Raw genomic sequence first — 104598 nt, forward strand, 5'->3', positions numbered from 1 at the left:
TTTATTTTTTCCAATGACTTACTAGTTTTCCTGTAATTACTTAATTCCTCTATTTGCTTACTCTCCTCAATTTTCTCTAATTCATTATTTTTTGAAATCGGTGAACATAATTCATGAGTAGGTGAAATAATTGTGGGGGTAGAAACAACAACCAAATTTTTTAAATTTGCTTCTTTTTATTGATAATTCTTAAAAGATGGGGGAATGAATAAAAAGGAGTGTGTATAATAAAATTTTTCTTTCACAATTTCTTGCAAATTTGATTGTACTTTAATTGCTTTTTGTTCTACCAATTATTTTTTCTTTGACAATGTCGGGTCTTAGCCGAGTCCTAACCAGATCTTGGAGATATTCCAGCGAAGTCTTGGCAATGGCTCAGTCGGGTTTTGTGATTACAATCCAATAATTGCAATTACGTATCAACTCTTTGTGATTTGATTACCTTATTTATAGTGTATTCACCTATCCTATTTTTCCTGTAAGTAGGGATATGATTGATCTTTGTAAAAAATCATTCAAGTGAAATAAGAGCAAAATGTAGCTTATGGGGCTTTATCATGTAGACGTATGTCATAAATCGAACTACGTAAAATTTTGTTTATTTTTTTTATTCCGTCTTGTCTTTATTTTTCTATTTGATTATTATTTCTTTTAGCTAATTTCATAATAAGAAGCTCAAATATATATATATATATAATTTGTTGTGACTTTTTTGTGATAAATATTTGCATGCAGGGTTTAGGAATGCTTTAGTCACAAAAGACATCATATACACATTTATGAATTTACCTGTTTTACCTTCTTCTTATCCCGTGTCATCACTTGTCGACGTAGAAGTTGAGTGGCGAAGTCATCCAGCAAGTTGTCGGCTTCGTACATATATGGCATTTTTCTGCTTTCATAGCATGGTTCTTGGCCTGCTGCTCCTCCACATCCAAAAGCACAGCTTGGATAGTGGAAACCGTGTCCCTAAGCTTTTGAAGCTCAAATTATTGCCTCGCTAATTCGCCTTTTATGGTTATTGAAATAAAAATATCACCATGGTGTGTGACCAAGTTTCTAATTCAAGGCCAATTAATGGCACAATGTTGGTTCAATATGATAAATTGCAAAGCCTTTGTAATCAAGCATGTTCTGTTTCTGCTCTACAAGCCAATATATATGACAACAAAAGCCTATATCAAGCACATAAATGCCGAGAAATTGAATTTTAATTGAAAAATTCTACATAAGCATGAATTACTTTCATTTTGTTTGAGTTCAATTATTGTAAAATATTTTTCTTGGATTTGATAATATTTAAACTATAAGACGCACCAAAGGCAAATTGTATGGGTACAGAATCAGCTTTTGATTCAGTCAGAGGTGTCTGAGCGCAAAAGGAAAATGTATTTGTTGTAAAGCAGATGAACAAGCCAAACTGATAAAAAAGAAAAAAAAACAAAAACAGTAAAAGTAAAGGACACGTTAAAGTGGGGGATGACAGATTATAAATTTCATCAGATTTAATGATGAAATTTATTTTTTTATTTTTAGCAATTTCAATTTTCAGCCTTTCAATCCTTTGATCAGTTTATCTGAACCCAAGTGATAAGTCTTCGCCGACAATGACACGACCTTTTACGAGTGCAGCCTTGACAATCGTATAGCTCATTATGCATTAAATGATTAACTTTTGTTATTTGATTATTATTATTTTTTAAAAAAAAAATAGTAATTTTGTACGGTATTAGAACTAAAGGTCTTAAATTCGAATTTTAACTTCATCAATTTACCTTCGATTTAAATTAAATATTTCATGTTTAGTGCCTCACCTCTTAAATATATCAGCTCATGTTGGCTCAAAAATTCAGGTTGGCTTGGAATTAATCGGGATTTGAACAAACCTATAAACATCAAACTGTCTTGAATTCTCATTTTCTCCGACATTTTTGATTTAGACCTTGTGGATTATAGAAGATTGGCCTACTCTCTGGAGATGCTCTAGCCCAAGGAGCTCCATTAAAGATTTGCTTCACGAAGTAACATCCAAACCCAATCAACTAAGGAATAGAAATGTTGATGGTGATCGATCCTAATCCCTGGACTTCTGCCACACTGTCCCAAGTATCATGTATCCACGTTCCCAATTCAAAGTGTCCTGGCTGGGAGCCTCATATAGGTGTTCATCAAGGTTATGAGATAATTGTTTTGGTTGTTTTGATATTGGTGTTTATCAAGAATATTATGAGTCTCAGATGAGGTTTCTTAAGATAATCATCATAACTTCAACTTCTAACTCATTCTTCCTAAATCTTAAGGTCTAGAATGAAATTGCAGGGATAACTCGATAAATCCACGCATCACCAAAGATTGTACCAACTACCAACCAAAAAAAAAAAGAAGGAGAAACTTCACTTACTCTCCACAAACTTTCGCGCTTTTTGCAAACACCCTAGCATTGTTCAAAATCTCTCACTTTTGTGTATCTAATTTTGATTTTCTTCCACTTTCCCCCTTCCGTTAGAATTTTCTGTGAAATCCTAACAGAACCCTTCGCACGTGCCGCACATGTGAGAAAATTTAAGGAAAACCCCATTTTACCTTTGAACCCATTCAGCAACCAACCCAGAAAGAGAACGAGATGGTTTCGCTAATGGAAGAAAATTCTGTACCGGCTTCATGTCAGATTTACCACTGATAACCATTTCGCGAATTCTGAAAGGCATCCCTCAGTGTCCTCATTTTTTTCAGCTTCGAAGCTACTCTGAAGTGGCGACGAAGAATTTGATGGCTTGGTGGGATCGAGCATTTGAAGAAACAGGCGAAGAAATCCATTCTTTGACGGCAAAGGATTTCTGGGCTGAATACAGCAATCTGTGGAAGAGTATGGAGGACCTTCAGGGTGTGGGGTACAATGTGTTTTGGTTGAGAAAAAGATTGGTGGAGTTAACGGAGGGGAAAAGCTGTGCTTTTGCTGTGTTAGCTATGGAACCCATGTAAATGGGTTTACGAGAGTCTCTCTGTTTACAAGAGGCTTGGGCACTAGTACTTTTTTGAAGGCTATATAATATATTGGAATTGGGCCTTGAGGGTCTTTGTCCTTCTGCAAAGACTTAGAGCTCTGTTTTGTTGAAGTTGAGTTAAAACATAATTTTCATACCCATTAGATCGTCCTAAACTAATTCTTGTCAAATTTCGTCCTTCAACCCACCCTGATTTCAGCTTTATTCCCTTGCCTCTAAGGTGGCCACCAACCTTAGAAATCATCAAACTTCAATTCTTGAACCATATTTTGATCTTGTCACTTTTGTGGTGTGCAAGTGAAGAGAGGGAGAGAGGAAGACGAGTGTTTCAGCAAATAAGAGAGGGGTATAACGGGTGTTTCATAAATAAAAAAACACATGCACGGCACGTGAGGAGAGGTCTGTTAGAATTTTACAGAAAATCCTAACGGAAGGGGGAAAGTGAAAGGAACTCAAAATTGGATACACCAAAGTGAGAGATTTTGAACAATGAGGAGGTGTCTGCAAAAAGCGCGAAAGTTTGTGTGGGAGTAAGTGAAGTTTCCCAAAAAAAAAAAAAATCTAATGCAAAACAATGCCATCAGAAATTAAACAAAATGAAAAATGCAGCTAACCATGCACAGGGCCAAGCGTCGCCATCACCGAACTCGGCTGATTAATTGGTGGCGCTGCTGTTGTTGCCATCAGCAGAGTCATAGAGTCAGGTTTCGACATAAGGTTTTCGCTAATAGTAATCCTTTCAGCAGCAACGTCTTGTCATTGATGATTACATGCACATCATTAGTGACAACTATACACAATCGTCACTGATGATAAGTGTTCTAATAATGTCTTTTTTTTTTTTGAAATAAATTGCTATTGCTTTTTTTTTTTTTTTCCCTTTGCCAATTACTGTTTAATTTTTTTCGTATCAATTATCCAAATCCCACTTATTAATTAACATAGAAGAACAAAACAAAAAGAAGAAAAAAAAAAATCCCCTCAGCTAAATTGACTAGGACAGAGCATAGAACAAAATCATATAACATATTAACATAGTAAAAGAGATTGGAAAATAAATGGAATACAAAATGCATAATTTCATTACGGTAGAAAACTTTGGACAAGGTAACAAAGCGAAGCTACGATACGAATCCGAAGAACCTAGCCTCTTTCACAAATCCTAAAGATAATTTTGAATCTACACGGTTGGGACTAGGGCTGTTAAGTGAGCGAAGCGTCTCGCGAGCAAGCTCGGGCTCGGCTCGCATAAGATCGACTCGTGCTCGACTCGAATATTATATGAAGCACTTCGTGAACACAAATCCTAGCTTGAATATTAAACGAAACAAGCTCGGCTCGACTCGGCTAACTCGTGAGCAGCTCGTGAGCTCGGCTCGTATAAGGCTCGCTTCGCTTATTAAGCTCGGCTCGTATATTTTTTATTAAGTAACAAATAACAATATATAATCAACATTACTCATTTACTCAATAATAACAAATATATTATATACCTTTGTTTTTTTTTTTTGTTATTTATGTATATGTGTGTATATATATTATATATATAATATATGTATATATTAATATAAAAACATATAAGAAATATATATATATATATATGATATTGTCATTAATCATTTTATCATATGATATAATCATATAGTACAACCGCACAAGTTATTGTGTCATTTAATACAAATATTATAATTAGATAGTTTATACTTTGGAAATTGGAATCGTATATATCACATAATCATTAATCATTATATAATCATATGGTATATCTGCATAAGTTATTGTGTTATTTAATCAATACATTATAATTATATACTTTATTCTTATAAAACATATATGATGTATCACATGATCTTAGATCTAAGATAATATTAATATTAATTGTGAGATAATATGATCATAAAATTTAAGTATGAGTGTACGACCATTAGTTCATATGAATTTATTACTTAGAGTTTGAGTATTTCGGTTTTCTTTCTTCTGTTTTGTAATAAGGCTTGGCCACTCGATCTGCCTGCTTGGATGTGAACTGAAGTACTGAACTTTGATCCAGATCTTTTAGGTCGTGGATGTGAATTTTAGTCCAAACCTTCGAGTTGTGGACATGAACTTTATCCTGGCTTTTGGGTTGAAGAGGAATTTGCGCTACCTATGCATTGGATTGCGTCTGTCTTATGTTTGTTTAATGTTCTTTAACATTTTAGTTGATTTTGTATGGATGATTGTGATGTTGGGATTAATCTATTATATTTGTTTAATGTTCTTTAGCATTTTAGTTGATTTTGTTAGTTTTAATTGTAAGGTTGACATTAATCTGATATGTTTGTTTAATATTCTTTAGTATTTTAAGGTGCAAATTATTCTGGATGATTTTTATAATCTAATACATCTAAATTACAAAAAAAAAAAAAAAAAAAAAAGTCGAGCTCGAGCTCGAGCTCGAGCCTGGCTCGAGATCGAGCAAAATAGTCGAGCTCGAGCTCGAGCAGGGTACATACCCTGTCGAGCAGCATAGTCGGGCTCGAGTCGAGCTCGAGCTCGAGCTCGAGCCTGACTCCAAAATAAATGAGCCGAGCCTGGACAGCCAAAGCTCGCCCAAGCTCGGCTCGTTTACAGCCCTAGTTGGGACCCCTCCCAGTGAGATTTGCACAACCTCCACAATACATTAACAGTGTGGCTTAATGTAATTTGCACGATTTAGAGAAAGTAGAGTCATTTACAAGTCACGATGAGCATCGAATTCATGACATGCATTAGAAGCCGTACACTGGTGAGCTCAGAACTAGTAATTGTAAGCTAGCTACGTTGATGGTTGATCAAGATGGGCCACAAATGTATTGCACTCATCAATTCTGTTGGGATTATGACAATAGCCACATCTATCATCCAAACAAGTTTTTAGGGTAGATCGTTATAGATATCACAACTAAGCTAATTGCTGCAAAAGAGAAAGCAGTACTCCTTGACAAGATCCCCGCACATTAACCTGAATGAAACAAAAAGGAGCAACGACATTTGTTAACATGTACAATAGTTTCCAAGTACTTGTCAAGAATTCATTTAAGAAGTTGAGGTCATATATGAAAAAAAGATATGCACAAGGAAACTACATTATACTGAAAATGCACAACCATATGCTCCTATGAGCTGCCAAGATTACCAAGTCAGAAAATAGCAATGGGAAATATATGCTCATTTTTAAAATTAAAAAACCCATTGCGAAGGAGAAGGTTTACTTGACAAACATTATTGATAACTAGTCGTTTTCAAGGTAACTAGAAGGGATCGAGTCACAAAATGTAACTAAGAACCATAACTCAAATTCATGAAGCACACAATTTAAACAAAGGATTTTTATTTATATAGCTCAAGGATGATTTGGTACAATTTACCGAGAGAGAGATTGAGAGAGAGCATACTTCTTAGTCAATGATCTGCTGATTCCACATCAATGTTGATATCAGCAATGATTTTGATGATTTCTACTTGTAATCCAAGTCTATCTGCTGTCTCTATATAAAGTAAGCTGTAAATTGGAGAGAAAAATGCATAAGAAAAACGCACCCATTCTTTGCAAAAAAGTATCAAACTTCATTCAGAGTATGACCTCCCAATAGGTTGGATTGTGCGAAGGTAGAACCACAAGAACATAAAAATGAACAACAAATTATAATGCTAAAAGACAACTTAATCACAAGTAGCAAACCTCCTCTTAAGTCCATCCTCCTTGACTTGTATATGAGTTGCAATATCAACATCAATCTGCAGAACAAAATCACAAACTTCAGTTCCAACTTGTAAAGTTACAGAAAACACATGAAATTGAAGTTGGTTGAGCCAACTAGCTCATAGCCATAAATAATTGTTCAGATATAATAGTTTTATGAGAAAGGCATACGGTAGAAGAATTGAATAAGACTGCTAATTAGTTTGCATGCAAGAAAAATCTTTCATCAATGGAAAGCCTGCTGTGCAGATGAGCACACCATTATGCAATTGGAATTCCTTTCAGGTTGTTATTAAAACTAAATAAATAATGCAATTGGGTTTATTGTGTTACATTAACCATTCATACTTGTCTAATCTTTGTAATATGAAACTTAAATTCTTTTCCACCCATGTGTTTAAACTCAACAAAATCCAATAAACACATGTTGCATTTAGTGCCCTCAAAGAATCCAGTTGTGGTAGAATTGAACTATTAAACTTGCATATTAATGTGAAATCAGTATTTACTTTCAATTCTTAAAATGAAATCTAAGTCCAGTCAAGTTTCACTCACAAAATGTCACATCCATAAGAGAAGCATATTCATGTTTCAGTCACAAATGCTAAGCACGATCAAAGCTTAAAGCTTTAAGCAAGAGAAGCATGGAAACCAAGCCAGCACTTGAAAAGCCAGATGAAGTGGAACACAGGACAATATATGTCAACTTATTGCATAGTTGCAGCGTGAAGAAGTTTCAAATCTTAAATCCATATATGTCAGTGCTTCAATTGGTTCTGCGTATGATTGAAAATCAGAAATTCTCCAAAATATCAAAACCCTTAAGAGTGAAAAAAGGAAGAAGCAATAGCATTGACATTTTAACATTGGTATAGGTGGTTCTATATTCTATGCCTAAAGAAGTCAAAGATGCAGCAAATTCTGAAACAAATTCCACTATCAACCCAAAGAAATTTTCATAATTTTATAAACTACCATACTTATTCTAAATCAAGAATTAGTTTTGCTTACTATGTATATGAAATAATTACTTTTTAAAAGATTTTGACAAAACCCTTACTAATTTTTTAACAATTTTACGTATTCAACTTTTGCTTATATATCATCTCTAACAAATAATATGATGATGCATTTAATTTGCTAAATGTGATATAAAAGACTTAAAGTAATAATCATTTAATTAATAGTTTAAGAGTAGGTATATCAATAAAAAATGTGTAATAGAGTGGTAGTAGAGCAAAGAGTGAGATGAGAGATCAATAGATTATAAAGATTAGGAGTTGTAAAGGAAAAGAGGAGAAGAAGGAATTATGAAAAGAAGTTAAATAATCTTTATAAGGAAAGTACGAGGTTGGCCTTGATTGATTTAACAAAAAGGTAAATGATTGATCTGCTAAATGTGAAATTTGCAAGGGGCTGTGTTGTTTGAAATAATGGTGCTCTGTCTACATATACCTTTGCCTGCACAAAGCCATGATACTTAGACAAGCTCATCTTCTTCTTCTTCTTCTTCTTTTTTTTCCTAATTAAAAAAAGGTAAGTGGGAGAGATTAACTGTTACTATTTTATTTGTGCGTGATTATATTAGTATTTACTCGCTGGAAGCTGCACATGAGGACCTAGACAGTAAAAACTGCAGACGCTCCTTCAAGTCTAACAGAGCCGTAGTCTGACCCAGCCCCATAGATCGAGCATCAATGAAAATTAAGGTGGTTTACACTAGACAAGCTCATCTTAATAAAGGGTGGTTGAATTTAGAGGTTGTCTGAGCAATTTCAAAAATTTTAGGGTGTTAACATCTGTTATTTTACATGTTTGTATGCCTTAAAATGATTCATGTCTCTGACTTTTGCTTATATTGTGGCCAGTTTCACTATCAATGTGTGCATCTCGAGATTTAAATATCAAGATCATGCTTCTAATCCAAACAAAGCTATCAAACACATTTTAAAAAACATGTTGAAATCAGGATAAATACCCAAACGATTCTTGAGGAGGCACCACTTTCAGCTCTACCTCTTTCCCAGGGTTTCCTTTGGAGGGAAAAAAGCTTCATTTTATAGATCTCTTCTTCGCCTCAGTTGTGAAATGAGAGTTTTGGAGTAAGGAGCGAGTTAACTGAAAATGGCATAATTCCAAGGCAAGAGGAAGTGGAAGCATGAAACTAGCGGCAAAGAGAAATAAAAATCACAAACCAGTACTTATAAAGTAAGATGAAGAGGATCACAATTCACAGGACGATATAAGAGGAGTTCAATCCTTTCAGCAAATGATAAGATGAGCACCCTCTTCACAAAAAAACTTCGGTCAGGTTCCACTCGCATCTACTGCTTCAACTTTTAGCACCTTGCGATCTTTTAGAAGATGATATCGATATTGTGGTTGGTTTAAGTAAAGAAATCAATCGTGGAATGAGCAATTGTAACGATGAAAGCAATGAGATCTAATTCCCGACTTGTCAACTTATTGCACAGTTGCAGAGTGAAGAAGATTCGAATTGGTATGTCACTATGTCAGCGCTTCAATTGTTTCTGCATATGAAATGGGATAAATAAGAATTTCTCCAAAATATCAAATTCTTGGAGTGAAATAAGGAAGAAGAAATAAAATTGACATTTCAACATTGGTAGTATATATATGAGTGTTTCTATGCCTAAAGAAGTCAAAAGATTTAGCAAATTCTGAAACGTGTTGTCACTAATACAATTCCACCATCAGATAAAAGAGATAAACTTATACCAAGTCTCTTGTCTGTCTCTGCCTTCGTTAAATAAGTGAGATTTTCATATCCAAACAGCTAGGAGTCTCCACATGATTCCCACAAGCCATTTCATGAATTGCTCATTTCGATCAAAAAAACCAAATACCAAATTCACCAATAACTCAAAACTTTTCCAGTGAAAATAATAAACATGTAAATTTCATCCATGGACGGAGCTACTTGCAGTTAGGCTCCAATAGCAGTAACAATGAAAAGAGTGTGCCCAAAACGTTCAACAGGATCTAGATTTGACATCGAGAAAATCCTAACATAGTAATGCCAAAATTTGTATTAAATCTTTGTGAAAATTTGGGAGGGGATTGACTTCCCTGGTATATTATAAGTCTTTTACCTCATACGTAATGCTACCGTTTGTAGAATTTAAATTTTAAATTGCAACGCAAAAATAAAGAAAACAATACTGGAAATGCCGTTGAAGTGAAAGATAGGAAACAATACTGGAAATGTTAGAGCCTTGCACAAATCTGATTCTCAGCAAGGTCTGAAGAAGTGTCTATTCTTCAAAAGCCATCCTGACTTCCTGCATATGAAATCAAATATGATATGTATTAAAAGCCTCACTGAGTAAAATTAAGATGAACAAGAAGAAAAAAATAAAAAAAATAAAAAAATACAGAGTAATTGGTGACTTAAAAAACCTGAACAAGTTGGCTATCCTGGCTTTCTTTCCATTCCCAATAATTACCATTGCCGCCATTTCGAAAGTTTGGGATGTGAGCAATCTTGGGCCAATCCTCTCCCGTTTCTTGTTCACATCTTTCCTCCAAGCGAGGACATTTTGCAATCCACAAATGACGTAAAGAGGTGAGGCGGCACATACCTTCGGGCAGTGATATTAAATTGGGACAATTGAGGATCCCAAGCTCTTGAAGAGAAGTGAGGTCACCAATCCAATCCGGCAAACACACCAAACTAGGGCAATCAATAATTTGAAGCCCTTGCAGAGTGGTAACATCTGTAAGCTCTCTTGGGAGAGAAACCACGTTTGGAAGATCTACTATAGATAGATGACCAAGTCTTGTAGGTCCAAGGCAATGTGCGCCATCTTCATTCTCATTGCTGATAAGTTCCTTGCAGCTCCCAATACAGAGGTTTTTCAGAGCAGTGAGATGTCCAAGGAGGGGAGACATAGATATTCGCAATTTCGGACAGCTCCAAATCTTTAAAGTCTCAAGAGAAGGGAAGTTTTGCAGCCACTCTTCCGGAAGAGATTCAAGTTCCTTTAATCCTTGAAGATGAAGAGACTTCAATTTGGAGAGACCGGAAAAGGAGGATGAAGAGAAGGGTGTTGTTTCGCTCTTTTGTGCTACGTCTGGTATTAGAGACATCATAGGGCAATCAGTAATATACAAAATAGAAAGGCAAGGAAATGATGGGAATAATGGAAGATGATGATGTGGCTCATGCGCTACTGTTACTGTTTCCCTTATCCTCGACCATCCCTTCAACTTAGGCAATTTATCAAGCCAGAGATTTTTTAGGGGAGAAGAGGAAAAGTCACTACCATCATTGCTTATGTACTCCAGCGCACTCAAGTTCAAAAGACTAAGACACTTGAGAAAAGGGAATCGGTTCAATGGTGGGATATGTTGGCACCATTTACATCCCACTATGCTCATATCAGTCAAATTCGAGAGTGAGGACACCCAGCTAGATAACCTCACACCTGCATATCCTTCTATAGTTAACGTTTTCAAATTTAGGTGTGGCCGTAGGTTTTCCAACACTTGTTCATCATTTGTAATTGCCTTACCACTATCATCATTAGCTTCTTGGTCCCAACTTAAGAACAGATCGTCAATGTATTGCTTCCTCTCCAAGTTTGCAGCCTTGGCTTCCAATGGAATAGATTTTAAGTGCTTTAAACCCTTGATAACTAATTGTCCCCTCAACTCATTGAAACCATCGAGATCGCCTAGCCCACTCTCCTGCTTTCGAACACAACTTTCCTTCGTCCTTAACTTGTAAAACGTTAGTCTTTGGAGAGCGGTCAACTTTCCCAGTCCATGCAGCATATGAGTCAAGCTCTCACACCCAAAAAACGTAAGATGCCTAAGGTTGATCAAGTTGCTTGTGTGTTTAGGCAATTCTTTAAGCCCACAACAATAGTCAAGTCTTAATGTTTGCAAATTTTGCAATTTAGTTATAGAAGTGGGGAGTAGTTTGATATCTTTATTCCAAGAAAGATCAAGAAATCTTAAATGCTTTAACTTGCTGATGGAATTTGGTACTTTTTGAATACTCGTACAACTCATATTGAATGCACGCAAGCATTTAAAACTTGAAATAAGTGTATCATAAATCTGCTTATTCCAGTCAAATGCTGCAATGTTCGCAATCAGACTTTCATCAAATATTGCAAATGGTTGAATTCGTAGAAGAAGGGTTCTCATTTTGTCAGCCTTGCACAAAAGAGCTAGAATATCCGGCAAGGAATTTAAAGAATTAAATGCCACATGACGAGTTCTTTCAACTACTATTTCTCCATTTGGATTTGAAATTATGCACTCATCCCCGGCTACTGACCGCGCAACATCATGCATAAGGTCATGCATTTTGCAGTTGGATATATCACCCATAACACCTCTTTGTATGTCTTGGAAAAACGACCTCCGAAGCAATTCCATAAAATACTCACGACCAACATCTTCAAGACATCTGTTTCTATCTGATGAATGAATAAAGCCTTGAGCTATCCATAGTTGAATCAAATACTTCACTTCAATGTAAGTATCTTTTGGATACAATGAACAAAAGGCAAAGCATTGCTTCAATTTTGACGGGAGATGATCATAACTCAACTTAAGTATTGGGAAAATACCATTGTCTTGTTGAGTTATTTTGTAAAGTTCATTGTTTTTAAAATACAACCAATCAGCTTCTGAATTTTGGAAATATAATAGACTCCCTATAGTCCTTATAGCAAGAGGAACTTGCACACACCTTTGTACGATCTCCCTTCCTATTTCTACTAGCTTTGGATTCTTTGGCTCTTCCCCATTTTTAAATGCCATTCTCTTAAATAAATTCCAAGAATTGCTTTCGGATAGACCTCCCAAAAGATACGGAGACAATGTGCCAGTAATCTCTGCAACTTTTATGCTGCGTGTAGTAATCAAAACTTTGCTTCCCCTCAAGCCACCCAATAAAAATGTTTCCAACCTCAACCATGTATCGCGATTCTCGTTCCATACATCATCTAAAACAAGTAAATATCTCTTCCCATCAATTTCTGCTCTAAGCTGACTTTGCAACAAATCCATCTCATGGCTTTCAAGTCTCTTCTTAGTGGCAGATTCTATGTGCTTTGCAACAACAATTTTCACGTCAAAAGAATCAGAGACGCATGCCCACAACCTCAAATCAAAATGTCTTTCGACCTCCTCGTCATTGTACACATATTGAGCAAGCGTGGTCTTGCCTAGTCCACCAATCCCAACTATGGGAATGATCGAAACATTCTCTTTCACATTGGAATTCAATAACAACTCTTTAACGGCCTTCTTTTCACCTTCTCTTCCAATGACTTCTTCCTCATGTACAAAAGAGTGTGTATTTTCTCTCTTCTTATGCTCAAATTGTGTCCCTATATGGCGCTCGGTGAAGCCATATTTGATCCTATCAGTTGTGATTTCATCTAGTCTTGCCCTAATTGCCTTGATCCTATGACCCATTTTAAGGCTATATGCAAGCTGGTTCGATTTGGAAAAGAAGGGGTATACCTGTAATACACCCCAAATATTTAGTATCCTCCATTTTGATAGTTAAAGAATTTTTGGGCTATGTTTGTAACCAAGGAAAATATGAAGGTCATGACTGGAATTGTAATTATATAGTTTAAGTTAGATTATTTATTTTATTTATTTATTTATTTATTTAAAACAACCCATTCGAATCCGATCGTTGTAATAGTTATAGAATTATCCTACCATTGAATAGTTGGGTTTACAATTATAATGAACAAATTGTTGTTGTGGATTTATTCTTTCGAAATGTTGTTAAGGTATTAATATAAACTATGAAACGATAGGTAATAATGACGTTGAATTTTGTAAATATTAGGGATATACATGCATGTGGATATTAACCATCTGCATTCGTTATCCGCACATGTGGATGCGGATGCAGATGCGGTTAATAACAGCATCCACATATTCTTTATATATAATACTTTTATATTTTTTATATATTATATTTATTAAATTCGCCAAAACGATATCATTTTTGATCAAATATATGTTATGTTTACATTGTTTTTGGTTTTTTCTCTTCACAATTCACTCATTCACTTGGGCAAAAAGGCAAAAGTAATGTGAGATCAATATATTTTCAAAATATTAGGGTTTAAAAAAAGAAATTAATTAAACAAGTTAAAAACACTAAAAAATGGTCTAAATTATTTTCAAAATCATCTAAAATAGGTTCTGATAGAGGTCCAAAGAAAACCCAAGCAAGAGATTAAAATAGGCCCATTACCTAAAATGCGAAAAGCATAACCGCATTCATTCACAGCAATAACAGCGCGAATGCATTCACATCCGCATGTATACCCAGAGTAAATATGCAAGCTGGTTGGATTTGAAAAAAAGAAGATCCGTACCTGTTTTGCCTTCTTATCCCGTGTCATCACTTGTCGCCGCAAAAGTTCAGTGGAGTAATCATCCAGCAAGTCGTCGGCATCGTACATGGCATCCTTGAGCTTCTCAAGCCAATCTTTGACCTCATGGTTCTGGGCCTGCTTCTCTTCCGCATCCAAAAGCACAGCTTGGATAGTGGAAACCGTGTTCCCCAACCTTTTAAGCTCGTCTGTGAAACCAGAGAGCAGTCCAGTCTCTTGGAGAGCAAGAAAGCCGAAACTCTTAATCATACCCGCAGCTATGTTGAAAAGAACCGATTCAGCCATTTGTTGTTCGTAAGTCGAGTGAATGCTAAAAGCTGCTGTTGATTCAGTGGGATCGAGGTGTCGAACTGGAGAATTAAGGAAGATGTGTTTGCTGTGAAGCGGATGGACATCGCCAATTGCCATAAAAAGAACCAACATGCCTATAAAAAAATCCAAAAACAAAAAGAAACATTAAAAAAATATTGAAGAAAGAAAGAAATTAAAAATAATAATAATAGTATTGAGAGAGCCATCGAGTTTGAATACAAGATTATTAATGTATTAATGTATTATAAAGTTTGAATTATTGTGCGAATCCAAATTAAATATGATGGTCTCATCAATTTCTAAGAATACAGACAAGATGTAGGCGTCGTGATGCATAAGAATCCAAGGCAAAGTTGGTGTAACGTCAAGTGTGTCGGGGAGTTGCTTTCTTCACCCACCCAATTTAGTATCTTTTTATTTCCGTTGCCTTCACCCACCCACCGACTTACATTCATTAAATTTGAAAAGAGTCCATCAGATCTAACGTGGCCATGTGCGTTAATTTCTCTCATTTTTTTTTTTTTTTTTTAAAGAAAATCAATCTGATTTGATTAATAGTGTCAAGAGCATAAAAGCTCTTATAATCACAAAACATACAGTTCTGCAAGATCATAGCCAAAGCTAAAAGATTACATGTTAAAAAATAAAAAAACATACGAATCTTATAATGAAAAACTAATCTATGACATCAAACATCCGCTATCTTAGACCGATCTTTAGTTTATAGAACAGATCTGCTAACGTAGACTCCTTTCGAGGTACAGGAAGCCATTTTCCAAGTATGAGCAAAATACCCACACCCAAACCATTCCTCTCTCGACCCGAAAGCTAGAAGCATTATTCACGTCCTCAGCCCAACAGCTAGAACCATAAAATAAAAAACAAAAAACAAAAACAAAAACCCCACAAGCAGCAGCGGAGAAGCACGGCATCGTAGACATTCCTTCGGAAGACACGCCTTGGCTGAAGAAGACAACCAGATCTAAGGCTGAAGAGACTAGATCTAGATCTACAAACTAGATCTACAGCAACCCGCTAGAAACGGAAACCGGTGGAGCCTACAGAGAAAACGCCAAACACTGCTACTGTGAAAGGGGAGAAGAGAAGATCTAAATCTAGATCTTCCCTCCTCTTGGATGGGTGTCTATATTATGTTTTTTGCCTTTGAAGTTGGAAGGCCTTATTAAATTGGGCGTCTTAGGCAATTGCCTAATTGGCCTAATGATCTCCATATTTTAGTTCTTAGATCTTATCATCTAACCATTTTTGTATCATCTAGCTAGCTAGGGTGTGGTTTAGTGGATTCAAAAATATTCTCAAAAGTGTCCTAGTACACACTAGATGGTTCAAATTCTGCAATGAGAATGTCTATGCAGTGAAAACCATCATAGATCCCCCACTCATCTTGATGAAGCTGCGTTGGGCATTTTTGTTAAAAAAGTAAAAATAAAAATTCTGCCAGTAATTTTTAAATATCCACTGAATTGACCAAAGAAATTTTATAATATTATAAACTACGTACCAAACTTAATCTAAATCGAGAATTAGTTTTGTTTTCTATGCATATGAAATAATTACTATAAAAGTATTTGACAAAACCCTTAAAAGCACTCCTTGCAGCCTCACCAAAATTATTTTTTAATTATTTTGGTGAGGCAATTTAACCAAAATGACCTATATGTCCTCTGTTCAGCCTCACTACTATAACAAAAAAAAGTAGTGAGATGAACAGTACTCACCAAATTTAAAAATTACTGTTTACTCACCTATTGATTAAACAAATATAATTTCTCTCTCTCCCTTTTTGCTTTTCGTTTCTCTCATTTTTTTTTTTTTCTTTCCATTTTCTCAGCAGCCTCTTTCCCTTCTCATTTTTTCTCTCTCCCTCTTCATTGAGATCAAAGTATATATTATGCCATATAATTGCATTAAATATTATTACAGCTGACTGAATGATAGTAAAGACGAAAATCTCTGTTTTTTAATAAAAAAAAAAAAAAACTTTTCAGAATTGATATGAGAGTGGAAATAAGCTGACGTGACTAACAATCCAAAATCAATCATGAAAAACATTATCTTCTTCCAATAGAAATTAAAACTAAGAAAATGAAGGAAATATTACAAATTTTTAAAAATTAAAAATAGCAGCTTCGTCAAATTTTACTCACCAAAATAACTAAACAGTATACTTTTCTCTATTTTAACTACTGACTTTTTGAAAGGACCTCCTCCAGGCTCACCATTTTAACAATCTATGTTCATTATTCCATTTAAATGTTCTTTATTCTTTTCTAACTTTTTTCAAAGAATAGGGAGGTAGAGAGAAATATTTTTTTACTTTTTATCCATTTGGTGAGTAGATAGTGATCGAGTACTAATCATTTAGCAAACCAAAATAACTATTTTGCGGAGGTTATTGGGGACTTCTTTTTTTTTTTTTTTAAATAATTTTTAGTGATTTGGCTCACCAAAATTGCAAAAAAAAAAAACTAGTTTGATCAAGCTGCTACGAATGCTCTACTAATCAAACAATTTTACGTACTCAACTTTTGCTTATATATCATCTCTAACAAATAATATCATGATGCATTTAATTTTTTTGTGATATAAAATAATGTTTAATTAATAATCATTTATTCTAAATCACTACATAGACATTTAAAAAAAACTAATAATTATTTAATTAATATTTAAGATCAAATAGATTATAAAGATTAGGTATATCAAGAAAATTTAATGGAGTGGTAGTAGAGCAAAGAGTGAGATGAGAGATCAATAGATTATAAAGATTAGGAGTTGTAAAGGAAAATAGGAGAAGAAGGAATTATGATAAGAATAAAGTTAATTTTACTATGTTTACTTGTAGAAATAAAGATTTTTTTTTTTTTTTTGAAAATTAATTTATATAATTACTCACGTTAAATAAGTTAAATAATCTTTATAACGAAAGTACGAGGTTGACCTCGATGGTGTATTTTTGGGCCTACTTTACAGGTTCTAAGCAAAAACAGGTACCTTTTTAACCTTTTGATTTGAGTAACTCCGTTTGGTCATGGGTTGCAGAGGCCTTGGTAACATCCAAAGGACCAAAGGTATTCAAATATTTTTTTTTTTTTTGTTTCTTCACGTCCAAGTTAAAAGAACAGCCAAATAAAAAGTAATTAATTTCTATCAATCAAAAATCCGGTAGAGTTAAAACTTGTTTGACGGGTGATTGATTTGAACCCCAATAACAAAAAGGTCAAATGATTTTTTTTTTTTTTTCTTTGAATAAATGGTAAATGATTTGAACAACTAATTCATAAGACTGTAGTTTTCATATTTCAATTAATATAGGGTACTCTTGGACAGACTGGAGAGACCAATTATTATTATTTTACTTGAGATTGATCATAATAGCATTAATCTGTTAGAAGCAGCACAGGAGGGACCTAGACAGTAAATACATATTGAGCAAACATGGTCTTGCCTAGTCCACCAATTCCAACAATGGGAATGATAGAAACATTCTTTTCCACGTTGGAATCCAATAACAACTTTTTAACATCCTTCTTTTTAACCTCTCCCAATGACGCGACTTCTTCCTCATGTACAGAGGAGTGTGTATATTTTCTCCTCCTATGCTCAAACCGTGTCTCTGTTGGGTGCTCAATGAAGTCAAATTTGATCCTATCAACCGCGATTTCATCCAATCTCACCTTAATTGCCTTAATCCTATGACCCATTTTAAGGCTATATACAAGTTGGTTCGATTTGGAAAAGAAGATGCGTAGATACCTGTAATGACCCTAAATATTTAGTATGGTGGTCCATTATGACAAGTCAACATTTTTTGGGATATGTGTGTAATGAAGGAATATACGAAGGTCATGTTTCAAATTGTTGTAAGTTTAAGTTGGATTTGTTTTGTTGTTTCATTTACAACCACCCATTCAAATCCGATCATTGTAATAGTTTTAGAATTCCTCTACCGTTGGAGATTTTGCATGCATGTTGTCCTTTAATATATAGTACATTATAATGAACAAATTGTTGGCGTGGATTTATTCTTTCGAAATGTTGTTGAGGTATTATAAACCATAAATCGAGTGAATGCTAGCTCAAAGCTGCTGCTGATTCAGCGAGAGATGTTGAAGATCGAGTAGAATTAAGGAAGATGTGTTTTCTAGCCGTGAAGAGGATGGACATGGACAATGGCCTAGTATTCATTCATAGGGGCGCTGCATACTTGCATTGTTTACTTGAAAATTAAATTTGAAAGAAGTCAATAAGATAATGCGGCCATGTGCATTTCTCTCATATTTTAGTTCACGAATCTTTATCTTCTGAGTAAACCAACTGTTAAATTAAGGGGTAGTTGCATAGGGTTTCCATCAGAACCGATGGAGCCATGTGCGTTTGTCTCATATTTTAGTTCACGAATCTTATCTTTTGAGTTATCGAAATGTAAATTATGGGGCAGTAATCGAAATGTTCAAAAATATATATATACAGTAGAATGGAGCGAGCCATCGAGTTTGAATACATGACTATATTAATCTATTATCAACTTTTAATCATAGGGCTGCCAGCAGAGCTTTTCCATCAGATTTGATCCCTTCATTTACGTTTGTATCATTTTTTTTTTTTTTTCTAAAAAAAAAAAAAAAAAAAAAAAAAAAAAACCTACACTTCTAACAATTGAGAAACTCAAGCTAGCTAGATAGACAACTAGAACCTGATCAAAACACTTAATGGAAACCAGAATGGTGGAAGTCACCTGAAAATACAATCAATGAATGCTGAGGCCCACTATGATAGGTAAAACCATCGGGAGTAAGAGATTCATCCTTAAAAACATAGATCTAGACTAGCTTCTAAAGAAACCGAATAGACTAGAATTACAAACAACAACGGAAATAGAATATCCATCGCTGTATATGTGGCAGATCTAGGAATTCATTCATGTAGGGGCGTGAATAAAATAATAAAATATAAGAGAAATGCTTGGCTTCATTAAAAAGTTCATTTTTTTGCCATTTTAATTCTAGGTTGCATGACACATTTTTCAAAAATCTATTAATTTATTATTTAAAATCTATTAATTTTAAAATGGGTCATGCCACCTATGATTAAAATAGTTAAAAGATGAACTTTTAATGAAGCCAAGCATTTCTCAAAATATAATGATAAACTTTTTTTTTGTTGTTCTCTTTATATATTATATTTTTATTATAATATTGTAAATACAATTAAAAATATAAATTATAATATGGTATGTGTATCACAAAAAGTATATTTACGAGATTTCATAAATATATACCAACTCATCTTCCATTTTGTTACGAAGTATTATTTTAACAATCTTCATAACTGAGATTGAGAATACTCATTCGGTAGTTATTGTAGACACTGAAAGAATCAAAACAAGACTAATCAATATATCAATAAGATAATAACTCATAACTCATAAAACAAATACTCATGATGCATCCAAAAACTGTTCATCAGCATACACATCCATATAATTATCATGATTTCAAATACTCCTAATCAATCCCGCCAAAATGAGAACAAACAACTATAAATCCATAATCCAAGAACCAGAACCAACCCAATAAGGCAATAACACAGTTAAGCATAATTCGTTAAAAAACACCACCCATAAAGCCCAAATCCGTCCCTCCAAAAGAACAACAAAACAATAAACACGGTAAACACCCAATAACCAGAACCAACCAAACAATACTAACAAGTAATAACCAAAATTTCCCCAAAACCAGCAAAACCCCATCATGGGCCATGACCCTTGAAGAAAACCCACATAACTTATGGCCTGAACCAAATCCCCCCTCCCCACATAACTTGATCATTACTCTTTAAGAAAACCCACATACGGCATACCTCAGGACTCAGGAGGCTGGAGCAGTGGAGCTGATAGAAGCAAGAGAAGAAGTGAAGAACCCGTTGACGGCGTTGACAGATTATAGAGAAAGAAATGATAAGGGGCTGAGTTAGGTTAGGTTTTTTTTAAAAAAAAAAAAAATGAGGGGCTGGGCTTTTAAAAAAAAAAATTGGCCGGGCTAAATTTTCAAAAAAAAAATTGAAATTTTTTTTAGAAAAAACTTAAGCAGGGGGCTATACCTATATATTAAGTCCAAAATTTAAAAAATTACATTTAATTAACTTGGAGTGTCGTTACTTATTGTCTGGTTCAGATTCAAGCTTGTTTTCTGGTTCATCGTAAGTATATCCTTCCATCCGGCCTTGAAAGTGAGATCACTATGATCCAGGCATCAGTGCCTAATATTTTAAATTTCTAACACATTAAAAATACTGAATTTTATAAAAGCCTATTTAGATACAACAGAACCATGAATATAAATTGCAAAGAATATATGCAAAGGCAGCACTAACAAAAGCATCACGCTAACAAGAGACACATAAACAGAGTGGTTGGCTAACATGATCTTCAATTCCAGTCACTACCATTGGAGCACTTCAACAAATCTCACTTGAAGACAAGCAAGCATTATCACTGTGTTTAGGGATTAAAATGCTTTCAAGCAAGTGGAAGAACCTGCAAATGCAAAATACATGTTAGATGGCTTTTAAGGACACCTAGGATTCTATATAATGTCTTTCAATGTTCTAAATGCTGATCAAAAGTGTTGACCAAATTGTAGGCAGAATACTGATTATAAATAAATATGGTTAATTGAATGTTCCCTTTTCACAGGCTCAGCTCATTGTCATTCTTACAACATTTACTCACCCGATCTTCCTCATCATGGAAGTCCTCTATATATTGTCAATTGTTTTTTCTACAAGTGAGGCTGACATATCCGAGCATATTTCAGAAATCGACCAATCTCACACCATTTCATGAATTGAATATGTCCCTGCTGACAATTAAAAACAAAATAATAAACTCAACAATAACTCAAAATTTTCCAATGAAAACAGTAAAAAGGTCAAATCAATCTATGGACAGAGTGAGTTGCGGTTAGACTCCAGTAACAATAATAATAAAAATAATCTGTCTAAATCTTTATTTGATTATGAGAAAACCCAGAGTAGCGCAAAAATTTTATTGAGTTTTTAAGAAAATTTGGGATGTGAAAGACTTTCCTGATCTATCATAAATCTTTTTCCAATACTTGATACTACCGTTTGGTTCTACAATTTCATAGGCCATCAGTGCAATTTTAAACAAAATTAATTACAAAAAATGTATCATCTGTGAATGTGTTTATAAAGAATATTAGGTTTTGAACAAGTTAAAAAATCCGCTTTTTCAAATCATGATCTACTTGATGCTTAATTGCATTTTAAAAAATGACACCTTTTAAAATCACTATTTTTAAATCCCACGTTTTGAAATTACAAATCCAAATGGACATGACGAAACACAAGAAATATTTAAAAAACATAAAAGAAAAAAGAAGCAAGATATATATTAGACCCGTGAGAATGCTATATATTGAAGTGAAAGATAGGAAACAATAGTGGATAATTGAGAGCCTTGTGCAAATCTGATTGTCGGCAAGGTTTGAAAATGAGTTTATTCTTGAACCCTTGTTTGTTCCATCCAACAGTTGGTTTCACATATGAAATGATCATATATCATATATCAAAAGCTTGACAGAGTAAAACAAGATGAACAACAAGAAGAAGAAAATTACTGTCAAATTGGTGACTTAAAAACCTGGGGAATAATTGCTGCGTTAGGCTACAGATCCATTCCATACAATGAGTAGAAAAGTGATGATGATGATGATTCCCCATGATCTGGTCGTGGCTTGGTTTCTCTGACTGATGTTGGTGACGTAATAGGGCAATCAATGATACTTAAAGAAGAAAGGCAAGGAAATAAATCTAATGGAATGCCATGATTTACTGTTACTGCATGGCTTGACCATCCCCTCAACTTAGGCAATTTCTCAAGCCTAATACGTTGGAGGGATGAAGAGGACACATCACTACCATCATTGCTTATGTACCCCAGCACACTTAAGTCCAAAAGACTAAGAATCTTGAGAGAAGGGAATTGTTTCAATGGTGGGATGTTGCGGCACCATTTACAACTGTATATGAAAATAGAAACCAAATTCGAGAGCAATAACATCAAGAAAGTAAACCGCACACCTGCATACCCATTTACAATTAATTGTTTCAAATTGTGGTGTGGCTGAAGGTGTTCCAGTAGCTGTTCATCATTTGCAGTTGCCTTACCATTACAGTCACAAGCTTCTGGGTCGCACTCTAATTTCAGGATTTTAAGGTGTCGCTTTTTCTCCAAGTGTGCAGCCTTGGCTTTCGACGGAGAAGATCTCAAGTGCTTGATATGTAGTTCTCCTCTCAACTCATCTAAACCATCCGACCGTCTAGTGTTAAGTATGACTTGAATTAAAAGTCATGGTGGGACCCAGTAGTTTGTCTCCTTCTCCAAGTAGGAGAGGTTCTTGGTTCAATCGGTTTACTCCTTTACAAGTGGGTTTTGGAGTCCTTCTCCTATGTGTACTTGGACTCCTTGTTTGACTTATAGTAGAAGTTCTATACCAACATGTAAAAGGAGAGTTAAGCTTCTATATAAGGAACAAAGCACAAGGTGAATTTGTGTGTGCCAAAAAAAAACGTGAAGCACCAAAGGGAGGAGAAAAAAGAGACAATTTGAGAGGAGGTACAAGGGCAGCAATAGTGTTTTCTTCTTGGTGGATTTTTAGAGGAGCCAAAAACAAGTGATTAGAAGAAAAGGGTGTTGCAGAGTGAGAAGAAAATAGAGATCAGCCACCATCTGTTCCAGCAAAAGAAGAGTTTGTACATTTGTCTTTTGTATTCTATTTTGGGAATAATCTTTCTTGTGTGATAGTGAGATTTGGGTGTATTGGGGCTTTGGGATCTGAGTGATTTTCTCTCTACTATTTTTGTACTCCATCTTTTGATAGTGGATTTTCTTCGGGTCGTCTCCGCTAGTGGATGTAGGCTTGTTAAGCCGAACCACTTAAATCTTTGTGTCGTGTGTGATTACCTTATCTTTGTTATTCCGCATTCTTCTTATTTTTTGCATCTCACGGGTCTTTGAAAATAGGATTAATTTCCTAACATCTAGCCCATCCTTTTGCTTTGGAAAATAACTTTTCTTCTTCTTCCCTATACTGTACATGGTCATTAATGTTTGGAGAACGGTTAACTTTCCCAATCCATCCGCATATGAGTCAAGCTCCTACACTCATAAAGTGCAAGATGACTAAGGCTAATCAATTTTTTAGTGTCTTTTGGCAATTCTTTAAGCCCACTTCAAAAGTCAAGCCTTAGTGTTTGCAAATTTTGCAATTTAGTTATAGAAGACAGGAGTAGTTTGATATCTTTAGTCCAAGAAAGGTCAAGAAATTTTAAATGCTTTAACTTGCCAATGGAATACGATACATATTGAATATATGATTGACTCAAATTTAAAGCACATAAGCATTTAAAACATGAAGTAAGTGTATCATAGATTGGCTTATGGCTAGACATTGTTGGAAATAGCAAAAGAAGCGTTCTCATTTTGTGTGCCTTGAGCAAGGGATCTGAAATTATGCACTCATTCATTGTTATTGACGGTGCAAGATCATGAATAAGGTCATGCATTTTGCATGTTTCTATATCACCATATTCATTTCTTTCTATATCTTGGAAAAATGACCTCCACAGAAAACCCATAAAATACTCGTGACCAACATCTTCAAGACGACTTTTTCTATTTGATGAAAGAATAGAGCCTTGAGCTATCCATAGCTGAATCAACAACCGCACTTCAATTTCATAATGTTTTGGAAACAACAAACAAAAAGCAAAGCATTGCTTCAAGTGTAATGGGAGATGATCATGACTCAACTTAAGTATTGGGAAAATATCATTGTCTTGTTGAGTTATTTTGTAAAGTTCATTGTTTTCAAAGTATAACCAATCATCCTCCGAATTTTTGAAGTATAATAGACTCCCTATGCTCCTCATAGCAAGAGGAACTTGTGCACACTTTTGTACGATTTCCTTTCCGATTTTTACTATCTTTGGATTCTTTGGCTCTTCTCTGTCTTCAAATGCCATTTTCTTAAATAAATCCCAAGAATTACTTTCAGATAGACCTCCCAAAAGAAACAGTGAATCCTTGTTTATAATCTTTGCAACTTTTTCGCTATGTGTAGTAACCAAAACTTTGCTTCCTAGTTTGCCACCGACCAACAGTTTTTTCAAACTGGGCCATCTTTCAATATCCTCATTCCATACATCGGCTAAAACAAGTAAATATTGCTTCCCATAAATTAATGCTTGAAGTTGACGTTGCAACAAATCCATCTCATTGCTTTCCGGTCTCCTTTCAGTTGCACATTCTATGATCTTTTGAACAATAGTTTTCACGTCAAAAACTTCAGAGACACACACTCAAAGTTTCAAATTAAAATGACTTTGGACCTCCTTGTCATTGAACACATACTGAGCAAGCGTGGTTTTGCCTTGTCCACCAATCCCAACTATGGACATAATGGAACCCTTCAGTATCCTATTAAAATCCAACAACGACTCTTTAATAGTCTTCCTTTCAACCTCTCTCCCAATAACTTCTTCGTCAGCTATAAACGAATGTGTATCTTCTCTCTTCTTATGCTCAAACTGTGTCCTTGTAGGGCGCTCAGTAAAGTCAAATTTGATCCTATCAGTTGCAATGTTATCGAGTATCTCCCTCACTGCCTGAATCATACCATTTTAAAGCCATATACAAGCTGGTTTGATTTAGAAAAGAAGTTGCGTACATGTAATACCCCCAAATATTTAGTATAGTCCATTCCAAAAGATTAAACTTTTTAGGGTTATGTGTATAATTAAGGAAAATATTAATTAAACATGGCCTTATCAGGCCATGTTTGTAATTTTTGTAAGTATAAGTTGGATTTCTTTGTTTCTTTAATTCACAACACCCATTCCATCAACATGTACTTCCTTTTTTCCCCACTAGACCCGACAGCCCCACACTTTTTTTTTTTTTTTCTTTTTTTTTTTCCCTTTTTTTTCTAGCTTTTGTATTTCCCCTCTATCTCTTCGTCTTTCCGCACCCAAAAGTAGGGGTGCAAAGGCGGGCGGTTTTTAACCGCCCGCTAACCGCTAACCGTTATAACCGCCAACCGCCTAACCGCCTAACCGTTTAACCGCATTAACCGCTAACCGCCTAACCGCCATAACCGCCTAGCGGTTAACGGTTAGCGGTTATTGGATCTACTAACCGTAACCGCTAACCGCTAACCGCTTTTTTATATAATATATTTTTATAATTATAATTATAAAAATATTTATACATATAACACAATCACTTGATCATTAAATCACATTTTTTTTAAAAAATAATTAAATCACAATTTGAGTATTAATATATTATTACTATAATTTATATGATTATATCATATAATCACTTGATCATTAAATCACAACTTTTTTTAAAAAATAATTAAATCACAATTTGAGTATTAATATATTATCACTATAATTTATATGATTATATCACATGAGATTGATTATTAAATCATTTGATTATATAATAACAAATTATACATATATAATATGACATAACTCATAAGTATACTAATTCATACTAATACAACAATTAAATATCTAGAGACTTATTTCCAATGTATGTTATAAACCTATAAGTCTATATAAGTCTACATATGTATATGAATAATATAAATGTATAATATCAATAGTTAATCATATGATTCAATGACAATTCAAATACTTTATTCAAGACTTCAAGTGAATCATATTATTAATGTACAATGATGATATGATTCGTATAATATCAAATTAAGTAATTGACATTGGATTAAACAATGACCAATGTGTTACTTATAAACATAATTTAAGTATTAATGTATTATCATTATAATTTTAGTAATTTATATATTATCACTATAATTGATATGATTATATCACATGATAACTTGATCATTAAATCATATGATTATATAATAATAAATAATACATATATAATATGACATAACTCCTAAGTCATAAGTCTACAAGTTAATCATATGATTCATGTACAATGATAATCACAATTGATTCAATTGAATTAAACAATATGTTACTTATAACTACAAGTCTACAATTTAATTAAAGCATTATTAGATACTTTAGGAATTTAGGATTTAGGATTTAGGAGTTTGAACATTACCATTTACCATTAGATATTAAGTTCAATTCAAAGAAAAAAGATTATAAGTAAATATGATAGGAATTTAAATAATTAATCATATGAATCGTATGATATAATTTAATGAGACTATATGATTATATAATATCAAATTAAGTAATTGACATTAAATTCAACAATGTGTTACTTATAATCACAATTGAAGTATTAATGTATTTTTTGTACATTTTTTAGAAAAAGAAATTTAACCATTTTTTGAAAGAAAAAAAAAAAAGAAAATTAACAATTTTGAACAATTTTGAATTATATATATATATATATATATATATAATTGCTTATAGTTATATTATATGCATATTGAATAATATAAATGTATAAGATAAATATTTAACTATATGATCCAATTACAATTCCAATACTTAATCAATTATTCATGTACAATGACAATGACAATGTGATTCATATAATATCAAATTAAGTAATTGACATTGGATTAAACAATGTGTTACTTATAACTACAATTGAAGTATTTTTGTTTGTTTGTAAGTTTATAAGATCAACACTTAATCATATGATCCAATGACAATTCAAATATTTATAGCAATTGGGCCCAAGAAGATATTAAAAATACAAGAAAAAGAAATGAGGGTAAAAAAAAGCCTAAAAAAATAAGCCCAAAAAGCCCAAAAAAAAAGCCCAATTTTAAAAAAGCGGTTAGCGGGCGGTTATCTATTTCACTAACCGCTAACCGGCCACTAACCGCTAACCGCTAACCGCTAGGCGGTTAGCGGTTGCGGTTAGTGAAATTTACTAACCGCTAGGGCGGTTACGGTTAGCGGTTATTGCCACTAACCGCTAACCGTAACCGCCTTTGCACCCCTACCCAAAAGTGGACCCGAATTATTTTGGTCCGTTTTGGGGGGTTTTTGGCTAGGCCGTTAGGCCACAAGAATCAACTTCTTCTTCTTTTCTTCTTTTTTCTTTTTTCTTTTTTTCTTTTGGTTTTTATTTTTTACTTACGTAAATTATATTTTCATGCACAGAAGAATCATTTTGTTACGGAATTATATAACAGGTTTATAAGTTTATCATCCCAAAACTGGAGAGCAATTGCTAAAATAGATTGTTTAGAACTGATCAGTTTCTTACTAAAGGACAAAGGTAAGTTTAAGCAAATGTTATTCTTTGAAAGGCTTGGGATTTAGATTTTAGATAGGGTTTTGGTTTGATTTCTATTGAGTGGGTGTTTCCCTTTGAGCCTCTTTGATCATCTTCTTTCTTGTTTTCATAATTATTGATTCATTCCCTACGTTTTGACCTAAATCAAATTACTCTCTATTCTACTTTTATCTCTCATCTCCTTGGGTTTGTTTTCATTATTAAATTAATCATTCTGTCAATTTTGTATAGAACCCATCAATTTTCTTTTCAGAGTCTACATAAAATTACAATTATACTATTTTTCAAAAGAAAATGGAAAGAAAAAAGGAAAAAAAAAAAAAAAAAAAAAAAAAAGTGGCTATTTTGATTCACCTATTTATAATGTCACCCTTAGGAGCAACCCCTTCTCTGATAGGGGTTGGTCGTAAGTCACCCTTCTATTGGGAGTGTCTCCAAAACTTTGTCGAGGATAAATGCAAACCACTTTCCTATAATTTTGGATTCCTTAAAAAATATTTTACAGAATTAGACGGAATGAACTATTTGATAAGAGGAACAATTTCAACGAGCTTAAAAAAAATATAAAAAAAAAATAAAAAAAATAAAGGTTTAAAATTCAGGGATGATTCAATAATTTTATCTAAATATTATATGCAGTAAAGTAAAGATGTTGTGTAAGTATGCATAGGATTATGATCCTCTCCAGTTCATTTTGATAAGACTAGGTATCGGTCCGGTTAATGGGCTTACCGGTTACCGACCGATAAGCTATCGAAAATTATCGATCATATCGGTAATCGGTTAACTGGTCGGTTAAATCGGTTTTTTGTGGGCTTTTTATTGGGCTTTTAACTGGTTGCTAATTGGGCCAAAAATTAATTGTTTTAGAGGTCCAAATACGTTTTGTTGGGCTAAAGCCTAATATAGCTTATTAAAAATTAGTTATTTTGGGATATATTTTTGGCTAAAATAGCTTATTGAAGCTTTTTATTTATTTATTTTTATATTGATCCACTACAATATAAAATAAAAACCAAAAAGACGTCGTTTTGGTTTAAATAATAAATATAAAATTATAAAAAATTAAAAATGAAAAAAACTTATCGGTCATATCGGTATTTCGATAACAAATTATTAACCGACCAATAAGCTTATCGGTATAAAATTTTTAACCGATTACCGACAGATAACTATCGGTTACAGTAACTAGCGGTTCGGTTAAATTCGGTAATCGGTAACCGGTTAATCTGCCCATCCCTACATTTGGAAGAGTATTTTTATCTCTTCAAAAAGTGAAAAGACAAAAATACTCCTAAAGTATAATTAACTAGATACTTTGCAGTTTATTTGAGCGGGAGAAGATCTTTCTTCGGTATGCATATGGTGAAAGAGAAGTGTTAGAGAGCCAAAGAGTTGAATCCAAAAAAATTTCCAAACTAACGTGGTAGATCATGAGTGGTAAACAAAAGAGAGATAATTGCATTTTTTTAATTTAAGAGCTCTTGCCATGTCAGTTTGTAAATTTTTTTGGGTTCAACTCTTTGGCTCTTTAGCATTACTCATGGTGAAAGAGAAGTGCTAGGAAGCCAAACAAATGAACCAAAAAAAAATTTCAAACTGACGTGGTAGACCGTGAGTGGTAGACAAGAGAGAGAGAAAGAATTGTATTTTTTTAATTTAAAAACCCTTGCCAATCAGTTTGAAAAAAATTTTGAATTTATTTGTTTAACTCTCTTGCACTTCTCCACGGTGAAAAGCATGTTTTAAATCGTTTTACACCTTCTCTTGTCAAAATGTACAACACGTTGTGTCCTAAATAGTGTTAGGCCGTACTTGAGCCCAATGCAGGTAGGCCCATCTAATTAGGCCTTGGTTAGAATGGTCAATATTCATTCACCTCCTTTTCCGTTTTCCTCGTTTGAATAGAAAAATAAAAAGATCAATATTCATGATTTACAAACAATATTTACGCTTTGAACATTTAAATTCTAAATTTCAATTTAGATAAAAAGTTTGGTTTAAAAGTTGATTTGGCTTCTAGGAATGGTGTGAATCTCCCCAGGGCTTAGCGATTCTTTTTAAATTGATTTTATGGAAAATTTTATTATGAAAGAGGAAAATAGAGTAAGCAAGGCGAGGGAGAAAAGCTTACTAACAAAATTTTATTAACAAATTTTTTTTTTGTTGCGGATGTTTGAGGTTTGTAGAAGTGTTTAAATGTTGTAAGTTGAGGTTGGTTGTAACTTGTGTTGATCGAATGGTGGTTGTGTTGTTGTTTTGGTTGTTTGAATTGTGATTTGGAGAAAAGAGAGTATAAGTAAGTAGAAATAAGTAGTATACATTTCCTACCCTTTGTAATTATTGTTACCGCCATGTGCGGCTCTTTGAGAGGATCGGATCACTTATTTGACTAATTTTCTACCCTTCGTAATTATTGTTGCACTGTTTTAGTTTATTTTGGGTTTGTTGTTGCCTTGTTGGGGAGCCCACCCCTTTTTGGTTATTAGGATCCCCTACTTCTTCTTCCTTTCAGATCATAAGTAGTAAAGATTCTCCACTATAACCCTTTCCTTATTTGCTTAGGGAAAAAAAAAACAAGGAGAAAGTAGTATACATTTCTTTCGTAAAAGATTTTGTACTCTCAGCATTTATCATTTTTTTTTTTATTGATTGTTTTGATCATTTTCAATAAATAAGCTTTACATCATCTTAGTAGTACACATTTCTTAGTAAAAGATTTAGTACTCCCAACATTTTCTTTTTTATTCAACGCAGGAAAGGGAAAGGAAAAAAATTTAGGGAGATTTTGTAAAGTTTCCACTATTTCTCATTACTTAGTTGATCGTAAATGAAATTTTATCTATTTTTGTTGGGAAAAAATATAAAAAAGTCTCCTTAAATAACAAGGGTTTTTAAAAATTTTCCTTGAAGCTTAAAGTGTACTAAAGTGATTCAAAACTACCAATATATATATATATATATATATATATTGCTCATTTTCAAGGTTTTCTCTTGAGTAATTGGTACACCTTTATATATATTATGAAAAACAAAAATGAAAAGCACAATCGAGTATTGGCAGAACGAATTTAATTGCTGCTTCTGCCAAAATTTGACAGTTCAGCTTAAACATAGTGTTAATGGATATTAGCAGTAATTAATTACTGGCATAAGCAACAGCCAATTAATCCTGTACAAAGTAGACAACCTAGTCAACATAATTTTAGAAGTGGGACAAGGTCTGATTGCACAAAAATAGAATGGAATTGCAGGGATAACTCTGTAAATCCACTGATACCCAAAGATTGTACCAACAAATAGATTCTACAAACCCAGAAAAACCAGATCCACCGTTGCAAAAACCAGAAGCAGGAACACCCCACCAATCAATCAACCCACATTGTCCTATTTATACAAACTCAACTAAGAATTGCCAATTATTTAACCGTAAAAAGAATACAAATTAATCAGAATTATCCAATGCAAAATAATGCCATAATAAAATTCTAGACAAAATAAAAAATGCAGCTAACCATGAACAGGGCCAGGTGTCACGATCATCGGACTGGGCTGATTAATTGGCAGTGGCGCAACCGACGGAGGTGGGTAAGATTCAGGTGGAGGTGAGCTTGGGCTTGGGTTTGGGTTAGATGGACTGGGCTGGTTGGAGATGTTAGGGTCAGCGCATGGATATGGGTTAGGTGGGCTTGGTGGGGCAAAGCTGGGGTTGGGGAAGGCCACCGGAGGAGAAGATGAAGAAGAGTGGCAAGACTCGCCAGTGCATTTGTGGGTCTTCTGGAGGGTGTGGCGGAGAAGCGCAAATCCCAGAACAAGGCCAAGAACCACCAACACCGTGACAATGAAGATGAAGAAGATCTTTGTAGCTTTACCCACATAACACATTTCTCCTTCTTTTCTTTTCTTTTTCCAAAGATTTGAGCTTGGAAAACTCTGAATCTGACATGGGTATTGAGGCTGGGTTACTTTTGGTAAATGGTAGCAGACGAAGGAGAGAGAGAGAGAGAGTGAGGGTTAGTTGGTCTGTCATTGCCATATCTTCATGATACTTGAACCAACTCCAAAGACCAAACACAACTAAACAGCTTATCTTCATTCTCAAAGGGTTCTCTCCTTTTCCCTCTACTCTACCTGTATATATACATGATTCCTGTGATTAGCTCAAACTGAAAACCCATCAAATCATGTCTCTGTGATTAGCTCAAACGCTGGGTGGGATACAGCCACCAGACTCAATTTTATATACCGACAATCACTTTATTTCTATATAAACATGATTCTACTTGTTATGATTTGAATTAAATTCACAGTTTTCCAGTATGCCCCAAACCGTGATGTGCTTGAAAGAAGATTTTGGAGAAACTCTGTTTTGGTTGCATTAACCAAAACAATAAGTAGTTCTTATATTTATAACCAAAGGAGCTAAGAGCTCTTTACAATAATTGCAGAAAACTTAAGAAAATACAAGAGGAAAGTTTACAAGCAGGCTAATAAGTCATTAGTGGAAGAAACAACTAAGCAAAACCACCAGCTTCTTCAGTGACACCTCTGGATCTGGTTCCTACCCCAACTCCAGAAAGTACTTCTGCTTCCTACCAACACAAGCGCGCCAGAATCCACTCCCACAGATACAATGCTCCCTCCATTGCCATCTAACTCTCCTTTGAATGGCCCTGCATCGTCCTCAATTATTCCTTTAACCAAATAAGTGACTGGATCTTCAACTGAATCACCATCCTCATTGGCTCACAAACGTAGTTCTCTTGTCAGCCTCCTTTTAAATCACAATTTCTCTCAAAAACTTAAGTTATAGGAATAAGTAAATTTAATCATTTAATTATATTTTAACACTCTTTCTCATATGTGGGCTCAAACTTCTTTTTAATGGACGAGAATCTATACATGAAATTTTTAATTGAAATGTGAGGTAAATAACAAAGTTAAGTTTTGAACTCAGGACCTTTGACTCTAGTACCATGTTAAATTATTGATTATCTCAAAAACTTAAGTCGATAAGAAGAGATAAATTTAATCATTTAATCATATTCTAACACATCCTAATATGGGTTTCAGCTTCATAATGATGATGCTTTAGGCATAACATAACAATAATGAGATAAATTCTTCGTGAGGAATGTTGTTGAGTGATTTATGTTACAAAGTTTTTATTTTACCTGATGTATTTGGGAGACAAGTTCATAACAAAAGTGTTCAATATTAAATTATGATTAAATTTCAAATTCAAAATAGAACCAACGACAACCGAAAAAATGACAAACAAATGATAAAAAAATCAACCATGCATGCATATTTATTTGGGCGCTGCTTGAAATTAGATTCGAAAGAAGTCCATCACATCTAACGTGGCCATTTTCATTTCCCTGTGGCATCCAATTCCTCTTATGATCCTTACCTCGATCTGGTGGTGCCGGGTGGAATCTAAATTATCTAATGCTTGTGGCATCACTTTCCAGAATTATTGAGCGGAACAAAACAACGACTATCATTTATTTTGTAATTATACTTCGACATTGAATCTCCATTTACTATATATTATTGTGCTAATATGAAAAGGGCCACTTCTATTTGGTATTTTCACTTTTTTTTTTTAAAAAAAAATATATATATCAAAAAATGAATAACTTCATTTTAGATTCTTGAACTACCACACGTTTTGAGAAGACCTCCCAAATGTTATAACGGTCACCTCTAAGTGGCCCACCGGCCACATCTGGGGTGGCCAGGTGTGGCGCTCGGCCACCCCCATTGGCTAGGGATAGTCCACAGTCAGGTATAAGGGTCACCCGAAGGCCACCCCCACCTTTGGGGTGGCTCGTGCACTGAGGTGGCCGGAGATGGCAGCGAGCCGCCTCCTGCTAGTGGCTGCCCAACTAGCAGCCACCCATTTCCATTTTTTATTTTTTTTTTAATAAAAAAAAGAGACAATTAATATTTTAGTTTAATTTTTTTTTTTCTTATCAAGAATGACACGTGTCATCATTTTATTGGTATTGATGTAGCATCTAACATAATTCGACAAATTTTTTAACGGAATTTAAATCCAATGACTAAAATTATTCTTTTGGCATGTCCCAGAAACTTATGATGAGTTCACTTTCATTTCGGCAAAAAACTTTAGACAAAATAACAAAGCAAAACTAAGATATGAACCCGAAGAACCTCGCCTTTTTTCACATATCCTAAAAGATAACGGTTGGGACCCCTTCCCTATGAGATTTGTACAAGCTCCACAATACATCAACAACGTGGCTCAATGTAATTTGCACGATTTTGCGAAGATAGTCATTTACCGGTCATGAGCATGAAATTTGTATTGTATTTAATTATTCCTATTGTGTAAACTAGCATAGTCATTTGTTTAGTCATGAGAATATTGGAGGTATGTCATTGTTAGATTTTATTTATACATGCTATGGAGAAAGAATAAATGTATTATTGAAATATTCTAACAATTTGATCACATGCATCAGAAGATGGATACTTGAAATCTCAGCACCAATCATTGCAGGCAAGCTGTGTTGATGGTTGAGTACGTTATAGACTTGATCAAAGATGGGCCACACATGCACTTCAATCATCGGGTCTATTGGGATTATAGCATTAGCCATGACTGTTATCCAAGCAAGTTGTTAAGGTGGGTCGTTACTGATATCACACGCTAATTACTCCTTAACTCAGAGGCATAGAAACTAGTGACAGGATCTCCCCGTACATTAACCTGAATAAAACAAAAAGGAGTAAGGACATTTGTTAACCACAGTTTCCTAGTACCTATCAAGAATTCATTTAAGAAGTTGAGTAGCATATCATATATGAAAAGAAGATATGCACAAGGAAACTACATTATACTAAAAATGCACAACCATATGCTCTTATGTGCTGCCAAGATTACCATGTCACAAAACAGCAATGGGAAATATATGCTCATTTTAAAAAAATTTAAAAATACATTGCATAGGAGAAGGTTTACTTAACAAACAAGCTTCATCTAGTTTTGCTTTTTTACTAAACATTATTGATAACTAGTCGTTTTCAAAGTAGCTAGAAGGGATCGAGTCACTAGCATCTGTTCCAAAAGCCTCACAAAATGCAACTACGAACCATAAATCAAATCTTGAAGCACACAATTTAAACAGGGGATTTTTATAGCTCAAGGACGATTTGGTACAATTTAAACACAGCGAGAGAGAGAGAGAGACAGAGAGAGAGAGAGAGAGCATACTTCTGCATTAATCTCTGCTGATTCCACATCAACGTTGATATCAGCAATAATTTTGATGATTTCTACCAGTAATCCAGGTCTGTCTGCTGTCTCTATACAAAGTAAGCTGCAAATTGGAGAGAAAAATACATAATAAGATGATAGATCAATGCAACCATTCTTTGCAAACAAGTATCAAACTTCATTCAGAATATGATCACCCCAACAGGTTCGATCCTGCGAAGGTAGAACCATAAGAGAAACATAAAAATGAACAACAAATTACAATGCTAAAAGACAACTTATCACAAGTAGCGAACCTCCTCTTATGTCCATCTTCCTTCACTTGTATCTGAGTTTCAATATCAACATCAAGCTGCATAACAAAATCACAAACTTCAGCTCAAACCTGTAAAGTTACAGAAAACACATGAAATTGAAGTTGGTTGAGCTAACTAGATCATAGCCATGAAAACTCTAATTCCCAATGTATTACAAATTATACTTTCTACTGAATAAGCCTCAACCATGGCTGATGGCACAACATGGAAAATGAGAAAGGCATACGGTAGAATAATTGAGTAAGATTGCCAATTAGTTTGCATGCAAGAAAAATCTTTCAACGGAAAGCTTGCTGTGCAGATGAGCACACCATTATGCAATTGGAATTCCTTTCAGGTTGTAATTAAAAAAACAAAAAACAAAAAAACAAATTTATTGTAATTGGGTTTAATTGTATTACATTAACCATTCATACTTGTCTAATCCTTTTAATATGAAACTTAAATTCTTTTCCACCCATGTGTTTAAACTCAACAAAATCCAATAAACACATGTTGCATTTAGTGCCCTCAAAGAATCCAGTTGTGGTATAATTGAACTATTAAACTTGCATATTAATGTGAAATCAATATTTACTTTCAATTCTTAAAAAGCAAGATGAAGAGGAACAGAGGACAATATAAGATCTATTTCCGGACTTGTCAACTTATTGCAGAGTGTTTGAAATCTTAAATCCATGTATGTCAGTGCTTTAACTGTTTTAGCATATGATTGAAAATCAGAAACTCTCCAAAATATCAAAACCCTTAGAGTGAAAATCAGAAATTTTCCAAAATATCATTGACATTTTAACACTGGTATAGGTGTTTCTATTTTCTATGCCTAAAGAAGTCAAAGATGCAGCATATTCTGAAATAAATTCCACCATCAGAAAAAAAGAGAGAAAGTTATACCAAGTCTCTTGTTTGTCTCTACCTTCTTAGAAATAAGTGGGTATAACCAGTCAAAATTAGTCACTTGGAAGAAGTGAGATTGTCATATCTAAACAGATTGTAGAAATCTCCACCTGATTCCCATAACCAATTTCATAAATTGCTGCTTTCAATCAAAAAACCAAATAATAAATTCAACAATAACTCAAAAATTTCCAATGAAAATAATAAAATTTTAAATTTCATCCATTGATGGAACTACTTGCAGTTAGGCTCCAACATCAATAATAATGAAAAGAGCATTCCCAAATTGTGCAATATGATCTACATTTGATATTGAGAAAATCGTAACAGAGTAGTGCAAAATTTATATTGAAGTTTTGTAAAAATTTGGGATGGAATTGACTTCCCTGATCTATTATAAGTCTTTTACGTAATGCTACCATTTGCAGAATTTATATTTCAAAGAGAAACGCAAGAAAAAATTAAAAATGAAAACAATACTGGAAATCCCAATGAAGTGAAAGATTGGAAACAATACTGGAAATGTTAGAGCTTTGCACATATTTGATTGTCAGAAAGGTCTGAAGAAGCATCAATACTTCAAATCATACTTCTCTTTGTCGGCCTTGAGCCTCTTCTTCTCACCACAAAGCTTATTCTTCTCAGCCTGCACAAGAAAAGGGAAATGCAGATGAAGGAGCGGTTTCTAAATGAAGTACATCCTCCAAACATATAAAAGAAAGTTGTTACTCTGAAAAAAATCCCACTTTCAATTCTTTAATCTTCATTTTCAAATCCTCATTTAGCTTTTGGGCTTCACTTTGTAACTGGGTCACCACTCACGTAGCATCACTCAAAATGGCAGCCTTGTCAGTTTTGACCGGCCTTCCAGGTTCCAGGATAGAATCCTCCTTCTCTTACTATGGTATGCATGATAACCCTGCATCTTCATTTTCTGAAGTTAAAATCTTCATTAAAAACATAATACAAGAGAAAGCAATACAATCCAAACACCCACTAGTAAAATATAATTGTGTATATACCAATCGTTGCAAGAAGGAAAGTGTTGTTATCGTGCACAACAGTGATGAATAATATGAAATCAAAATGAGAGATCAAGAGAGAGTCAAGACATAGATTTATGTGGTTCGGCAATGTGCCTACGTTTACAAGAGAGAGTGCGGTTATATTTTACTATTTAATAATTTAGGGTTATAACATAACATATTTATAGAAAAACCCTAATTGTAAGTATTTTGGAAAACTCCAAAATACCCCCCAAAACTTATTTATCCCCAGGCCCACGTAAACTAATTACATCCAATGAGTGAGTAATAGAATATGAGCCACTTGTTCCAACAATCTCCATCTTGGCGAGTATTCACCTCTTTGAAGATAATCAAGTATTGGGCCTTCACCTGAAACTGATAAGTTTGGGGATGCCACCTCCTCTCCTCTTCTTTCTAGCACCTGGAGACATTTGTCAACCATCAGCATTCACCTTCGTTTGGACGGTGATGGTTGCTTTATTTTTTTAGTTTTTAGGATCATTAGCGTCCACTTAATAGTGCAACCATCAGCATCCACTTTCGTTTGGATACTAATGGTTGCTTTATTTTTTTTAGTTTTTGGGACCATTAGCTTCTACTAAAACCATTAGCGTCCACTTTTGTCTGGGTGCTGCTGGTTGCTTTATTTTTTAGTTTTTCAAGACTATCAGCTTCCACTCCACCATTAGCGTTCACTTTAGTTTGGACGCTGATGGTGCACCATCTGCATATTAGCGTCCACTTTAATTTGGACGCTAATAGTTGTAGAGAACTAGCGTCCACTCCAACTTCCATCCTAGCTTGATATAGCGGACAAAATACAAGACTTTTAGCGTCGACATAGTGGAGTCGACACTAATGATCAACAGTTGATCATCAGCGTCGGACCATCAGTGTCTAACCCTTTAGCATCCAACAATCGACGTTGTTGATCAACATCGTCCACTTTGGGACTTTTAGTATCCAAATGAGGTCGCCCCTAAGAGCATCTCCGACAGCTTAGTTAAAAGACCAATATTAGCTATATTTAATTATTATTCTTTTTTTTTTTTTTAACTCCAACAGAGTAGCTTGCCATTAGCTAGAATAGCTTCATTGCTACAATGAATAGCAATTTGGAGCTATTCACTGTAGCACACTAGATGAATAAAATATTGTTTATTTTTCTTTTGTTTATTGTTTCTTTATTTCATATTTTTTCACCCTACATCTTTTATTTCTTTTGAACACCTCTTCACATATGTTACGTCTCTCTTTCAAACACAAAATTTTTTCACACAACATTTATCTCTCTCGCTCACAAAATTTCTTCACACAGTTGGATGAAAAAATTGAACGCATAAAAAATTTAATTCATGGAAACACACGGATGAAAACAAATCAATTGCAGTTGGATGAAAAAAATTTAATGCAAAAAAAAAAATTATTGCATAGAACACATGGATAGAAACAAATCAATTGCAATTGGATGAAAAAATTTATTTATGTTATTAATTTTAAGAATTAGTACCTGCATGTGAGATGAATGTTCCTCATATGTATTTATTTTTGTTTTTATGAATGATTTCTATATATGTGTTTGTTTTCCCCTTTATTTAGGTGTTGTCAATAATATAATAAAAAAAGAATGAGAAATAATATCTTAAAGCAAGTAGAGAATGAAATAGAGAATCAATTGGAGTGTGTAGTGAAAAAACAATAGCTAAAGTAAAGAATTGTATTTTTTTCACTAGGTAAAATACCTAATGCTGCTGGAGATGCTCTAAAGATCCAATTTCTTGTAGTGACCATCTAAAATATATCAATTTGGGTCATCTAATATTTCTTTTAAACTTTAGACGATGTCTTTTTCAAACTACTAAAAAATTATCAATGTCTTCTCAAGACTAGCAAAAATATAAAACTTAACCTACAAATTTTTCAACAAGACAAAAATATTCTTATAAATGGAAAAAAAAAAAATTTATTTAAAAAAATAATTTTTTAATTGTTATTTTCTTTTATATTTTTAAATTTAGCCACCTTGTTTTTTTTTTAATATAATTTTTAGTTTTAATTTTTTCTAAAAAATTTTGTTTTTATTTTACTAAAGATATTTTTATCGTTGAGAAATAAATTTTAATAATTTAAGAGGTAGCTTGATAATTTGGGAGAATATTGAAGAGAACTCGTTGGTAGCACATCTCAATCAAAGGTGTAGGAGCGTTGAAGCCTGAAGGAAGACGTGTTTGCTTTAATTATTGATAGGTGTGGCATGTGCGTTTGTCTCCTATTTTTATTGTTTAAACTTTTAAGTTTTTTAAGTAAAAGTTAAATAATTAAAACCTATATATTGGTGCCTATAATCATTTCTCTTTTTAGAATGGAAGTATCTTTATACCATCTCAAATATAACAATTTAGATTGATATATGAAAGTCAACTCAATTTTCTCAAATAATTAAAGCTTCCATACTCAAAATTAAAACTTCAATATTCAAAATTTCCTTGTTGAAAATTTGTCAAAATTTCATACAAAATATTTAGTTATAATTCATGTGCGAGAAATATTACAGTTCCGTCGGTTCTTTTAATCTTACGTGAATATTATTTTTTAAAAAAATTATATATATGAGGGAATGATGGAGTTAATTTTTTACCATGTTTTTTTAAAAAAATATATCCACGTAGGATTAGGAGAACATCAAAAGAATACCCAAAAAATCGTATCATTTCTCATTAAAGAGCTAACAACGTCTTCTTTGTGTGTGGCTAATCTCAAATGCTTCTCAAATATAATGTGATCTTCAATTTTTTCCAATTGCTAACTAGTTTCCCTGTCTCCTAATTACTTAATTCCCTCTAGCTAATTGCTTACTCTCTTCAATTTTCTCTAAATGCTCATTCTCCTCAATTTTCTCTAAATTAATTTCTGAAATCGGTGAACATAATTCATGAGTAGGTGAAATAATTGTGGGGGTAGAAACAACACCCAAATTTTTTAAATTTGCTTCTTGTTATTGCTAATTCTTAAAGATGGGAATGAATAAAAAGGAGTGCGTATAATTAAATTTAACATTCTCATTAATTTCATTCATATATTTTATAATAATAATTTCTAATTTTTTTTCTTTTTAATTTCGAAAATATCCTAAAAACCCATTCCCTTTGTTCATCAATTTCTTTGGATATAAATTCATTTTCTATAACATAATCTCCTGTAAAACCAACAACCCATTGTTGCAAAATTAGCAAAACTAACATATCAACTGTGTGCGTGTGTGTGAATCTGACCAGGGTTCTGCTTTTAACCCAGATACAAGTTTCCTACCGGCCGGCTTCTCATGAAGAACACATTCACCAAAAGCCAATGTTTTAAAAAATGCGGTGAAAGCACAACACACCTACCTGTGAATGGCATGGGAGGAAATTTCTGATATGCAGCAACCTTCTGAATTGCATCAGTTACATCTTTGTTCTGCCAAAGAACCAAGGTTTAGGGAGAAAATTGATAAAAGGAAAAGAAGGTAGGAATTCACTTTTCCAAATAAAACCACAGTAAAAATAATCACTAAATTTAGATTATAGAAATTAGAAAGAAAAGACAAGAAGAATGGCAGCCATATATAGCACTATGTTTCCATCAGTTATTATGGACCTTAAAACTCCTGTGTACACACATTGAGTACTATATCTAACCAATCATACATTAATTCAACACAAAATGTGCACCTAACTCTGTACCATTGTTACAAAAAATAAGAGTGCAACTATCCATGCAAGTACATATAAAAGCATCGAAGTTTAACAAGCATATAAGTTAGAGATGTATGAATGTACAGACAATAAACAAATCAGTTACAAGAATCAATAGCTTAGCCAGTTCTAGGCAACAGGCAAAGGAGAGAACCAATATCATATTGATCACATGGGGTAAACTTGCCTATTGTCCAGGTCACCTACCACAAAATGAACTCACAGTACACTGCTTCACAACTTTTTTTATAAAAAAAAAAAAAAAAAAAAAAAGAAATAGAAAAAAAAGAAAAGAAAAGAAAAGAAGATAGGAAGTAGGATACTGCTTCACAACTCACAGTACACTGCTTCACACTATCATATTGATCATATTGAAATTGAGATCAATATGAGCATTGCACTAACAAGAGACACATAAACAGAGTGGTTGCCTAACATGATCTTCAATTCCAGTCAGCACAACAACCCATTTCACTTGAAGACAAGCAAGCATTCTCACTGTCTTTTGGGATTAAAATGCAAGAAACCTGAAAATGTAAAATTCTTGTTAGGTGGCATTTAACGACACCTAGGATTTTTTATCATGTCTTTTAAGTTCTAAATGCTGATAAAAGTCGCTCAACAAATTGTAGGCAGAATAGTATTTAAAACTTCAAAATAATATGGTTAATTGAATGTCCGCTTTCACATGCTCAGCATGCTTACACCATTTACTCACCCGATCTTCCTCATCATGAAAGTGCTCTGTATAGTTTCCATTGTTTTGAGTACAAGTGAGGCTGACATATCCCAGAATATTGTAGAAATCCCCCAATGATTCCCACATCTACTTCATCAATTGATGATTTTTTATGCAAGTCTCTGCTGACCATCAAAAAACCAATTAATAAACTCAACAATAACTCAAAATTTTCCAATGAAAACAGTAAAAAGGTAAAATCAATTCATCAACAATGACTCCAGTAACAATAATAGTAAAAAGAATCTCTCTAAATATGCATTTGATTATGAGAATACTAAAAGTTATGCAAAAATTTTATTGAGTTTCTATGATGGGTTTGACTTCCCTGGTCTATCATAAGTCTTTTATCCAATACCGATCACTGGCATTTAAACAAAGGATTTTTAAACACATAGAGAGAGTGAGAGAGGGAGAGAGTATACTTCTGCGTCACTCTCTGCTGATTCCACATCAATGTTGAAATCAGCAATAATATTGATGATTTCTACCAGTAATCCAGGTCTATCAGCTGTCTCTATATAAAGTAAGCTGTAAATTGGAGAGAAAAATGCACAATAAGATGATATATCAATGCACCCATTCTTTGCAAACAATTATCAAACTTCATTCAAAATATGACCTCCTCTTTGGTCCACAAGAGAAACATAAAAATGAAGAACAAATTATAAGCTAAAGGACAACTTAATCATAAGTAGCAAACCTCCTCTTAGATCCATCTTCCTTCACTTGTATCTCAGTTGCAATATCACATCAAGCCGCAGAACAAAGTCACAAACTTCAGTTCCACTTTGTGAAGTTACAAAAAAGCACATGAAATTGAAGTTGGTTGAGCTAACTAGATCATAGCCATGAAAACTCTGATTGATCCCCAATGTATTACCATTTATACTTTCTATTGAATAAGCCTCACCCATAGCACCACATGGAAAAAGAGGAGAACATTTGATCAATAAACAGAGGACTAATCAATGGAGCCAAACATGAAACATCCTCTGAAGAAGATGGGTAAACATGATCGAACTGTTGCTGCTCAAGCTGACAGGCCTGCAATTTAAGTCAGTTTTTATCAAAATTATGTAACTATCACATACTCCATTCACAATCACAAAGCCGTTCCCCTTTTTCTTGTTCATCAAATAGCAGAGGAAGGCATAAAAATATAAATGGATTTCCATTACATATTATCTCATCAAGGGAAATAAGGTATCATGCATTCAGAGTATAAGAATAAATCTAAAATTTCTACACCAAATATTAGGCAATAATAGAATTTCTACACCAAACCCGATAAGAACCTTGTCGTCGACACTTGTCGATGAGAATATTTCAAATTTTGTAATTTGTCACTAGTACTTTTTCGCCACTTCCTACGTGCGAAAAAACTTATTGCCTTAATATTAGGGACGACATATCAGCATTGACAATTTTTTATGTGGTCGCTGATATTGAATCCTTGTGTGACCTCAACAACGACAACAATTTGTCGTCGCTGATAAGTGAATATATGAGACGACTTTTGTGCCATTGCTGATAATATAGTCACTAAATAACATTTTTCTTGTAGTGATGATGTAACAATTCACATGCATTCAAGCTTTGATGTATAAATCTCACCTGTTGCCGCTTGCCATTTTTCTGATGGGTGAGAAAGAACAGCACAATAAGGTTTCCAATTACGAATTATGTTCACTTGCAAAAATTTAACTCATCATTTCAAGTGAGCATTCACTGTAGTTGTAGGATCCAAATGATAAAAATTTCAAGTACTTTTTGTTATAGAATATTTTCTTTTCCTGGTCCTAACTTTTCTCACTAACCAAATGGATAATAACTCCTAATATTCAAACACTAGTTGTGCATGTCTAGATTTAAATATCAAGATCGTGCTTCTAATCCAAACAAAGCTATCAAACACATTTTAAAAATCATATAGAAATCCGGAAAAATACCTAAACGACTCTTGAGGGGGCACCACTTCCAGCTCTACCTCTTTCCCAGGGTATTCTTCAAAAGGGAAAAAAAGAAAGCTTCATTTTAAAGCTCCCTTTTGCTTACTTTTTTCATCTCAAATTCCCGACTTCTCAACTTAATGCATAGCTGCAGATTGAAGAATTTTCGAATTGGATCCAAATCTTAAATCCATGTATGTCAGTGCTGCTTCAATTGTTTCTGCAATGAAATCTGATAAATCAGAAATTATCCAAAATCATAAATCAGAAATGCTTTAATTGCTTCAACTGTTTTTGCATGTGAAATAAGGAAGAAGAAATAGCATTTGAAATCTTAACATTGGCATACGTATCACTAATACAATTCCACCATCAAATAAAAGAGAGAAACTCAATTATACGAAGTCTCTTGTTTGTCTTTGTTTTCTTAGAAATAAGTGGGTATAACCAGTCAAATCAAGTATATTTGAAGAAACGAGTTTGTCTTATCCAAATAGATTGTAGACATATCCATATGATTCCCACAACCCATTTCATGAATTGCTGCTTTCAATCAAAAAAACCAAATAATAAATTCAACAATAACCCAAAAATTTCCAATGAAAATAATAAAAATGTAAATTTTATCTGTTCGTTCAACAAAATCTACATCCTAACATAGTAATGCAAATTTGGGATGGGATTGACTTCCCTCATCTATTAATTATAAGTCTTTTACCTAATACATGATGCTACCATTTGTAGAATTTAAATTTCAAATGGAAACAAAAAAAATGTTGAAAAATTAAAAGAAGAAAACAATACTGGAAATGCCATTGAAGTGAAAGATAGGAACAAAATGCTGTAAATGTTAGAGCTTTGCACAAATTTGATTGTCTGCAAGGTCTCAAGAAGCGTCTTTACGTAAAACCTTTAATTCTTCCTGCATGTGAAATCAAATAAGATATATATCAATTGCCTGACAGCGTAAAATAAAGAGGAACAACAAACAATAAGAAAAAAATTATTGTCTAATTGGTGACTTAAAAACCTCAACATATTGGCGAGTTTGGCTTGCTATCCATTCTTTAAGATGACCATCGCCGCCATTATGAAAGTTTGGGACGTGAGCAATCTTTGGCCAATCCTCTCCCGTTCCTTGTACACATCTTACCTCCAAGCGATGACACTCTGCAATCCTTAAACGACGTAGCGAGGTGAGGCGGCGCATACCTTCGGGTAGTGATGTTAAATTCGGACAATTTACGACTTCAAGCTCCTGAAGTGAAGTGAGATCGCCTATCCACTCTGGTAAAGACACCAAACTAGGGCAATACATAATTTGAAGCCCTTGCAGAGTGGTAACATCTTTAAGCTTTCTTGGGAGAGAAACCAAATTTAGAACGCCTACAATAGATAGATGACCAAATCTTGTAGGTCCAAGGCCATGTGCGCCATCTTCATTATCATTGCTAATAAGTTCTTTGCAGCCAAGAATAGACAGATTTTCAAGTGAGGTGAGATGCTGAAAGAGTGGAGACAAGGATATTTGCATTTTAGAACAATTCCAAATCTTCAGGGTTTCAAGAGAAGTGAGGTTTTGCAGCCACTCTAGTGGCAGATATTCAACTTCCTCTAATTCCACAAGATAAAGATACTTCAATTTGGAGAGATCGGAAAAGGGAGAGGAAGAGGAGGGTGTTGTTTTGCTCCCTGGTGCTAGGGACATCATAGGGCAATTCTTGATATATAAAAGAGAAAGGGAAGGAAATGAAGGGAATAATGGAAGATGATGCTCTACTGTTACTGTTTCCCTCGTCTTTCGCCATCCCCTCATCTTTGGCAAATCATGAAGCGTGAGAATTTTGAGGGGAGAAGAGGACATGTCACTACCATCATTGCTTATGTACTCCAGCTCACTTAAGTTAGTAAGAAGAAGACGCTTCAGAAAAGGGAAACGGTGGAATGGTGGGATATGTTGAAGCCATTTACAATTCGATATTTGAATAAAAGTCAAATTTGAGGGCAAGGACACCCAACTAGATAATGCCACACCTGCATACCCAGATATAGTTAATGATTTCAAATTTAGGTGTGGCTGAAGGTTTTGCAACAGTTGTTCATCATTTGCAATTGCCTTATCACTTCCATCATCAGATTCTGGGTTCCACTCTAATATCAGACTTTGAAGCTGTCGCTTCCTCTCCAAGTTTGCAGCCTCTGCTTCTGATGGAGAAGATCTCGAGTGCTCTAAACCCTTGATCCTTAATAATCCTCTCAACTCATCTAAACCATCCAGATCCCCTAGCCCACCCTTTGGCTTGGAGAGACAACTTTTTTTCTTCCCTAAAATGTATAGCGGCAATGTTTGGAGAGCAATCAATTTTCCCAGTCCATGAGGCATATGAGTCAAGCTATTACACCCATTTAGCCCAAGATGCCTAAGGCTAATTAAGTTTCTAGTGTCTTTTGGCAATTCTTTAAGCCCACGACAAAAGTCAAGTCTTAGTGTTTGCAAATTCTGCAATTTAGTCATAGAAGCGGGAAGTAGTTTGATATCTTCATTCCTAGATAGATCTAGAAATCTTAAATGCTCTAACTTGCTAATGGAATTCGGCACTTTTTGAATACTCGACCGACTCAAATTCAAAGCACGCAAGCATTTAAAACTTGAAATAAGTGTATTAGAGACTGGCTTATTCAACTTAAGTACCGCAATGTTCACATTAAGCTCATCATCAAGTCCTGGAAGTATTGGAATTTGTAGAAGAAGTGTTCTCATTTTGTAAGCCTTGGGCAAAAGAGCAGGAATATTCGATAATGAATCTGAATAATGAAATGCCACATGACGAGTTCTTTCAACTATTTTTTCTCCATCTTGATATAAAATTGTGCACTCCTCACCTGCTACTGACTGTGCAAGAGTGAATAAGGTCATGCATTTTGCACGTATCTATTTCACCAACTATATCTCTTTGTACATCTTGGAAAAATGACCTCCAAAGCAAATCCATAAAATACTCGCGACCAATATCTTCAAGACGTCTGTTTCCATATGATGAATGAAGAAAGCCTTGAGCCGCCCATAGATGAATCAACACCTCCATTTCAATTCCATAACCTTTTGGAAACAACGAACAAAATGCAAAACATTGCTTTAAGTGTGACGGTAAATGATCATAACTCAACTTAAGTATTGGGAAAATGTCATTTTCTTGTCCAGTTATTTTGTAAAGTTCAAGGTTTTTAAAGTACAACCAATCAGTTTCTGAATTTTTGAAGTATAATAGACTTCCAATGCACCTTAAAGCAAGAGGAACTTGTGCACACTTTTGTACGATATCCCTTCCAATTTCTACTAGCTTGGGATTCTTTGGCTCTTCCCCGTCTTTAAATGCCATTCTCTTAAATAAATTCCAAGAATTGCTTTCAGATAGACCTCCCAAAAAATACGGTGACATTGTGCCTGTAATCTCTGCAACTCTTTTGCTACGTGTAGTAATCAAAACTTTGCTTCCCTTCAGGCCACCCGATAACAGTGTTTCCAAGTTCAACCATGTACTGCGATTCTCGCTCCATACATCATCTAAAACAAGTAAGTATAGCTTGCCATCAATTTCTGCTCGAAGCTGACTTTGTAACAAATCCATCTCGAGGCTTTCAGGTCTCTTTTTAGTTGCAGATTCTATGAGCTTTGCAACAATAGTTTTCACATCAAAAGGATGAGAAACGCACACCCAGAGTCTTAGCTCAAAATGTCTTTTGACTTCATCATCATTGAACACATACTGTGCAAGTGTGGTCTTACCTATTCCACCAATCCCAACTATGGGAATGACAGAAAGGTTCTCTTCTACATTAGAATCCAATAACAACTCACTAACTGCCTTCTTTTCACCATCTCTCCCAATGACTTGTTCCTCACGAACAAAAGAGTGTGTGTCTTCTCTTTTCCTATGCTCAAACTCATGTGTCACTATAAGGCGCTCATTGAAGCCAAATTTGATCTTATCATCTGCAATTTCATCCAGTCTCGCCCTAACTGCCTTGATCCTATGACCCATTTTAATGCCATATACAAGCTGGTTCGATTTGGAAAAGAAGATCCGTACCTATAATACCCTCAAATATTTAGTATGGTCCAATTCGAAAAGTTAAAACATTTTTTGGACTATGTGTATAATTAAGGATAATATGAACGTCATGTTTGTAATTGTTGTAAGTTTAGGTTAGGTTTTTTTTTTTTTTTTGGTTGTTTCATTTACAACTACCCATTCGAATTCGTTTATTGTGCCAGTTTTAGAATTCCCCCACCGTTCAATAGTTGGTTTAACATTATAATGGGGGCAGGCAATTTATGTGACTTTTTCATACTCCATTTGCTCCTAGAAAGATGTCGCAACTTAATTAAATGTACATTTTAGCATATGTTTTTTTTTTTTTTTTTTGGTAGCAACATATGGTTAGTGCTCTTACAAATGAGACTGTTTTAGGTAGGACTCCATTTATAGCAGCGGTAAGGATAAAGAAAACAAACAAAAGAAGAGAATATAAAAGCATCTATATATGTCAAAATGATATATGAAAACATGGTTGCTGTAACACCCCCATATTTGACTTAAGTTAGTATGAGCTTTGGCCCAATGTCTTGGGCTTAGATATGTGAACCAATATCATTGGCCCTAGTGAACTTAATATAAATTGGATCAAAGCCCCAAAAATAGATTATAATTGATAATTAATTTCTTAACCTAATGGTCTAATCCATGGCATAGTCTTATCCCTAATGATGGACATAATTTAATGTTTCATTCATAATTTTGTAAGATGATAGTTTTTAACCAAAAACTTATTTAAGTCTATTGTACAAGTTTAAAAGTCACGTTTATAATGATGTTCATTTATAATGATGCCCATAGTGATTATTGGTGTGAATAGTGTCTTTTAAAATGAGTCATGAACATAGATTTTTAGGCTAAATCATAAACTTTTAAAGCCAAAAATCTCTTTTAAATGACTCCTGTGAGTGGTAAAACACTTCTAAACATTAACCCTTAAAGTGGTGTTAAAACTATATCAAGAAAATAAGTAATTTCTCATATATGGCATCAAGAAGGGCTTTGAGTTAAATCTGGAAACTTTCGGTTCATGGCATGTTTAGGTGGGTATTTGATCCAAATTTCATTAAGTGAAATACCTTGTATGTGTTTTGGGCTAATGGGCCAAGTGACCAAGTGTAGTGCTATAGTTTAGATCCATTTAGTGAGCTGTGGGCCTTATTTGGTTAGCCTAGTCAGGAGGAGGTTCAAATGAGTCATTTCTGCGCTAAGCCCACATAAAGACAATTTTTTGATTTTTGGAAGAAATTAGGGAATTCCAAGATTAACCCTACTTTGATTTATTTATTCAAAAGTTATGAAAATATTAATAGAATGAGTTAGACTAGAATATGATACATTTTAAGGAAGAATAAAGCTTGATATTCGGACCAAGGTTCCAAAATATATATATATATAAAGAAAGTAATTCTAGTGTTAACAGGCACTTTAACTTATTTCTAGAAAGAAAACATCGTTAATAATAGAAGGAAGGCCAGAAGAGTTAAGTAAGTTAGGAACAACTTCTAGTCAGGATTTACGTGCTTAATTAGTGAGGGCCAGCTTTGAGCCTTAGGCGGATTGGGCGACCACCTAAGGCCCCCAATTCATAAATATTAATGAAGATTTTTTTCATAAAAAAATATTTAAGGCCTTAATTACCGTCAATATTATTTAATTAAAGCCCCAAAATATGGTAAATAAGTAATTGAGAAAGACATTAATATCGTTTGTTTCTCTTAAAATCTCCAACATTCCATTCCATTCTTGAAACAAATATTATAATAATTGATAGCATTAAGGGTTAAATATGATTTTTCCCCTAAAAACTCAGCACATGTATATATACTTAACTAAAAATAAAATAATTAAAAATACTCTAACTTTGCTGAACCTTATTGTTTAGGTTTTAATAGTTGTTGCCATGGTAACTTGTACTCTTTGCCACTTCTAAATGCATTTCAATTTATGTGATTAATGCTCTTATGAATGTGTTTAGCTTTCTTCTTCTTCTATGTCACTCTGTGATTCCACATTTCCATCAAAAGTTTTTTGCTTTGATTCATTCAATCAGCAAATATTGTTGACTCATTTGTTATGATAATTGTTTTCTGCTTCTGGTAACGAATTTGATTTGTAATGTTGAAGAAAAAGAGAAAAAGAAAACAATTATGGAAGGGTCTGATTGTTTTGGGCCTCAGGGCTCCAAGAAATCTAAAACTTTGGTAAGAAGATACCATTGTTTCCAGGGAAGATACCAGAGGAGATGGGGAGATTGTTCATTAATTTAGTCGAAAAGAAGGGTATTCATGGTTATTATTGCATAGCCTTTTGGGGAAATTATTGCATTCTTTTTTAATTAAAAGAAGGTAGGGCAGAGAAACTAATTGTGACTATCCTACCTAGATGAGAATTCAAGGCAGTCCAACTGAGCTATAGCATATATAGCCCAGCACCACCAGGGCATCAATAAAAATTTAAGGCAACTAATACTAATTAGGCATATGTGGGGATTCTCTATTGCATAGATTCGAATCCAAGTCTTAGTACATGTCCTGACCATTTGATCGAATTTTCTTGAACCATTGAACCACCACCATTGATATATGGTTTCTTAAGTTATATATGTTATAACACACTTATTATGCTAAGACCTTATGCTTATGAAAATTATTATTTTTCTCAGGACATATAAATATTTTTATGTCAAAATGATTATACGTGAATATGGTTGTAGATATATAAATAATTGTATGCTATATATATATGAACATATGTTATGGTGCACATTTTTGGAATTGGGTTGTTACCTGTTTTGCCATCTTCTTATCCCGTGTCATCACTTGTTGCCGTAAAAGTTGAGTGGAGTAGTCATCTAGCAAGTCGTCGGCGTCGTACATGGCATCCTTTAGCTTTTCAAGCCAATCTCTCACTTCATGGCTGCGGGCCTGCTTCTCCTCCGCATCCAAAAGTACATTTTTTATAGTGGAAACCGTCTTCCCCAGCTTTTGAAGCTCATCTTTGAAACCCCAGAGCAGTCCAAGCTCTTGGAGAGCAGGAGAGCCCAAACTCTTAATCATACCCTCAGCAGTTTTGAAGAGAACTCCTTCAGCCATCTCTTGTTGGTTAATGGAGTGATGCTAAAATGCCGCTTTTGATTCAACGAGAGCCGAGAGGTGTTGAGCTTAGAATTGAGGAAGATATATAGGTGTGGCCATGTGCATTTTCTCTCATATTTTAGAACCTTCAAGAGTTCTTCAAGTAGAGGTTAAGCACAAAAAGAAAAAGTAAAAAGGAAGGTTAAAGTATCAAGAAGTATGGGATCACAGCATATATATAGCTTCTTCATCAGAATTGCGTTTGTCTCATATTTAAGTTATTAAATCTTAACTTTTTAAGCAAACAACATACTAAAATCTTTGCTTTCACTTGCATTTTTTTCCTGTTGGTGTCTGGCATCCAATACCTCTCCTCCTGGTTCTTACTATAATCCCTGTGGCATCCAATACCTTTTATTTCCTTGGCATCCAATGCCTCTTATGATCCTTATACCTCCGGTGGTGTCAGGAATCTAATGCTTGTGGCGCCATCGCCACCATCCCTTTCCAAAATTGTTGAGCAGAAAGAAAAGAAATAAATTAAGTAACTCAAACCGAAAACTTCACTTATAATTCCTCATTTTTCATTAGGTTCGCAATCATAACTTTAAATATTGTCCTCTCAAAAAGTGAAAAGACAAAAATACCCTTGCAATATAGCTAACTAGATATTTTTCAGTTTAAATGAGGGATCATATTCTGTCCATTTCCCTGATAAGCCGTTTGATTTAATGCTGAATTTTAATGAGATGGTATTGTAAAATTTTGAAAGATTATGACCCTAAATTGACACATTTTGAAGTTTAAGAATATAATTGTAAAAGTGATAAAAAAGTAGACGTCATAGTGAAGTTTTTCCCTGCACATCACTTAACTTGGTCAATCGGCTTTCACGCATCCTTTTTTTGTTGTGGTAGTTTTCTAGCCTTCTCTCTACGTTCTTTCGACGGGGTTATATCAAGAAAACCATAATTCATAAGGGCAGCAAGCTTAAGTCATCAGTTATATGACATTATTTTTTTTTTTTTTTTTCATGTACATCAACGAAGAAACTACAACAAAGAATAACAAAGAGCTAGGCAACCCAACAAAAAGCCTCAAAACAACCATATCAATGAAACAAAAATTAAAAGGAAATCCATCAAATGAATGACGCGGCCATATAGATTCCTTAGCACAAACACCAAGAGACTAGCCTACTAACTAAGGTGGTTAGACAATGCGCACTAGGGATGGCACCATCAAGAGGCACAAGAAGAGCCACACACCTCAAGAGGTCATCAACCCAAACAATTGTAGCGGTACACCCGAAAGAGAATCACAACAACAGAGAAGACACTAATGAAGGTCGAATCAAAGCTAACCGAATGAGACTAGCCATATATGCGTTATTATCCCAAAAAGACTAGTCAATTTGGAGCTTCCCTATAATTCATTATAAAGCTCAGTTTCACCTAGTAATTAGATAATATGAAACTTAACACTCATGACTATCTTTATAAATCACCCACTCTATGTGGCTACTTCTCATCTTTCCAATCTGGGATGGGAGTGTTGCAAACTTCCCCTCTTAAATTCCCGATGTCCTTGTCAAGGCTACGTCATGCAGTGCTCCAATACCACATGGCCTAGCATTACTAGGTGGCTCTAATATCATATGTAACTCCATGTTCCAAGTGGTATGATACTGTCCACTTTGGGTCTCAGCCCGCACGACTTTGTTATTGGGTTTATCCAAAATGGCTTATACCATTTAGAGAGAGCATGTTCTATATAAGCATATCCTATTTCTTACATATAGGCAATGTGGGACGCTACAACCACCCCCTCTTGAGACCCAGCATCCTCGCTAGCGACCCTCATGGGTGTGTGCACATTCCCTCAATCTCAAGCTGGGCTTCAGCTTTGATACCATTTATAACGACCTAGGAAAAAACGTTAATCACGTCTGCGCTATCATCTCAAAAGGATTAGTTAATTTAGAGTTTCCATATAATTCCTTATAAAGTCGAGTTTCACCTAGTAATGTCAAGTCATGTGATACTAGAGCACTGCATGATGTGAGCCTAATGAGGACGTCAGAAGTTTAAGAGAGGAAATTTGTAACACTTTGGTCCCACATTAGGAAGATGAGGAGTAGCGCACATAGAATATGTTGTTTATAAAGATAGTCATGAGTTCTAAGTCCCACATTGCCTAATTACTAGGTCAAATTGAGCTTTATAAGAAATTATAGGAAAACTCCAAATTAATTAGTCATTTTAGGGTAATAGAGCAAATGTGGTTAACATTTTTTCCTGGGTTGTTACAGAGACACCAACAAGGAGTCCAGAGAACACCCTAAAAAGATCAGCAATCAAATCGAGAGAGCACCATAGATGGTGGTAATTAAGGGCATCAAAAGCCCTAAAATTACAAGAAAACAACATAAAAACGAAAATAAATGCGAAAAGTTAACAGCATTGATAGAAGTGCAGGGCATGAGAAGGCAGAATGAACGTGGTTGAAGGTTGGTGTGTGTAAGCCATTCGCCGAACCACCTAGGCTTAGTGGCCTCGTCCTTTTTAGTTTTTACCATAGAATAGATATATCCATTCACCTAATTATTTTCTTCTTAAATAAAAAATAAATAATTTTTTTAAAAAAAAAAAAAAAAGAAAAATGAGTAAATACGATTCATCAAAGTGTTTCATTTACATCATAACTAATTGTTCGCTTAGATGAGAAGGCATTTCTCTTAACATTTGTCCAACTATACCCACAATCTTAAATTCCAAATACTTGAAGATATGATCCAGAAATAGTATATCAAGTATTTTCTTTTTTGCTACATGGAATCTCTATGGGACTTTTAACCAACCAACTTCAATGTTATATTCAAGTATCAACCATGAGTGACTCCTCCGGTAATATTGTCTTTGCAGCTTTTCAGAAGCTTTCTAATTTGGATGTCTTACAAGGTGAAGCTACAGCAGCCCTTCTTGCAACTAGGATGGCATTATTTTCAGGTTGTGATAGATTCCAACTTGAGGGGGATGCTCTTCTGGTTACCTTGGCTATTAACAATCTTTCTCTTTTTGAGTCCTGGAACTTTGCTTCAATTGTTTTTGATATTAGGTTGATTTTATCTTCCTTTCAAAGTTGGTTTGCTTTGAAAGTGTCTAGATGTGCTAATTACCGTGCACATGCTTTAGCTAAATGGACTGCTTCCAATCTTGTTTTTGGAAACGTTCTCACAGGATCTTCCATTCTTTTTTTCATTCGGATCAAGAGTAGTAAAGATCCTTCTTTGTAACCTTTTTCCCCCTATTCAATTAAAAAAAAAAAAAAAATGTATTTGATGGGATTATATTTCTATTATGGTCCAACCTTACCGTTGCGGCGTGGACATAATGCTTGGTCCATCTACCAACCAACCTAAAATTTCTAAACAGTTTCATACTGAATCCCCTCTTAAGTTACGCTACTAACTATATTCATAATTCCTAATATAAGGCTTTACACATAATGGAGTCTTGGGATGCAAGAAATAATATTAGTGGGAAAACCTCCAAATACACTTCCTCCTTTTTTTTTCTTCTTTTTTTTAATAAAAAAAGGTTGGAGGGGAAGATTAATTGTGGCTATTTTAGCCAGGTCAGTCATAACTTAACTGCCTGCTCCACCAAGGCATTAGTGAAAACCAAAATGGTTTATACTAATCAGGCATAAGAATTCTCTATTGCGGAGATTAGAACCCACACCCTACTATTTATCTAACCACTTAAGAATTTTTTTGGGCCATTAAACTACCACCCGTATAGTTGTTGCATCATGTGTTTTTAAGCTCAGATCAAATTATGCACAACAAACCAATCACAAACTTGTAATTAGAAAACTATTGTATGAGATTTTTTTTTTTTTTTTTTGGTTACACCTTTCCGCAGTAGTCTTAGATGAGGAATCTTTAAGTGTCTCAACTACTCTATAAGGCGGGTCACATCACAAAGCTTTCATTCAAATTGAATTCAATGAAATTACTACAATTTAGTTTATTAAATTGATAAAAATTCTAGATACGATAATATTATATAGGGTTAAATACCTCAAAACCCCCTAGGGTTTAGCAACTTTATTTTTTTTCCCCTGGGGTTTCACTTTTATCACAGGACCCCCCTGAGATTTTGATAAAGACCAATTTAGTCCATCCGTTAGTTGACCGTTAAGACTGACACGTGGACCAATCAGATGTTGACACGTGGCACCTATTTAATTTTTTTTAAAATTAACAAAAAAAAAACGAAAAAGAAAAGGAAAAACCTGGGGGTGGCTCGGCCACCCCCTTGGCCATTTGGGGGTGGCCTGGCCACCCCCATCTGGCCGGATGGGGGTGGCCCTGGGCACCAGGGGGTGGCTCGGCCACCCCCTTGGGCTCCAAGGGGGTGGCCGAAGCCACCCCTTTACCCACTGGGGGTGGCTCGGCCATCCCCATGGAGGCCTGGGGGTGGCCGAAACCACCCCCATGGAGCCTTGGGGGTGGTTTCGGCCACCCCCAGGGCTCCATGGGGGTGGCTCAGTGGGTAAAGGGGGTGGCTTCGGTCACCCCCTTGGAGCCCAAGGGGGTGGCCGAGCCACCCCTGGGCGAGCCACCCCCATCCGGCCAGATGGGGGTGGCCAGGCCACCCCCATGGCCAAAGGGGGTGGCCGAGCCACCCCCAAATGGCCAAGGGGGTGGCTCGGCCACCCCCAACGTTTTCCGTTTTTCTTTTTTCTTTTTTTTCTTTTTTTTAAATACATTTTTTTTTAATTTTAAAAAAAAAATATTTTTTTTAAAAAAAAAATTAAAAAAAATTAATATATGTGCCACGTGTCGACATCTGATTGGTCCACGTGTCAGTCCGTACAGTCAACTAACGGTCAACTAACGGATGGACTAATTTGGTCACTTATCAAAACCACAGGGACCTCCTGTAATAAAAATGAAACCCCAGGGGGGAAAAAATAAAGTTGTGAAACCCCATGGACTAATTTAGTATTTAACCCTATTATCTAACTTTCATCCAACAAAATTAACGTGGCAATTTCAACCAGGGACGGATTCAGCTTTTAATTTGGGGAGGGACTAAGGGCAAACAAAATTTTGGGAAGGGACTAATTGACAAAAAAATATCTTAATTTTTTTTTTTTTTTTTGGCCTTTAATTTTTTTTTTCTTGTAATTTGGGGGGGACCAGGGCCATTCCTAGTCCCCCATAGATTTGTCTCTGGTTTCAACTAATCATTGATTTTTTTTTAAAAAAAAAAAAAAAAAATTAATTAACAGTAATTGTTTCATTGGGCTCTTTTATTCCAAACTGGACCATAATTAAGGCAAGTAAGAAAATAAAATGCAGCAAGCAATGATTACTGAAGTCCCTAACAATAAAAAGGTCAAAAAAAAAATTGTAGAAAATTGCAGGGATAACCGAAAAAAGAATAAAAATTAAACAAAATTATGTAATGCAAAACAATGCCATGACAGAAAGGAGAAGGTCCATTTCATCTATTTCAAATGAAATGGAGGGGATCTATTTAGTTACTTTTAAGGGGCATTTTTGTTTAAAAAAATATAAAATGATAAAATTGCCCCCCCTAAAAGTAACTAAATGGATCCCCTTAATGAAGAGGATCCTTGTCCAAATATCTAAAACCATTGCAAACCATGCACGCCATCACCAGACTCAGCTAATTAATTGGCGCCGCAGGCCGAGGAGGTAAGCTTGGGCTTGGGTTTGGGTTAGGTGGACTGGGCTGGTTGGAGATGTTGGGGTCAGGGCATGGATATGGGGTTAGGTGGGGAAAAGCCTGGGTATTAAACTTTTATAGAAACTATTATATGAGATAATTGTTTTGTCAATGTATTCTCAAACGAGGAATCTAAAGATAGTCATGATAACTTCAACTTTTAAACTCATTCTTCCCAAATGTCTCAATTACTCATGATGAGGAGGGCCACATCACCAAGTTTTCTTTCAAATTCCAATTCAATGAAAGTCCTACAATTCGAGAAATGTTAGATACTATAATTCTATTCAATTTTCATCCGGTAAGGGTAACGTGACAACTCCAACCAACCATTGATTTTTTTTAAAAAAAAAAACAATAATTGTTCCAAAGGTTGATTGGAACCCGGGCAAAATTAGGATTTGGAGTTTGGGGAGGGAAAATAAAAAAAATTTGGGAGACAAAATTCTAATTTTAAAAAATTTTAGAGGCATTTTTCAAAATTTTTGAGGAAAACATGGCCCGTTGGGGGGCCTTAGCTCCCCAAGGGGCCATGTAGTTCCGGCCCTGGTTGGAACTACTATATTAACATTGTTGGATGAAAATTAGATATAATTATGGTATCTAGCATTTCTCTAAATTGATATCTTTGTTGAAAGCACATCACATGCAATTTGCTATTAAAATTGCAAGTAAGAATCGCACAATCTTTTAAGGACATGATGTTAATTTTATAGGTGCTAGTTTAATAGACTTTATTGTAAAAAATTTCATCAAACCCAAATTAAATGAAAACTTTGTCCATTAAAAAGCAGTGAGTTAGCCTATGCATTAAAATTTTCAGATTTTGATCACAACATATAATTCTGATTCATTGGGCTCTTTTATTTCAGATTGGACCTAAGGCAATTAAGAAAATAAAATGCAGCAAGCAATGATAACTTAAGCGCCTAACAATAAAAAGGTCAACAATTCTTGGTAGTTAATCAATTATCCATGACAAAGCCTTGGATAATTGAGAAGCATTTTAATTGCTGCTTGCTTCAGCCATTTTTGAAGCTGCCAAAATTTGCCAGTTCAACCTAAACATAGTGGATTAGCACTAATTACTGGCATAAAGCAACAGCCAAATAATCCAACTAAAAAGTGACAACCTAGTCAACATAATGTGACAAGTGGGACAAGGTCTCATTGTACATAGAATCAAAATTGCAGGGATAACTCTGTAAATTCACTAATACCCAAAGATTATACCAACAACCAAAAAAAAAAAAATTCTCCAAACCCAGAAAAACCAGATCCACCGTTGCAAAAAACCAGAAGCAGGAACACCCACCTACGAATCAGTCAACCCACATTGTCCTATACATAATCAACTAAGAATTACCGATTATTTAACTGTAAAAAGAATAGAAATTAAACAAAATTATCTAATCCAAAACAATGCCATAAGAAATTTCTACAACCCTTGCAAAATGAAAAATGCGGCTAACCATGCAAAGGGCCAGGTGTCGTCGTCACCGGACTCGGCTGATTAGTTGGCGGAGCCGTTGTTGCCGCCGGCGGAGGGGGCGGCGGAGGTGGGTTAGAGTCAGGTGGAGGTGGGCTTGGGTTTGGGTTTGGGTTAGGTGGAGGTGGAGGTGGAGGTGGGCTTGGGCTTGGATTAGGGTTGGGTGGACTGGGCTGGTTGGAGATGATAGGATCAGGGCTTGGATTTGGGTTTCGTGGGGAAAAGCCTGGGTTGGGGAAGGGCACCGGAGGAGAAGATGAAGAAGAATGACAAGAGTCGCCGGAGCATTTGTGGGTCTTCTGGAGGGTGTGGCGGAGAAGCCCGAATCCCATAACAAGGCCAAGAACGACCAAAACCGTGACAATGAAGATGAAGATCTTTGTAGCTTTACCCACATAACACATTTCTTCTTTCTTTTTTCTTATTTCCCAAAGATTTGAGTTTGGAAAACTCTGAATCTGAGATGGGTCTTTTTCTGTTGATGCTTTTTAGCTAAGCTGAGATGGGTATTGAGACAGGTTGGATTCTCTTTCGTCTTTTTTTCATGGCGTTGTGGGGATGTAGAAGACGAAGGAGAGAGAGAGAGAGAGAGAGTGAGAGTGAGGGTGGGAGTGTAGAGTCAGTGCATTGGGGGGTTGGTTGGCAATGCTATGGTTGGTTGGTTTTAAGGATTTGGGAAAGAGTTAAATGTGGGCACGTGAAAGCCAAACATGGGTCTGGTTTTTGCCTGGTTTTCTTTCTTTATTTTAGCTCTTCCTTTCTTCAACGACCTTTCATTGCAGCCTTGAACTATATAAAAAACCCTTGCCCTTCTTCTTAATTGCCCTAAATTTGTTTGATCTTATTTCTTAATTCAGTCCTGAATTGGTTGGTTTAAACCCACGTTGTGGGGACTACTAGAGAAGTCATCATAGTGGCATGTTGTTTGCTCTCTAGGATATTCAAAAGAAGAGTACTGTTAGGGCATTGCACCTTTTAATAAAAGTTGGGTGATAGTTTATGTGATACTCTCTTCTAATTTTATAAGAGAAATGTAGTAGAAGATCGGGCCGTTTAATAAGTATATAAATTTTTTTCAAATCAGTTTAAAAGAAATTTTTTCCAATCTAATTTAATAAGTGTCAAGTGTTAGCTGTCACATTTTTTTAAAAATATTCTTACTAGTCATTTACTGACATTCTACCAATCTAAGAATATAAACATTGATTTTTGAAAAACCTAAACATTAATTTTTAAAAAACTCATACATGTTAAATGACAAGCAAAAGCAATAGGAAATAATTTCAAACAAAAAATACTCATAAAACACTTCAAACTTTTCTCTACTAAAAAGTAAGAAGCATCATCAAGAGAGCATTATCAAAGCTTAGCTGCCCGTAGTACTTCAACATTTTTCTGAATAGAAAAGAGAATTTTGTGTCACCAAAATGATAGATAAAGAACATATATTTGTATTATCTAAAAGGCATATAACATTTATAACGCATCGCCATCTAACAAAACTCCATGTACAATTTGTGAAGGATTTGATCTTATTAATTTAATTTTTTTGTTTAATACAATTTTACATTTGGCTTTTCAAGTATATGATGAATGTTTGGAGCATTCCCAGCAGCTACCTTAAAGCTGCTTTCCTTCCCTACACAAAAAAAAAAAATCTAAAAAAAATTACAAAAACTCACTTTAAGCAGTTTTTTTGTATTTTCCCTATACATTAGAATTGCTAATTTGCTACTGTTGAACTCAATGTATTGGGTTTAACTGTAGCAATCCATATGGTTTATTATAATCATAAAATGACATTTTCTTTCTTCTCACACTTTTCTATGTAAAATAAATAAATATAAAAATAAAACAAAAGTAAAATAAATAATATTTTAATGTTATAGGAAACTATAAAAAAAAAAAAGTTATTGTAGAGTATATTTCAATAAAAAAAATAAAAACTTGTTGAATCCTTTTAAACTTAATAAAAATGATCGGATAACCATTAAAAATGCTCTAAAAGAATAAGAAAATAATCCTCTTTAATTTTAACATGTTTTGTAATGATGGAATGAGGATGGAGTCAAGAGTGTAATTAGGAAAACAAAAGGCAGGGGCATAGTTGGTATATAAGAGAAATGAGGGAGTCAAGGAAGATTTCAAGCTGTAAAAATGCAATTAACGAAGAGATAAATGAGGGGATTAAAAGGAGCCGTTAAAGGGGAATACATTGAGAGTCGAGCGGAGACAAACATGTCTGCCACGTCACTCCTCGGGATGTAGCTGGAATGGCAGGTCTGACTGCTGCTGCCTGCTGCTGGGGTCACTCCTTACGAACGACCCTTCATATTCTCCTTATTTACAGTAATATACACCCTTTTATTTTAGGAAAATACATTTCAATTTTTCTTTTACATAATTTTTTTTAGGATGTTCAAGCCGAACAAAGTCTTATTTCGAACGGTGTTGAGTATAGGTGTAAATGCGGATACAGATACCATTATTAACAATATTTATATCTGTATTTTCTATAATGTGGTTATTGCTTTTAGGTATTTACATTATTATCAGTATTTGTGCAGTTATTATAATTAGTAAATATGGTTGTTATTTGTTATCCGCATATAAGATAATGGGCATTTTTTACTTTGAAATTGTAATTCTTAATTCTAGTAAACATAAAAAATATTTTAATTTTTTTTAGTAAATAATCAAAAGACTAGCAACAAAACAAACACTTCAACAATTTTTTTCTGGAGATAAAAACAAGTAAACATAAATAACCCTTTACCAAATTCAAAATGATGTCATTTTGATATTAAAACGCCAAAATGTCGTTTTGGTGAATTTATTTTATATATATACCAGGTACTAATCGCATCTTCATATCATAAAACCACTATCCGGATAGCGGATATTTGTAAATAGAGGATGCGGACAATTAATATCCTCCCACATTTCCCCTAATGTCGAGGGAATTTCTTCCAACACAATTACAATTTTGCTCTCTAAATTCTTTGAGAGAAATGTTATATACTACATTTTTTATATTTATTGGGTTAATGTGCTACTATCCATCATGTGGTACATATCATTACTCAATTTTTTATGCTAAGTAGCTAAAGCAGGGATTTGGCCCTAAGGCCAAGGTTTGGCTTAAGTACCAAAGTAAAGTTGTTAAAACTCAAGTACCAAAAGGGCATTTAACCCATAAAATTATTTGGAAAACTTTATAAAATTTTCCTGAACTTTCCACGAGTTTTGAAACTGCCCCCCCAAGTTAAAAAACTCTCAATTAGGGTATCAAATTTTTCAATTTTTTGTAATGTCCAAATCTGTTAAATTTCCTGTTAAATCTTGTTAAAATTCTCATAATATCTTTATTTTATTTAAAAAATAAAAAAAAATAAAAAAAATTGGGAATTACTACCACGTCCACATCAGAGCGTGTGTTCAGTTTCCCAAAATGTAATGATAATTTTTATTACCATGTTAGAGTTTGTGTCCTTGTGAGTGTGTATTTAAAAGTATTGGATGTAATGGTAAAGATTTTGGATGAATTATTATTGGATTTTAAATTCAATAGTAATTTTAGAGAGTAAGTAATTGAAAGTGTCGAAATAGAAGCGTGTGTAGCATTTTTCTTAAAAAAAAGAAAAAAAGAAAAAAAAAAGGGTCTATACATGTCACAGTTGTCTCAGATCCTGCACCATTTCAATAAAAAAATAGTTGATGACTTCTGTTGACTGGTGAGACGCAAACTCAATTGTTGACCAAATATGAATGGTTGAGATCGATCAAGTTTTATATTGAATTTAAAAGTAGCTTTTTTCTTTTTCTTTTGGTATTATTTTCTTCGTTTTTCAAAAAGGAGTTCTTTCAATGCATTTTTTTTTTTTTTATTAAACCCAGTAAATGATTTTACTGCACTACCTTCATTTCATGTTACTTCTGGAAAAGAACAAAAAGAAGACAATGATTTGAGATAAGAAATTAAAGAAGCAAAAGAAACATGACCAGAAAAAAAATTACGATTGTGCTTTAAAAGGTCAGTTGCATGCAAACGCGAGGACTCCATTGAAGCTCCACAAGAATACACCATTTTCGCAGGGTCCATAGAGTCCACAAGAAATGCTCTAACCATTAAACATAAGAACCAACAAACCAGAGAGTTCTCTTGCAAGAAGAAAGGTCCTCTGTAAATTCCACCCGACTAGTTCTTTCACTCTTCAATTTCCTCTTCAGCTCGATTATATTTCAGCATAATAGCAGTTGAACACTAACAATAGCAAGAAAAGGGAAAAAGCTATATATAGTCAGCATGACAAGCATTATACATTCAACACAAGGAGAAATGGGAAACAGATTTTGGCTTCACCATAGGCATTTTCACTGGGAAATGCCCTCGGCGGCTAATCGAGTTAAAGGTGGTGCACTAGGAGCAGGGCCAGCGCCGGCAAAGAGGCCAGGACTCAGGCATGTTCTCGCATTCAGTGCTGCTGGTATGGTGAGGAATCCCCAAGCTCTAGCGTCTGAGGCTTCCATTGCAGAACAAGAGGTAAGTTACGTCTTGAACGTCAATTGCTGCTATCTAAATATCATAAGCTGTGGTCAGTAGAACTCAGCGAACGTGTGAAGTGAATTTATTTAGCCATGCAAATTCAAAAGTAATTTTTGTCACGTCCCGGGTTATCCTTGTCATTTTGAAAACTATGATGGCAAGAAAAGTAATACAGCTCAAAGAGACAAAATGACCCATTCTGCCACCAATCTCTGGCATCTAGCACCCTCTTTTGTAAAAGTGATTGATCAGGGCATCCATGCCCTTAATTTTCAGAGTGGTCCAGAAAGTAGATCCCATGAAATAGATAACCACTTGGTTTTTAGTTCACATACTGGCCCCAAAAGACTGCCAGTAATTATATGCACTCTTTTTCATGCAAAGATAAGGTACACGTAGATAATGCTATACTTTTTTCCTATAAAAGAATGCTAGCAAACTCTAGTTAAGTTGTAGCATCTTCACTTCCATCCTCTTGTAGACTTTCTAAGACTTCTCTCTTACTCAAAGATGCAGGCTCAGACACCTCTCACTGACAATGAAAAGATGCTAGCAAACTATGTCCCAATCCATGTAATGCTACCAGTAAGTCTCAATCAAATCCTCTCCACTAGCCTTTGATCTATGTACTAATATATTTGTTAAATTCTTTAACTCTTTCTTTGCATGCCAGTTGGGAGTTGTTACAGTTGATAATGCCCTAGAGGACAAAGCAGGGCTTGAGAAGCAGCTCAAGGAGCTACGAGCAGCTGGTGTGGATGGGGTAATGGTAGATGTCTGGTGGGGGATCGTAGAATCCCAGGGGCCTAATCAGTATGATTGGACTGCTTATAGGAGCTTGTTTCAGCTAGTTGAAGAATGTGGATTGAAGTTACAAGCTATAATGTCATTCCACCAATGTGGAGGGAATGTAGGAGATATTGTTAACATCCCACTTCCCCAATGGGTACTTGACATTGGAGAATCAGACCCTGATATCTTTTACACCAATCGCACAGGTAACAGGAACAAGGAGTACCTCAGTCTTGGTGTGGATAACCAGCCTCTCTTTTATGGACGAACTGCTGTTGAGGTAAAGCCCATAGGAACTTCATCCTGTAATTAGGGTTCATACTGTTAATATTCACAGAATTATTATCACATGGTTTATTGAAAACAGAATCCACAGTCTGAATATATTTTCTGAGATTAAACAGGGTGTTAGTAATATTGTTTCCTATGGGTGTTGAAACTAAGATATTAAGACAGACCGAACTGGTCGCCACTGGTTTGGTTCATATCAAACCGGTAACATACAAGAAAAAAAAAAAAAAAAAAAAAAAAAAACCCTTCTTACCATTTTAAAACCCTTATTACTGGCCTTTCTGATAAATGATGATTGTCCAAAGATAAGCTATCAACGCATATGAATGGTTGCCCAACTTCAAGTAATGCAGCCAAGATTAGCCAAATCCAGTTTCAGGTAACAGTAATTTAAATAAGATGAGGAGTATGGCCTGTCATGTCAAATGAGTTCGCTGCCAGGTTTTGTAGTAATACTCGATATATGTTCATTAATACAACATAAAGTTCTGTGTAGGTTACCATGTAGGAACATTCTAATGCAATATTCATTACAATTTTCTTCAGCCAATTATTGAATTTGCATTCTAGTATATTCCGTAGTGGCCAATAAATACGATTGATCTAAAACACTCTTTATTTATTATCTTTTAGATTTTTGCTTTCACTTTAACATGATAATTAATTGCATAAAATTGAGAAACTATTTACAGTAGCTACATGAACCCATCATAACCCAAAGCAACTGCCAACCAAATCTTCTCTTGTTGACCTTGATTTGGACTGGTTATATGTTGGGTTTGAAATGGAACTAATACATGCTCATCTGTTACTCCTGTTAAAAAATGATTATTGATTTATACAGATATACAGAGACTACATGAAGAGCTTCAGAGAGAGCATGTCAGATTTTTTAGTAGATGGACTCATAATAGACATTGAAGTGGGGCTTGGACCTGCAGGGGAACTAAGGTATCCCTCTTATCCACAAAATCAAGGATGGGTTTTTCCAGGCATCGGAGAATTTCAGGTGAGACTTTTTTTTTACCTGGCAGTCCATTGGAAAATTCTCCAAGGAATAGGTTTTATTTCCTTTTTTTTTTTTTCCCCCTGTTTGAGATTTTTAGAACTTAGGCCACCCACTACTTATTGAATGCCACAGTGCTACGACAAATATCTCAAGGCAGAGTTCAAAGAGGCTGCAACAAGTGCAGGCCATCCAGAGTGGGAATTGCCAGATAATGCAGGGACATACAATGACACACCTGAATCAACAGGGTTCTTTGGATCAAATAGTACATACCTCACTGAGAAAGGGAAGTTCTTCTTGACTTGGTACTCAAACACGTTACTGAGCCATGGTGACCAGATCCTGGATGAAGCAAATAGAGCTTTCCTGGGCTGCAAAGTCAAGTTAGCAGCCAAAGTATATCTAATAACCTTATACTTATCTCAAATTACCAGCAATACCTTCGGCCATTTTTTATCAATGAAATGGTTCTCACTTCATTGTGAAAACAGGTTTCCGGAATCCACTGGTGGTATAAAGCTGATAATCATGCAGCAGAGCTTACTGCAGGATACTACAACTTGAAAGACAGAGATGGCTACCGACCTATAGCAAGGATGCTGTCTAGGCATCATGCCATGTTGAATTTCACTTGTCTTGAGATGAGGGACTCTGAACAAAGCGGTGACGCCAAAAGTGGACCTCAGGAACTTGTTCAGCAGGTAAAAACTTACAAATTCAGTCCATTTTAAGACCTCTTTCCATGTTTATCAATTTCTGATTGAGATATACTGTTTCTTGTTGTGAGTTTACACTAGTTTTTCATGTTAAACATGTATTTTTTTGATAACATCCACAAAATTGATACATTTTTGTTTTCTCGACTGTTAAATATGGGAAACATGAAATTCCTAAAAGAGAAGAGAAGGGAGAGAGCCCATGTCTTACCCAGAACCTCTCAAGCATGCTTCTGATCATCAAGTTTCTAGTCTGAAATTAAAGTATATTTTAGAAATAAAAAACATATTTTTATTAAAAAAATTTACAGAACTTTACTCAATTAATGATGCACTTGTTAACAAATAATGTGTGTGACAATAGCAAATAAAAATCCAGTTGGTTGATGTGTTGCACATGCATTTACAGGTATTGAGTGGAGGTTGGAGAGAGAACATTGAAGTTGCAGGAGAGAATGCTCTTTCAAGATATGACCGTGATGGTTACAATCAAATCCTTCTAAATGCTAGACCTAACGGTGTCAGCAAAGAGGGCCAACCAAATCTAAGGATGTATGGGGTGACATACCTCCGTTTATCAGATGATCTATTGCAGAAAACAAATTTCAATATATTCAAGACATTTGTGAAGAAGATGCATGCTGATCAGGTAAGCAATTATGATATTGGTAGTTATGTACTTTAAAAATAGCATGCTGCTTTAACTTGTAACAATTGAATGCCCTTTCTCTCTCTCGTGTAGGATTACTGTCCAGATCCAGAAAAGTACAGTCACCATATAGGTCCACTGGAGCGATCAAAACCAAAGATTTCGATTGAAGATCTGCTAGAAGCAACTGAACCAATGGAGCCATTCCCATGGGACAAAGAAACAGATATGAGCGTGGGTGGTGCAATTGCTAATTTGATAGACAAGATCTTTTCCATATTTAAGTGAGAACACAGCCAGATGGGAAAAGAAGCGGCACTTAAAGAATCAATAAAAAAGTTGGATCACTGACCAATAAAAAGCCTTACTGTGGCAATGTTGAAACAACTTTGGGTATCTGATTTTCAAATAACAGAACTGAATTCCCATTTGTGCAAATGTTCAATTATATTGTGGTTAAGTATGACTCACCAATAATCACTGCAAGAACAGAAACCATCTTTAAAGTGGTGAAACCTATGGATATCTCGCATGATAATCTCTCGACACATGAGCTTAGATATTAGTTTTGTCACGGTGTGGCAATCTCCACATACACGAAGATTCTTAGTGATCCTGATTGTGGTCCCTGGACTTGTATTAATAAGAGCAAAAGCAATGGCTAGTCTTTCACTGTGATCCCAAAGCATCTTCTCCTTCACTTCTTCGCCAACATCATAAAACACAGAACTTGTATCAGGCTTGTATCCAGCCTCCTTCAGTCGCTGATTTATGTCCTCTAACTTGGAATATATATACTCTGTCTGCTGATGTGACCTATCTCCAACTAGGAACCGATGAACCATCTTGTCTACCTCGACAAAACTGCAGCCTGGTGGTTTTTTCAGCCCCTTCCTTCTCACCATGGCTCTTACCCTTTCCACATCATCCCACCGTTTTTCTGCAGCATAAATATTGGAAAGGCAAATGTAGGAACCCACTCCTTTAAGGTTCATTTCAAAAACTTTCTGTTCCAGAATTTCTGCTAGATTGACATTTTTGTGCAGCCTGCAAGCAGAAAGTAGTGCAGCCCATATATCACTAGTAGGAATAGCTTTCATACTTTTGATAAGGTCGTATGCTTCATCTAAGCGCCCTGCTCTACCAAGAAGATCCACTAAACATGAATAGTGAGCAGACGTAGGCTTGACATTATACTCTGTGATCATTCTATGGAATATTTGTCTGCCCTCATTGATTAATCCTGCATGACTACATGCTGACAAAATCGTAGTAAGAACACCCTCATCGGGAAGAATATTTTTTGCTATCATAGCATGAAAAATGGCGATAGCCTCTTTTCCCTTCCCATGAACCCCATATCCTGCAACCATAGCACTCCAAGAAACCAGATTCTTTTCGGGCATCTCATCAAATACACGACGTGAACAAGTCAAGGTTCCACATTTAGAATACATGTCTATGAGGGAAGTTCCCACTATAGTATTGGCACAAAATCCTTTCTTAACTAGACATGAATGTATAGAGGCGCCAAATTGTAAGGCAGTGATCGAACCACAAGCTCCAAGAACAGTTACAATAGTCACTTCATCAGGACCAGCCCCTTCTGTAAACATTTTACAGAAAAGCCTTAAGCTCTCAAAAGCATCTCCGCTCTGTTCATAACCCGAAATCATAGAATTCCATGAAACTGTATCTTTCAACTTCCCCTCATCAAACAGTCGCCTTGCATAAGCTATAGAGTTACAACTAGAATACATTCCAATAAGAGCATTTCTCAAAAATTTATTAGAAAATTCAGCTCTATTTCGAACAACATAACAATGTAAGGCTTTCCCTGGCTTCAAGGCCATCAGACCAGCACAAGCAGAGAGGAGACCAAGCAAAGTAGTGCCATCCACACTCAATCCAGCTTTTCCCATCATATAAAAAATCGCTAAAGCCTCTTTTGGGTTCTCATTTTTCACATAGCTCGATATCATTGTGTTCCAAGAAGTCAAATCTCTCTCAAGCATTCTATCAAACAGCATCCTCGCCATCCCCATATCCCCGAACTTCGAGTACATCGCAAGCAGAGAATTACCCACATAAATATCTGACTCCAACCCACTTACCACTACCTCACCATGAACCTTCCTCCCAATTTCCACAAGCAACAAGTCACCACAGGCCTTAAGAACAAACGGGTACGTGAACTTGTCCGTTTTCCACCCAAAACCAAACATTTCGCGGTACAATGCAATGGACTTCCAAGAACACCCACTACAAGCATAGCCCCTGATCATGAAATTCCACAAGAACGAATTTTTCAACTCAATCTCATCAAAAATCAACTGGGCCTCGGCCATACGGCCACAACTCGCGTAAAATGCAGCGAGCTTGGTGTTCAGGTAAGTGTTCTCTCGGAGAGCGCCACAAGTGGTCATTTGGGCGTGGAGTTGCTGGCCTTTCGAGAAGGATTTGGTGTTGGTGAATGACTGTAACATGGTTCCACATTGTTGGGAGGTGAGAGTGAAACCATTTTGTGGGAACGGGAAGTGAGTGGTGGTGGTGTGAAGAGATTGCTTGAGGAGTTTGTGAGTGAAAGTGCCATTCATGAAGTAGAGGAGAGAAGGCTGAGAAGCGGTTGATCGGGTCAAATGAGAATCTGAAAGGGTCTTGTAATGTGGGAAGATGTGGCAGGTATTTCAGTTGGAAAATATATCGGAATCGGGGGGGACAAGGTTCTCTCCAGTGAATTTACCTACAGCGAATGCTGTTACACGACGACGTTTTGTGAAGAGTTTTGGAAAAGGGAAACAAAAAGAAATGGAGATGCGGGGTATCGATCCCCGTACCTCTCGCATGCTAAGCGAGCGCTCTACCATCTGAGCTACATCCCCTTGATGTTGTTAGCATGTTAGCATATAATTTGATTCTTTTAAATTTCTGCTTTGTTTAAAAAAAAAAAAAATTTGAAATGTACAGTGGTATGTCGTTTTTATGGGGGTTTGAGTTTTGAAGCTCTATTAGAGACAAGATTGCACCGCCAAGTTCAAATTGCTCACCTTGTTGTAATGCTTTGGTCTATGAGACCATGATAATGTGTGTAAATGCCAACAAGAGTGACACTTTAATTTACTTTTGTTTTCTTCACTGAATGTGGCAAACATGGTTGGGTAATTAGATCCTCTTCTTTTTCTCTCTTCAAGAGAGATTGTTAAAATGCTATTTAAATGACTTTTGAAATAAATGGTAATTGAACATGATATTAGAGCAAAATTCTTAAATTTAAACGTGTCTTATGTAAGTCCATGAATTGAAATGTTAATTAATGAAGTTAGATATCTTTGAATTAGGATCATCTCAATTTCATTTGAACTTGAGAATATTCAGTTAGTTATAGTAGATGGGTATTTTTGTCCCTAAAAAAGTGAGGAGACAAAAATACCCCTCTACTATAATTAACTGGATGTTATTCACTTCATTTGAACTAGAGAGGATCCTGTTCCGATATCTTTTGGGCACAATAGAATATTCTAAAACTCCTAGATGAGTAAAGTTCCCCCACAAAGTAGTTAAATGTTCACCTCCAACTGGAGTACTTACTAGCTTTAATTAAGTCCTATATGCTCTACACTAGTAAATATTAATTAAATTTAGGGTTAAATATTATTCCAGTACGTGTGATTTGCACCAAAATCAAATAGCTTTCTGGGTTTTCAAAAATATCGCAAATGATACTTGTGGTAAGCCAATAAACCCACTTGGTACCTTTGTCAAGATTCTGTTAAGTTTTTTAATGAAACGCCACGTTACCTTTACACGTGGGCACTACGTGGCGTGGTACTTGAGTTTTTGAGTGTCATGTCATATTTTATTTTTAAAAAAATCCCAAAAAAAAACTAAAAACTAAAAAAAAAAAAATACGCTGGGTGGCCAAACCATAGGGGGTGGTTTGGCCACCCTGTTTGGCCTGGGGGTGGTTTAACCACCCCAGGCCGGCCATATGAGGGTGGCCAAACTACTCCAAAAATAGTAAGTGGGCTTATTGGCTTACCACAAGTACTGGAACCCTTAAATTTATTATTTTTAATAGTTTAAGCTTTTGAAATATTTGACCATTTAACATGTTTTTTTTTTTCTTAACAGCCATTTAACATGGTTGGTTATAAGACCAATGGTCGTTATTTTGAGCTTTATCTTCATAATTTACCTTCCGTTTCAATTAAAATCAAGTAATTAAACTCACCCAATTTCCTACCAATTTAAGCTTGCCAAGGTCAGCATTCAATGTAAGAAAAATTAGGTTGTTTGCAAAATTCCAAGAATATCTACTAGTTTATGAGAAAATCTTACAGCAGCTGCCAAAGAAAATCCCAGTCATTATGGCTGAGGAATCTTCGACAATTGGCAAATCACCATAACAGCAGTCCCTTCTGCATGCCCTGAAAATTTAATGCACTGTCACCTTCTTATTTATCCTATGAACTCAGTTTATTTCGTCTGTACTGTACTCAAGAGCAGATCCTTTTCCTTCTTGTGATTGACAATGGTTCGCAAGAAGCTCCTGATGAAGAAAATTGATAATCCCAGCTCACGTCATGTAACATATTCTAAGCGTAGAGATGGGATTGTTAAGAAGGCCACTGAATTGTCAGTCCTATGTGGTACAGATGTTGGTCTTTTGATGTTTTCTCCTACTGGTCGTTTGACTTGCTTTGCAAGCAATGGAAGGTTGATAATATTTGATAATCTCTCTTTCATTATCCGCTGTTTTGCTTTCTGAAATACATCTTCTTCTTTTTTATTGGGTTTTGAAATTTCTATAGGATCGAGGATATCTTTCTTCGTTTTCTGGACCGGCCTAATGAATTACGAGGAGGGTGTGTTTTCATATCATTTCTGATTTCGTTTTTTGATTTAGCTGATATTATTTTGTCCTTTTTTTCTCTAACTTTTCTTTGAATGTGCAGACCAATTGAGAATGCCGAGGTAAATTTTCTTTCTGTCTCTGTTCTCTCTCTGTCTCTGTCTCTCATGGGAAAATTTACTTGGGTGTGCTGTGATTTGTATGTGCAGAATCTATCTGGAAGCCTCAAGAATTTGAAGTATGAAGGGGAAATCATGGAAAAGATAGAGAAGTTTGACTCTTTCTCTCTTTTTGTCGACACATGTACACACACGAACACCCAACTTCCATCTGTCAATGTCTTTCTTTCTGATGACAACAATTCATGTTGTTCTGTTTTCTTTCTTCATGGAAATGATTAATTCACTCGCTTGTAATGGCGTGACAAGCTCAGGCTGAAGGTATTGTTTAAATAATAATATATAGTTCTAGCTTTACAAGAATTTGCTTGTCATGTGATCTTAATCTCTGTTTGGCTTCATAGACTCTTGAGGAAAAACTCCATGAACTTAATCAGCTGCAAGAGGAAACACAGGAAAAAATGAGGTGAAAATTTCATTTTCCCTTATCTTTAAGAGTCTATACTCTGCAGAATTCACAAAAATCTGTGAATGTTAGGGCTAAATTTGTTATAATTGATTAAATATGCCAGTTTATGATTTCTTCTCTTCAAAAATGAAAAAAAAAAAAAAAAAAAAAAAAAAAGGTCTTACAATCCGGATGTGGAGAAGATAACCTCAGTTCATGAAGCTCTACTTCATCAGGAGTTCCTTACTGATGCTATTCAACGTATAGAGCAGCTGAAAGTAAGTGTGTCCTTCCCAGGTCATGTGAATTTGTCAAATCATTATTTATTTTAAAAGTTTAATTAGATAAGAAATGATAAATATAACTATTTAATTAATATTTTAACACTCATTTTTACATATGGGCTTAAACTTAATTTTTTCTGTTAGTTTAAGTTTTTGGATAAGCGATCATTTAATATGGTATCATAAATCATAGAAAATAGCAAATTTAGTCTTTTAATTAATATTTTAACAGTATCACGTTATGTTAGAAATTACGAAATGATTGTTTATATGCTGCGGTCATTCTCTCATCCTTCCATTTTTCAAAATTACCATTAGATTTGTAAGACTTATGTAGATCCGACACATGAATCCGATTTATCCAATATGTCTTTCGAAATGAGAGGATTGAAAAAGAACCGCAGCATACTGTAGAGCAGGTCTCTTGGAAATTAACAATCTTTCTTCTAACTTTTAACAGGGAAAGGTGCTTGGTAAACACACTGAGCCACAGAAACCTGAGAGCATTGAGGTAACATCTTGAAAATAATTATAAAAAAAAAAAATAAGGAAAGTCAATCTAGTGAATATAGATTAATAAAACAAAGATGTTATAAGCTTCCACACTTCACGTTTCGAAATAGTAATTGTTGTTTTGCATACAATATTCTAATCAGTTCCATGCATTATATTCATAGATACCTGCTCTTGATATAAAGGATGCAGACTTGATGACTGAAGACTCTGTAGATTCTGATGGAAGGAGGTACTCAGCTTTGATTTATTCATTTTAGTCAAACATGTTCTATAGCATGCAGCGTATCAGAGTAAAGGTCCTGATATTCTGTGTGTTGAGCCTCACTTATTCAATGGAAGTTTGCTGTTATGTTTCATAGGAATCCATTGCTGGATGATCATCACCTGCAAGAGACACTTTTACCATTGGGACCACACCTAAGTATTGACTACCTGAAAGCACAAAGCCACTGGAGCCTTCAACGTGGTGGCACATCCCAAGGTTGAACTTCAAGTGAGGGTGATTTGTCTAAGAGGCTCGAGCAAGAGTATTTTCATTGTGAAGCAGGATTTTGCAAAGGAAAGATCTTACCATTATAGCAGTAGACATAATATCTGTTACTGGAAAATGTTCTGCACTTCTTGTGTTTTAGTCCTGGTTTGAAATCTAAATATGTTTACTGTTAATCTCTGCAACATGGTTTGCTGTATAATTCTCAAAACAAAAGAGGCGTATTTGATGGTGTTGAAAATTGTAAGGCTCTGCTGTGTTTAATGTATCTTTCTTATTGCAACTCATCAATATTGTGTGGGCCAATGGAAGTTGTCATGACAAATATATCATGAGCTGTGCTGATGGCTTCCCTCATTAGTAATACTAATAGCTACCATAAATGATGAATTTTCTTGAAATTAATGATATGTAAATTGTGGCTTTGGTTTGTATTATGTGCCTATATGCACAAGACGCAAGTTGGGGTGTCATACGTTCTTAATTACTGACGTGACACCCCCAACATGCGTTGCGTGCGTACAAAATGAAAGCCTTACTCATAAATCATAATGAAGTTCATGTTGTAACTCCACATTATAATGGGATAGACCTTTTAGCAGCAATCCACCCTAGGGATGGAACAAAAATTTTAATTTTATGGGCCGAATGCATTTAAATGTTTGTAAGGGCTAATGTTAAAAAAATACATATAGAGTATAGAGAGGGAGGGAAAACTTCACTTACCGTCTATGATCTTTCACCATTTTTATAATTATACCTTTAAACTTAAAAAAATGTCAATTTATGATTACCATCTAGTTTGCAATGTCAACCCTCCCATTGAACTTCAGCATTAAATCACATGGTTGATGAGTGAAATCCCCAAAAATACTCTTAATATGTTTATAAAATTACAAAAATACTTTGAATTTGGACGGTAGTATTTTGGAGATTTCACTTCCTCTGTTATGATTTAATGTTGAATTTGGACAGAATAGTTGACATTGCAAACTTATGAAAGATGATAATCTTAAATTGACACTTTTAAATTGTAAGGGTATAATTGCAAAAGTAATGAAAGATCAGGGATGATGAGTAAAGTTTCCCAAAAAAAATACCAATTTTCCTCCTGAAACTGTTCCTATGGTGGCTTTCCTAAAATACTATTACAAATTTAGGCTTGGGGGACAAAACTAAAAGAAATAATTTTTGGAAGGTAAATAAACATAAATTTTTTTAAAAAAAAATTAAGAGAAATTTTAAAACTTTGAGGGCTACTTGAACTTCCACACCTGAATTCTACCTTTTTTTTTTTTTTTTTTTTTTTTTTAATTTATTTATTTAAAAAAAAAAACGAAATCCGAGGATTTCGTAGATTAAAGATTACGAGTATAAAGCTCTTACATAGTAGAGCAAAAAGCTTTTACAGAACAAATTATAAAGCTTTGCAAAATCCTTGCCACATGCTATGAGGTTACAAAGTCATAAATACAAACAAAAATTCTTACAATCAAATGCTATCGAAGACTTTAATCTTCCATTAACCCATGTACAAATTTAGTTAAAGAGCTGCTCTGAGCATACTAGATCGAAGACATAAGTAGCAACATTTTCTAACAAAATTTATTTAAACCAACTGTAAAAGGTAATCACTCACACCAAACTATTCAGACCATGAAAAATAATCACTCATACTTAATTATTCATTCTCGCTCACGAGGCCAAAGCCCCTGGATTCTTCCTAATGTCAAGGTGTCTGCATATTTTCTTACGTGGCAAAGTGTGATAGATTGTATTGATAGTTCTCATACCTGTCAAATACCAAAACGTGCATAAAATATGGGGTTGTCAAACTGTCATTACCCTTAATTAATTCTACCTCATTAATTTTTCCCAATATTTACTAATACAAAAGGCCTACACTTAAGTTACTGCTCCTTTTTGTAAGGGTTTTAAAAATATTTTTCTGTTTTTTAAAACATAAAACAAACGTTCTCATTTTTTCATCTTCCATTAATTCATTTCACGTCCATCTCTATCCATATTTTATTTAAATTTATCATTAAAACTGTAAGACCCACATATAAATCTTACAGATTTAATAATAAATTTGAAGAAAAAAATGAATGAGAGAGGGAGGAATAACATCTCTCTTTAATGAAAATCTGAAAGATTTACTTAAAAAAAAAAAAAGAAAAAGAAAGAAACCTTATAAATTTCAAGCCAACTCTATTTATTTTTTTATTGAATTCAAGAATGCATGCCAACTCTACCTAAAGACTCCAATTATAAACGAGAAGTGCTAAGAAACCAAATAAATGAATCTAAAAAAATTTTCAAACTAACATAGCAGACCGTGAGTGGCAGACAAATGAGAGAGAATTGTATTTTTTTTTTAATTTAAAAACCATTGTCACGTTAGTTTAAAAATTTTTCTGAGTTTATTTATTTGACTCTCAAACACTTCTCATTATAAACAATCAAGAAAAAAGAAAAAGAAAAAAAAATTCTAATGGTATTACTCACTTCTGCCAAAACCGACATTGAATTACATGCATATATATTCAGCTTATTATTTTAACAATTATTTTACCGTCCCAATCAACATTGTATAATCATTGTTACAAAAAAAAAAGAAAAATAAAAAGTGGGAAGAAATTATTGTGAAAACCCCAATTCCCAATAAAACAAAGACAATCTCACTAGCAAAAAAATAAAAATAAAAATAAAGACAAAAAGCCAAAAAAAAAACAAAAAGAAAAAAAAAAAAAAAAAGAAGCAAAAAACAAATAATGGGTGTCCCACATTGCTCTCCTCACGTCTCTCTGAAACTCTTATGTGTCATTCTCTTTCTCTCTTGTCACCTCTGGAAAACATGACACCTTTCGCATGAGCAAAAATCCCAACACGAAATTCTTCCATAGGAAAACATTGGAATTTTTATTTATTTATGTATTTGAAAAAAATTCAAAACTTTTTGGTACGACCCGAAAATTGAATTTGACATCATTTTCAGCTTCTCGGGTTGGCTTTGGAGCTTTGCATGATTTGGTTTCTTGATTCTTTTACGTTCGTTGGATTGGTTCGTGCAAACAAATTGCATTAACATTGTATTACATCAAAGATTTGATTCATGCTGTTGTTCGAATGCCAATTCTGAGTTTTTCAGATCGAGAGACCTCGAAACAATTGTGGGTTCTTCACAAAGTTGTAGGATCTGTCGTGGGGTATTCACAAGGTTGAATGCCATTATTGGAAGCAAAACGCTTTTTGAGAAGGAGAAGGATTATAGTTTTCTTTTGTTTGGTTTTGTTGGAAACGTTTTGAATGCTTCTTCCTTTTCACGTTCGATGAAATGAGAAGGAAAACATGTGGATTGAGTGATTTGGAAAGCAATGGGATTAAGAAAGGCTGGTTATGCGGTGGTTTTCGTGATTTTCCTTTGTGGGTTGTCAATAAGGGGTTCAGACGCGTGGAAATCAGAAACATTAGTTAGAAATGGAGGTTCCCAGGAGACAGACGAGCGCATGGTATGAAACTCATGCATTTACATTTTCTTCATTTTTTTTTGTTTTGTTTTTTTTTTGTTTTTAATTATGAGGAAAAATTATAGCTTTTTTAGATTTGAACCCATTTTGCAGTTTTGGTATTGGGATGTTAGCTGTTTGGAATAGGCTTCCTTTTGGCTCTGCTTGGTTTTTTGAAAATTGTCAAAGAAATAATGCTAGTTAAATTCCTAAGATTTATGGTTTCTGTCAAGCAGAGAATTTGGCAAACTAGTTTAACATAGAATGCTTTTTTATTCTGGATGATCACTTTGTTTAGACTATTAGTTGAATTTATTAGTCCTTACCTATGTTGTAAAGTTAAGTTTTGGGTATTATTGGATTGAAATGGATCAAAGGTGGCAAAAAGTACAAGAGAAGGTTGATCAAAATTCTCTTTAGCACCAAAAGAAAAAAGAAGTTCTTATCAATTCTGCAATTCTGCCCTTTCGTTCCATGACAACTTTAGAAAACTCTAATCTAATTTTTTTCCATGCCAAAAAGTAAAAACAGGGTCTCAGACAAATATCCTAAGTTGAGTACTTGAGCTTTCAAAATTCTTTACAGCTATATGACTAAGAAATAGTGTCATAAACATATCTTTTGGCATTGGTAGGAAGGAAAAGTAATTTTCTGAAATTAGGTCTTTACCAATGTCATAGTCTTGGAAAGGTCACACTATTCAGTCAAATGAGCAGGCGACAGAGTAAGAGGATGTAATATGAATGATACTCTTTTGCACTTTCATATGAAGCTGTGCAACCTATTTTGACCTTGTTTTTCTGCTGAAAGCAATAAGCATTCTTTAGCCTTGGAAGATTTGCTACCTGGGTGCTAGAGCATTCAAGGTTCAATTCTGATTGTTTTCTACTCTCGGTTGATACTAATAGTCAATTTGTCTATTCCCTAGGCGTGTGACCTTATTAGAAGCCTCATGCTATGAATGAGCAAAAGTGTGATTTTTTAGATATTCTATGATACAGGGAGAAATCAATATGCAAGTAACATCACACTTGGGGCTTCAAATGTTGTGGGCTTTCAGCCTTTCAAGCTATGTAAATAGGTTGCCCTACTATAAGTTGAAGGATCTGGCCTTTCTTAGTTGTTTCACTTGTTCTGAGGCTTTTAGAGCAGATAGAAGGAAACGACTTGCATATGATATAGGTTCAATCTCAACTAATATCTTTGATTGTTGACACACACCAAGAATGAATAGCTGCCATTCCAAAAATACTGAATACCAGATCTGGAACCAGATTTATTGTACCATTTGCAGGCAAACTGATGTATCTACGAAGATTAAATGATTTGAATTTGTTTTCGAAAGCACATGCTTGCTAACTTACATGCACTTAGAAAATGTTGCATAATCTTTTTTCTGCAAATATTTTATTTTATACAGTAAGGATTCCAGTTAATTGAGATAGACCTGTCCAGAGAAATAGCAAATGCAATTAAAGGAAGGCATGGAAATTTGATAGTTCTCAAACTGAAATCAGAGAAGATGGTAAAAGTTTGTGTGTAGGCTTGAATGAGTTAGAGAGATATTTCATGAAACATTCTGACTACAGGTGGAGCAGGTATCAACTCATTGCAGGAAAGAATTGCTAGACAGGAAAATGTCTGTCAAAGATTTTGACTTGTATATCCTACGGGAAGCAGTCAGGGATTCAAAATTAGCATTGGTGGCAGAAGGAAACATAGACAGACCTATAATAGTTCTACATCCCCATATGAAACAAACGGTTCTGGATTGCTTAGGAAGAAAAAGTCTTCTGCTTAATGTTCCTGGTGAGGAGGCCTGCTCCAAGAATTGGGTCATCAAGTGTGTTGATTTGCTTTTCAGTTTGCCAAATTCTCCTAGAAGATATCTGGCTAGTCAGTCGCTTCAACAGATAGCACCAAGACCTGCAACACCTCTAGCTCCAAGCCCAGCATCAGCATCACCTATTTATGCTCCAGCACCATCTGATCCAGCAGCTGCGAGTTCTCCATCTCCGAATCCAAGGCCCCCTGTTGAGCCACCAGAAGAGCCATCTCCCTCACCAGAGCTAATTGGCTTAGTTCCTCCAGCTCCACCTCCACCTCCTAAACATTTTCCACCTGTTGACCAACTTGTTCCACGAAACTCGTCAAAAAATGATAATGGCATTGGTGATGAGAAGAAAAGGGTTGTAGCTATTGCTGCAACTGCAGCAGGAGTTGTTGTCGTTGTTGCATTGCTCCTCTTTTGCTGTCTTAAGGGTAGTAACAAGAAAATTGGCCCAAGAGATGGAAAAAGAGATGAGAAGCCTCTTCTTGAATTAACCATGAGTGATTTCTCCACTGGTATGTATATATCAAGTCTTTTCAATTGATTCATCCAATCTGCAATTATAGTGCATGTTCTGATGATCTCTATAAATTAATCTTTCAGGTTCTTCACAAAAGTCTGTTGGTCTAGGAAATTCAAGTATCAAAGACTTATGTGCTGATATTGGAAAGAATCCTCCTTTGCTTACCAATTTGTCCATGAAACATGGAACCAGTGATTCTTTACTGGGTGGGTCGCCATTGTCAGAAGGTGCAGGACCAGTATCATTTCCTCTAAAACTTCCACCCGGAAGATCAGCTCCTTTGCCTCCTGCTCCACCAAGTCCGCCACCTCCTCCTGCTGCTCCTCCTGCTGCTCCTCAGCCCCCCCCACCTCCTAAATCTGCTCGCCCTCCTCCTGCTCCACCAAAAGTGCCTGGGAAATACCAACCTTCACGACTTGGACCACATCACGAAAGAAGTAATGGTTCTAGTGAGGGAGGTGATCTTGATGGTGAATCTGGAGCTCCAAAAGCCAAATTGAAGCCATTCTTCTGGGATAAGGTTCTTGCCAACCCTGATCAGTCAATGGTCTGGCATGAGATTAGTTCGGGATCATTCCAGTAAGGACACACCTCTATCTAACTTCAAATTCCATCAAGTCAAACCTGTCAATTTGATCACCAAATTATTTACAAATTTTGCAGGTTCAATGAGGAGATGATAGAGTCTCTATTTGGTTATGCCAACATGGATAAAAACAAAATTGAGCGCAAGAAAGATTCTGCATCCCTTGAACCTTCAATCCAGTACATTCAAATTATTGATGCTAAGAAAGCACAAAATTTATCAATTCTACTACGAGCGCTGAATGTGACAACAGAAGAAGTCCTTGATGCTCTTCATGAAGGTCTCTCTCTCTCTCTCTCTCTCTCTCCCTGAAGTGAGAAAACACATGCATAAAAAAAACTTCTTCAACTGTCAATTAAAGGACTGTTCAATTTGATGGTGTGCTCTTTATCCTCGGAGAGTTGTCCATTGATATCCACTCTTAAGTTCCAAATCTACCTTTATTATTCAGACTTTTTTTGTTCATGCTGTTTATGTGGCTTCAGCCCAAGGGATAGTCCGAACTGTATCGATGAGGAGCTCCCTTCATATTTCGACACAGACGAGAACTGCTCTGTATTTAATGCAATAGTTGATGCTGCTTCGTAATATAATGTGTTCTATGAAAAGCAAGAAATAATCGATGTCAGGTGCTTGATGAAAGTAGGACGTACAAGTAAACCTTCAAGATCTGAAATAATAGAAAGAAAAAAAAATCCTTGAATCTTCAGTTCAGATTTGAATAAACTTATTGTATCAATATTGAGATGAAAATTTATTGATGTCTCTAGCGTTGTATATTTCTGTGCTATCTTCTTTGTTCTTGATCATGCTTAGTGTTTTTTCTTGTATACATCCAGTATACTTGGGTCGAGCCCTTTGCACTTTTTAATAAATTTTCTTTACTTATTAAAAAATATTATCTGCTGAACCTGTTGGGAACTCAAGTAGTTTCTATTGAAGTTACTAGGTAAGAGTGAGTGTGAATTTTTTCTTTGGTTTTTATTAGAAATGGGTCTTGGGCCTAACTCAACCCAAAAGCTAGCTCAAGAGTTGAGGTTTTCCCTCACCTTATAAATGGACAATCTCCTTAATACCCAGGCAATGTGAGACTTCTAACACGCCCCCTCACGTGTGGCGGGAGGACATCCAAGCCAACACGTGCGACAATGGGTGACGGTGGGCCACAGCCAATTAATTGGGCTAGGCTCTGATACCATATTAGAAATGGGTCTTGGGCCTAACTCAACCCAAAAGCTAGCTCAAGAGTTGAGGTTTCCCCTCACCTTATAAATGGACAATTTCCTTAATACCCAGGCAATGTGAGACTTCCAACAGTTTTCCATAGTGGTTAATATATTAATTTTTAACGTCACAGTTTTTCGTAGTTAGTTAATTATGCTTGTTAGCACGCAGAGTGAAAAATTAAGCATATAGAAAAGTGTATAATACTGATAGATTTGGGATGTGGACCAAGGTTTTGCATGTTCATGTCTGTGTATTGTGCAAAGATCTGTGCTGCAAAGTTTTAATTGTTATTGTTCTGCCAGATGAAAGAAGCGATTTTAGGAAGAAAATGTATTTGGGGTAATTCTAGTATGTCGGCTACAGACCATTGATCCCCCATTACTATTCTTATGTACTGATTGATTCAAGTGAGCAAAATATGTTCAAGAAAATAATAATGAGCAACCACAACATAAATAGAACTAGTGTGAAACCTATGCACCAAAGAAACGATGAATAATATGTTTTACTTGCTATTCTTTTATGCTGGCCTATATGCAAGTTAGTGTCTTACTTCATATACACCTAGACGAAGTTGTTTAGTTATGGATATGCTTGTGTTGGGTTTAAAGGCATCAAAAGCTTATTATCAATTAATTGAATCAGGTAATGAGCTTCCTGTGGAGCTCCTTCACACTTTGTTGAAGATGTCACCAACAACAGATGAGGAACTGAAGCTCAGGTTATTCAGTGGCGATCTTTCTCGGCTTGGCCCTGCAGATCGGTTCCTAAAAGTGTTGGTTGACTTCCCATTTGCGTTTAAACGACTAGAGTCACTTCTGTTCATGAGTTCCCTACAAGAGGAGGTTTCTAACGTTAAAGAGTCCTTGTCAACTCTAGAGGTGAGACAATAGAAATGTGAATATATTGTGTCTCACATCTAATTTTATGTTGCAAGGTATCTCATACAATATGTCCTCTTTTAGTAGACATACATAAATGCAGGATTCTGGACTAGGTTATCCTCACGGTTTATATCGAGAATTGTTATGAGCTTGAATGTAGATCTAATGTTAGCCAGATTTTATAGTTATATAATCATGCCTTATCTTAAATGGCAGGTTGCTTGCAAGAAACTAAAAAGCAGCAGGCTATTCCTAAAACTCTTAGAAGCAGTTCTCAAAACTGGAAATCGCATGAATGATGGTACCTACAGAGGTGGTGCACAGGCATTTAAGCTTGACACACTCTTGAAACTGTCAGATGTAAAAGGAACTGATGGCAAGACCACACTACTGCACTTTGTTGTTCAGGAGATCATCCGTTCTGAAGGCATACGAGCTGTCCGTACAGCCAGAGCAAGCCAGAGTGACACCAGCGTGAAAACAGATGATTTTGCTGAGGATCTCACTGAGGAATCAGCAGAGCATTATCGTATTCTTGGTCTTCAGGTGGTTTCAGGTTTAAGCAGTGAACTTGAAGATGTAAAAAAGGCAGCATTTATAGATGCTGATGGCCTAACAGTTACAGTGTCAAAACTCAACCAATCGTTGAGAAAAACTAAAGATTTCCTAAATGCTGAGATGAGGAGTCTGGATGAAGAGAGTGAATTCCATCGTACACTAGCTAATTTTGTGGAGTGTGTGGAAGCTGACATTTCAGGGCTGTTGGGGGAAGAAAAGAGAATAATGACTCTGGTGAAAAGCACTGCAGATTACTTCCATGGGAAGGCAGGAAAGGACGAAGGCTTGCGTTTGTTTGCAATTGTACGTGATTTCTTGCGAATGTTAGATAAGGCATGTAAAGAGGTTAGGGATGCTGGAATGAAGGCAGTGAGCAGGACTCCAAAGAAAGCGGCAGCTCCAGCAATGTCGTCTTCTCCAGAAATCCATCAGCAGTTTCCAGACATACGTCAGCGACTATTTCCAGCAATAATGGAGCGGCGGAAGGACAACTCCAGCTCAGATGATGAGAGTCTATCTCCTTAGCTTTCGTTTCAAATAGGTATCTATATATATATATAAGAGCTTTGAATTGGCAGCTTCTCTTCCCCCCAACTCCATTCTTTTGAGTTAAAACAAAGCAGCTTCCTTGCATGTGCTTTGGCCCTTGGGTGTAGCTCATTAGCTACAAGGAACTTCTAAAAGATTTTGCATCAATATCTGCATCAGCGACTCTAAGCTAATGATCTATGAGCCCACGAGGGTTAGTTCAAATGGTCACTCGTTTGGTGTAATATCACGAGATTGAATATTTTATTAGTATTTTTTTAATGCATTGTTGAGTTACTTTGCACAACAAATTTGCTGAGCACCGTAACAACTAGTCAAATTCTTAGCTAAAATGAGTAGCCATATATATAGATTTTTTAAGTATCTTTTGCTACAAATGTGAGTGCTCATGTCAATATTTTTGGAAGTAGCTCTCAGAACCTCCATTTTGTCCAAACTAGAAATTTTGCTGAAGATCAAGAGCTTCCTCAACAGTCATATATGTGAATTATTCTTACAAATTCTTTTCTTATCTTTGGCACCCCATTCAGGTTGGAATTCCCGCAGAACTGAAGTCCATATCTCAGCTTCATCCAGCAAACAGAATGCAAAGTTGGAGTTTCATTCTTGATATCTCGGTACATGATATTTGTCAGCTGATGGAAGTTCTAATTTTGATGGCTGAAAAGGGACCTGTGTCGTGTACATTTTCAGTGATGGCCGAAAGATTTTGGTTGTACAGAAACTTGAAGTACCTACTAAACTGTATCTTCTTCATTTATCTGTTATGATTTGTTCTCTTGTTGTTAAACCCAACTTGTTGGATATGTGATGTGCCCCCCATGTTCGTCCATGTCCTTCTCATGTACACCACAAAGCTCCCGTCTTGTCCTTCTGGTGTCTTGGAACAGAGTTGGGTTGTATCAGATTATGTTGTCTCCTTGCTCTATCAGATTATTATAGTTACTGCTTTCAGAAACTTAATTGCATGGTGTCTACAAGACTACACCTTTAACCTCAGACCATCCCAAGACTAAACAACAAGTTGCCCATCAAAGGAATTTGGGCAAAGTTTTCTATAAATTGGGTAGAAGGAATTGATATTTGTCTCTTAGAGTGAGAATTACATTTTTTTGTAAAGATAGATGTGAGTTTAATAAATTAATTTTTTCAATAAAAAATGTCTGCTTTGTCAAATTACTTACTTTTTTTATTTTATTTGAATATGTTACGACATTTAATTTAAAATAAGGGTTAATTACCTTTTTAGTATATATGTTTTCACATTTTTATTTTTTCTACGGGTTTTAATTTATATCATATATGGTACTTAACTTATGGGTAAACACTAGTTTAGTACCTCCGTCACTAATCCGTTAGCTAAATTAACAGACTGTCATAGGATAGTTTCGACTACCCCTACGGCTAGTTTGGGGGCCTTGAGGCCTGAGGGTGGTTCGGCCACCCTCCAATAGCAAAACAAGGGTGGCCGAAACCACCTCCAAAGGCATTGGGGGTGGCCGAGCTACCTCTTGAAGCCATGAGGGTAGTCGAACCATCCTCAAACTAGCCACAGGGGGTCATTCTGTTAATTTGGCTAATGAAATGATGACGGGGGTACTAAACTAGCATTTATTTATAAGTAAAGTATCATCTGTGATGTTCCCAAGGGGTAGCTTAATTGGCTGTGGACCACGCCTCATGTTGAAACTTAAGTGGGAAAAAATAAAAATGTAGAAACCTCGATACTAAAAAGATAATTAACCCTAAAAATAATTATGATTTTAAGATGTTTACCTTATAAAATTAAGATCTTAATATAGATTAAAATCTAATGAAGTTCCTACTAACAAATGTTAGCGGTGGTGCCTATAAAAAGAGCATCCCAACAAAATTAGGTAAAATATTTAACTATATTTAGTTTAACTACTACTTTTTCAAATCAGATTAACAAAAACAAGCTGTTAAACCTGATTTTTGCCTCATATTAAATTATTAATTAATTAAATGTACACAGCACAAATTTTTTTGGGGTACATGCTGACGATGGTCCAAAGAAAAGATCCACACCCGACAAAAGGACAACAAAAGGACAATTAGGACCTTCTTTCAACAATAGTCTGATTTATAGTTAGAGGTGTAAAGGAGAGCGGATAATTCGCTATGACTGCTAATTATCTTAACCACTTAACCGTTATATCGTCTAGTGTTAGAGGTTAGCGGTTATTCGGTTTACTAACTGTAACTACTAACCACCTTTTTATCTAATATATTTTTATAATTATAATTATAATAGTATTTATACATATAATATAATCAATTGATCATTAAATCACTTTTTTTTTTTTTTGAAATACTTAAATCATAATTTGAGTATTAATATATTATCACTAGAATTTATATGATTATATAATATAATCAATTGATTATTAAATCATTTGATTATATAATAACAAATTATATATATATAATATGACATAACTCATAAGTCATAAATATGCAAGTTCATACTAATATAACAATTAAGTATCTAAAGACTTAGTTCCAATGAATGATATAAACTTATAAGCCCATATATGTTATAAATTATAATTATATATATATGCAATTATGCATATTGAATAATATAAATATATAAGATCAATACATAATCATATTTTTCAATGACAATTCAAATACTTATTAAAGTTAATTATGTTATTAATGTATAATGATAATGTGATTCGTATAATATAAAATTAAGTGATTGACATTGATTTAAACAATGTGTTACTTATAACTACAATTAAAGTATTAATGTATTATTATTCTAATTTATATAATTATATAATAACAAATTATACATATATAATATGATTTGTATAATATCAAGTTTTATTCAATTCTATTCTCTATTTTCAATTCATTCGTATAATATCAATTGTATAATATCAAGTTAATCATTTTTTTTAAAACTATTTCTCTTAATTTCTTAGTAATTTTTTAAACCAATTGTTTTATGTCAAACCAATGGGTATATATTCATCATTTCCTTGATTTCATCTAATTAACCTGAAGTCCTAACACTCTCTCTCTACCGCCTGCCTCCCTCTCACTCTCACTTGTCACTATGTCTCCCTCCCTCACACTCTCATCATTGTCTCTCTCCCTCTCACTCTTGGCACTGTCTCTCCTCGTCGGTGACTGTTGCCGCTCGCTAAGACTGTCTCTCCTCGTGGGTTGCTGTCACTGCTCTGTCTTTGTCGCCACTCGCCGTCTCTATCTCATTGTTGCCGCTCAATATCTCTATTGCTGCTCGCTGTCTCCGTTTTGTCTATTTGTCGTTGCTCTGTCTCTGTAAGCCTAAAAGGCAAAAAAAAAAAATCCAAAAAAGTCCAAGCCCAATTTTAAAAAAGCAGTTATAGCGAGCGGTTATATGTTTTACTAACTGCTAACTGACAGTTAGTAACTAACCGCTAATCGCTAGGCGGTTATGATTATAGTTAGTGAAATTTATTAACCGTTAAGGTGGTTACGGAACCGCCTTTACACCCTTAATTAAAGGCAATATACCCAGTCATCCAACGACACGTCGTAGCAGTCTCGGGCCTAAACCCTACTACCACGCAATATAAAACCCCTTCTACTCCTCTGTTCTCTTCTCCCTCGATCGTTCTGTGTCTCTGGCGATAATGGCTCCGAAGCGTCTCAAAGAAGACCCACCACCCGCCACTGCTTCTTCTGGGGAAGAAGAAGAGGAAGAGTCCGAGAACGAAGCCGTTTCAGAAGAAGAAGAAGAAGAAGAAAAAGAAAAATCTGAGAATGAAGAAGAAGAAGAAGACGATGATGGCGAAGAGGAGGAAGACGAAGAAGAAGAAAAATCCCCTGTGGGAAAGCCTACTGTAACCCCGTCCAAACACCAACCGTTATCCGGGTCTGAAACCGAGTCCGGGTCCGGGACGGACTCCGAGTCCGGCTCCGACCCCAAGTCCCCGCCTTCCCCGTCCGGCTCCGCCTTCACCATCAAGCCGATAGCGTCCAAGCCCATGGCCAACGGTCCACTCAAGCCCACAAAGGCCAACAACAACACTCCGATAACTGTTTCCGGGTCGTCGAAACGCGCGGCAGAGTCCGATCCGGATAAAGCAAAGGACTCGAAGAAGAGAAAGGTAATATCATCGTCGTCAACAACAGCAACCAACGGCGACGATGAGGACCCGAAGAAGGTATCCGGACCCGGAACTGGGGGAATCCCACGGCTGTGGGGCGAGGAGGACGAGCTGGCGGTGCTAAAGGGCATGATCGAATACGGGTCGAAGACAGGGTCCGACCCGTATTCCGACATGGGCGTGTTCCACGAGTTCATCAAGAAGAGCCTCCGCGTCGAGGTTTCCAAGTCCCAGTTGATGGACAAGATTCGGAGGATGAAGAAGAAGTACCAGACCAACTTTGACAAGTTCGGCCATGACATGGTCTTCTCCAAGCCCCACGAGCGCAAGTCCTTCGAGCTCTCCAAGAAGATTTGGGGCAGTCAGACCACTCCAAAGCCCAAAACTAATCCTAAGGCGGTGGCAGTGGCATTGCCGAGCCAAGAGGTGGTGGTGAATGGGGGAGGAGTGGAGGCGTTTTGGGAGGGTTATCCCAGTTTGAGGGCGGCATTGGAGACGACGGCGGAGATGGGGTTTCCGGGTTTGTCGGGTTTGGGGACGGAGACGAGGTTTGTGAGGGAGTTGATGGCGAGTATTGGGAGTGAGAAGCTGAAGGAAATGGAGGACAAGTGCAAGGAGGTGAGGATGGCTCAGCTGGAGGTGTATGTGAAGAGGACGGAATTGGTTCAAGAGCTAGGGGAGGTCGTTTTGGAGGCAATGAAAAGGAGGTAATCTGTGGTTTTTGGTTTTATGTTTGGTTTATTTTGACGGAAAACTGGTTTTGTTTGAAACCCTTTGCGTCGAATTCATATGGGTTTCGAAATTTTGGTTTAGATGATGTTAATACATTGAAATATAAGTTTTTGTTACGTGGGATTATTTCATATGAGTGGTTTTATTGTTTTGGGTTGTTTGGCATTTGCAGTATACCCTGATAGAAATTTATTTGATGTTGTGCTTTAAATTCGGGTTAATAAACTTCTCATCCATTGAGAGTATACTACTAATCTCTGGCACTCTGTTCTTTACTTACTCGGTGTTTTTTTTGCGATGCCTAGTAACATTCTAGAGCGGGAACTTTCCGAAGAGGTATTATTTCCTGCTTTATTAATGTGGAGCATTTGAAGAGAAAGTAGCTTCTCATAAATCCTCTTTTCTGAGATCTCTTTTGGATTTGGATATTGTACATGTTCTTAACTTTTCTTAGTGGATCTGGTAGATATGAACATATGATTAACTTTTTAGATTGTAGAAGCCTATAGGGTGTTCAACGATATGCCCTTTTCTTTCAATAAAATTATTACTCATAAAAAAAAAAATATATAGGAATATGCACATTGATGGATTGTATGAAGATTTGCTTATAGGTCGACAGACTGTTAATGTGGTCAATCTTTTTAACTTGAATCTGGTTAAGAAATTAACTTTGTTTTGAATTATTTTTCTTATAATTAAATCAATCTTATTAAAGCGCAGATGGCCGCAACTTAAGTATACAAGGAGTATACAAGAGAAACACCCATTTCGAGAGAGCGAAAGCTTGTCTCTAGAGCTTTGTTTTTTAATTGGTAAAGAGCATTAACTTGTTTCATTGTTTCATTGTTAAAGGAAGTTTAATGAGCACTTTGATCTAGGGAGATAGATGTTAGTTATGTGAGAGGCTACCATAATAAAAATTGGTTTCCATGTTTCATGGTTTTTATAAACATTTGACTTAAATTTGTATGAAGCCTTGGTGCTGGTTCAAGTCTTCTCCCCAAGCATCCCCCTTTTTATTTTCCTTTTAAATAAAAGTAGGGGTGCAACAGGAGTACTTTCTATTAGATTTTGCCCTTCTCATGGGGATCAATAAGCTTGCATAAGCTGTTGCAAGTTGTTGTGACTTCAATAATGGTAAACAAATTGAAGCCCATTTTGAAGTTTGCACTTTTGTGCCTAGAAGACAGGTTGAAGGTTACACTTCTCATTAACTAGACTTAAAGAGAGAATCTAGTTGGATTTATCTCACCTGATAGTGGGTGGATATGATCCTCCATTGTTTATCAGCTTGTCCTCAGGTCTCTGCTTTGGTCTAGTCCATGATTCTTACTATCTGTTTGCTCTTTCTCTTCACTCTGGCTGATGTCTACTTTCATTATCAGGTTAAATTGATATTTAGAAAGGGATTAAGTAGGAGTATAATTGTTTTCATTGAGTATCTGTGTGTCAAGGCAGGATCTGTTAAATTGGGATGAAAGTAAAGAAAAACCCTAGTCTGAGCATGTCATAGTGCTTTACCAACTGGGTTGATTCAAAATTTGATGATTATTTTCCAAGTCTTCTACTTTCAACATCTAAAGTGTCTTTACTATGCAGACCATTTTAGATGAAGCAGCCTCATCCCAGTTTAGAGAAACTAGTTGGTTGCATACAGAGTCCTTGTAGCATTGTGTTTTTTACCTATCCTGCTATAGCCTTAATATGGAGACATGGACTCCACTGAATAGCTTTGGTGTAACTCGTAAGTAAATGGGTGATTTTACATGGAATCCACTGAATAACCTTTGTAGATAGGCCAGGTTGCAGGCGAAGTCCAAGCTTGGGTATTGTTTTGGTTTAAAGTCTAATTCGTCATTGTGACTGGCCTATAACCCGCTTTATTATTATTTTTTTTTAATTTAATTTAATTTTTGTTTTTTTTTGCAAAAACGTCTTAAAAATAGTAAATAATAATAATAATAATAATAATAATAATAAATAAAGGTTATAGAAAAATAGTCATAAAATGTTACTGGTTAAAAATTAATTCTCTTCCAATTCTCACGCTTCTTTTCAACGACTATAAACGAAAACAGTTTTTACCCATATTCAAAGCTTAATCCTATATATAGATTTACTAGCAAAAAAAATTGAATTCTCATTGATTCAAAATCCTATAGATTTACTAGCAAAAAAATTATTTTAATTTGACTATTTGTTTTTTTGATTTCCCAATTTTAATGTTCAGGCTAAATATGTCAAGTATGGCCTTTTGAATGGGTGGATCGAATTAAAGCAACATTAAATACAAAAATAACACTTGTCACACTTTTACCATGTCAATTGTCACAATTATAACACTCATACAATGTCACTTGTCAAGATTTTAGGTACCGTAGATTTCCTTTCTCATGGTTTCTGCTACTATAAATATATAGAGAGAGAAAGAGAGAGCCAATTCAATTTTAAACATACCACTTGTCACCATTTTAAATTGTTACTTGTGGCAATTCCAAGGTATAATTTTTAAGGCTTCTACTATTATATAAAATATATTGTTTGGTCTTAAAATTTGGCCATATATATATATATATTTGGTGATCAAAACTTGGGTTATAAAACATTTCAACACCCTAGTCTTTCAGTGTAAAAAGTTGTCTTTTTATGTAAATTGCAAATCTATCACATAGACTCTCTTTATGGAATTCATAGATAAAGACTTTAAAGATTAACTTGAGAGCATTGTCAAATCGTTACCTTCGTGTGTTGACTAGTTGTTCCACTGAAGGTTCGAGAGCAGCTTTATTTGGCCTTGCCTACATTAGGTGTTCAAGTGAACTCCTAAGAGCTCCATTAGTAGAGTCTATCACTTGACCGTGCTTACATTGATGGATTTAGTGGACTTCTAGAGAGCTCTATTACTAGAGTCGTCACCTAGCCGTGCTAACACTAATGACTCCAAAGGACTTCTAGAGAGCACCGTCACTTGGACCGTAACCTGAACTACCCTTAAGCCCCTGAGTTTTTTAGAAAAGTTAGCAATGAAACCCTAGCAACCATTCTTATTTATTTCGGGTCTCCAGATTTATGTAATGTGTTGAAGCCAATTTTGTGCATTTTCTCTCCTTCCTATAAGTGCTTAAGGATGCTCTTTCTCTAAGGTTAAGCAAGCATATCAAGAATTTATTCTAGAGCCTTTTAAGAGGTTGCTTTGTTGAGCCAGGAGATTTTGTTGAGAGCCATTGTACCTTTCCCTCTCTTGGAGTTTGTTAGTTTTCAAACCACATTCATTATAATTCCTTCGGCCCATTTGAAGTTTACCAATAAAGAAATCACATGTAGAAGATTGGCTGGTGAGAAGCTAGAGCTTATATGGGAGATAGGGAGGCAACGTGTGGTGGGGGGAGTGAGTGAGAAAGTTCCTCTCTCATGTGAACACAACTGCCCTTTTCGCAAACCCAAGTTGAACTTAAGAGCATTTACATTGGATTCTTTAAAATTTTCTTCAAATTTTGAAGAATAACTTTCGTTATAGCTAGGCTTTTGATTTTTGCTATAAATTAACGTGCTAGAATAGTAGAATATGTACCCGGCCGTCAATTCGAGTGAATAACTACACCCACATGCATATTGACCAATGAGTAACCATTTCTTCCTGCAACAATTAAGAGTCAATTTTCTCGACCACAAAAACTGTGTGGCTAGCTGTGCCGCGTCAAACGTGATCAAAAGATTCAAAAATACTCGTTTTTGGCATCTTTAATTTGATATACTGTACTTATATAGGGAATGGTACTTATTTCGATCTTTTATTATATGTAATTTTTTATCTACATACTTTTGCATGTAAAATTTATGCCATTAATCAAACATCCAATCCAATAGTTCTCAATAGGTAGCTCGATTGGCTGAGACTACGCCTAATGAAACGGAGATTACTAGTTCGAATTCTCCTCCCTCCCTCTTGTGCGGACATGTCAAAAAATAATAATAAAAAAAGATCTAATCCAATATGAAAATCAAAATCAATAAGGGGATGAAACCCTTAACATATCTTATTTTAGCATAAAAGGCAATAAATATTTAAGATCCTAGCCAATATGAACATCACAATCAAAGTCATTAAGGAAATACAGTCACTCCCACATACAAAGGAGGTGGCCACCAAGAAGGGATGATCGTGCGCTCACCCCTCTCTTTCGTTAGCGTGGTCGTACTTTCATACTACAAATATATATAGTGCGCTCACCCTTTCCTGTTTTGAGCGCTTTCTTTCACTGGAGCTAGCTATGACGGCCAGTCAATTAACCAATAGAGTTGAGATTGCGTATAGACACACAGGAACCTCAACTTCCAATTGGTTCGCTTGGGCGATCAACCCTACACAAGACAAGGAACGGTACGTAGGAGCACAAGCCCTTGTGGCCCATCAAAACTCCAGTTCAGCCATCCACGCATACACATCCCCTGTGAGTGGATATGGAACAATTTTGGCAGAGGGCCCTTAGAGCTTTGTGGTTTCAGGTCTGCTCGTAGGTGGGGCATTTTGGAGAAGAAAGCTACAATAGTGATCACGTACACGTGATGACTGTTCCGCGAGTCAAAGCGGCTTTGACTTGCAATTGGTCGAATTATAAAAATTTGAATGTTTGGGTGTACATTACAAAAATTGAAACATTAGAGATCAAATTGAAAATCGTTTCAAACTTTAGAGGGTAAAGTGTAATTTTTCTTATATATAACCTACTTCTGAAAATGTTTCATATGGATGATATTAGGGGTCAAATATAATTTTAAAATAAAGTCTTAAAAAATATATTTTCTAACAACCAATTTATGATTAAATTTTCAAATTATTATATAAAAACATCTTAGTTTGGTATCAGTCATATTCAAAAAATTATAATATAACTCAAAACCGACCAACAGAAATACATATACATATAGTAATTTTTGTCATGTACTTTTCTTTTTTTTTGGAATCTTGTGATAAACGTGCAACTAAATTAAGTTTTCCCTTGAATCTTTGCTAGATCCAAGAAGGGAATCTACATGCTTTTTTAATTAATAATTTTCCCAAATTGTTCCCATGAGCGTTTTCCTCGTGACAAAAGTACAAATAAACTGTTTATTTGATATACTATATAAGCAGAAGAGTTATATGTTTCTTCAATAACTTTGCTCAACATGTTCATGAGATTACCATCGAGCTTTCCCATGAAAATAACGATTTCCTCGGCCTCCTCCACCTCATGTGGCATTACGCTTAACTGCCCAAGAAGGGTAGTTTGGCCACAGCATAGAAGAAGAAGCAAGCAAAGCCTCCCAATAATCCCGTCCTTCATGATCGTCTCAAAGTTGAATGCAGAGTTACAGCAAGTGCATCCACGGCGATCAGCTCAGTACCATCCCAGCATTTGGGACCTCAAACTCATTGAGTCCTTAAGCACCCCCTACACCGTAAGTCCACTTATTCTCACGTCTTAAGTCACCGCTTATTTCAAAGAGTGTTTCTTAGTTTAATCATTTAATCAATACATCATCTTGCAGTTTGAGTTGTATGGCACCCGAATGGAGGAGTTGAAACGAAGCGCTAAATGCTTGCTGACGTCCACCAAAGACCCTTGTGCTCTATTAAACCTTGTTTCCACGATGCAGCGGTTAGGAGTTGCTTACCACTTTGAAAAGGAGATTGAAGAGGTTCTTGCTCTTTTGTATCCACATCTCACTACCAATCTTCACATCACTGCTTTGCAGTTTCGAGTTTTAAGACAACATGGTTTTTCGATTACCTCAGGTGATGTCATAGTTTCACCAAATCCATATCTTTTTCATTTTCTTTTCATGAAGCATGTCCGAGTGATTTTGGCAAAACAGACGCGTTTGACAAATTCAGAAGCAGCGATGGGAGATTCATGGACAGCTTAAGCAGTGACATGGAGGGACTTCTTAGTTTGTATGAAGCCTCTCATCTTGGAATGCATGGAGAAAATATTTTGGAAGAAGGCAAGGATTTTAGCATCAAAAACCTGAAATCTTTGATGGGAAAATTGGACAGTGTTTCAGCTAAGCAAGTGAAACAGTCACTGGAAATCCCCCTGTATTGGAGGATGCCAAGAGTTGAAGCTCGGAGCTTCATTGATGTGTATCAAAGAGATATGGCAAAGAACTTGACTTTGCTTGAGCTGGCTAAACTGGATTACAATTTAGTGCAATTTGTATATCAACAAGAAGTTAAAGAGTTATCAAGGTAACGTTTATTTTCATCCATATTCATGCTTTCATGGAAGACTTGCAGAAAGATTGACATCTTTGAAATTTGATTCATATATAGGTGGTGGAGAGAGTTGGGTTTTAAAGATAAGCTAACTTTTTCAAGGGACAGGTTAATGGAGAATTATTTGTGGGCCATGGGGATGATTTTTGAGCCCCAGTTTTCCAAGTGCAGGATAGGCCTCACCAAATTTGTATGCATATTATCAGCTATTGATGACATGTATGATATATATGGATCGCTGGATGAGCTTGAATGTTTCACTGATGCTGTGGATCGGTATAATAAAAGCATGATTATACAAGTTAATTTATTTTTATTTTGTCCAAACCATCTCTTGGATCATAATATATACTTTTCCTTTCTTTTTTTTTGTAATATTTTTGAGCAGATGGGAAATGGAGGCCATGGAGGACCTTCCAGAGTACATGCGGATTTGCTATCTTGCCATGCTTAACTTTGCTAATGAAGTGGTCTTTGATGTTCTCAAAGATCATGGTTTGAATTCGTTCCCCTACATTAAGGAAGCGGTAAGCCATAAACATAAAAACAAAAAACAAAATTGAAGTCAATTGTTCAATGCATGTCGTGGGGGGTGTAATCAATATTGTTGTTTTCATGGCAGTGGGCAAATCTTTGTCGATCATATTTGGTAGAAAGACGATGGTTTTCCAGTGGATACACTCCAACTGTGGACGAGTACTTAGAAAATGCAAGGATTTCTGTGGGTGGTCCTTCAGCCATAGTCCATGCTTATGTTCTGCTTGGGTGCACCATATCTAAAGACGCACTTGATTGCTTAAAGCGTGGCTCTGAGCTTATATATTGGGCATCCCTCATAACTCGACTAAGTGATGATTTGGGGACTTCCGAGGTACAAATATTTGCAATTAAGCAACAAAATTTGACAATATTGGAAGAAGTACATATTTATATATTAATAATTAATTATATTGAGATCACTTTTTACTATACTTTCTGTTTCTTCAATTGGTAGGCTGAAAGCAAGAGAGGTGATGTGGCGAAATCCATAGAGTGCTACATGGTACAAGAAAGTGTATCCAAAGAAGAAGCTCAAGATCACATAAAGAGATTAATCAGCTATTCATGGAGAAAGCTGAATGAGGAGAGTGCCAAAAATTCCATGCCAAAGTCCATTGTCAAGATGTCATTAAACATGGCTCGCACTGCTCAGTTTCTCTTTCAAAATGGAGATGGTATTGGGACATCGACTGGGGTGGTTAAAGATCATTTGACCTCGTTAATTATCAAACCAATCCCCTACTGAACAAAAATAGTGTGAGCAAAGTACTGAATTAATTATCATGATTCATAAATATTTGTTAGTACAGAAATGTAAAACAGAGAAATAAATGCTCAGAAAGTAAGTTATATAGGCCCTTTCCTTAAAAAGTTATTTGTCCCACCAATTATAATCAATTGGATTGTACTGATTTGTAGCAAACACTTCTCCAAGATACAAAAGAAATAAATGTTTCCATTAAGTTGTCTTTTTTTCGTGTGAGACTCTTTTCTTTCAACACTCTTTAAATACCTTCTATTATAAAATGTTCCCAAAACAAACACGTGTGCACGCACACACTCACACACACCATTATGATAATTTTGAAAATCCCTCACTATTTTCAAAAATTAAAACACAGCTCGACTACTAAGAAAACACATACATAAATGAAAGTATCTTTAGGACTTGAACCTTCACTTGGTGATAATATGTGGGAGCTAACTAGCATAGCATTGTAAACAAGCATTGAACCAGCTATCCTATTTGACTAGTTGGACATATCTCACACACACGTTTTCTTCTCTTTAGATAGTTCCATAAGCCAACACGTAGATTTGAACTAGTGTTTAATCTATATCCTAATTTCATATCCGCTCTAGAGATAAAACCTTAGTCTCATAGAAGGTAGTTGTAACACCCCTCCTCTCTAATTAATTAGGGTTAAGGGTGCTTTAATTACTACCTAACAATGTTGAATTAGGATCCTCTTCAGTTCATTTGAACTGGATAATATTCTGTTAGTTATATTGGAGTTATATTTTCATCCCATCAAAAAATGAAAAGACAAAAATACCTATCCAATATAACTAACTGGATATTATTCAGTTCAAATGAACTGGAGAAGATCCTATTCCAATTATATTAGGGTTGGCTCTAATACCTTAATTTGGGAGGAAATGAGATATTGTTTTTTTGACTTTAGTGTGGATGAGCTCCGCATGCAAATAAAATTGGACACCTCATCGATTGTACGTACACGTCTTGCTAGGGCTGTATAAGAAATGAGATGCCTAATATTCTCGCCTATTTTCACTGTTCTTCAAACCAAAAACCTCGAGAGCGAGGGAATGAGTGAGGGTTAAGGATTTTTGAAGGTTACCTTCAAGGAAGGATTCTTGTTTTCTTTGTTGTCTTAGGCACGTTTAACCTTCAAGGATTTAAGATGCATTTCCGTAGTTGTGTATAGGTTGGTTGTTTAAAGATTTTGGGTTGGTTTATGGATGGTTTATGATGATGATAGGTACAGGATTTTGTAATCTTTTAGAAAACGTGTTATTTCCTTAACATATTATGCATGACCTACTGTTAAAAAGGATTTAGGAAAAACCATGTGGGCCACCTAGTGTAATACTCCAAAATAATAATAATAATAAAATGTATTTAATTTGTCTCAGTCACATTTTATAAAAAACAACACTCGTAATTTAAAAATTTCCTAAACCAATTTTCCCAAAAATTCCAGAACAATAAACTATTTTTAACTTTGGCTGAACATTCAGAAGTTCCCCTAGAACATTCGAAGTAAACTCTAGACTCGAAAGTTCGATGCTTCTTTGGAACATTCAACTAAAACCTTAGGACCGTTGGTACAATATATACATGAATCCAAGAAAAACTTCAAGGTGGACATCAATAAACCCCTTCATTGTCTGTGGCTTGGACTCTATTTCACTTAGAAGCCATTTTGTGGTCACGATTTTATTTTTGTTCTATCTAACATTATACATGATGCATGACATCATTTACATCATTAAATACAACAAAATAAAACCATGACCATGAAATGAAGATCCTTAACTCACGTTTGGACCTAAACTCTATAAATAATAGAGACATAATTCGAACTCAGAACCTTCGTTTTAATACCATTTAAATCACCGCTTACCTCAAAATATTAAGTTGACAAGAAGACCGAGATGAATTTAGTTATTTAATTAATATCTTAACATAGAAAAATTAATTCGAGAGTTTCTTTGGATGCCATTTCGTGAGGATAAGAGTATATATTTCATCTATTGTTCCATGCATGGCCGACCTTGTTGTAAAGTTACCCTCACGCCAGTCCTTTTGGAACAAGAAAACGTGAGAGGGGGCATCAACTTCCATCCAATTTTGAATCATGCTTTCTCAATGATGGTATGCTTTCTCAATGATGGTGGCAGAGAAATTACTCTTAGCTTTTACTGATCACTAGAACCAGGGGGCATGGACTTCCATCCAATTTTGAATCATGCTTTCTCAATGATGGTATGCTTTCTCAATGATGGTGGCAGAGAAATTACTCTTAGCTTTTGCTTATCACTAGAACCATGGCATATTGATGTCCTATTAACCAAAGAAAAGCACATTTTTTACATAAATATATATACTGCTGTAGGGAACTTTGAATAAATGGGCAATCAAAGATATTGCAAATATAAAAATCCATAAGGAATGAATGTAACTTTGACCCCTTAAAACTTAGAAGAGCATATCGAGCAAGAATAAGTAAAATTATTTTAACCATTCATTTGTCTAAGTACTGTTCTCTTTATTTGATTATTTATTTTCTTTAAATATTATTTTTTTTAATCTTTAGGTGGGGGATATTATATTAGTAGAAGCTATTACATTTGAAAGTTTTGGTCACAAATTGGATGAAAATCCTCTATTTTGAAGAGTCAGCTGAAGAGGTAAAGTAGTTCAAACCAGTGCACTAAATACAGCTATTATGATATACGAAGGAGATTTAGAGTGCGTTTGGCACTAAGATTTCATAGAACAAAAGTGTGATTTTTAAATAAATCACAGAAATTGACAAATTGTATCGTTTAAAAGTGCTTTTTTAAGATATTATGATTGATGACTTTGAAAAATGTGTGTTTTCATATCGTTGGCAAGCTGATGTATTTTTATAAATGAACAATTTCAAAGGCCGCTAAACCATGATTTTAAGATCGATCATCTCCAATAGGTTCCTCAAAACCTTTATATTGTTTGAATTTAGACAATATAAGCCAAAACTCTTTTCCAACATATTAGGTATCAGCTTATCTAGGCATAAACCTCATATGTTATATAGACTAGGTTGAAAAAAATTCCTCTGACCCAGTTTGGAGGAAAACCCTATGCTAATTTTGCTACAATAAAACAATACTACTAGAATATATTATGACATTTACCGTGTTAAACTATATTCATAATATAGTATGACATTCAACGTATTTACCTGATTAATTTATATTCCTTATATAAAGTGATTAGAATTTGTAATATTGTTCATTCATTTTTTGATTGTATTTCCTACTTTATTTGGTCTTATTTAATTATAAATAGATTCTTTTGTACATAGTTTTAGACATAGAAATATGGTCTTCAGATCATGCATATATTTTTTTAGTTATTTTAAAATGGCATCAGAGTTAAGGTTATGAGTTCGAGTTGTGACAGCGTCAAGTTAAGGGAGGAATTATTGAGGTAGAATAATGCTACTTTGCTCACTTAGACGACTCTTAAAATATCACGTGCGATTTTAAATGCTATAAAAAAGATTTGTCTTTCTTTACTGGACATCAATTAATTTTTCAAATGAAATGTTCAAAGACCCGATTTGATAAATGACATCTAAGCCAAGTTTTGGCCTTGTCTAGAGATTGGGAAGTCATGCAGTCTTCACACGATTAACAGGCTTTTTAGATCTTGTTTTGGTATAACCATTATACCAACATGCTCTAAAAGGTCTGATATATACTGTGGTGGTATCAGATCGTCGTTTCCAGCTGTCACGTGCTTTCACCCGCCACCCAAGTTTCTGTATGTATGTTTCATGCACCATCACCGGCCACAACGCACCACTTTAGTCAGCCATTTTTTATAAAAGAAATATGGAATCTAGATCAAAGGTTGTCGATCTACTAGATGATGTAAAGCACATGCCACGAGGAGGTTCCACACGCTACCACACGCCACCTCAAAATTTCTTTTCGATTTTCACGTGGGTCACGCTCTGCTGCTATCCACCACGCATCGTCACCTTTAGTCGTTTGCATAATAGAATCACAGGTTTTGGATTGGAGGTTGCCGATCTACCCAACTGTCAAAAGCGCGTGCACGGAGAAGGTAGATTTCATTGAGCTCACCTCTCTTAGTTAGTCATTGCCACATTGGGTCATACCTATGAAACTGGGCTCACAAACTTGCAGAACAAACTGCCACACTAGATCTCAGCCGTTGAAACCAAGCCCATGTCCCTTATCATGCACTCGGCCGCACTTGATTTCCATAAAAAAAAAAAAAAACCCTCCTACTACCACTCTTCCCAATACCAAAGATATTACCCAACTTATGATGGCTCCAATTACCCTATTTGTGCTTGGTCTATGAGTAGGTGGCTCTAATGACATTGCCTCTAAGAGTTGTGTATGGCGAAGAAATCATAGATGATACAACTTTAAATTTGATAAAAATTTTCTAATTCCAATGTTTACCAAATCAAAACAGGCTTCAAATAGAAGATAGAAAATCTGCACATTTTGGGAACCAACTTTATGTTTTGGACTACTTTCTCAAGTCTATTTAAGGGCATTTGAAGTACGAATTTTATAAGGATTGGAGGCAATATGTTCAAAGAAGAAAGATGCTATTCCTTCATGTGTTGAGAGAGAAAACTCATGTTTTTGTGCTTTTAATTGCTTATCTCATAAAGGCTTTGTTGTAAACCACAACCTTTTATCAACGACAATAAAAGCCTATCAGAGTTCTAATAAATGAGATCAAATATAATAATTGTCCAGAGGTTTTGGGGGACCCGAAGAAGGTATATATCCAGACCTGGAACTAGGGCCATCCCACGGCTGTGGGGAAATGAGGACTAGCAGAGTCAGCTGACGGTGTTGAAGGGTATGATTGAATATGGGTCAAAGATAGGGTCCGACTCATATTCCGACATAGGCGTGTTCCACAAGTTCATCAAGAAGGGCCTCTGCGTCGAGGTCTCCAAGTCCCAGTTGATGGACAAGATTTGGAGGATGAAGAAGAAGTACCAGACCAACTTCGACAAGGGCGGCCATGACATGGTCTTCTCCAAGCCCCACGAGCGCAAGTCCTTTGAGCCCTCCTAGGAGATTTGGGGCAGTCAGACGACTCCAAATTAAAAGCCAAAAAATTAATCCTAAAGTGGTGACAGTGGCATTGCCAAGCCAAGAGGTGGTGGTGAATGGGGGAGGAGTGAAGGGGTTTTGGGAGGGTTATCCCTATTTGAGGGAGGGCAGCATTGGAGACGGCGGAGATGGAGTTTCAGGTTTGTCAGGTTTGGGGACGGGGACAAAGTTTGTGAGAGAGTTGATGGCGAGTATTGGGAGTGGGAAGCTGAAGGAGATGGAAGACAAGTGCAAGGAGGTGAGCATGGCTCAGCTGGAGGTGTATGTGAAGAGGATAAAATTGGTTCATGAGCTAGGGGAGGTCGTTTTGGAGGCTATGAAAAGGAGGCAATCTGTTGTTTTTGGTTTTATGTTTGGTTTATTTTGACGGAAAATGGTTTTGTTTGAAACCCTTTATGTCGAATCATATGGGTTTCGAAATTTTGGTTTAGATTATGTTAATAAATTGAAATATAAGTTTTTGTTACATGGGATTATTGGCTTATGAGTGGTTTTAATATTATTTTGGGTTGTTTGGCATTTGCAGTATACCCTGATAGAAATTTATTTGATGTTGTGCTTTAAATTCTGGTGAATTTTTAAGCTCTCTCTAGCTAATTGGTGTTCCTTTTGCAAAAAGAATTGGGAGACTATTAATCAACTTCTCACCCATTGAGAGTATACTACTAATCTCTGGCACTCTATTCTTAACTTACTCGGTGTTTTTGTGATGCCTAGTAATATTCTAGAGCGAGAACATTCCAAAGAGGTATTATCTCCTGCTTTATTAATGTGGAGCATTTGAAGAGAAAGTAGCTTCTCAAAAATCCTCTTTTCTGAGATCTCTTTCGGATTGGGCTATTGTACATGTTCTTTACTTTTCTTAGTGGATTTGGTAGATATGATTAACTTTTTAGATTGTAGAAGGGCGAGCACTTTCATACCTTCCTAGGCTTGCTCCGAAAAATCCTCGCATTTCTCTCCCTCCAAAGATAATACACCGCAACCGCTAACATTAACTTGACAATAAGGCTCAAAATGAGTGAAACTGCTTGGCCATAGTAAAAAGGACTTCCCTTTAAAATTGGACACCATCCATTGAATGGTCTCTCCCCAGTCCAAATTAGACCAAGGAAAATGACATATACCTTCATAGTGTTAGAACACATGACACAGCCATGCAATCATCTCTGCCAAATCATACAGCCACCTCATCATCTACTAAAGAGCAGCCTAAAGCCACCTCATCATCTCCTAAAGAGTAGCATTCCGTGATAGTCAAGTATCCAAGGGATTTTACATTAACAGCTTATGCAGCAAAGGCAATGCCAAGATTTTCACACATTGATAGCTGTGTAGACGTGCATACACAAGGAAAGACTTGACCTTAGCTTATACAGAATATCTTGTAATATTGCAATCCTATAACATCAAGGATTCTATATTATATGATTTATATTTGTAATTATTCTTTCCCTTATGTATTCATGTAAGAAGCTTACAAAAGCTTACTTTGTAACATTATTTTTCATTATCGAATACAAGTGAATTTTCCTTCTGCCAAAATCTTTCTTTTCTTTTTTTTCTTCTTCTGTTCGAAATATTTTACATAGAAGGGACATGAAAAGAAAAGGTGGTCATGGCTTTCGCTCTCATTTCCACAAAGGACGCATCAAGTATCCTGGGAAAGACCAATGGAAGCCAAAATATCTCAAGTACTCAATTTCCTCCTAACGGCCAACCAAAGAAGAACTGCATGTCTAGGAATATGCACATTGATGGATTGTATGAAGATTTGCTTATAGGTTGACAGATTGTTAATGTTGTCATTCTTTTTAACTTGAATTTGGTTAAGAAATTAACTTTGTTTTGAATTATTTTTCCTAGAATTAAATCAATCTTATTAAAGCGCAGATTGCCGCAACTCAAGTATACAAGGAGTATACAAGAGAAACACCCATTTCGAGAGAGCGAAAGCTTGTATAGAGCTTTGTTTTTAAATTGGTAAAGAGCATTAAGCTTGTTTCATTGTTAAATGCAGTTTAATGAGCACTTTGATCTAGGGAGATAGATGTTAGTTACGTGAGAGGCTACCACAATAAAAATAGGTTTCCATGTTTCATGGTTTTTATAAACATCTGACTTAAATTTGTACGAAGCCTTGGTGTTGGTTCAAGTCTTCTCCCAAAGCATCCCCCTTTTTATTTTCCTCTTAAATAAAAGAAGGGGTGCAACATGAGTACTTTCTATTAGGCAAATGGGGATCAATAAGCTTGCATAAGCTGATGCAAGTTGTTGTGACTTCAATAATGGTAAACAAATTGAAGCCCATTTTGAAGTTTGCACTTTTGTACCTAGAAGACAAGTTGAAGGTTACACTTCTCATTAACTAGACTTAAAGACATAATCTAGTTGGATCTATCTCACCTAATAGTGTGTGGACATGATCCTCCATTGCTTATCAACTTGTCCTTAGGTCTTTGCTTTGGCCTAGTCCATGATTCTTACTATATGTTTGCTCTTTCTCTTCACTCTGGCTAATGTCTGCTTTCATTATCAGGTTAAATTGATATTAATTAGAAAGGGAATTTAAGTAGGAGTATAATTGTTTTCATTTAGTAGCTATGTGTCAAGGCAGGATCTATTAAATTGGGATGAAAGTAAAGAAAAACCCTAGTCTAAGCATGTCATAGTGCTTTACCAACTGGGTTGATTCAAAATTTGATGATTATTTTCCAAGTCTTCTACTTTCAGCATCTAAAGTGTCTTATACTATGCAAACCATTTTAGATGAAGCAGCCACATCCCAGTTTAGAGAAACTAGTTGGTTGCATTTAGAGTCCTTTCAGCTTTGTTTTTTTACCTATCTTGTTCTAGCCTTAAGATGGAGACATGGAATCCACTGAATGGATTTGGTGTAACTCGTAAGTAATGGGTGATTTTTACATGGAATCCACTGAACAACCTATGTAGATAGGCCAGGTTGCAGGCAAAGTCCAAGCTTGGGTATTGTTTTTGAAAAACGATTAACGACTCTAAAAACTTGTTTATCACAATTTATGTGGAGTTAATATTATGAAGTAATAAACAATTCAATTACTAAAATATATAAAGTAATATAGAAGTAGACACAGATATTTGGTTATGAAGATGAAACATTTTAGAAACCAATCTAAAAGTAAAACTTTTCTTGGGCAGCCAAACCTAGGAAATCACAATCAAAAGATGATCCAGAGATTACTAACACTAGGAACACTTACAACCATTTGCAAGACCTTGGCTTTGTAAGATCGACAAGCCTACAACTCGTTTCCTTACTCACAATCTTCTTCAACGCGATTCTTCTTTACCGGACTCTTCCGATAGATTTCTCAACCATAGATTTATCAAAAGAATAATTCAAATTTTAAGAGATTCAATTTAATGCTCACCACATATGATTTCTCTTAGCACAGCCTTTGACGAACTCTCTGGGGGTGAAAATTCGTACTTCTCTCTTCTATAATGATGTATATATATCAGTACATCAAACCCTATACCTAGGCCCACTAAAAACATGTTTTTAGGTATAATAGGTACGGGGTGTTCAGACAGGGTTAGTGCCTGTCTGAACATGGCCTTGCGAGCAAAAAACATGCTTGCTGGAATTGGTGTCTGGACACCTCTTGCAGAGGACATTCAGTCGGTCCTTGATCAACAGCTTCGATCGATTAGTGTTTGTGGTCCGATTGAGCTAAAACTTTGCACGCACATTCATGACACATAAATCCACATTATGAATGGTGGACATTGGATTCTGAGCATTCTATATCAGTATTTGAGCCCATGGACAGTAGGCTCTGCATTTTGGAACCGAACTAAGCCAACACAAATACTAACAAACTCTCCCTTTGGCAATTCGGTGGCAAAAACCAAAATGCTGAGCCAATCCCATCATCATTATCTCCCCATATTTACTGCCCCATTTTGTCACAGAATGACAAAAGGTCTTCATGTTTCTTGAAACACTTCACAAAATACGTCAAAGCATATGTGGAACAGGAATATATATAAATCAAACTCATGATCACAAAAAAAAAAAAAAAATGACGTAGAATGCAAAATCATGAAGAAACATTAGCAAAGCTCTCACTCAATGTATGACTCAATAAAAACAAGGGAATACAAATTTGCAAACAGGAGTATTCATAAGAAGAGTATATCCAATAAATGATCAAAAATTGCAGATTAGGATAAACTCTTGTTGAATGTGCCAAAAATACCCAAAGCGTGCAAGAGTATCAAAAGATGAATAAACAAAATCATTGTTGCAACTCATGTCATGCCATTATGTACCATCACTATTTATGCTATATGTGTTGTGTGTGATAAGCCACAGTCAAGAGTCAAGCAATGGACAAATATATATTGACAAAGAATGCACATTAAAACGTCCAAGTCATATGAAGGAAATTCATATCTTGTTAGGTTAGAAGTTAAACCTTACTAGGGCCTAGTCACCTTCATCCAATATTCTCCCCAGGTCTTTTCACAAGACTCAAAACTACATTC

General features: G+C 35.3%; 8 protein-coding genes, 2 long non-coding RNA genes, 1 other non-coding gene and 2 pseudogenes across 15 annotated transcripts; 6 read left to right on the plus strand and 7 right to left on the minus strand.

Annotated features, from left to right (window-relative positions):
* Window positions 1-9040: 9040 nt before the first annotated feature.
* LOC132180418 (putative disease resistance protein RGA1) lies at window positions 9041-14559 on the minus strand. Its single transcript, XM_088516896.1, has 4 exons — window positions 14112-14559; window positions 10150-13233; window positions 9950-10031; window positions 9041-9260 (listed from the first exon to the last, which is right to left on the minus strand). Exons 1-3 carry the CDS (start codon window positions 14550-14552, stop codon window positions 10005-10007), a joined length of 3552 nt encoding a protein of 1183 aa, XP_088373022.1. The 5' UTR covers window positions 14553-14559; the 3' UTR covers window positions 9041-9260; window positions 9950-10004.
* Window positions 14560-34139: 19580 nt separating this feature from the next.
* On the minus strand, window positions 34140-40886 carry LOC148585234 (ACT domain-containing protein ACR12-like). 3 transcript variants are annotated; one of them, XM_088516482.1, is made up of 6 exons: window positions 40664-40886; window positions 36996-37174; window positions 36767-36895; window positions 35332-35387; window positions 35033-35138; window positions 34140-34528 (listed from the first exon to the last, which is right to left on the minus strand). In XM_088516482.1, the coding sequence occupies exons 3-6, from the start codon at window positions 36788-36790 to the stop codon at window positions 34469-34471; spliced, it is 246 nt and encodes an 81-aa protein (XP_088372608.1). In that variant the 5' UTR covers window positions 36791-36895; window positions 36996-37174; window positions 40664-40886; the 3' UTR covers window positions 34140-34468. The 3 variants fall into 3 exon arrangements, 2 of the variants coding, with proteins under 2 accessions (XP_088372608.1, XP_088372609.1); XM_088516483.1 differs by having other exon boundaries at window positions 36979-37174; XR_015912108.1 differs by lacking the exons at window positions 36767-36895; window positions 36996-37174; window positions 40664-40886 and adding an exon at window positions 36247-36381.
* Window positions 40887-41733: 847 nt separating this feature from the next.
* LOC148585235 (uncharacterized) lies at window positions 41734-42758 on the minus strand. The gene is made up of 3 exons (XR_015912051.1): window positions 42454-42758; window positions 42176-42281; window positions 41734-41872 (listed from the first exon to the last, which is right to left on the minus strand). It is a non-coding gene; the product is annotated as an uncharacterized LOC148585235 (long non-coding RNA).
* A 1947-nt stretch (window positions 42759-44705) lies between these two features.
* LOC132181641 (putative disease resistance protein RGA1) lies at window positions 44706-50894 on the minus strand (annotated as a pseudogene).
* An 11440-nt stretch (window positions 50895-62334) lies between these two features.
* Window positions 62335-66560, plus strand: LOC132181423 (beta-amylase). The gene is made up of 8 exons (XM_059594631.2): window positions 62335-62670; window positions 63184-63258; window positions 63347-63745; window positions 64601-64765; window positions 64898-65161; window positions 65257-65466; window positions 65891-66130; window positions 66224-66560. Exons 1-8 carry the CDS (start codon window positions 62434-62436, stop codon window positions 66416-66418), a joined length of 1785 nt encoding a protein of 594 aa, XP_059450614.2. The 5' UTR covers window positions 62335-62433; the 3' UTR covers window positions 66419-66560.
* On the minus strand, window positions 62614-64591 carry LOC132181424 (uncharacterized). Its single transcript, XR_009440248.2, has 3 exons — window positions 64010-64591; window positions 63692-63768; window positions 62614-62703 (listed from the first exon to the last, which is right to left on the minus strand). It is a non-coding gene; the product is annotated as an uncharacterized LOC132181424 (long non-coding RNA).
* LOC132181422 (putative pentatricopeptide repeat-containing protein At3g11460, mitochondrial) lies at window positions 65473-68814 on the minus strand. Of its 2 annotated transcripts, XM_059594630.2 has the most exons (2): window positions 66602-68814; window positions 65473-65734 (listed from the first exon to the last, which is right to left on the minus strand). In XM_059594630.2, coding segments are annotated over exons 1-2 (2127 nt in total). In that variant the 5' UTR covers window positions 68728-68814; the 3' UTR covers window positions 65473-65733. The 2 variants fall into 2 exon arrangements, with proteins under 2 accessions (XP_059450613.2, XP_088372621.1); XM_088516495.1 differs by lacking the exon at window positions 65473-65734 and having other exon boundaries at window positions 66591-68814.
* A 125-nt stretch (window positions 68815-68939) lies between these two features.
* TRNAA-AGC (transfer RNA alanine (anticodon AGC)) lies at window positions 68940-69012 on the minus strand. The gene has a single exon. It is a non-coding gene; the product is annotated as a tRNA-Ala (tRNA).
* Window positions 69013-70621: 1609 nt separating this feature from the next.
* Window positions 70622-73170, plus strand: LOC132181642 (agamous-like MADS-box protein AGL104). 2 transcript variants are annotated; one of them, XM_088516994.1, is made up of 9 exons: window positions 70622-70846; window positions 70942-70995; window positions 71086-71104; window positions 71192-71422; window positions 71506-71567; window positions 71728-71827; window positions 72294-72344; window positions 72511-72578; window positions 72709-73170. In XM_088516994.1, the coding sequence occupies exons 5-9, from the start codon at window positions 71563-71565 to the stop codon at window positions 72833-72835; spliced, it is 351 nt and encodes a 116-aa protein (XP_088373120.1). In that variant the 5' UTR covers window positions 70622-70846; window positions 70942-70995; window positions 71086-71104; window positions 71192-71422; window positions 71506-71562; the 3' UTR covers window positions 72836-73170. The 2 variants fall into 2 exon arrangements, with proteins under 2 accessions (XP_088373120.1, XP_088373119.1); XM_088516993.1 differs by lacking the exons at window positions 71728-71827; window positions 72294-72344; window positions 72511-72578; window positions 72709-73170 and having other exon boundaries at window positions 71506-71563.
* A 2687-nt stretch (window positions 73171-75857) lies between these two features.
* LOC132182641 (formin-like protein 3) lies at window positions 75858-83116 on the plus strand. Its single transcript, XM_059595943.2, is given in 7 exon segments — window positions 75858-76351; window positions 77938-78694; window positions 78783-79281; window positions 79366-79568; window positions 81161-81396; window positions 81616-82498; window positions 83037-83116. Coding segments are annotated over 7 exon segments (2793 nt in total). The 5' UTR covers window positions 75858-76216.
* Window positions 83117-86134: 3018 nt separating this feature from the next.
* On the plus strand, window positions 86135-87514 carry LOC132181479 (STOREKEEPER protein). The gene has a single exon (XM_059594720.2). The coding sequence runs from the start codon at window positions 86157-86159 to the stop codon at window positions 87342-87344; it is 1188 nt and encodes a 395-aa protein (XP_059450703.1). The 5' UTR covers window positions 86135-86156; the 3' UTR covers window positions 87345-87514.
* Window positions 87515-92537: 5023 nt separating this feature from the next.
* Window positions 92538-95117, plus strand: LOC132182910 (putative terpene synthase 9). The gene is made up of 7 exons (XM_059596279.2): window positions 92538-92810; window positions 92901-93147; window positions 93228-93600; window positions 93685-93903; window positions 94016-94154; window positions 94250-94498; window positions 94622-95117. Exons 1-7 carry the CDS (start codon window positions 92538-92540, stop codon window positions 94910-94912), a joined length of 1791 nt encoding a protein of 596 aa, XP_059452262.2. The 3' UTR covers window positions 94913-95117.
* Window positions 95118-99545: 4428 nt separating this feature from the next.
* Window positions 99546-100435, plus strand: LOC132181643 (putative transcription factor At1g61730; annotated as a pseudogene).
* The last annotated feature ends 4163 nt before the right edge of the window (window positions 100436-104598 follow it).

Source organism: Corylus avellana, chromosome 5 (assembly GCF_965113065.1).
Source record: "Corylus avellana chromosome 5, dhCorAvel1.hap1.2, whole genome shotgun sequence".
NCBI lineage: Eukaryota > Viridiplantae > Streptophyta > Magnoliopsida > Fagales > Betulaceae > Corylus > Corylus avellana.

Excerpts from the sequence above, each read along its gene's own strand:
- LOC132181479 (XM_059594720.2), top strand. The coding sequence starts at position 86,157 with ATGGCTCCGAAGCGTCTCAAAGAAGACCCACCACCCGCCACTGCTTCT.
- LOC132180418 (XM_088516896.1), bottom strand. The coding sequence starts at position 14,552 with ATGTTGGTTCTTTTTATGGCAATTGGCGATGTCCATCCGCTTCACAGC. Across the intron at positions 13,234-14,111 it reads GGGATAAGAAGGCAAAACAG|GTATACCCCTTCTTTTCCAA; the intron begins GTACGGATCTTC and ends GGTGTATTACAG. Across the intron at positions 10,032-10,149 it reads AGGATAGCCAACTTGTTCAG|GAAGTCAGGATGGCTTTTGA; the intron begins GTTTTTTAAGTC and ends TTTCATATGCAG.
- LOC132181422 (XM_088516495.1), bottom strand. The coding sequence starts at position 68,727 with ATGAATGGCACTTTCACTCACAAACTCCTCAAGCAATCTCTTCACACC.
- LOC132181642 (XM_088516993.1), top strand. The coding sequence starts at position 70,662 with ATGGTTCGCAAGAAGCTCCTGATGAAGAAAATTGATAATCCCAGCTCA. Across the intron at positions 70,847-70,941 it reads TGCTTTGCAAGCAATGGAAG|GATCGAGGATATCTTTCTTC; the intron begins GTTGATAATATT and ends AAATTTCTATAG.
- LOC132182910 (XM_059596279.2), top strand. The coding sequence starts at position 92,538 with ATGTTCATGAGATTACCATCGAGCTTTCCCATGAAAATAACGATTTCC. Across the intron at positions 92,811-92,900 it reads CCTTAAGCACCCCCTACACC|TTTGAGTTGTATGGCACCCG; the intron begins GTAAGTCCACTT and ends ATCATCTTGCAG. Across the intron at positions 94,155-94,249 it reads TCCCCTACATTAAGGAAGCG|TGGGCAAATCTTTGTCGATC; the intron begins GTAAGCCATAAA and ends TTTTCATGGCAG.
- LOC148585234 (XM_088516482.1), bottom strand. The coding sequence starts at position 36,790 with ATGTGCAAAGCTCTAACATTTCCA. Across the intron at positions 35,388-36,766 it reads GCAAAGCTCTAACATTTCCA|CTTGATGTTGATATTGAAAC; the intron begins GTATTGTTTCCA and ends TTTGTTATGCAG. Across the intron at positions 34,529-35,032 it reads CAGCAGAGATTAATGCAGAA|GTTAATGTACGGGGAGATCC; the intron begins GTATGCTCTCTC and ends TGTTTTATTCAG.
- LOC132181423 (XM_059594631.2), top strand. The coding sequence starts at position 62,434 with ATGACAAGCATTATACATTCAACACAAGGAGAAATGGGAAACAGATTT. Across the intron at positions 63,259-63,346 it reads CAATCCATGTAATGCTACCA|TTGGGAGTTGTTACAGTTGA; the intron begins GTAAGTCTCAAT and ends TTTGCATGCCAG. Across the intron at positions 65,162-65,256 it reads AAGTCAAGTTAGCAGCCAAA|GTTTCCGGAATCCACTGGTG; the intron begins GTATATCTAATA and ends TTGTGAAAACAG.